The sequence below is a fragment of the Neomonachus schauinslandi genome, chromosome 2 (assembly GCF_002201575.2).
Source record: "Neomonachus schauinslandi chromosome 2, ASM220157v2, whole genome shotgun sequence".
Lineage (NCBI taxonomy): Eukaryota > Metazoa > Chordata > Mammalia > Carnivora > Phocidae > Neomonachus > Neomonachus schauinslandi.
Genome location: NC_058404.1, coordinates 164,872,818 through 165,016,996, shown reverse-complemented (window position 1 = coordinate 165,016,996; position 144,179 = coordinate 164,872,818). Strand labels below are relative to the sequence as shown.

General features: G+C 37.2%; 2 protein-coding genes across 5 annotated transcripts in view; one reads left to right on the top strand and one right to left on the bottom strand.

The window, feature by feature from the left end:
- Nucleotides 1-48,552: 48,552 nt before the first annotated feature.
- GABRA4 (gamma-aminobutyric acid type A receptor subunit alpha4) lies at nt 48,553-110,239 on the bottom strand. 3 transcript variants are annotated; one of them, XM_021701650.1, is made up of 9 exons: nt 110,211-110,239; nt 109,615-109,733; nt 95,407-95,474; nt 94,187-94,407; nt 93,938-94,020; nt 91,276-91,419; nt 90,278-90,430; nt 83,762-84,021; nt 48,553-49,086 (listed from the first exon to the last, which is right to left on the bottom strand). In XM_021701650.1, exons 1-9 carry the CDS (start codon nt 110,237-110,239, stop codon nt 48,553-48,555), a joined length of 1,611 nt encoding a protein of 536 aa, XP_021557325.1. The 3 variants fall into 3 exon arrangements, with proteins under 3 accessions (XP_021557325.1, XP_021557324.1, XP_021557326.1); XM_021701649.1 differs by having other exon boundaries at nt 110,143-110,228; XM_021701651.1 differs by lacking the exon at nt 90,278-90,430.
- Nucleotides 110,240-143,534: 33,295 nt separating this feature from the next.
- Nucleotides 143,535-144,179, top strand: part of GABRB1 (gamma-aminobutyric acid type A receptor subunit beta1) — a 386,438-nt gene continuing 385,793 nt past the window's right edge. Inside the window, exons 1-2 of one of the 2 annotated variants that reach the window (XM_021701656.1) lie at nt 143,535-143,838; nt 144,001-144,092. In XM_021701656.1, the coding sequence (XP_021557331.1) occupies nt 143,759-143,838; nt 144,001-144,092 (172 nt within the window). In that variant the 5' untranslated portion in view covers nt 143,535-143,758. The remainder of the gene's footprint in view (nt 143,839-144,000; nt 144,093-144,179) is intronic. The other variant, XM_021701657.1, reaches the window with a different exon arrangement.

Here is a 144,179-nt window from a genome sequence, read left to right as displayed (position 1 = left end):
TTTGGTTTATAAAGTGCTATAGAAAAATATTTGTTGATACTTCATAATGCTTCATATGGTTAACACACTCAAACATTTTCTTCTTATAAAAACCTAGGCGGGGGCGCCTGGGTGGTTCAGTCGTTAAGCGCCTTCCTTCAGCTCAGGTCATGATCCCAGGGTCCTGGGATCGAGCCCCACATCGGGCTCCCTGCTCGGCGGGAAGCCTGCTTCTCCCTCTCCCACTCCCCCTGCTTGTGTTCCCTCTCTCACTGTGTCTCTCTCTGTCAAATAAATAAGTAAAATCTTTAAAAAAAAAACCTAGGCGATTATACCAATTTTTATAATTTTATGGGGAAACTGAGGAGCAGGGAAACTAAATAAGGCGTACATAGTCACATATCCAATAAGCAGAATATTTGGTTTCAAAACTAGGTTTATCCAACTCCATATCCATACCCTTTCTATTATACAACTCTTTTTATCAAAACGGGATATGTGAAAAAGAGAACTTTATGTTAGACCTCGGAAGGTAGGTAAGACTTGGGGAACCAAGGGAGAAATATGAAATGGTTTTATAGGTAGAGGCAGCAACTTGTGAATACTGAGAGGAAGGAGTAAGCATGGTATTTTAAAGAACAGCTTGGAAGAAACTGGCCTGGTCACAGTAGATATTTCATATTGGCAAACTCAGGGAAATTGGATCATATATAAAACATAAATAAAATTTAACTTAACATTTACCACAAAACAGAACATCAAAAGCTAATAAGCTGAAAAAACTGCCTTTTTCTATTCATGTTTTAATGGGGATAGTACATTTCCTTAAGCTTATTAACTTTTAATGCACTATACTATCAATGTCAAGCAATGATCAACAACATCCTTTATTATCTTTACTATTTTCTTAAGAAAGATTTTGATGACAGGTGAAAAGCACACTGACACATGTAAAATTATCTGATGTACTTTCCTCATAATTCAGACATCCAAAAGCAACCTCCAAATAGTTACCTCATATATGAAAAAAAAAAAAAAGTTACTCTCCTTTCTAGATGAATTATTCATAAATTACATCCCTTATGTTCACCTGAAGATATTCAGTTTCCCTCAAAATGTCTTTCTCGGACATCCCAGAGAACATGATCTACTCCCCAAAGGAGCTAAATAAAAACTGCCTTGATCACTGGAAAGAAATTAATTACATTCTTAAACAAATAATTTGTTTAGTTTCAAGCCCACAAAAAGAAGACTCTGATACCTTTAAAAATCCAAATTGAACTATCCTAATTAAAACAGCCTTCTCTTTATGGGAAAATCAGAAATAATATAAAACTTGAGTAAGGAGATTATCTCACACTTAGCCTTGGAAAATGGACCAGTGTTGCTAGAAATTCTGATATTTCTTTTCTCCAAAAGAAACTGGAAGGCTGTTTTTTAATGTAAAGTATCTTAATTTTTAAAATTTTGGCTGTTTAAAAAGTTTTTTGTTTTTTTTTTTTTTTTTCAATTTAAAAACTGCAGACTTCTCACCACCCCCCAACCTTGGCTTGTAACTTCTGGATAAAGACTATATAATAGTGATACAATAGTGAGCCAAACACAAACAAGGACCTGCCCACAAAGTCTAGCAAAAGATGCAGAGATGTCATTTTCAGGCAACTGAAATATTAAAACGGTGTAAGATGATTTGAGAACAAGAGATTAGTGGGCTCACCCTCTCAGTCTTAAAGAAGAGGGAAGGCCTTCCAAGGCCATCGATCTGTATGCTGAGACCTAAAGGAATGGCAGGAATTAGCCAAGGTTGGGGACTGAGTGGGGTAGAATTATGGCAATGTTTAAATAGAAGAAGCGGTTTATACAAAGGTAGGGAGAAAAGAGACTGCCAATTAAATCTGGAAACATAAATGTCACTTATTGACTTTCTTTACTGCACACCCACCCCCAAATTTCCCAACAAAGAAAGCATTGTAGCATCATTTATATTTTAAGATATTTTAATATAGTAACTCAAGCAGCAAGTGAGTTTCAGGCCATTTTTCATTCATGAAAAGACTAGCTCTACATTAAATGCATTTTAAACATCAGAGAGGAGGAGGAGGAGGAGGAAATACATAGAGATCATTCTAGAGCTTTAATATACCGAATTTCAAAGTTAAACCTGGCCTAATTATTTGGTTTGGTGTAGGCTGGCACACCCCAAGGGAATACCTAAGAATTTCCTGAGGACAGGAGACTTTTTTAAGCAATATAGCTCTTTTTCCTTCAATTCCTCAAGATTCTGATGGGTGCCATATGTGAGCGTGTGTGTGTGTGTGTGTGTGTGTGTACACATGTGTATGTTTGTCTGGGTTCCAGGTGTTTTAAAGATTGACAATCACATCCCTTGCCTTCCACAACTGATGAAGAAGTCTTATTCTTGAGATATATAAGGAAAGAAAAAAAGCTGGAAATCAAGGTAACTAGTCATAACAGTAACTAACATATAGGACAGAGCTGACCACTTTCATAAACCACCACTGAAGATTTCTTACCATAACCTTGAGAGATAAATACTACTTACCACTCAAAAAACATGTGTGTGATTTTCCTCTATTTATTCATCCAGTAGTTGGCAGAGCTAGAACCTCAGATTTAGATCTGTTGACTTGAGTGGAAAAAATATTCTTTCAGGAATACTGTGTGGTCCCTAACATACTGGATGAGTATGATGAAGAACGCATGGTTAGATGAACCAGCCCTCACCCTGGGCTCCACAGTAGGATTGAGATTATTGAAATCTCTGTCTCTCACCAGAAATGTGGCTTTTTCCTGCTGGTGAGGTTGTCTCTACTTACCCAGAACCCAGCCCTACCAAGCTTCCTCCTTTCTCTTACTGCCTTAGCCACCAGTACAGCCTCTTCTATTTATCCTCAACCGGATTCAACTGCTCCTTCTACTTCCTCTTTTTTTTTTTTTTTTAAAGGCTTAGAGAGGGCAGTTTATTGTCTCAGAGGGCAGAGCTGAGCGACAGGGTTGCAGAGGTATTTCCCCTATGCCTCAAGGACACACACTCTATCCTTCCCCTGGGTCATGGCTCTGGGGGCAACCCACAGAGGGAAGAGGAGGCTCACACTGCCCCTGTCCTTCTCAGGGAAGGACACAAAGTGACCACAGGCTTCTCAGACATGTCAGTGGCTGTAAACAGAGGGCTGAGGGGGCTCCTTTTGGGTGGGGGTACATCCTTGGTAGAGGGAACATGTGCCCAGCCCCTTTCCAGGCCCAAGAGCCATCTCAGAGAGGACAGGGAAACCAGTAGTCATTAGGACAATGTGCTACCCACCAGGGCAGGCATGTGAACCATGGGCTTTGTCACCAGCGAGTGCACAGACACACACACATATATACACACACACTTGTGGGGAGCCTTGGAAGCACAGCTTTGGGAATCTAGGGGAAGATGACAGAGTAGGAGGACCCTGACCTCACCCCGGCCCATGTTTTCAACTAGATATCATCCACATCCAAGTGAATAAGCCAGAGAGCGATCTGAAGACTGCCAGAAGAAGCTCCACAACTACATGTAGAGAAGAAGGTGAGCAAGGTCAGAAAGGCAGGAGGCCCACAAGAGGGAGGGAGCTACACATGTGGAGAAGGCAGAGAAATGGGCTCTCACACCAGAGGGCTCACATGGGGAAGACTAAACCCCATAATATTTGGCTTTAAAAACTAAGGGGCTGAATTCCCTGAATCTATAAAACCAGTGGGACCTGGAACCTGGAGCTTTAAAAGTCAGCTGACATGGGGCAACTGGGTAGCTCAGTCAGTTAAGCAACTGACTCTGGATTTTGGCTCAGGTCATGATCTTAGGGTCCTAAGACTGAGCCTGCATCAGACTGCATGCTCAGCAGGGAGTCTGCTTGAGGAATCTCTTCCTCTCCCTCTGTTCCTCCCCCGCCCTTGAATTAAATAAATAAATCTTTTTTTAAAAAAAGTCAGCTGACACAGCAGTGGGTGAACCAAGAGGGCAAGTGATAGTTGGGTCACTACCCTCAAAGTGACTGTACAGAGAGATAACATAAAAATGGCAGTTTATATAGTTTACACAATGCTGGAGGCAAGTGGGAGACAGACCTGTTCATATTGATTTCTGAGTGTGTTGGGGGACTTCTCCAAAAACTAGGGAGCTGGCAGATGCCATTTTCTTCCCCCACCTCCCAGCATAAACAGAGGGACACCTGTGAGAAGCTGGGACACAGAGACACTTGTTACCTAATACACTAGCAGTGTGCCACATCCACAAGTTCTGGTATACCCCCACTCCAAGCCAGCTAGCCTCAGTGCTGGGCTCAGGGCAAATTTTGTTAAAGCCACCCATGTGACCCACCCAGCCGCCAGGTGCACAGCTGCCACCATGCACATCCGCCATACCGTGCCCAGCTGGGTGTCCCCAGCCACTGTTGCTCACCACACCCAGCCATGCACCATCAGCTGCTGTCACACGCAGTGCCCAGTGCGGGGCCCAACTGCCACACTGCGCCCAGCCACACCCCCAGACACCATCATGCAGAGCCCAGCCACCACAGTGCTTTAGGGGACTGGCACAGGATTAGCAGCCCAGTGCAATTTTTTCTAACACCACCACCCTAGTTCCAAGTTCCCCAGCGGGCATGTCCCCTCAAAACTGGCTTGCCTGGGTCTCACTAACACCTCAGAGCAAGCACAGACCACAAGAGGCAGAGAATCAGTGCAGACAAATGCACTGAAAGGAAAAGTGACTCAGACACAACAGCAAGGCATGAACAAAACACATAAAATACTCTCCTGAAGTGCACTGCATGGCACTCAATACCTAATCTTTATATAAAGTCACTACTTTTAAGAGCAAAAGACACAGCTGACTTCCTTAACCCATGGAAATAGACACAGAAAGGCAGACAAAATGAGGAGACAGAGAAATTTATCCCAAGTGAAAGAACAAGACAAGGCCACTGACAGAGATCTAAACAAAACAGATGTAAGTAACATAACTGATAGAGAATTTAGAGCCATCATGATCATAAGTATACTCACCTGACTTGAGAAAAGAGCGTTAAGACATGAGTGAGACCTGTAACACAGAGATAAAGAATAACATAGCGGAGATAAAGGGCACAATAAATGATAGGTGAAAAATATTTAATAGGATGAACAACAGGATGGAAAAAGCAGAGGAATGAATTAGTGACCAAGAAGACAGAGTAAAGTAATCAAGCTGAACAAAAGGGAAAAAAAATTATGGAAAACGAGAATAGACGTAGGGAACTCAGTGGCTCCATCAAACGTAATAACACTTTCATTACAGAAATCCCAGAAGAAGAGAGAGGAAAAGGGGCATAAAATTTATTTGAAAAAGTAATAGGTGAAAAATTCCCTAATCTGGGGAAGTTATCCAGATCCAGGAGGAACAGAGAACTCCCCCACACACAAAATCATCAAAAGCAGACCCACACTAAGACATACTGTAATTCAATTCGTAAAATACAGTGATAAAGAAAAAATTTTAAAAGCATCGAGAAACATATCAACTACCAAAAGTGAAACAGGAAGAAATAGAAAATGTGAACAGACTGATAACCAGCAAAGAAACTGAGTCAGAAAAAAAAACAAAAAAAACCTCCCAAAAAAACAAAAGTCCAGGGCCAGATGGCTTTATAGGTGAATTCTACCAATCACTTAAAGAAGAGTTAATACCTATCCTTCTCAAACTATTCCAAAGAACAGAAAAGGAAGGAAAACTTCCAAATTAATTTTAGCAGGCTAGCATTACCCTGATACCAAAACCAGATAAAAACACCACAAAAAAAGAGAACTACAGGCCAATATCCCTGATGAACATAGATGTAAAAATCCTCAACAAAATACTAAGAAAGTGAATTCAACAGTACATTAAAAAATTATTCACCCCAATCAAGTGGGATTATTCCTGGGGTGCAAGGGTGGTTAATTATTTGCAAATCAATGTGATAAATCACATCAATAAAGGATATGAATGAACATATGATCATTTCAATAGTCACAGAAAAAGCATATGACAAAGTACAATATCCATTCATGATAAAAACCCTCAACAAAATAGGTTCAGAGGGAACATATTTTAACATAATAAAGGCCATTCATACAAAACCTACAGCTAATATCATCCTAAATGGGGAAAAACGGAGAGCTATTCCCCTAAGGTCAGGAACAAGACAAGGACATCCACTTTCACCAGTTTTATTCAACATAGTAATGAAGTCCCAGCCACAGCAATCAGACAACAAAAAGAAATAAAAGGTATCTACATCAGCAAGGAAGAAGTAAAATTTTCACTTTTGCAAATAACATAATACTATATATAGAAAAAGTGAAAAACTCCACCAAAAAACTGCCAGAATTGATAATGAATTCAGTAAAGTCCCAGAATACAAAATCAATGCACAGGTTTCTATACACCACTAATGAAGCAGCAGAAAGAGAAATTTAAAAAACAATCCCATTTACAATTGCACCAAAAACCCGTAAGATATCTAGGAATAAACCTAACCAAAGAGGTGAAAAACCTGTACTCTGAAAACTATAAAACACTGATGAAAGACATTGAGGACAATAACAAAGAAGTGGAAAGACATTCCACTCTCATGGATCAGAAGAACAAATATTGCTAAAATGTCTATGCTACCCAAAGCAATCTGCACATTTAATGCAATCCCTATCAAAATGCCAACAGCATTTTTCACAGAACTAGAACAAACAATCCTAAAATTTGTATGGAAACACAAAAGACCTCAAATAGCCAAACCAATCTGGAAAAGAAAAGAAAAGCTGAAGGTATCACAATTCCAGGCTTCAAATTCATTATAAAGCTGTAGTAATCAAAACAGTACAGTACTAGCACAAAAACAGACGCATAGATCAATGAAACAATAAAAAACCCAGGAATAAACCCACAATTACATCATCAATTAATCTGCAACAAAGCAGAAAAGAATATCCAATGGAAAAAAGTCTCTCTGGACAACATGCAAAAGAAGGAAAATGGACCACTTTCTTAGAGCATACACAAAAATAAATTCAAAATGGATGAAAGACTTAAATGTGAGACCTGAAACCATGAAAATCCTAGAGGAGAACACAGGTAGTAATTTTTTTGAGATCAGCTGTATCAACTTCTTACTAGATATGTCTCCTGAGGCAAGGGAAACAAAAGCAAAAATAAACTACTGGGACTACATCAAAACAAAAAGCTGCACAGCAAAGGAAACAGTCAACAAAACTAAAAGACAAGCTACAGAACTGGGAGAAGATAGTTGCAAATGATATATCTGATAAAGGGTTACTATCCAAAATATATAAAGAACTTATACAACTCAACACCCAAAACACTTAATCCAGTTAAAAATGGGCAGAAGACATGAACAGTCACTTCTCCAAAGAAGACATACAGATGGCCAACAGACACATGAAAAGATGCTCATCATCCCTTATATAACATCAAGGAAATGCAAATCATAACTACAATGAGTTATCATGGCAAACCTGTCAGAATAGCTAAAAGCAACAACACAAGAAACAACAGGTGTTGGCTAGGAAAAAGATCTCTCTTGCACTGTTGGTGGAAATGCAAACTGGTGCAGTCACTGTGGAAAACAGTATGGAGGTTCCTCAAAAAGTTAAAAATAGAACTACCTTATGATCCAGCAATGGCACTACTGGTTATTTACCCAAAGAATACAAGAACACTAATTCAAAGGAATACATGCACTCCTATATTTATAGCAGCATTATTTACAATAGCCAAGATATGGAAGTAGCCCAAGTGTCCATCAACTGATGAATGGATAAAGAAGTGATATATATATACAATGGACTATTATTCAGCCATAAAAGGAGTGAAATCTTGCCATTTACAGTGACATGGATGGAGCTACAGGGTATTATGCTAAGCAAAATAAGTCAATCAGAGAAAGACAAATACCAAATTATTTCTTTCACTCATACGTAGAACTTAAGAAACAAAACAAACGAGCAAAGAAAAAAAATGAGAGAGAGAGAAGTAAAGCAAGAAAGAGACCCTTAATTATAAAGAACAAACTGATGGTTACCAGAGGGGAGCAGTGAGGAGGGATGGGTTAAATAGGTGATGGGGATTAAGGAGTGCGTTTGTCATGATGAGCGCAGGGTGCTGTATGGCAGTGTTGAATCACTATATTGTATACCTATAACTAATATTACACTGTATGTTAACTGGGATTAAAATAAAAACTTAACAGTAATCGTAATAATAAAAAGGAGCACATACTTTAGAAATCAGAGATCTGTGTTCAAATTTTGAATCTTACATTCACAAGTTCTTTTTTTTATATTTATTTTTTATTATGTTAGCCAACATAAAGTAGTACATCATTGGGTTTTGATGCAGCGTTCAATGATTCATCAGTTGCATGTAACACCCAGTGCTCATCACATCATCTACAAATTCTATGTCCTGGAGAAGATTTTAACTTCTCTGAGCTCTAGTTTCCTCATCTGGAAAATGGTGCTCAAGAAGGGGAATAAGTAAAGACATTTAATTAAATATGATAACCTAAGTGGTCTGTCTCGTAGCTATAGCTATTATATTTAACATGTTTAATGACATTTTTATACCCTCAATTCCTCTATCTGACATTTAGGAATACATACCTTTTTTCTCATTTCTATTTCAGGAAGGCAATTCCTCACATATTATGTCAAGAGAGCAGTTCTATAGCATAGGGTTAAGGAGATAAACTGAAGTCAGAATGTCAGAGTCTGTGTTCATGTCTTCACCTCTTTCTAGCTGTGTTACTTTGCACAATTTACTGACTTACTCTGTGTCTAAGATGGGGATAGCAATACTACCTAACCCATAGAGCTTTGGTTAATTAAATGTAAGTTAAATAAAGTAGAAAGCACTTAGAATATGATAGAAGCTCAATAAATTTTGCCATTATTTGTTAGTAAAGGTATTATCATGCCCTTCATTTAAAACCACAGTCAATTCTATTTGTTGAATTATCAGGGGAAATTGATATCCAGTGGGTAAATGGATTAAAACACTATAAACCATAAAGAGAAAAATATATTTGCTTTCAGATTACAATTCACTTTGTGTCTCGAATCAAATTGAAGCAAGGCTTCTCTTAAGTTTATGAACTTCAGCTTATCGATCTCTGTTTTTTTAAAGCATGGACATTTGGCTTAGACTTCTGTGAAATCTAAATCCAATGCATAATTTATAACATATGATCAAACTCCAGTATTTAATTTTATGTTTTATTCAAATAAGAGCAACATATCTAGGAGGGGAGAAAGGTCAGAATTCCCTTAAATTCATGATATTTTTAAGATTCACAACATACTAAAGTCAAAGCTGAAGTGTTCTTAGTTGCAGTGAAGATACAAGAAGATCCCAAATGAATGAAGTGATGAGTAGAATTTCACCACTGAAATCTTCACTGGGGATATACATTTTCAACTGCAACATCTAATGTGCAAAACTAAAAAACAAACTGACAAGCTGAAAGCAGTCTAGTCTTCATTTCAGATTTCATTTCTGAAACTACCAAAGAACATATGGCCCGTCACATTGATTCTTTGATGAATATTTTTTGTTCCAAGGGCAGAATATATTCTCAGGTATTATCAATCATATTTCAAAATCAAGTTTATGCTTTGATATGTAGGTTTTATATAGTCCCTGATGCATTTTAAAAGTATACAATTTTTTTTGTCTGTGTATACCTAAATATGATGCTTTAAAAATACCCAGAAAATCCTAACTTGGCCAAGTATCTGCAAATCTAGCACATTACTAAATATACTTATTAAAAATCTTCACGGGCACCTGGGTGGCTCAGTCAGTTGAGCATCTGCCTTAGGCTCAGGTCATGATCCCAGGGTCCTGGTACTGAGTCCCGCATGGGGCTCTTTGCTCTGCGGGGAGTCTGCTTCTCCCTCTGCCTGCCGCTCCCGTTTGTGCTCTTTCTCTCTCTGACAAATAAATAAATATTTTAAAAAATAAATAAAAATAAAAATACCTTAAATCTTCCTTTTGTTTCTAGGACTATGGCTGAGAACTAAAACTAAGTTATTCAGTCCATGTCCCTGCCTATGGGTTAACTGCCATAGTGCAGAGATACCTTCTGCACATGTGTTCCTAATCATTCATTACTAATTCTTTTTTTTCCTTTCCTTTTTTAATGGGCATCTTTTAGATTTTCAGGAGACTCACAGAACAAAATAATTACTGAACAGGGAGATCAATGAAAGGCATTTTAAATCCAATGGCAAGTGCAAAATATTCAATTTTAATGTTTCTTTCAGAAAATGCACTGCCCCCTCATTTTGCCTGCTATCTTCTGGAGTCACTTTTAACCTTTTACTTTTTTTTATTTCCCTGTGTCCTCAGTTGTCTTTGGCAAGAGCTCAGAGTTGTTCCATATTTTCACTCTTCAGTATAATACCTCAACTCTAGGCTGTGAACACTTTTAGCTCATTTTTAAACTGCCTAAAAGAGTTTTTCCTACCTCTAAACCACACTACAAACATCCTCTAGACTAAACTTTCTAAAACACCACTTTCATCATGTCACAGTGTTGTTCAAGATCTTTCTGTGGTTCTAGTAACATGGGAAAGAGACCACACTTCTTATGCTAACGGGTTCCCAGGACCAGGAAATAGTATTACATTTTAGTTATCAATTTAACCTCCTATGACTTCCCAGCATACTGTTGCTCCCATCAGGATGAATTCCTTTCATTCTCCATGTGTCACTGCTTAGTCTGTCTCAGTGATTTTCCTGATGTTCATCTCTTTTTTTTTTAAGATTATTTATTTATTTGACAGAGAGGGAAGGGGAGAGAGAGCACAAAAGCAGGGGGAGAGGGGGAGGGAGAAGCAGGCTCACAGCTGAGCAGGGAGCTCGATGCGGGACTCGATCCCAGGACCCCGGGATCATGACCTGAGCCGAAGGCAGACGCGTGACCAACTGAGCCACCCAGGCGCCCCTGTTCATCTTTTCTTTTTCCCTCCAACTCTTCAGCTGTCCAAATCCCATCTATCCTCCAGGACAAACTGAAGTGTCATAAATCCTATAAAAAATTTCAACTTGGGGCGCCTGGGTGGCTCAGTTGGTTAAGCGACTGCGTTCAGCTCAGGTCATGGTCCTGGAGTCCCGGGATCGAGTCCCGCATCGGGCTCCCTGCTCGGCAGGGAGTCTGCTTCTCCCTCTCACCCTCCTCCCTCTCATGCTCTCTGTCTCTCATTCTCTCGCTCTCAGATAAATAAATAAAATCTTTAAAAAAAAAAAATTTCAACTTCTCCAGCCCCAAGTCATATTATTCTCTGAATTTACATTATACTTAAACCTTCCAACTATGTAACTCAGTGAAGTGTACATGCTGCACTGCATTGTTTCTGTTTTGAACTATTGCTAGTCCAGGCAGATCATAAGCTGCTTGAAGTCATAGAATTCTCTATTCTCTTTCCTATTATCCACTGTGCTTTTTTCATTGCTGAAAACACACTAGATACACAAGAACACAAAGTAGACTCAAAATGATAATTAAAAAAAAAGTTTACAAAATGCAATTCCACTACTTGTACTATTACCTAATGATTGTCTAAGAAATGTGAATGGGGCAAAGCTATGTGCTATGTAAAAGATTAAAGATCAAATTTTCATAGCTAAAATAATAAATATACTCGATAGTAAGATCTAAATAATCTTGTGGTGACTCTCTTTATAAAGATAAGAGGACCACCTGATTTTCAAAGTTCCAAACACAGGTTTCTGTCCTGCTCTTTTAAGAAAAAAAGCTTTCTGACTTTCTAAAATAGAAATTACAAAAACGTGCAGGGGAGAGCAAAGCAGACCTATCTGCCAGTTGTGAGAGGGGACCCACAAGAACCCAGAACAGAGTATTGGAGTCCAAATTAGAGGAAGGAGGTGGGAGGTAGTCACAGAGAAAGGCTTCCTGTGACAGATTGTCGAAGTCGGAACTGGGTGAAGAAGGCATCCTCAAGGAAGAGCCAAATGGAGTGAGCTGTGAGTTGGGAAAGCATCTAAGCAAGAGAGAGGAGGAGAAACCTAACACAGGCCCTCAAAACAAGCAGAGGAAGAAGTGATCCCTGTGGAAATGTGGCTTGACATCAGATGTCAGCACCTAAGCAAAATGAGCAGAGCATCCACGCAGGGATGTGGTCTGATACGAAGTGTCAGAGCTCAAGCAGCTGAGAAGGATCTTCAGGAATGTAGGCTGGTCCATCAGGGAGAATCAAGATCCCAAATGGAGTAAAGAGGACATTTATAAGTGAGGAAAGCCTAGCACTGGGTATCACAGTCCAAACAGGGTGAGGAGGTATTAGCATAGTGCAGAGGATCCTGAGTGAACATCCACATGTGGAGAGTCAGAGTTGGAAAAGGATAAGAAGGGCATCTGTGTGGGGGAGGAGTTGAAAGGGAACACATATAAGATAATGTATTTCCTGAGAGAAATTTGGAAGACAGGTTTCTCAAAATCAGAGATGAAAACTATAGACATGAAAAGGAGAAAACTAGAATGAATCCTGTGGTTTGGAACTGCTATTGGTTGTACTAATGAGAACTTATGGTTTTCACTACACAGAGAGAAGTAATTATTGACATGATTGAGTGTGTGTGTATTATACATATTTATATTCCCTAGATCTATCCACTGTAAGGCCTGGAAGCAGCGTCACTCCAAAAGCTATTGGTATATACCTAACTCCTGGGTTTTAGCTTCTACCATTCTCCATTAAAAAAAATTAGGCTACTTCAAGAAATGGCTGATTCTAGGCCTGAGACAAAGAAAGTTTAAGATAAACTACAAGTATCTGATATGGGGATATTAATATACAAAATATGTAAGGAACCCATACAACCTAATAGCAAAATAATAATAACAATAGTAAAAACAACAACAACCCATTCAGTCATTTTTCAAAAGACATACAAATGGCCACCCAGGCGCCCCAGGTTCTTCTTATTTTTGATAGGCAGTGGGAATAAAATCTCTAATTTAAACTTTACTTTTTGGTTTTGGGTTTTTTTTGGCTTTGTCTGTTTACTGGGGTATACTAAGTATATAACATTATGTAAGTTTCAGGTATATGACATTATAATTCTATATCCATATACACTATAAAGTGATTACCACTGTAAGTCTAGTTACTTCCTGTCACCATACGGTTGACCACCATCACCCATTTTGCCCACCCCTCTTGTAACCCCCTGCTTTCCATATCCACGTTTGTTTTTGTTCTATTTTGTTTTTTAGATTCCATATATGAGTGAAATTACACGGTATCTTTCTCCTTTTGGCTTATTTCATTAAGCATAGTACCTTCAAGGTCCATCCATGTAGTTGCAAAATATCAAGAGTTCATTCTTTTTAAGGCTAAGCAGTATTCCATTGTATATACACCACATCTTCTATGTCCATTCATTCATCAACAGACATTTAGTTGTTGTTTCCATTTCTTGGCTATTGTAAATGATGCTGCAGTGAATACAGGGGTGCATGTATCTTCTCAATCAGCATTTTTGTATTCTTCAGATAATACCCAGAAGTGGAATAGTTGGATCATACAGTAGTTGTTATTAATTTTCTGAGGAATCTCCATACTGTTTTCCAGCCTGGCTGCACCAATTTACATTCCCACCAATAGCATATGAGGGTTCCCTTTTCCCCATATCCTCTCCAACACTTAGTATTTGTCTTTTTGATAACAACCACTCTAGCTAATGAGGTGATCTCATTACGGTTTTGATTTCCATTTCCCAAATAATTAGTGATGCTGAACATTTTTTCATGTGCCTCTTCTACCTTAAACTTTTGATTAAAAAAAAAAATCGGGGCGCCTGGGTGGCTCAGTTGGTTAAGCGACTGCCTTCGGCTCAGGTCATGATCCTGGAGTCCCGGGATCGAGTCCCGCATCGGGCTCCCTGCTCGGCAGGGAGTCTGCTTCTCCCTCTGACCCTCCTCCCTCTCATGCTCTCTGTCTCTCATTCTCTCTGTCTCAAATAAATAAATAAAATCTTTAAAAAAAAAAAAAAAAGAAAAAAAAAAAATCAAGGTGCATTATATTTGCATACTTGACGCTGAATCCTGGGTAAGGTTAGTACCAATCTGGGGCATAATTAAATCAAAATCACATCTGGATTAAATTTTTCAACTCTAGAAGAAAATGTTTAATCACATGAAGAACATTATCAATTCCCTTAAATTGCTTTAAAAAATCCAATTGTTTAAATCAACAAAACCAAAAGGCAGCCTATGGAATGGGAGAAGATATTTGCAAATGACGTATTGGATAAAGGGTTAGTATCCAAAATCTATAAAGAGCTTATCAAACTCAACACCCAAAAAACAAATAATCCAGTTAAGAAATGGGCAGAAGACATGAATAAACACTTTTCCAAAGAGGACTTTCAGATGGCTAACAGACACATAAGATTTTCAACATCACTAATCATCAGGAAAATACAAATCAAAACCATGATGAGATACCACCTCAACCTGTCAGAATCACTAAAATTAACAACACAAGAAACAACAGGTATTGGGGAGGATGCAGGGAAAGGGGAACCCTCACGTACTGTTGGTGGGAATGCAAACTGGTGCAGCCACTCTGGAGAACAGTATGGAGGTTCCTCAACAAGTTAAAAATAGAACTACACTATGATCCAGAAATTGCACTACTAGGCATCTACCCAAAGGATACAAAAATACAGATTTGAAGGGGTACACTCTGATGTTTATACCAGCATTATCAACAACAGCCAAACTAAGGAGAGCTCAAATGTCCATCGGCCGATGAATGGATAAAGATGTGGTGTGTGTATAAATATATATATGGAATATTACTCAGCCATCAAAAAGAATGAAATCTTGCCATTTGCAATGACATGGATGGAGTTAGAGTGTATTATGCTAAGTGAAATAAGTCAGAGAAAAGACAAATATATGATTTCACTCATATGTGGAATTTAAGAAAGAAAACAGATGAACATATGGGAAGTTGGGGGGGGAGGGAAATAAACTATAAGAGACTCTTAGAGAACAAACTGAGGGTTGATGGAGGAAGGTGGGTGAGGGGATGGGATAGATGGGTGAAGGGTATTGACAAGGGCACTTTCTGTGAAAAGGACTGGGTGCTGTATGTAAGTGATAAATCACTGAATTCTACTCCAGAAACCAATACTGCACTGTATGTTAACTGAGTAAAATTTAAATTTAAATTAAAAAAAATATATATTTTTTAAAATCCAATTATTTTCCTCATGCTTTCTTAAACTATTTTGTAAATTTGATATTTTAATAGATGGCTTGACCATTTGACTTAATTTAGAAAATAATCTCTCCAATTTGGTCCTTTTCAGGATCCCCATCTTTGCACATTATATTTGGCATGAAAATTTTCTCATTTAATTACACTGCCTGAACATCAATTTAAAATTCTTATCAGGGTCTGTCTTAATCCATTCGGGCTACAACAGAATACCATAAACTGAGTGGCTTATAAACAATATTTATTTCTCACAGTTCTGGAAGCTGGAAGTCCAAGTTCAGAATACCAGCATAGTCAGGTGGACAGAAGCTCTCTTCTGGGTTGCAGACTTCTGTTGTATCCTCATGTGACTGAAGGGGCCAGGGAGCTCCATGGCACCTCTTTTATAAAAGCAATTAATCTAATTCATGAAGACTCCACCCTGATGACCTAAGAATCCTCCAAAGGCCCCATCTCCTAAAACCTTCACACTGGGCATTAGGATTTTAACATACGAATCTGGAAGGGATGCTAACATTCAGACCATATAGCAGGGTCTCAAAATTTAAATCAGCTTTCAGAATGAGGTTTCAAGCACTACTATCTTTTTTCCCTTCCTGTATCATCCTGGAATGGGATGGATCATAACTAGTATGGAGAGTTCGAATTCCTGTCCTTGCTCTGTAAGTATCTAAAGTATAAAATGGCAATTTCAGTGTTATACAGTAGAAACCAGAAGAGCTGGGTTTGAGTCTTCAGTTTTCGTAACATACTACTGGATAAATTATATAATATTTTGTCCTCAATTGTTCCTAAGTATTGCTATTCCCATTTTAGAAACTGAGAAACCTGAAGCTCAAAGAGGTTTAATAATTTGCCCAAGGTCAGACAGCTAATAAAACAGTCATGATTCAAAACTATATCTACCTGTCCTAAATACCTGTGTGTGTGTTTTAAAAAAAAAAATTTGTTCTATAATGACATCCTTAATTATTCTGTTTAATAGAAGGTTCTAATCCAAGTTATCTCAATTTTTGAGGTAATGAATATATTCTGTTCAGCTATGCCTTCATTTTTGATATCAGATAGTAGGACAATATAACGTACAACCTTTCCTTCAACAAATGTATAATCTAGAATAAAATCACCAGTGGGTGCCTGGGTGGCTCAGTCGTTAAGCGTCTGTCTGCCTTCTGCTCAGGTCATGATCCTGGGGTCCTGGGATCTAGTCCCACATCGGGCTCCCTGCTCAGCGGGAAGCCTGCTTCTCCCTCTCCCACTCCCCCTGCTGTGTACCCTCTCTCGCTGTGTCTCTCTCTGTCAAATAAATAAATAAAATCTTTAAAAATAAAAAAAATAAAAAATCACCAGAAACTGGGGCTTGATAACACAGAAAAAAGATTGCCCTTTTTTCCCCTCCATTTGTCTCCATATTTAAATCTTCCACTGGAAGTAGAACCTGTAATATATCAGAAGACATGAATTGTTGGAGAAATTTGATTTCGAGTCATGTGCCATCATCACTGGCCTAGTCACAGAAAAATAGCACACAAAGGTCATCTAAATGAGGCTTTTCCTAAATTGGGTTCCAGATGGAGAGTTATTTTTCATATTGGAATAAATGTATTGAATCAACCACTGAAATTTTCGCCATGCAGACAACGTCTCAGTTTCTATAAGCCCACAGTAAAATAAGATTTTCAAAGATTAAGGGTGAAAGGTAACAATTTAGGGACAAAGGCGGACTGATAACATAGAATGAGAATCTGCACTTGTCCCAGTGACCATAGAGAAATTGCCAAAGACACTACTCGATTTCAGGTGACCCCAGGGAATTGAATAGTATAAGTAGCAAGGACCGGCTAACAAATGACCCATGTGCCAGATTCCTTGTTATGTAGTGCATTATAAAAATCATTTACTACGGAATGATATGAAGAAAACAACCATGGAGACTATGAAAAGATCTGTTCTCACAACAAATATAATTATCCGTCCTTGGTGTCCTTATATAAATTATAATTATTCACATATTTGTATATTACAATGAATATAAGTTCAGAAATGCAGTTTGTTTTGTAAAACTCCAAATGGCAAATTTAGTTACTGAAAAGGAACCCTGATTTATAAATAAAAATGTCAAGATATAAACCAAAACAAAAATGAAATTAAAGAAAAAAGTAACTAGGGGCAGCTGGGTGGCTCAATCAGGCGTCTGACTCTTGATTTCGGCTCAGGTCATGATCTCAGGGTCATGAGATGAAGCCCTGCATCGGGCTCCCCACTTAAATTCTCTGCTTGAGATTCTCTCTCTCCCTCTCCCTCTGCTCCTCCCCTCCCCCCAGCATGTGTGTGTTCTCTCTCTCTCTCTAAACAAATTAAATCTTTAAAAAAAAAATAACTAAAGATGAAGTTATTTCTCAAACAGGAATAGGCAGTATCCCAGAACCTATTTTCAGCCTCAGATAATAAATTGGTGAAACCAAAAGTTCAATATGGGGAAAAGCCTTTTCACAGATTTAAGGAACATTTGATTAAAGAATAAAGAAAACTCCTATGTGGGAACAAGAAGGAGTCCACCTACTGGACAGAACTGTTAATTGATACAGAAAATAAAATCACAAACAGGTGTTTTAGACTCTAAGCAGAAATCTCAGCAACATGAAAACAATTTTTTTAAACAATTAGCATTATGATTCTAACAGGAGGCAGGAACACCTAAGTGTGCCCCACATCTAGAAGGACTTAATACAAATCCAACTGAAAGGAAGGAAGAGAGGAAAAGAGAGGAGGCAAGGAATGAATCCCATCTCTTCCTAATCTCCCTGTTTCATTTCGTTCATTTTTTTTTTCCTGAGAAGCATTTTGGGAGACAGATCTTCATGTGATTTTCTAGAACACTATGTTGCCTAGCCTAAGGGTATTAACAAAACAAACAAACAGACAAAGCCAACCAAACAAAAAGCAAACAGACTAAGATGCAAAACTTCATTCTAATCCTGGCCAGTTTGACATGTGTGAAAACCAGGAAAGGTTGCCTTATATCCTTCATCTGCACACACTGCCTACTATCTAGGGCTCAAAGACTTCCTCTTAAATTATGTATATAAAACTTTAAAAAGTAAATATCCCTTAAGATACAAGGCAATGAAGCCTTATCTGGCAATTCATACCAAGTAGGCAAGCAGTCTCACTACTTGACTCTTCCCCAGTTGCCTCACCCCTGCAGAATTAGGAGACTTTACCTTGCAGGCAGCTTGGAGAATGAAAACAAAGGCAGGACTTGGCCTAGGCCAGGGATTCCTCTGCCACCTCCTGGATAATCCTCCCTCCTACCAGGAGCTATTTATCAGGCCAGAGCCAGTAGGCTGCCAACCCCTGCTGAAGGCATTGATGCCCAAAACGGAAGGCCTGCTTGCTGTGCTGACACTACTCTTAATGACTCAAACATCTGGAAAACAACATTGCACAGTGACTATCAGAACTTCCCTGATAAGCAATAACTCACATGCTGCATATTGTGCATTAGAAGCAAAATGGGAGTAGCAAAGTGATGTCCCTTAGAAGGTGCCACAAGAATTTAGTGCTTTCCTTTGAGGCAGAGACTTTGGTTCTCAGAGGGGTGCCGTCAGGTAATAGACACTGCATCCCACCAAACTTCAATGAATTCCTTTAGAATTATAGGAAACAAGCCACATTTAAATCCTGGTCTATTTCCAGCTTGTTAACACCAATGTTAAGAATTTAAGTATTATTTTTAAGTAATAGGTTTGTTTCAAATCACAAAAACAATACATAACAAGTAACAGTGATGGACAGGTTATTGTATTTCTAAAGAGGACACATTACTACATTTCTTCTTGAATAATTATACTGCCAAGATACACCTTCCCTATTCATCTCTTGTTTATACTTCCTTCAATTCCCAATTCTATCTCTTGCCCTAATCCCTCACCCTCAGTACCACCAATACCACAAAGCAAGCACCAATAGGTTTTTTTTTTTACAGTAAGTGGGCAGCTACTTATCTGTATTTTCTAGTGTTCCCATAATGATCATGTATTACTCAATTAAACAAACCTGGGGGGAAAGTCCATTTGGTAGAACTAGTTAAACCATCCTTATAAAAATTCCCCCTATTTCCATCACCAACTATGCTTATTTTTATTTTTAAGATTTTATTTATTTATTTGACAGAGAGAGGCACGCAAGAGAGGGAACACACCATGACCTGAGCCGAAGGCAGACGCTTACTGACTGAGCTACCCAGGCGCCCCACCAACTATGCTTATTATCTACCTTCTCTTTGGCTAGGACTTAACATCGTCCTTGTTAGGTCTGGCCTTGGATCTAAAAGTGTGGTCCTATTAGAGACTGCCACCTGTTCCCTAGATTTAGGTTCTGTCACAAACGGTCTCAGCTTGGAATTCTTCCCCATATTCACCAGGCCTAACATCACAGTACTCTATCACTTTTCTTCAAGTCAGGGATACTTTCAGACACTTTAACACTCTTGTTTTACTCACTGAATTCTGTTTCCCAATGTTGCTTTGGCGCATCCAAGCAGGCTAGGTAGAGAGAGAGAGAGAGAGAGAGAGAGAGAGAGAGAGAGAGAGAGAGAGTGTGTGTGTGTGTGAAACAGAGACACAGAGAGACTAGATCAAAGGGCAAATGTACATTCAAGCACAAGGTAATGGTAACATAGAAAAGAGTGAAGTCTAATTTTATGTGAAAAGCATGCCTTCTGAGTAGTAGTTAATGAGGACAAAAGTCAAATCCCCTCGTCTTTTCTTATTAAGGTATTTTAGGACAGGAGCAAAGGGCTCTGAACACAAATACTGCTCAATAAATATTGTTGGCTTACCCCAACTATGTAAGCACATACACATGCCCACACACTAAAATAAAACTGGTATCATGATGTTAATAATGGATGATTCTGAGGAGTGGAATTTTAAAAAACTACTTCTCTGCTTTTTTCTGCAATATTTTGTTGTTTTTCCAGTATTTCCTCATTAATCTAGTATATGTTACTAGAAAAAATGACTTATACAAAGGAATAAATGCCAGCAGCATGAGTGCTAGGAACTTTACCTAAGCATGAAAACCTCTAACTGCACAGTCAGCTGAGCTCAGCTCTAGAAATAATGATCTAGCTGAAGGCAGTAGGACAGCCGACTTAAGCCCCCACTACACAGAATCTGGAATGAGTCCTGAAGCTTTATGTTACTGTGGTGTGTTTGAGTAGAAAAGCAGCCTAAGTCTAGGTCTTCCTTAATATGTGGCATATTTTCATAATCACAGGGACTTGGCTTTTATTCTAGTACAGATTAGCTGCTAAAAGCTGGGTCTGGCAACAGCCTTGAAACTAAAATGAACTTGACCATGGATATACTCCCTTTACCTATCCCAACAGAAGGATGCTGCTCTAAAGCAAATGGAGCCCCTAGGACATTAATGATGCCTTCTTCATTCATTCACTAAACATTTACTCAGTGACTACCCTATGCCAGGACATTTTAGACTCTGGGAATATAAAAGAGGAACAATCGGACCATGTCATGTCTCACAGAGATCTTATATTCTACTTGGAGATAGAGGCAATAAACCAAGAGATAAAGAAAAATAAAGGAGAAGGGTGCTACTTTGAGCAAAACAGGCAGTGAAGTTTTCTCTGACAAACAGACACTTAAACAGAAACTAAAAGAAGTTCAACAGTAAATCATATGAACATTTGGATAAAGATCACTATGGACAGAGGGAACAGTAGTTCAAACACCGAGGTGGAGTCCTTCCAGTGTTGAATAGCAAAACAGCGGGAGAATAGTGACTAGGGATAGAAACTAGTTAGTCTGGAATCAGATAATATAAGGTCTTTAGGCCATAGTAAGCATTTTCGATTTTATTGAGTGTGATGGGAAATCATTAGAGGGTTTTATTCAGAGGGTAATTGCATTTTTACACTTTAAATGGATCCTTCTGACCACATGTGAAGTATAGCTTAATGGAAGCAAGAACAGACATAGGGGTAGGAAGATAAAATAAGAGTCCAGGCTAGAAAAGATGATGGCTTGAATGAAAGCTGATGACAACAGAAATGGATAGAGGTAGTCAGATTCAGAATAAATTTCAAAGTGTAGAACCAACAGTTTTGCTGATGTGGGATGTGAAATGAGGACTGGCGGGGTGACGTCAAAATTTTTGGCCTGTTACCATATACTTGAAGAGGAACACTGTGGGAGAAACAGATGTGGTACAGAAAAATCAAGAATTCAAGTCTGGATATGTCAGGTTTAGGTACACAGTTAGATATGGGTCTGAAGTTCAGGGGAAAGACTCAGGTCACAGAATCTGGGGAAACTTTAATATAAGGATAGTAATTTAAAGACCACCTAGAAAGTGAATGTATCTGAAGAAAAGGAGGTGTCCAGGGTCAGAGTCCTGCGGTATTTCAACATTTAGGGTCAGAATGAGGTAGGGGACCAATAAGAGAGGACTGAAAGGACAATGAACACAGAGAGATCAAAAAAAAAAGATGCCCCCAAAGCCAACTGAACAAAGTGTCTAAGAGAACGCACTGTGAATAACACAACTATGTAAAGTTTCCTTGTCTTCTCTCTGATCGCAGAGCCCTGCAGGAAAGACATTAGCTTACATCAAATTTAAGTTTTCCCCATACCTTTGAAATGTATGTAGTAGACTAGTGAATATAATGCCATCCCATTATGGGTTAGTTTGTTTAGCCCTCTTGCTTCTTCCCCTTCTTCTCCAGCTTCTGTCACTAGCGAATGACACTGGATTTACAAGCTAAAGAAACCACAGATTTTTCAGAGTCACACGTCCTAAAAGCTGAGTTTGACTGTGAGCAGTTTGACTGTAAAAGGAAATTAAATCGCAGGCATGTTATTCTGATTCAGTGAAAACGAGTCTCACATGTAAATAAGGTCTCTTTTGTTCCAGCTCTGTGCAAGGGACCTCTTATATGTATTTGTTTATTTCCTTACTTTCACCCTGTTCAGTTAAATTTATTTTTAGCTATTGTTGGACATCATTCAGGAGAGGCAAATACTAAGGACTATAATCGAGTATAACCCAAAGGTTCCAAAGAACAGCCTACTTGGGGCGCCTGGGTGGCTCAGTTGGTTAAGCGACTGCCTTCGGCTCAGGTCATGATCCTGGAGTCCCAGGATCGAGTCCCGCATCAGGCTCCCTGCTCGGCGGGGAGTCTGCTTCTCCCTCTGACCCTCCCCCCTCTCATGTGCTCTCTCTCTCTCTCATTCTCGCTCTCTCAAATGAATAAATAAAAAAATAAAATCTTAAAAAAAAAAAAAAGAACAGCCTACTTAACACATCAGTGTCAAAGAAAAAGCACCTTTCCTCCCAGGAGAATCAGATTCCCTCTTGTTAACTCCAGTAGCTTGTGAGTCTTCCTGACTTTGGTATTAATTGCAGGGATTATTGGTATTACTGTTATAGATTATAGTATAGACTAAAAAGAAGAGCAATATCACAAGTGTTCTTTATCAGACTTCACTGATATTGTTGCAAATGTTAGTGGGACAAATCTATCAGGAATGTCACATGAGTTAATATAGGTAGACAGTACAAGTGTACATCTTTTAAATCAGTATCATGTATCTTTATTTCTTGATGGAATTTATGATGCATCTTAAAATAGGTATTTACTGGCTTGCCATGATAGAGAAACTGAAGCACACAAGGGCATGCATTCCTTATATATGAGTTACTTTGGGGACTTGCCATCAGTTTGTACAGAAGGCAGAGCTCAGTGCACTTAAAGAGGTGATTTACTCAATGGTGCCTGACTCCTTCACCCCAAACCTTGGCCTTCTTCCTCACATCCAATTTCATTAGAAAAAAATGACTCATAAGGAGACAAAAATCAAAAGCTGTCCCACATCTTCAGAAAATAAGGACCAAAATAGGTCACTGTATCCCCAGACCACTAGCTATTTTGCTAAGATTTTATTGTTGTTGTTGTGGAAATAAGTTTTTCATGGATAAATAAGGTTAGGGAATGACTAATTTTTTTTTCTAAATTTTGTTGTATTTGTCATTTTTAATGTATAATTATAAATATTTACTTTCTTACCTAAATTGATATACATAGCTTCCAATTTTTTATAAAGGGCCCCCCAAATTGTGTATGCTCCTGTCTGCACCAAACCCTCAGTTCCCTGAGGTAAAATGTATTCATTAAAATCACATAGCTGGAAAATGATTATAAGTGGACTTTGAAGCTAGGGCTGTTTGGGCTCTAAGAGTTATTTCTATAGCACCATTACCACCTTCATCATTTAAACCTCAGTGCAAATGAATTTCATCTTCTCTTGAAAATAAATAATTTTGAAGAAGAGAGAAAATCAATGTGGATTTTAGAGATAAGGATATTATCAGGCACATAAAAGAGGCTAGAGGTACCTAAAGATAACCTACTCCCACTTCACAATTTTGCCTAGACGTGTGCTATTAGTCTCGTGTTATAGGGCTGGCTAAAAAAAGAATTACTCATCAAGTCTACAACAGTATAAACTTTTATTTTGTCCTTACCCTTGCATTTCTAAAAATTTGACTATGGTTTCACAATTGGCATGCCCATGAGATTGTCTGATTGAGAAAAAGAAAAATCTGCCGTATACCCTTTATTTATGGAAATCTCTATCTCAGAGGTACCAACCTACTTTTATTTTTGGATGCCTTGTATTATCGTGGTGGTTGTGCTACTACCGGCAAATTGCACACCCAATTAATAAAATAACTAATTGAAGCTAGCATTAAGCATGCTAATAAGGCTACAGGATTATTTCCTAAAACAATTACACCAGTAATGTAAAACGGTTACAACAGGCAGATAGACAAACTAATTATACTTGATTTTTTTTTTTTTGGAAGATTCACAGTAGCTCTGCTATTAAATAAGCTGGTGGAAAAGCCTTCCTCTGGGGACTATTTTCCTAATTCATTTCATACCATGCTAGCACTGACAAAGAAAAAAATGGACTAAAAGTACAAGGTTCTATAATAGGAGTAAACTTCAACACACCTAATACACAGTTAGGGCAATTGAACATTGTATTTTTTGCCAATAGCAAGCAACAGGCACCTTTTTGCTTTTACTAATGCAGCTCAGCTGATATGAGCAGACAGAATTGAAAGAACTGAAAGTGCTTTATCATTCGCAGCCAAATTTCAATTTTCTCTTTCAAGTACAGTTGAATGCATTTTCTTTGCAACCCAAAGACAGAAGATCTTGATTACTATTGCAAAAATAATCTCAGCCTTTGTGTGAAGAATACAGGGAAAATAAATAGTCCCTCTGGATGATGTGTCAGCCTGTGAACTTACAAAACAAGATATATTCTTAGAGGTAGGAAAATTAAATTAAGGTGAAATGGTACACCCATTAAAATGACAACCGAAGGCTTATTTTTGTAGGCCATAGCTGGCTTCCCAATTGTCCTTTGTCCTTAGCTTCACCCAGGCGCACAAACAGAACCAGGAACAAACAGGGTCAAGACAGGGGCAAGTGTCTGGAAATACAGGTCCCTCAGACTATGGACCCTGCCATGAACTGCTACTCTTTTGTAAAATTAAGGTTCCAACTCCCTTATCCCCTGCCTTCCCCTACCACCACTCTTATTTCAAGTCTTTAGGCAGAAACGAAGTTGGTATCTCTCCATATTTCTTCTCATTTTCATCCTAGTAAACACTATCAATCCAACACCATCTCAGTTGGTGTCTGTAACAGAAGAAGGCTAAGCATTCACCCAAGTTTTAGGAAAAGCTCTATTTCTTGGTGTTACCTTTGTTTGATCCCCACTCAACAGACAAACATCACCTGGGATTCTGCTGAGAAACAGAGTAGTAACTGCCTGCAGTAGCAGAAGACATAATTTAGGAACCAACGCATTTTTGTCCCCTCAAGTATTCTCTTTCCTCAGCACTGCTCTCCCATCACCGCACACACTCCTACCCTCCCCACTCTACTGCTCAAATTTAATAGTCCATTCACAATTCAGCCGACAAATCACTCTGCACTAATGGGTGACAGTGGTTTAATGTGCAAATTTACATGGATATAAGAGTTCAAGCTTCCCAAAGACCTCTTTGGGCCTATCTATAAAATGGGAATTATAGGAATTCTTACATAATAGGGCTGATACCGAAAATAAATGGGTTAACATTTGCAAAATACATAGGACAGTACTAGGCACTTAGTATCATAGAACTGTTTGTTAAACAACTAAGTAAAATGTGGAGTAGATAGAAGATTTGTCAATGTATAGTTTTTTTATACCACTTCAGTTTTTATTTTTATTTTTTTTTAAAGATTTTATTTATTTATTTGACAGAGAGACAGAGACACAGCGGGAGAGGGAACACAAGCAGGGGGAGTGGGAGAGGGAGAAGCAGGCTTCCCGCAGAGCAGGGAGCCCGATGCGGGGCTCGATCCCAGGACCCTGGGATCATGACCTGAGTCGAAGGCAGACGCTTAACGACTGAGCCACCCAGGTGCCCTCACTTTAGTTTTTAAATGGTTTTTGAGTTTTGGATATATGGTTCAAAAACAGTAAATGAATACATAAATTTAAGAAAACTGGCCCTACTCCTTGCTCCGCGGGAGGCCTGCTTCTCCCTCTCCCACTCCCCCTGTTTGTGTTCCTGCTCTCGCTCTCTATCAAATAAATAAAATATTAAAAAAAAAATTAAAAAAAAAAAGAAAACTGGCCCTACCCCATTAAGTGTAAATATAAGGCATTCTCAGATCTTAGATTATTCCCCAAACACTCTGTTCTTAGAAACCAGAATTGAATGGCATCTAAAGGAATAAGGGACCTGGAAATATTTTTAGTTTCAGCTTCATTGGAATGCTTGTCAGTTTGTGTCAGTAGCAGACTCCAGAAAACTTCTATTAAAACATTAATTCTGACACTATAGATTCATCATATCTAGGAACAAAATGCACTTAGCATACTGCTGTTTCTCTCACAGAATGACACTTGAGACATTCCTGCCTTCCAGAAAAGTTTAAAAGCTTGCAACCAGAATCACCAAATTTTATTTGAAGTACAATATTTTCCTCCGCAACGTATTTTAAAAACCTCTTCATCTCCAGTCCCTCCTCTAACCCCCAGTTTCTGGCACTCTGGTACTGCTGGAAGTGGACTCTATCTTACGAAACAGGGGCTACTATCTTCAGGAAGCAGGTATTTTCAATCCTACACCACAAATGGCTCTTTCCACCATCTCTTGTTAGGGAATTGCAAAGCTAGTGAAGCCTGCCTCTTAGACAGGGTTTCTCGCTTATCCCATTTGTTTCGGCTGGCAAATCACTCTCAACCGATTCCTGAACTGAAGCCGCAATTGATGTTTCTGAAGCCTGAGTCCCTAGAGGCCCAACAAGAACCAATACCTCTTTAGGTGCTCCTCTAGGCACTGTCTTTCATCATTGAATTGTTCAGACCTTGAGTAGCATTTTTTTCTGCTGCATATTTTTCTGCAGCAATGAAATATGCCTCTAGTTTTTATTTTCTTCTATTCTCTTCTACACTTTCCAGAAAGTTTTCATTTTTTAACTATTTACTGTTTAGAAAGTTAAGTTTCTAACTGCTTAACCTGCTATTAATTTGGTCTCTTCTCCAAAACATATAGGATTATTACTGATTGCTAGAAATGAGTACTTGCCTTCCTTTTTATCTCTTTTAGACATTAGGTTTTTTTCCTAAAATAATCCTTTATTTCTTAAATTCCAGAATCATCTCCATCAACAATAACGAAATCACTCAATTCTGAGTTTACTAAAGCATCTACTCTTTAAAAAAAAAAAAAAGTTCTTTTTTTCCTCCTCCATTCCCCTGGGATGTGTAATTCCACACAGGAACTTTTCTCCCATCCGACTAGCATTAAGCCCATCCAAGCTTGGACCTAAGTTATCCTCTTGCCTGGCTCTTTTCAATATGCCCCATCTTGCCGAATCTTGAGTCCTAATTCTTGGGCATGCTCCCTCTAAGCACAAACTATACTTCTATACAAACCTACAATTACTGTATCACCTTAAAAATCACCTAATGAGGGGCTCCTGGGTGGCTCAGTCGGTTAAGCATCCAACTCCTGATTTCAGCTCAGGTCATGACCTCAGGATCATGGAATTAAGCCCCCTCGCAGGCTCCAAGCTCAGCCGGGAGTCCGCTTGAGGATTCTACCCCTCTCCCTTGGCCCCTATCCCTTCACACCCTGACTGACTTGCAAGCACTCTCTAAAATAAATAAATCTTTTTAAAATCACCTAATGATACTTTGTGTATTCTACAGGTCTTTCCCAATCTCTAAGATGCTGTTCTAATGCCTTTTATATCACCCCTTATCTGTGACCTCTCAATAGTTTCCTGTTTCCCGACTCTTTCTGAAGGTATTATTCCATTTGATATCCTGCCTCTTTCTCTTTTTGATTACTTTTACACCTAGGCCCTTATTTCAATCTAATAACTGAACACCTTTCCCTTTTCCAATACTCTGTTGAAGAGAATTTAGATCCCTTTGAATCTCCAGTTCTCTTTCACAGATGTCTACTTGAACTTCAAATTATTTTCTGTCACCTTTGTCCCATTCGTCCCCTAGTTTCTCTATTTTCTTAAAAAAAAAGTTTTATTTTCCTCCAGCAAATTGTTTTTTGTTTCCATTCTTCCATAACTCTGTATTAACCTGAAGCACAAGTTTTAAACTACCCTAACACCTTAAATTCCAAAGCGAAATCAATTATTAGAGCCAAAGCATTCCAAGAACAAGCCCTTTTTTGTTTGCTTTCTAAGCCACTGTTTTTGCAATATTTTATTAAGTTGTTTTTCATCCTCAATTTAAGAAGGTATACGCTCTTTACAGAAAGGGCCCCAATTCTTCTTTAATTTGATAGCCATCAACCTCCTACTATGAGTCTGAATCTCAGCAATCAAAACTCCTAGTCAGACAATATGGAATTATCAAATTCAGAGCCACCTGCAATCAAAAGGTAAGAGCAACTTTTAAACCTACAGACAAGTCATATGACTCCTAGATTTGTCCTTCCAACATTCCTTCCCTTGCCTCTGAAAGGGGGTCAAAACAACCTAAGAGTGGATCATAATCTGAGAAGACTTTCTACGCCACCAGCCGAGGCCTGACACTAAATACTTCCAGCAGGCACTGCTGGATATAGTATGAACACCAACACCTAAAAAAGGCTGGTACCTGAAAACACTCGCTTTACAACCTAAACTTTGTCTCAGACAAGGCTACGTAAGAAAAAATTACGTATTCAGTTTAAGGTCAAGCAGTAGCACTGTTTGACTAGGATGCTTTAGTAAGGCTGTCTCAGCACTCCTAGTCAAATTTTGCTTGCTGCGTCCCTCAAAGGTTGCCTGCCTTTGCTTACTGCCGAAAGCATGGTGTTTACTTTTATAAAGCCAACCACTCTCCCGTGGAAAAATTGCCATAAACTGTAACAATCCACTACCACCGAAAATATGTGGTTAGTGCCTTGTCCAGTATCATCAAAGTTTAACACCTCCCACTTTAGCCATGCCAGAAGCATGCCTGAAGCTTTCTCCACACTCTACAACACAGAATTCCTTTTTCATTTTCTCTTTACTCCCACTCTATATCCTGGATGTTGGGGTGCGAGGAGATTCCGATTCGTAATGTCTCTCTTTTACCCTGAGGGAACTAAGAGCAAAGCGGCAGGGAAACCAAAATATTCCTTTAAAACTGCTAAATAATATACTGAAGACCGTGGCTGGTATGTTGCAGGTTTACTGACTCTGAACCCCAGCATGAGACTTACCAACGACGCCACAGACGGCACCGACGCCACAGCACGCACGCAAGATGGCGCAGAGGTAAATCACCTAACAACGTTACAGCCCGGAGGGGCGGAGCTAAGAGGGCACTTCCTCTGAGCAGCTCCTCCCTAAGAGAAAAGGAAAGGGCGGGTCACAAAGCTAATGCCCGCTTTCCAAATTGACCAATCAGATCACTGATTGCCACCACCGCCACAGGAAGAAGAGACAGAATCATTAGGCGTGTTGTTCTTACATATGTACCTCCACAGTGGAGGAAACTGCTTTGGGAATTAAGTGTTCCCGCTCCTCACTGTAATCCAATCTCTCATGTAGAGACCTTTAACTTCCGTGTCACAGCAATGTTTCGGCAAGCTCACTGGCTCTTTCAGTTACATCTTCATCCCAGTTGGTCACAAGGGAACTTGGAGTTGCCTGTAACCGCAAATCGAGCTGTTGTAGTGTATCTCACCCCTCCTAAACATGCCAACTGTGTGTGGACAATATATTATATGGTAACCGTATAAGATATTGTCCAAACTAGGCCACTTGAAAATAAGAGGAGAATATAAAGTTAATTATGATTATAAACTTTATACTGGTGGACTTATAAAAAGTATAATTCAAAATTCATTTCATAAAATGAGATTACTTCTAAAAATTAAAACAACTGCATTCAAGCAAAAACTTTAAAAATGTCTTTATGTTGATAATATGAACACTAAAAAATAACGGAATGATAATTCTTGGCACATATTAACATATTTTAGAGTTTCAGCCTTAATTGTCCATAATACTGGGTCACTAATATTTTTCTGAAAACTACATTTTTAATATGGAATTATTGTTGTTTTTAATTTTTTAATTGTTTTCTCAAATATGTATTTTATGTTTGATATATGGGAAATTTTGACACCTTCAATTTGCTCTTCACTGTAGATTCTATTTTATATTAAAGAAAATAAGCTAAGAAATTACACTAAACAGAAAATATCCCTTCTGTTTTTTCATATTGAAGTATAAATTTTTCAGCCCAAATATTTTCACAAGTACTATCTTTTTTTGCCTCTATTCAGAGCACCAGTCTTCAGCAAATATTTGACCTGAGCTTCATCAAATAAGTTTTCTGTTATTTATGATTCTTTTGAAGGTTTTGTCAAATTTAGATGATGCAAATTAGAAAGCCTTTTAAATTTAATTTTATTTCTCTAAAAATGTAAATTTATTCAATTATAATGGGAGATACATCCCCATTATAATTGGAATATTAAAATATTCCAAGGTATAATTGCAGAATTTCAAGGTTAAGTCTTACATTATACATCATCTAAAATCCAATTGAATTTGTTAAGGTTATTCCTTGATCTTGTAGGGGTAAATTTAAATGTCTTTCTGTGTTGCAGGCTTTTTTTCAATAACTGTAATCTGCAAAAGCCTCAAAATCTGAATTTTATCAGCATAAATTTTTTGAATTGATTAAAAATTTCTAAATGATTTTCAACACAATGCAACAAAATTTTATAAATTTTGTTTATAAAAAGTTCAGTACCTTTGTAGACCGTTTAAATTTATTTACAAAGTGTATTTTTTAAAAAACAAATACTTGCACAATTTTATTTAGGAGCAACAAAGAAAACACGTGCTGTTATGTTTGAGAATCTTTTGTTGTTGTTGGTATTCAATTCTAGTTTTAGCACAAAAAAAATTTATAGTTTGAATCATCAAACTTATATATAACAATTTTATGAATTTTCATTATTACAGTTTATATGTCAATTGCAATTTGGTTGGATTTATGAATTATGTGTACAACACAGACATTATAGTTATTCCATAGTTTTCTTAATTTAATAAGAATTTATTTTTTACTATGATTAGACTCTATCCAATTTAAATTCCTACTAAACTATGAATAGTTTTATTTTAAATATAATCCTTTAACTAAGTACTAGTAAATAATATTTACAATAATAACAGATATTTTACTTTCAAAAAATGAATTTTCAAGCTTCAGTTTGGTTTCATGAATGGAACAGAAAAATATAAAAACGTAAGTTATTTAATTGATTTACTATATGAAGTATTAGTTAAAAATGATAAAAGCTGGCCTTATGTAACAGCCATCATGACAGGACATACATGCACTGAAAAACTTGGGATTGAAAAGAGGAAAAACTAATTATATGAATTGTAATTTATTCTAAAAGAAAACTTCTGTTTCACAGTGTTATATGTACATGTACTTTCTGCAGCCATGGGTTAATTTCTTATCTCTCCATACAGTCCTCTTAAAATAACGACTAACCTTTGCAATAGATACTGATGATTCTTCTGTGGGTCTATGTCTTCTGGTTTTCATAGTGATATCACTAATGTTCTCATGGTGATGATAAATATTGACACTTTTACATATTATTTATCAACTTTCTTGAAAACAGAAATTTAGTATGTAAAATCTCATTAACATTTTCCTTTGGCATTTTAGGCCTAGAGGCCCCCTGCATCTGAAAGCCCTGTACATGGACCAGGCCACAATTGGATGATACCCCAAGTCAACAGCAGGGGGACCAGCAACAGATATGTTGCCTACAGCCCTCCTAAGACTAAGAGCTATCTTTCCTAGCTATCCTGAGTTGCTAGTGACCCAGATCATCTTGCCTTATTGGTAATTGTCTTGTATAGTACTCGTAATAGAAAAATGTTGGTTATGTTGGATCTGGAAATACCAGGACCAGAGATAATCTACTGTTGGTTGTCTTTCAAGTTTAACCAACTGTTAACATCAGAATTTTGTTTACTACACACTGTTCATGCATTTTTAAATGACATCATGGCAGAAGACAGAAGCAGAAGGTCAAGATCTAACAAACTCACCCCGGTATATTTTAGTATAAACATAAAAATTAATTTTTCAACAAAAATTAAATATCTGAGCTACTGTATTGGACAAGATGCCAAGAAATAGGATATACATTATTTTGTCTGGCATGCCTCTGTGAGCCTGACACCTTCAGCACTCTCTAGATGAGTGGAAGCAAGTTCCCTCTGAGACAATCTTCTGTAATGCAACTGCATATATTTCGTTTACTTCCCTGCCTTTATAGCTACATCTAACTACACATATTTTGTTTTGTTCACTCACAAAGCTTAATCTCAGAAGTGAGAAGGGGCACAGTGTGCTTAACTCTCTTCTCATAATTCTGTCTCCTCTCTCTCTGAATAGTGATCACTCCACCCCACTTCTTAGTTTAGATCCCACTCAGAAATCCAAGCTGGGGAGAAGGGGAGATTGGAACACTCTAAAGAAGATTTTGTCAGTTGCCAGATTGGTTCTTTTCTTCATAATGGATTATGATGAAAAATTAAACTTGAGAAGAGGAAAAGCAGTAAAGATAAAAAAGATGAGAGGTACACGGTATAAGGTTCAGGGAGGCATTTATGGAGACTTTTGGAAGCAGGGATATGGAAGTAACAGTGGAATATGGGGAAATGGACAAGATGTAGAAGGAAGAAGTGTTAAGAAGTGTTTGTATTGTATGAATATACTTTATAGTATCTAAATTAATTTATCTATTTGGAAGTTGATTTTTTATTGCTTTTAGATGCTGACCACCATACTTTGTGACCCTATGATTTCAATAGGGTAAAAATAGAACAACCAATGGAATTTAGGATAAAATTTCGTAACATTATATGCCCTGATCAGGAAATGTTTCAAGCTAAAATAATTATCTAGCTATATTAGCACTTATACAACATGTTTGATCTATGGTACCAGCCTACACAGCCCTTCAGCTTGACCATCTTCATGATTTTTTGAGAGGCTCTGCTTTATGCTTCCTGGCAAATTTTTGGTTTTGTTCCCTTTTTAAACTAATGGTTTTCAGGTTATTTGACAGAACTGACATCTCCATTTATTTCTAAGAACTTCTTGTTTATATCGACTGTCTCAATTTGTGAAATTGCATCCCCCAAATTAAAATTTCCCTTGTTTCAATTTCCACTTATTTGACTCAATTGCCAGCTCACTATCAGGCCTGGAGTAAATTAGCTAAATGAAGGGACAATAAACGGGATGGTGTAATATCAGCTGAAAGATACGATATCTTCATTGTCACAATCCCAAAACTCAAAGTCCCGTTACTTGATTGTGTTGCTATTTTTATTTTTATTTTTTAAAGATTTTACTTATTTGACAGAGAGAGAGGGAACACAAGCAGAGGGAGGGGGAGAAAGAGGAGCAGGCTTCCTGCTGAACAGGGAGCCCGATGCGGGGCTCGATCCCAGGACCCTGGGATCATGACCCGAGCCGAAGGCAGACGCTTAAAGACTGAGCCACCCAGGTGTCCCTTGTGTTGCTATTTTTAGATAAGGTTTAGGAAGAAGCTGGTCTACCCTGGTCGTTCTTTTCCCTGGAACCTGAATGACCTCTAATTTTTACACTCTGCTGACAGAAACATATGTGACCCAGTTCTCTCAAAGTCCTGTTTCATGTGTTATAAATGTAGAGATATATATTCTCTATAGATTTTATTGAAGGATAAATGATTCTTCTCCTACATCTCGTCCTCTGGATTGGTGTTTGACTATTAGGTAGTAACAGTGCATACAACCGCATACCAAATAACAGGTGAGAGGGAATAGTTTCAACTATTTTTCATAAACTGAAACTCTGTATTGATTAGAAAGCAAATTATGCAAAAACCTTTTTTTTTAGTATCTCAGTGTGGATACTCTAGGGCCGATACAGCTAAATGGCATAGAGGTTTTCAACTACTAAGAAGGCATGAAATGTTGACACTAAATAGGCCACGAGTAATGTTAATACAGGTGCAGATTAGAGGTGGCTACAATTCTTTGACATTCCTCCTATTGAGAGGTAAAATCTGTGTTACCTCTACTTGAATCTGAGAGGACTCTGCAACTACTCTGACAAATATGGCACTTGTGCCAAATTTGTGACAATTTGTAGGATGGGCACTTAAAGACTTACTATTTCCACTTCCTATATCTTAAAACGCTTGCTCTGGGGAGAGCCAGCTGCCCTGTAAGAAATCTGATCTAAGAGACTTTATGCCATGAGAAATCCCAGGATAGCCACGTAAAGAAAGAAATCCTCAAGTAGCCACCATGATTTGCGGCCCTCTCAGTCCAGGCATCAGGCCTGTGAGTGAAAACACATTCTTAGGACTCCATCCTCATCTGCTATTTGACGGCAACTGCATAAGAGACTCCAAGGGAGAGCCACTCAGAGGTGCCAACAGAACAATGAAACAAACAAATAAGTTGTTGTTTTAAGCCACCAAAATTTGAGGAAGTTTGTTAAGCAGATCAGACATATTTCCTCCCTCAAAAGAGAAAAATAAAGAAATACTAACTCTTAAATAAGATTCAACTTGTATAAAGTCTCCTATCCATACAATATTACCAGCACACATCATGTGGTTTTAAGAGTAACATGGAAACATTAAAGGTAAAATAAAATACTAGATTACATGTAATCTGTTCCTGAAGTGCTTATGGCCAGGAATAGTTAGGAATTCCCAAAGAGAAGGCATGTTAATACAAAAGCTACAAAATTGAAAGTATTAATTTTGCTTTTATACGCTTTATATCTTCAGAGAATTTCTGACCTTCCTCTATATTTACTTTCACAGCGTCTTTTCTATCTTTAAATTATTCTTCCATAATAATATAAAGATCAATTTGGATTCAAAGGAAGTCATTTCTTGCCAATCAGACATCAGGTAAGAGAAATGGTTTTAGTTTTGTATTTAAATCCACAAAACCAACAACCGTGGATAGGGGTGACTAGAACAGCAACAGCAATTTATGTGCACAGTAGAATTATACTAAGTATCTATGTTTCTGGGCAAACAATTTGGAAATAGGAACAACAACAAGCTTAAATACATATCACATTGTATTAATTGAAAAAGACTCATCATTCTGTCCTCTCCATTATCTAAACTTATTTTCTGTCCCAAGGTTAACTTTGAGTTGTACAAATTTGAAAATTGATCTAGAAATAGTGGAATGGCATCCCTGCTTTGTAAAGTATTTCATTTCATTGTACTCCTTGCCAACTTTAGAAATCATTGTGGAACTTTGTTCAAAATACTTTTTACCATTGTTTCATTTTTTCTCACCCTTTTATTTCCTTGATACCATATTTTTCTTCCTACTCTCACTATGGGAGGGAGTCTGGTACAGGGTAGCATGCCATTAGCAATGCACTACTATACTATTACTAAAATAAGATTTTCTTTTTTTTTTTTTAAGATTTTATTTATTTATTCATGAGAGACAGAGAGAGAGAGAGAGAGAGAGAAGCAGGCTCCCAAGGAGCAGGGAGCCCGATGTGGGACTCGATCCCAGGACCCTGGGATCATGACCTGAGCCGAAGGCAGACGCTTAACCATCTGAGCCACCCAGGCGCCCTAAAATAAGATTTTCATAGAGCAACAACGTAATGTCAATTCTGACACTAGTGGAAACAATTCTATCCCACAATTACTTATCTGAACATTTGTTTCAAAACAATTTGTATGATCTGAATAAGTCATGTTTTGTAATTCAAAGCATGATTATTGTCAAAGAATGACAAATTTATTTGAGTACTTTAATGACAGAATTTCTCAAGGGTATAAAGAGGAGTTTTCAACCATACTATAGTGTGAAGCTGAACCTTTTTATTTTCTATATATATATACATGTGTATATATATACATATATATATATATTCTCTTATCAAGGGTATGTGAGGAAAACACAGTCAAGAACCATAAAGTTATATTTATTATTTAAAAAAATATATACAATCTTAAAACAACTTTGAAATATATACATCTGAATCCCCCCTCCAATTTCTATCAACTAAATGTCAGAATTATGATTATAGAGTCACAATAATACCTTCAGTTGGAAGCATTAAAAGTGGTTGTTTTGGCCATAGTACACAATCTTAAATTGGAATTGTACAAAGTTATTTGTTTTGCCTCCTTCTTTTAAATAATTAAATATTATTTTACCAAATGCATAAATAAACTGCAGGCTGTTGTTGGCATAGTGTCCTCTTTGGCACTCAACTAAATTCAAATTGCCCAATAAACTAAACCTACGCGTGATCTCAGGGTCATGAGATAAAGCCCCACATCAAGCTCTGTGCTGGGCATGGAGCCTGCTTAAGATTCTCTCTCTCCCTCTCCTTTTGCCCCTCCCCTCCTCCCCTCTCTCCCTCTCTGGAAAAAAAAAAGTTAAATAAATAAATAAATAATAAAAGAAAATAAACCTACAAATTGACAAGCACTATGTTAGGAACCTCAGTTTGTCATCAGACAATGGGCTTATTTATTTTAATCTTCTTAAACTTATAAGACTGAACTTTTTTTAAGATTTATTTATTTATTTATTTGTCAGAGAGAGAGAGCACAAGCAGGGGAGCAGCAGGGAGAGGGAGAAGCAGGCTCCCCACTGAGCAAGGAGCCCAACACGGGACTCGATTCCAGGACCCTGGGATCATGACCTGAGCTGAAGGCAGACGCTTAACTGACTGAGACATCCAGGCATCCCAAAATTGTGAACTTTGGATCAAGGAGGATAGTCTATTCATTTTGTGCCCAAATATATTCAATACATATTTTATTTATTTTACAAATAAAAAACAGATCTGTTACCATAATTTCATATGAAAGATATTACAAAAGAGTGGTAGGAGAAATGGGAAATTGCCATGGATTAATTCTGCTAAGGAAAATCAGAGATGGCCTCAGTTAGCGGAAATATTAGTGCTGTGATTTATAGGAAGTTGTCAACAAGACAAGAGCAAGAAAAAGGCAAGTGAGGCAAAGGATTTAGCTTGAAAAAGCACAAAGAGAATTTCAGAGAATTTCATGTAGTCCTGGGTGGTTAGATCATAAAACAGATGGAAGGAGAGGATGAAGGTGACATTAGAGTTGGGTTGTGTTAGGCCCTGAATGTCAGGGTAAGGAATTCCTTTTTTATCCCAAAAGTGATGGAGAGCCAATAGAGACGCTAAGGCAAGTGTGAAATGCACAGAAATATTCTGACATCAGCGTGTAGAATGGGTGGGGCTGAAGAGATGAGACCAAGGAGCTGGAAATAAGGCCACCACTTGAGCAGAAATGCAAGGAGTAATTGTGTAATGGAAAATGAATTACATATCACTCAGCCTTTATGAGGAATGCCAACATTTTAGATCTGCTCTTTGAGGGATGTATTTGAATAATTCAGTTAGCACAATCTCTACAGGGCATTTTCAATTCTATGTATGGTTTATTCTTACAGTGGTCAGAGGTATTATTCAATTCACAATGCAACCTTTTCCAAAATAAAGAGTAATAGCTTTTTACCTCATATTTGCTTTTCTGCTAAAGGAAACATTAGACCTAGTCTTACTTATGAGTGAAAAAAATTTTGTTCTCATTTATGGAAGAGTATTATATATTATATGATATATTGGTCTGAAAATTATGCACTTGAAAATATACAAAAATAAAAAATATATACAAAAATAGAATGATGCCTTTACCTTTTCCACTTTGCAGGCAGGAGAGAAAGGGATTTGTGTTCTCTCCATAGCACTGGTGGGGATACCATAAACTATGAGGGAAGGAGGGGTGCCTGGGTGGCTCAGTCATTAAGCATCTTCCTTCAGCTCAGGTCATGATCCCAGGGTCCTGGGATCAAGCCCAGCATCGGGCTCTCTGCTCGGCTGGAAGCCTGCTCTCCCTCTCCCATTCCCCCTGCTTGTGTTCCCTCTCTGGCTGTGTCTCTCTGTCAAATAAATAAATAAAATCTTTAAAAAAAAAAAAACTATGAGGGAAGGAGTTTTGATACCATACCACATTATGTTTACACTAAGGACTAGTAGGCAAAATGCAGGCAACTGAAACCAAGGAAGAAATAGAAATATATCAGAATGTTGGAGTAATGTGCCAATTGAGATGTCTCCCTCTGTTAAGAGTACACATGTATCAGTCTGTTTAGTTTTCAAATGATAAATGCACGTGGGGCATCTTGACAATAGTATTATTCCATAGCAGACATATGGTCCTTACTTAATAAATGATGCCACTGATTAGCATTTATCTTAACACTAAATGATACAGATTCATGAATCTGTTTGCCTAGAATACCAAGCTGATGAATGTTACCCTGAAGAGTTTTCAAATGAGAACATTATCCAAGCCAATGTTAAATAGATGACATTATTTTATATTTTCCAGAATAAAAAGCGAGGGATACCATTTAAGTACTCACACGATGGATGTTTATTTGACTTTAAGAAAACATAGTCTAATATAATGGTAAGACTTTCACACAATTTTTCTTGTGAGAGAAATTAATTTTCAGAATGCACAGGGGATGATAATATAGGTTAGGTAACATTTTAAACAAGTTCATGATTATAGAACCACCTCAGTGTTTTTCATAACCAAGCGGCCAGCAGTGATCTCTGGCTTCCAATTAGTCAGAAAGAAAATTAACTTTTGACTATTTTACTTCTAACATAACATAATAAAAAAAAAAGTTGGTGAAAAAATATGGGAAAAAAAAACTATTCTACTTCAAAAATGAGCCATGCAGAAATTATTCACCAATGATTAAAACAGATGAAATTAGCATAATATAAACAATTGAAATAATCCAATTTGAAAAGTCATAATACCTCTACATGTTCCATTACCTTATTTTTCCTACTTCTCTATTGATACTTGTGTTTGAGAATAGTTTTTTTTTTTATTTTGACTTCATCTTTCTTCTACATTATTCTACGTTCTGTATTATCAATATTGAAAATAAAAGGCAGGCACTTTCTATCTAGTATTCAGTTCAGTTGGAAACAGGATCTGGTGATCAGTGAGACCTATAGAAATTTAAAAAAAAAAGCATATGAGAAATCATTACACAACAAAGGTGCTATATACTTTAAATACTAAAATTTTAATAGAAATGTTCTCATAGGAGTAAGGAATTGCCTTTAGTTTGGGCTGCTATAGCAGAATACCATATTCTAGGTTGCTTAAACAACAGAAATGTATTTATCACAGTTCTGGAGGCTGAAAGTCCAAGATTGGGGTGCCAGTGTGGTCAGGTTCTTCCAGGTTGCAGACTGTCAACTTACCAGTGTATCTTCACTTGGCAAAGAGCAGAGAGAGGAAGCAAGCTCTAGTGACTCTTATGAGGGCATTAGTCCTATTCCTGAGGGCTCCACCCTCATGACCTCATCTAATCCTAATTACCTCCCAAAGGCCCTATTTCCTCATACCATGATATGGGGGTAGGGTTGTTTCAACATAACGCATGTTGGGGAGACACAAACATTCAGTCCATACATGAACAAATACAATTAAATATGGAAGGGACTTAATATGTCGTAAAAATGAACAACAAAAAAAAGAATACTGCATGTACTATGTAGTTTTTTTTTAAGATTTTATTTATTTATTTGATAGAGAGAGACACAGCGAGAGAGGGAACACAAGCAGGGGGAGTGGAGAGGGAGAAGCAGACTTCCCACTGAAGAGGAAGCCCGATGTGGGGCTCAATCCCAGGACCCCGGGACCATGACCTGAGCCGAAGGCAGACTTAGCTTAATGACTAAGCCACCCAGGTGCCCCTGTGTATTTTATTAGTATGTACTCATACAGGAATGTGTGTGTCTATCTGGGTGTGTGTTGTGGAAAATCTGTCAATTTTTTTCTTTCGGGTACATTTACTTTTTTAAAAGGTACAAATCAAAAGCCTGAATTTTTCTTCAGAAAACAGTTGTTTCAGAACAAGGAGGGTTACATTCAAAATATTTCATGGTACATTATAAAATATAAAAACAAAAGCAAAACTTTAATTAAAGGCATCAGAGTGTTCAAAGCACTTCATCTCAACAAAATAAATACAGCTACTATGTTGAGCTAGATATTGAAAAGCATAAGCTCACATATTTTTATAAGTTAACCTCATTCAGCTTCTCAGACATTTACTTTGGTCTCACAAGTTAGAATTAAGTCATAGATTGCTCTACTTTATTCATTTTGATGCATCAGAATAAAAAAAGACATATATATACATTTGATACCCCTTTGATCAATCAAAATCACATATGTAAGGTTTTCATTGCACCACATCAAATATAATGGGTCCTATCACTTTCCATCATCCATATCACCCACAAAGAATTTCCTGACCATGAAAACTTGGCAAAACTACAATCTGGATGATGGTATTGGTCATGCAGGGAACTAGAGGTAAGTGAAACCTAGGAATACTAATGAATGAGGCAAGGCTTCAAAAGTGAAATATCAGGGACGCCTGGGTGGCTCAGTTGGCTAAGCCTCTGACTCTTGGTTTCGGCTTGGGTCATGATCTCAGGGCCGTGAGACTGAGCCCTGTGTCTGGCTTCATGCTCAGTGGGGAGTCTGCTTGAAATTCTCCCTCTCCCTTTCCCTTTGCCCCCTGTCAAATAAATAAATAAAATATTTTTTAAAAGTAAGTGAAATATCATGTCCAAAACAATACTGTGACCAATTTAAAGGAAGTATATTTATAAACAGAAAAAAAGTTCTTAAACCAAAAAATTCCAAAGATATTTAAGTTTACTGTTTTAAATTTAAATAGAAAAAAATGCATTAGATATAATGTTTGTATTTTAGTGATCCCAGAGTTTAGTTCCAACACATTTATCTTAAAATATAAGTATCCGTGATAAAATTTTGTAGAAATTTAAATCCTTTTTATTTTAAATACTCATCCATTAGTGAAGAACTGAAACCTGAATTCCTCCGGATGTTATGCTCAGATATAAATTTTTTTTAAGAAGCAAAGGAAGTTTATTACCACGAATAATAAGTTTAGCTTTGAAAAGCAAGAGAAGTTTGCTTAAAGGGCATTAGAAAATCATTTTCTGATGAATTATTTTAAAATACTAAACCAATGTTTCCACCTTTTTAAAACAAATTGCAAAAATGTGGGGATTAAAGAGTATACTTATCATGGTGGAAAAATAAATAAAATGATGAAAAAACAAATTTGCAAAAATAAAATCATAATGACTATGTGTTCTTTACTGTAACATATTGTGGCAATAATCTTAAATAAAATAAAATCATCAGTTTCAGGGGGTCAAATGTGATTTCTATAAGCTCAGGAAGTATGTACTTTGTAAGAAAACTGTCTTCCCATGAAATGAAAACATTTGTATCTCATCCAAATTTTATACTGTTTAAAATAACGTGCTTTATTATTTGCTATTCTGATTGAGCAAGAATAATAAAGCTCAAGGCATAACAAATTTAGTTTTCATGATATGATGAAATATGCATTAATATTTTTCTTTACTCCCATAATGAGGAATATTTTTAATTGTGTAATTAAACAATTTAAAATTATTCAAAGAGCAGGCAGATAAGTTTTTATTCCTCAGTTCGTGCAACACTACAATTGAAAAACCAAACAGAATACTTTATTCCTTCTTCAATTCTCAACATTTCTAGCATAAAATTGTTAAGGAGTTTTAAAGGATAAACCAGTGGAAAATTTAACCTCCTATTTACTATGGCCATTCAATGTCTTATAGCATAAAGTATGGCTTCAGCTGAAAACTGGATTTTGATTCATTTTCTGATAAAACTCCCTTAAAATTATAAAACCCTATTTCATCAACCAACAATAATTTTACATATCTAGAAAAATGAAAGTTCTGACTTATTGTATATTTGAAGTAGGAAATGGTATACATAATCAGTAAAATGACAACAAACATGCTCCACCATATCAGCAAACATCTCCAAGGATGGAATACAGCATACCGTTCACAAATACCAGAGTGAAAAAGAATATGTCAGTCAAAGGTTAATTGCAATAATATTTATTTCCTACTATTATAATTTCTTTTTCTCCCCTTAAAGGTAAATGTATTCTATCAACTGTGTTATCACAGATTTAATCCAGGTTTCTTACCTGATTCCAGTAACACCTGATATACAAAAGGGAAAAACCACAGAGCTTTGGTTGTCAGCAAAAGATACTCTGGGCAACCCCCGGCGTAACAGAAATACAAATGATAGATGGTGATTCAGTTGAAGATGGTGAAATAAAAACATTTATAATTCACCGTTCTCCTATGAAATCCTTCCAAAAATAACATAAATAATGAAAAATTGAAAAAAAAATACAAAATGAAACCACATCTGTAATTATAAGTAATCGACAACAAACGGTGATAAATAGCTTTCAAACAGGGACACATTTCAAACAGGGCACTAATGGAAGAAATGACATTCATTGGCACATATCTTGGAGAGGATCTAGATTTCACTCCCAAGACATTCTTCAAAGACTGTTCGAAGCCACCATGAGATGGAAAGAGGACAGGCAAGAGATAAACAAAATCTGTCTTTATAGAATTCCAGGTACATATCCCCAAATGGTGGAATATGGAGATAAGGAAAAAGTTGCTGATAGACTGTATTTGATAGTTGTGAAACAGCGTGGTGGGTAAAACAGATGACTAGTGTGAACGCGGGAGACAGGAGGAAGGGGAGAAAATCACTAGAGTGCTAACAACACCGAGAAAGGAAAAGTAGGAGGTTTTTACACCGTGAGCCACGTGGAACACCAAATGTCAAAAATAGAGAAAAGTATGGTCCCTGGGCAGAAGTTAAAACAGATTTGGGGAGGTGGGCTTGAAATCTGAAATGTAAATAGCTGCTGTGGGCTGCTCTGATTCATTCCCTGCCACTTCCCACATAGAGTTCAGTAAATAGCTGGCTTCATTCAGTGATTAATAGAAAGAAATCAGCCTGAAACACAGGCAGAGGAAGCAGAACACAATGAAAACGCAGGGGAATTTCATACCAGAGAAAAAAATTTTTTTCAGGAAACAGACAAAAAGTTTATATAAAGAGTTATTTGTAGTCTCAAATTACAGACATGATTTCATTAATAGGAGAGTGAGAGGCTCAAAGAAAAGATAATGTTTTAATAGATTCTAAAAATAGTAGAAAGAAATGAAACAAATGACATGGCACAGAAAGCAAGAAGAAAGCAATGGAAAAGAGTAAAACCATTATGAAATCAAAAATTACGTTAGAGGTTACAAACTAGAATAAACACAACTGAAAACTCACTTGGGTTATGGTTAACAAGAGTTGACGACAAATTTATAAATACAAAAGTGATTATAAGAAATATTATATATAGTACAGAGGCAAAAGAGATTGAACATAATTAGCACTTAGAAAAATTATTTAGACAAACTATAGGGAAAAAGGTTTCCTGCAATAAAGACTGAAATGTGGAACAAAAACACACAGAGTCCCCAGAATCTCTTGCTTTATTCAACACTATCTAAATTGCAACAATCTCTCCAGTTTTACCCTAGTATTTTTAATCTTAAATTTAGACAAAGGTAGAGTCAATGTTTTTTTTTATTATTTAACAATATTCATTTATGAAATATTTGGCTCCTAAATTTATAAAACTGCCTTTTAATCAATCACTCACTCTACTCTTCTATACAACCATATCTATACAGAAGTATCTGGCCTGATATTCATGACATATTAACATTTTCTTGGGGGTGGGATTTTGAGATTGTTTTTAAATTTCTGCAATGCCTATCTTCATTTTTAACAATTATGTATCATTGTAACAAATGACAATGAAGTCATTGGGATTTAAAAGAAGAAATGAAATGCCAAGATTAACTGAGAGAGAAAAGAAAAATGAGACATCTCGATTCTTGTATGATCTCCAGACTTGTGGCCCTCTGTTCCATAACTCATACAGCAATCAAGTTGAGTTCTCTAAAACAGAAGCATAGCATATTCATTTTCATCTTACTATCTTGCAAGATCTTCAATAAATTGCCACTAGTCCAGGATCAAGTCCAATTTCTTTAGTAATTTACACAAAACTCTCTAATCCAGCTCCAGTAGGTCTTTCCAACATCACCATCTTTCACTTCCCTGAATTCACCTTCCCTCCTACTGCTTGGAATAATTTGTAGTAAGGGTTCTTCATGCTTCAGGAGGTGGTAAAAATGGGCTCTTGTTTGTTTGTTTGTTTGCGGAAGTCAGCAGAGGGGCTGAAACTCCAAATTATTCCATACAATTCAGTTCAAAATCATCTCTGTGAAGCCTTCCCTACCATCACTCTTTTTCCTCCTCATAAACAAAGTTATAAAATTACGTGCATCATTTTCCACCCTCTGTATCAGTGCCAAGCTGAACAATATTAAAGCCTGATGCAAAAGAAAAAAATATATGAATACTAATCTTATATTTATTTAAAATTTAGGTACTTTGTTAATCATAAATTTTTGTGTGAATTTTGATTTTTAAAAATATTCCTTCATAATATTATTTATCTTGATTACTAAGGTTTTTGATGCCCCTCTATAATGTTTGTGTTTTAGGTGAGGGTTCACTCGTATCACCCTAGTCTTAGTCTACTCTGTAGTGCTGGAGCACTTATTACACTCTATAGTTACCTTGTCTACACATCTATTATCACTACCAGACTGGGACCACATAAAAGGAAAGGAACCAGTGTCATTTCTCTGTGTATATCTAAAAATGAGCATAGTACCTAATATGGAGCAGGAACCCAGTTAGTAAGGATGAATAAATACCCAGAAAAGAGAAATAACCAAATTCTTCAAAGAATAAAATCTTCCACAAGGAAAAAAATATCTAATCTAAATGGAGACAGGTGTTTTTTTGTTTGTTTGTTTTAGCTTTGTTTTCTTAAGGTTAGGGAACCTTAGCTTGAGTCAAGTCATGAGCTTAAAGTAATTAAGCAGTGAAACTAAAATCAGGTTTTTTTCCCCATGAACATCTATTTGTGGCACAAAGTTTTGAGTGTATCTATTCTAAGAAATGCCTGTATTTAGTCTACTATGAGAATCAGAAAATATTAAAATTAAAAGAAAGCTTAGGTAATATTTAATCCTCCCATCCTCTTATAAATAAGGAATCAAGCCTAGCAAGGTTAAGTGACTCCTTTAAAATCACAATAGAGTCAGAACTTGAAATGAGGTCATTCATTTCTCCACCTGGTGTTTTTCACTGGAGGTTACTGACCATTCTAGAAGAGGGGACCATTGGAAAACAGAGAGTGAGGAGTGGGGATTTTTTCTAGGTCAGGCAGAATTGACCAGCTCACGGGTAAAATAAACCACAAATTTTTTACTTATTGCTTGAAACATGGTCACTGTTAAGGTGAAGTGATTGAAAAATGACCTTTCAAAGTTAATTCTGGCCCCTTGCTTTTGTCTTTGTCACCCGCCTCTCTGTGATTCATTTTCATCGGTAAGAGAGTGGCTCTACTTTACGCCGACTCTAATTCAAGATTTGTGGGGTGTGATATAAAAGATACACTATTCGAATACTCTGTATATGAGCAAATGCAAGTCATTTTTATCTGCAGATTCATCATATAAATACACTATTATACTCGGTCATGCCTGGAGTAAATTGGAAGTAATTACGTATAAGGTCCTACTTGGAGTTGAAAGCTAGGATATAGATACTGGTACTGAAAAAGACAGTTCTGAATTTCGTCTTTAAAAGATAAGACATACACAGTTACCATTCTCAGCCAGAATTATTCTTCACAAATTGTCAAGCCTTTGAGCTCTCCTAACGACTCTTGTAAGATTTGCTAATAGTAAAAAGTGACTGGTTCTTCACAAAAGTGTCTTATTTAACATAGCTCTAAGTTATTGGGAAGATAGCAATGATGACCAAAATAAAAAATAAAAAATGTTGCCATGACTTGATTTGATGAAACTCAGTTAGGGAAAATAAACTGTGCGTGATTATTATTATTCTCATTTTGTGCAAATGAAATAATCCTTTTTTTACTAATGATTAGACTTTCTGGTCAATTTATTCTTCACATTAACAATTAAGAATTCCTTAGTTAATTTTGCCCTTTCTCTTTATTTGGCCACCTGATTTATTTTAAAATCTTCCTCATATGCAAAGAAGAAAACTATAGGTTCACCTGGATCCCTAGGCTGCAAATCTAATATCATTAATTTTTACCCCTTTAAAATCTGTAAAATTTATAGGAGAAGAATTTCTTTTTTAAAAAGGAAAGAGGGCGCCTGGGTGGCTCAGTTGGTTAAGCGACTGCCTTCAGCTCGGGTCATGATCCCAGGGTCCTGGGATCGAGTCCCGCATCGGGCTCCCTGCTCTGCGGGGAGCCTGCTTCTCCCTCTCCCACTCCCCCTGCTTGTGTTCCCTCTCTCGCTGTGTCTCTCTCTGTCAAATAAATAAATAAAATCTTTAAAAAAAAAAAAAAGGAAAGAAGCCAATAAGATATTTCTTAAGAATAGGCCAATGGATAAGCAAGGAGTATATTCCTCAGGAAAGAAATAAGGTCATTTCATTGGAATAATAAGCAATCATAGCTTCCAACAATAATTTCAAGCATTGTCCTCAAGGCTAGAAATCTACTTACATTCATAAAACAACTTATGATAAGCTTTTTTGTACAAGTACTCTTTATTAAACATATACATATATACAAATTTTATTTGGCCTCATTTTACTAGCATCAATTTATAAGTGAGGACTTGGATTGGATGATTTTAAGAGCATCTTTCAGCCTTAAAATTGTTAGTGATTCTAGGACATACCTAGAGTGATAGCCAAAAAGGAATTCTCAGATATGACTCACAATTAATATTTGGCATTTGCACATTTTATAGTTCTCATATACAACCATTCCAAGGCAATGCAATAACTGAAAAACTAAAGGCAATGATTTAATGTCATTTCTTTTCTAAAAAATAAGAGATTCTGCTTAGAAGGTGGTCATTTTTATCAAAACGTTCCCCCAAACATTCAGAACACATTCATTCACACAACCCAGATCAGGAAGAAAGAAATATAGAAGAAAAATCTGGAAGCAACACAACAAAAAACTAGACCTAGATTTAGTGTCATAAGACAGCTGCAAGAAATTCAATTAAGTTGTTAAGCCTACGTAATGAAAAAGAAAAGTTAGTACATGAAATCCCTGATAAATTCTTTACCAGAGTCAGCAGAATCTTACCCCTTGGCTATGATCTTTCTTCTTTACTCCATTCCTTTGCTGCTCTTTTAATTTTAAAATACTCACCTTTGTATGAAACCATACAAAAATTGCCCTCCCCCAAAACATTTAACTTCCCAGAAATACAAAACTACTGACACAAAAACTTTCCAGAAGATTAGCATTTCACCAGCCATATAGATCTATGTTGGGAAAAACATCTAAAAGGCCTTGTATTGAGTTCCTAATTCTGATGGTTTAACGGTTCTGATCAAATTCTATCCTACTATTCTGATCAAATTTGAGACAGATAATTTATATGATCTTATAATGCCCAGATTTCTTCTCTTAGGTACACAGTGCTTCTTATTTAGAGAACAATCTGTACACATTTTCATTATATTTTGAAGTCAATTGCTGAAGCTGTGCTAATGTGTTACCCTCTATAATATAGGAGAAACAAATATTTTCAATATGCTCTCAGACTCTAATTTCTTCCATTAAAGAATGCAACGTCCTCTGCTAGTTTATGGTTCGTTAGCATGCACTGATTGTTCTACTATTCAAGTAATAGCGTAGGTAAAGGTGAAAGAGCTTTCCTAGAGAGACAGTGTCTAGCTTAGTGCCTGGAACACAGTAGGCTCTGAATAACTATGTGTTAAAGAATACATAACTGAATGAACTACTGTCAAAAAGAATTCATACAATGAGTTAAACTTTGGCTCAAAGCACAGATTTTCAAGTCAAGTGTTAAGTCCTGTTTGGCCAACATAAGACAGGGAACACATCTTCCCTGGTCTCTGTTTTTGTTTTTGATGCAGCAGAGGTTTCACTCATTGGTCAGTATTTGTTTTGTTCCATTTCCTTTTAAAAATGTTTCATTTAACAAGAAAAGTCCTTTTCTTGCAGATACTAGAAGGATCTCCAAAGGTCACCTCATATGATATCCGATAAACAATTCTGATTAAGGACAATGCCACTGGGAAATTTAGGGTGGTTGGTTGATATTCATAGTGTATACGAAAAAATGTCGTAGTCTGTTTTCAAATTTCAATGCATAAGTATGTACCACGTACCTCTAGTAGCCCTATTTCTCTTGTCCCAACTTTCCAGGATGGTCTGCAATTCATCTAATTTGAATGCTGAACTGACTCTATTCAAATCATTTTTCTGCAATGAAAGATGGCTCACTCTCTCTTCACTGAGGAATGAATTAACTCTCCCAATAACTGGCTTGAATTTTTTAAATGTAAAAATTACGTAGACTTTTTATTTTAATAAAGAACAATGATTTATCTTTAAAAACATTTAAAAAGGCATTCTGCATTAAGTTCATCATCTTTTAGGAAACTACTCTAGCAACACAATTACATTAGACTTTCTGATTTCTCCATAGTGTCCTTAGATAAATAAACAACCCAATAGACCATGTTAAATGCCCCGAATGTTACTGGAAAGAGAATGCGGGCATATTTGTCTATTTTGCTTGTGCCAGATCCAGGCGGTGGTGGAGCAGAGGGAGGAGTGGTGGCTGACAACTTCCCAGGAGCCCCTATGGTATTAACGGTGGTCTTAATTCGCTCCAGTCTCGATCCGAACACACGGTGGGTAGAAGCAGATCCAACGGAAGCCTGTTGGGACACATACCCAGTTCTACGAGGAGTAGAAGGAGGAGCAGATAGAGGTGCTCTTGCCGCAGATATCGTTTCCGCTGCATTTGCATGGCTGAATGGGTTTGGACTGGAAGCTAAGTAGGACTTCGATGTGGCTTCGGAAGATCCTTGAAGAACTGTGGAAGATTTGCTCGAATGGTTTCCCACCTCAGTTCTGTTGCCAACATCAGATTCAGAGTGAACTGAGGCATTTGATCTTTTCCTCATGTTCAGACTGGCATTTGTGTTCTGAAAGGGTATATTAAAAATTACATTGATTATGTCATTTTATGTAGAAAATTTAAAAATTTAAAGGGATCAAATAATTAAAATTCATTGCTTCTATAAAATAAGCTGTTATTAATATGCTCTAGCTACTCAGCTTGATGTAAAAGCTTAAAAATACCTAACTAAAAAAGAACATGAATGTATTTGGAACACTGAATCAAAAATCTTCTATTTCAAAATATTGTCCACTTTTATAAGTAATCAGAATTTTAATCTATAGAAAGATTTGGCTTTTAGAACTATAAACTAGACTTATGCTTGATTTAATTTGAGGAGTCCATGATGATAGCAGTACAACTTCTTTGTTCAGTTTTATTGTAAATCATATTCTGTGATAGGTTGTATACCCTTCAGTGAGTTTTACATATGTTTTTTTTTATAAACAGGAGGAACCGTACTTAGTCTTGTGCACAGAATAACAATAATAACCATGCATATGTGCATGACATTCCTTAAAAAAAGGAAACTCCAAAACCTTAAATTTCCAAATCCCTGAAATTTATTTTCATAATCTTACATAGGCAATAACACACATTATTATAAAATCTGGAAATCCTAATGCATTTTATTTTTTCACCACAATAACAAAAATGCAAAGGAGCATTAATTTTAAATAAATGTTATATTAGACATATAAACAGCATCACCATACCATTGAATAAATATCTGAATTCAAACTATTTACCAAGAAAGGGTGTTTAAATCAAAATGGAACTATTTTCCATCAAATAACTTTATGTGTAGAACAAGACTATACTTGAATACAGATGCATGATAAAGATTAAAATTAATTCTCCTTATATTCTGGCAGGCAATGATAAATAATTGGATAGCTAACTATAGATTGTCCATGCTAATGAAGGAAAACAATGCTCAAATGATTCCCCAAATAGTCATGTCTGTCTTTAGAATATACCATGATTTTTTATAAAAACATTTCTTCCTTAATTATGTTTATCCTAAACTACTTTAGGATAGTTGCCTTCTATGCCCTCTCCCCTTACCATTTTATGAAATAGATGGTAAGTGAGGAGATGAAGAAGGAGAGGAAGAAGACCAGCGCACAAGTGGCTGATTAGAAGGAGCCAGCCTACAGGAATATCACAGATAAAATCATATACAATTGACTGACAGCTCATTTTACAGAGACATGTTTATTCTACAAATATAATCCTTTTTCAAAACCACACCCATCAAGTAGGCTGAAAGTGTTTAATCCGTATCTAATGTATTTGTGGATTATGACTTCAAATTTGCTAAGTAGAGAAAGAATAAAAGCCTCACAAAATATAGAGCCAAAGTAAGATCTGAGAGGTTTAGGAAGTATTCTTTATGTCAGTCTGGAGTATTCTTCCAGGCAGGTTCAGTTGAACTCATGAGAAATTGTAGTCTAACATATGGCACCTAATCTTGGTGGAGACAATTGAAACCAAAATTGACATCAACATAAAAGCTGAAGATACCATTATTTACCCTGAAATTTTCCTCTACTAAGCACATTGTAAATGTCAATTAATCCTCAGATTTTGAGTCCTTTTTTACAGAATGGAATAATAGTTAATCGATTAACATTAATTTTGAAATGTCATACACACGGTGAAGAATATAGACAATAAGGTATATCCACATTTAAAGTGTTTACACTATCATTGACAAGATGCATACCCACACACATGATTCAATCAAAAATATAACAAAAGTAAAATATAGTGAATGTCAAACTAGTAAAATGCTCAATATACTAAGAAGAGAAGGGAAGAGAGGAATAGCAGACCAATTAAACAAGCAGGAAAGAAACATATGTTTTCAAATATAATCTTATATTGCATACTGCTTTCTTCCACAAAAAGTCAGGCTGCCCGTAATCTTTAGAAACTCATATTTTTCCCAAAACTTAATTCTAAGAATCAGAGGCTTCCACTTCTGGCCAAAATGGAGTAAAAGGGACTAAATTTACTCTCCTGTATGAAGTGACAGGGGAAAAAAAAAACTGGACAAAACATGTGAAGCAATTGTTTTGGTTTTTTTTTCAAAGATTTTATTTATTTGAGAGTGAGAGCACACAAGCAGGGGGAGGGGCAGAGGGGGAAAGAAGCAGACTCCCCGCTGAGCAGGGAGCTCAATGCGGGGGTTGATCCCAGGACCCTGTGATCATGACCCGAGCTGAAGGCAGACACTTAACCAACTGAGCCACCCAGGCACCCAAAGCAATTGTCTTTTGAAGACACTGAGCATTAGACAACATAGAACCATAATCCTTGAGAGAAAAGAAACAAACTTGAAAGCATTTCCATGCTGTAGAACAGGAAAGGAGAATCCAGGAGAAATATGACAGATTCCCTGAATTGAGGACATGAGCTCAGAATCTGGGGAAGTCAAGGTGGCTAGCATTTATAGGAAAAAGTAACAGGCAAGTGTATGCTAAAAAAAGAGAGAGAGAGAGAGCACTCCGAAAATCTGAAAGAGTCTCCATTGACTATTTTGCTAAGCCCAGATCAGTTTATGAGTATGAAGCACTACCCAAGGCTGCAAAAAGAACCCCCTAAAAGGAATGGAAGAAACAGTACCTGGAACACACAAAACTAGGGATAATGCATTTTCCCACCAGCCAGACTGTAAAATCTCACCATTCGTGTAGCGTTTGGTAGAGTACAAAGAAGGACCTTGCTTCAGTAATATGGAATAATTAGCCCTAACACAGCTCTAGTCCTGCTGAATGAATTTTAAAAGTAAGAACTGAAAGGATGAAATTAACTCTAAGTGACTTAGGTAGGCCCCAGAAAAAAGCACAAGAACATTTACAGGATTCTGTCTTCTTTCCCTCTAGGTCTGCAACTTTCTGCAACTTCCTGAAATCCCAACTGTGAATCATGTTCTATACTGTTGATTAAATACAGAAATTGCAACAAATTTTCCTCCTCCTCCATATTCATATTCATGCCCCCTTGTGATATGAATGTCCCACTCCTGTCCCATCAAGAGATGGAGTTTATTTCCCTACAGGCTTCCTTATAACTTTCTCTGGCCAACAGTATGTGGTGCAAGTGAAGGGTGTGTCATTTTGTCTTAGCCTTAAGAGTTCTTGCTTGCTTCCACTCTCTCAAAACACTGCCGTCAACACCACTAGAACAAGCTAGGACTAAACTGCTAAAAAGATCCTTTGGAGCAGAGCCAGTCATCCCAGTGAGGCTATCCTAGGTCACCCAACAGTTAGCTGATCACTAGACACATGAATCTGTCCCAGCTAAGAGAGGATGAACTGCCCAGCCAAGCCTAATCAAGATCAACAGAACTTCCCAGTTAACCCATAGACTTGAAAGCAAAATTAAATGTTTATTGTATGCCACTGAAATTTTGTACTTGTTTGTTATGTAGTATTATTGTGGCTCCAGATAACATATGTAGTCCAATTAAATCAAGGGTCCTAACAGAAGATACTGCCAAACTTACTGTGAGGGGGCTAGTTCTCAAACATTCTGGGGTAAGTAGAAGGCTGACCTGCCCAGAATTCATCGAAGACCATTAGGAGGCCCTGTTGCCTAACTCCACATACTAGCTAAAGGACCAAGATATTTTGCCCTTTATAATCCATTCTTAAAGAGTAACAGTATTTTAAAACCAGGAGAAATTCTAAAATCCCAGCTCCTCATTTTAGGTGTAAAGAAAAGTAAGAACATAGAGGTTATGACTGGCTTGAAGTCATACAGCAAGTTACTTACAGAGGGTTTTGCCATGTTACATAGCCTCTTGATAAACAAATGCGGAGGAGCCATTAAAGAACTTAATGAACAACACCTATCTATTTGAGGCAGCTAAGCACTCGTAATAGTTAAGTACATTGTTAGAAACTGATTAAAGACTTGGAAATCAGAAAAGAGTACAGCATGTCCTTTCAATGTCACAGTGGGGCACTGTTTAACAAGTCCACCCAAGGATTATTAAGCTTGTAGGGAAACTTACTTGAGTGTGATTTTGCTATTTAATATTGGGTTTGAGGGCAAACATCATGAAGTTACGTGTTAACTCATAGCTTCCTGTCCAGTAGGAAAGACCACCAAAGGTTATGTTATGGTTTGGTTGCCCTGTAGGATATTAATCACTTCTATATCATACCTAGTATTTATTGTAGTACTCCATTTTTTTAAATGGCTATTTGTAATCATTAAGAAGATTTTGAACCTGGGGTGCCTGGGTGGCTCAGTTGGTTAAGCGACTGCCTTCGGCTCAGGTCATGATCCTGGAGTCCCGGGATCGAGTCCCGCATCAGGCTCCCTGCTCAGCGGGGGGTCTGCTTCTCCCTCTGACCCTCCCCCGTCTCGTGCTCTCTGTCTCTCATTCTCTCTCTCAAATAAATAAATAAAATCTTTTATAAAAAAAAAGAAGATTTTGAACCTGTTTTACCATTTATGTGGTTCCCTCGTTAATTAATGAGCTGGATAAAACTTTGGCAGATGTCCATTTCATATTTGTATGAATTCTCTTTTTGATGGTTTGAAAATTATATTCTGACTGGATATACTATACATTCTCACAACATCTACTATTAGACAAGTTATAAATATCAAAGAAATTAAGCATAGACTTGAACACACCTGGAGAAAGAAAGTGATCCCAAGCCAAAGAGATAGGATCCATCTAAAGTGATTGGAAAAAAAGAATCAAAGAAGCAAGAGACTTCATGAAAATGGAGGGAGTGGTATGAAGTGTGCCACAGGATTACCACTCCAAAAAAGATCAAATCTTTTTATTCTTGGTTTAAAACTATTAGTAAGCTTCTAGAGTACAAATACGATCTTATTAATCACTGTAGGAGAATGCACACACCAGGCACCTACTTCATTTTTTAATATATTTCATTGAAACAGATATATTATGGAATCAAGATTCTTTTTCAAATTAAAAAAATTGAAGAGAAAATGTCAAAAATCTGGCATCCAGATAACCATTCCTTTGTTGATGGGGCAGATTTTTAGAACATTGCAGGCAGTGCCTAAGTGCATGTTACCCTGATGCAATCCTAAGTCTGACTAAAAATGCCTAACGAGTCTCAATACTCTATATATCAGAACCCACTTAAAGGAAAGCAGAATTAGACTGATTTGGGGCTTAAATCTTTGCTTTCTGTCAAGCAGCCAAATGATAAGATATTTTGTACTTATGTCCCAAAGACTACTATGTAAAAAGTAGTTGTCATTTTCCATGGTGACAAACCACAAAAGAATTGAAAAACCTGCTGGCCCACGTGGCACAGGATTCACTAGGAATACTATTCACACAGACCTCGAATTTTGGAAATTTGGAATTTTGTGTCAGAGTGATGCAATGTTGAGACTTGAGTGGCATCATCAGTATTCAGCAGACACGCGGTGGTTACAAACAAGAAAAGCACCTAAGCTTCATTTGAATTATAAAAAATGACTGAGTTTGAAATCATTTTGTCATTAGTCACAATAGCCCAAAGCAAGGAAACTGGTGGGATAGAGACGCGAGGTGGCAGACTCAAACATTCCCAACAAATGAAAGCAGCAATGGGCAAACAGGAGCACATGCAAGCAATTCGTCAATCATGACTGTGATCTGACACAATTTCCAAAGAAGTATTATCAACTGCAAAAAGAAAATTCATCTCCACTTATTACTCCAGCAGCAGTGAGATAAAGTGACTAAGATGAGCTTTGCAGAATACACGTTACATTCACATTGCTTGCTTGAGAAGCTAATGAAGTTTAATAAAATGTAATTTAACCCTTCCAAATTAAAAACAAACAAGGCTAATAATGAACAGGTTTTTCTTCTAGAATATCAATGAGTCAAATATTTAAAAAAAAAAAACCCCAATAACGTAAAAACATTTATTCCAGGCTATTCTGACAGGACTTCAGCCACACATCTTATTTAATAAGGAAACAAACAAGTACGGTAGAGCAGCTGAAACTGAACTCCAAGGTAATGATTTACTGAGGACTATCAGTAGTGTTTTTAGAAAATGCTACCACATAGAAATGAAAAACATCCCCTCCAAATAAATATGCTAAGTATTTCATAAATAGTTACCAGAGGACTCAATCATACATTGAACAACAAAATGTATAAATGAAAATGCTGAGTTCTCTGTTTATTGTATTTCATTTTCTCCCAATGTTAGCATTTAATTCAATGTTTGTATTTCCATAAGCTATGAAAATACTACTTTCAATAACAGGCACTGGGATAAAAAAATTTATGTCTTCAATTTGAAATTACCAGAGAACAAACCCCTACAGAATTTATTCATTTTGTCTTTACAGGTTTAGAAGCTGAAAGTTTAAAATATCAGGATTTCGTGAAGACATGCAATGTGGTGGTTAATTTTGTTTCATAGCGATTGCTAGTGCTTCTTTTTATTTGCCAGTTAAATATATGGCTCTAGCAGAGGAAATCTCTTTGTCCCAGCTTTCACTAGTCAGAGCAGAAGCTCTCAGTTTGATCAAGTGAACTTGACTGAATGCTACTGCAATTGCTCTGAGAACCGCATTCACCAATGCTCCCAACATAACCCTGGAGACGGTAGAGGGCAAAGGGCCCTCCACTCATTTTATCCAAATGCAAACACAAACCTGGATGAATCTTTTCTTGCTTATTAATGAAAAGCAGCATTATAGTCATTCTAGGTGTTTATAAGAATAATCTGGGGGGCCACTGGGGGAATCAGCTGGTTAAGCATTCGACTCTTGGTTTCGGCTCAGGACATGATCTCAGGGTCGTGAGGTTGAGCCCCATGATGGGCTCCATGCTCAGCAGGCAGTCTGCTTGAGATTCTCTTCCTCTCCCTCTTTCTCTGCCCCTACCCTGCTCGTAGGTGCATGTGCGCTCTTTCTCTTCCTCTCTCTGAAATAAATCAATAAATCTAAAAAAAAAAAAAGAATAACCTGGGAGCTAGTTAAAAATTCAGTCTCTGGCCTATTTGCAGGAAGCCTTATTTATCAGTTATGTTATTGCTAATCATCAGAGATCAGAAATTGGGAAACACTGGCTAAATAATTAGGATTATGTACCCCCAAATCAGACAGACCTGGATACAAGTATTGAATTTGCCTTTTACTAGCTGTGAGATATCGGGCAAGTTATTTAACCTCTTGAAACTTCAAAAATCCTTGCCAAAACAGGAGTAACAATGGTACCTTCCTCATAATGAATAAATAAAATAATGCATGTAAGGTACTTATAATGTCCAGCACATAGTAGGCATCAAACAAACATTATATAGACATAATCCAGCAGAAGGCAGATAATGAGATTCTGTCCCCAAAAGAAAAAAGTATATCACTCTTAATAAATCCCACTATGGTAAATAAACTTTTAGAAGATATTTTCTGGGTTTCTATAAAAATATGGCCACCATTTCTAATAAGCAGAAAGGTGAAGGAACACTGAAGCAAGGGACAGTCTGTGGTATAAGAGGAAGTCGTCCAGGAAAAGGATGTTGCTGGCTGAAATGAGAAATAAATATGAGGAAATATAAAATGCAATACAAAATTAAAGTGTGTATTTGACACAGTAAATGGGAGAATTAACACTATAGTAAATCCTATAACTTGTGACGTAAGACAAATATAAAAAGCTCTTCTAGGAAGAAAACAGCCACAACAGCAGCAATGGTTAACTTTTGCTCAGTGGTTCTTCTACAATTGGCACTCAGCTAACATGCTTTTAACTAATTAGCTGCCGCAACCATATGTCATACTCCATATAGGAAAAACTATAGCCACGAGTATTTCAATGTGCAAAAATGTTGTCGGTTATATAACAAAGGAATCTCATGTATTAGATCACTGGTCTCTTTCTGGAACTTTCCAACTGTTAGTAAAGTCCAAAAACTAGTCATCGGGGAAACAGCAAAGACTGGAGGAATTGATGTAATCCAACCTCGAGGAAGATATTCACACCACGCTATGCCATGAAAAGATACACAGAATATTGGCTCAAAATGAGAACTTTGGCAACCTAGTTTGGCTGGCCCACTTTCTAAATGTAATGGAATATTAAAAAGAATTGTATCTGTGGATATATTGGTTCGGCACTATAATATCACTCTCTTTTCTCTCTTATTTCAATTACAGAAGTCAAAAGGACTTTCTTCCACATTTAAGTTGGATGCAGGAAATGGGGCAGTGAAAGCACTAGACTTGGGATAGTAGAAGGCAACAAATATCAAAGAAGGTAAAATAATCAAAACATTAAGAGGTTTGAATCATTACTATAGACTGAACTGTGTCCCACTCTAAATTCATATGTTGAAGTCCTAACCACCCACCCTGGGACTGTATTGGAGATAGGATCTTTAAGGAAGTGATTAAGGCTAAATTAGGTCATAATGATGGAGCCCTGACCAGATAAAACTGGTATCCTTATAAAAGAAGAGACACCACGGAGCTCTTTCTCTGTGTCAAAAGAGGATACAACAAGAAGGCAGCCATCTGCAAGCCAGAAAGAGAGCTCTCACCAGAAACCAACCCTGCTGGAATCTTGATCTTGGATTTTCTAGCCTTTAGAACCACGAGAAAACACATTTCAGTTGTTTAAGCCGTCCAATCCATGTTATTTTTGTTACGGCAGCCTGAGCCGACTAAAGCAATTCTCTAACTTCCATAAAATTAAATTGAAGGCACATATATTTTACGATTTTTAAAATAATGAATATTAACTAACCTCATAAGAAAAAAATAAACAAAACCTAAACAAACTTGCAGCTGTCCCTCTTTTCAGATTTTTTCTTTGTTTCTAGTCTGTTCTCTTCTCTCTTCTCCACTGAGTATACCTTTCTTTTTTTTTTTTAATTTTATTATGTTACGTTAATCACCATACATTACAGAGGGTATTATGCTGAGCGAAATAAGTCAATCAGGGAAAGACATGTATCATATGAGCTCACTGATATCAGGAATTCTTAATCTCAGGAAACAAACTGAGGGTTGCTGGAGTGGTGGGGGTGGGAGGGATGGGGTGGCTGGGTGATAGACATTGGGGAGGGTACATGCTATGGTGAGCACTGTGAATTGTGCAAGACTGCTGAATCACAGACCTACACCTCTGAAACAAATAATACATTATATACTAAAAAAAAGAAGAAGATAGTAGGAAGGGAAAAATGAAGAGGAGGAAATCAGAGGGGGAGACGAATCATGAGAGATGATGGACTCTGAGAAACAAACTGAGGGTTCTAGCAGGGCGGGGCTTGGGGGGATGGGTTAGCCTGGTGATGGGTATTAAGGAGGGCACGTACTGCATGGAGCCCTGGGTGTTATACGCAAACAATGAATCATGGAACACTACATCAAAAACTAATGATGTGAGTATACTTTTCTGATAACCCCAAGTCCTGGATAGAGTTAAGATACAAGACATACAGAGAAATAGAGATGCCTTTGACAGGAATTAAGCATTGGTCTCTTTGTAATATTCTTAGTTGTTCTTGATGAATACAAATACTTTCATATATACCAGGGAACATCTACATTCTCTTCCTAAACTGTCCCAATTGCCTAGATATAAGATTCCTCCAGGATACCTTTTGAGCTCCTTTCATCTTCTCTTCACTCAAATCAGAGGAATTTGGTTAACTGAGGCTTTTATTTATCCTTCTAATTTGGACTTAGTTCCAGATCCTTCTTAACAACGCCATACTTTTCCCTAAATATTTTTTCCTCTCTTCCTATTATGACTCTAATGTCTGACTCTCTCTCTCTCTTTCTGTGTGTGTGTGTGTTGTGAATTTCGGGGCATTTATTTGTTTAAATATTGGGAAAATGTCATTAATAACAATTTATAACTTTTCTTTTCCACATTTTATATTAAGATTTTTTCTAATCCTTAAAAGTAGAGTTAATATATGTAGATATCTGGTTAAACATTGCAAAAGAAATCTTTCCAAGTTTTTAAATCCCTGACTTGGGTGGCCAAATGAATTTATTTTTCAAAGCATGCCCATCATCCTATGGAAATGATTTGCTTCAACTTCAAAATATTCAGAAAATTACATTTGAACTTAGAAAACATTTAGACACTGTTTTTTTCCTCCTATAGACTTGATACAATTTGATCATAATGAAACTGTGCTATGATAAATACCCACCCAGAAGGATTCAGGTTCATGCCAACCATACAGGAGGCTGATATACCGAGTAGTCTGAGTCACAATTTTATCTACATCAGCAAAGGCAACAAGAGCACTATCCAAAAAGCAATAATTTCTCAAGACCAGCTTCTCAGTAGACTTCTGCTGGAAGGAAACATTTCAAAGCTCAAGCATTATCAGTTACATCCCTTTGTAAAATCATAGCTATGCAGTGTAAGAAAGCCTTTGATGAGCCAAGAACCTTACCTAAGACAGCCTGAGTTTCTTTACAATATTAGACAATGTTTGCCTACTGAATCTAAACATTTATAATAGCTTCAATAGATTTACTTTTAGGAAAAAGAGCTCAAGTGCCAAGCTTCCTCTCTTGTTGGAAGTGAGCAGTAGAAGATCCACAATTCAGCTCATAAGCAATAAAGGACTTATTAAAGACATTGATTCACCCCATTATTAATTTGTCCAACATATATGTATTGAGTGTCCAATTTTTCAAGTTATTTTGCTGAGCATTGGGAGTATGGAAGTGAAAAAAATACAGTCTTGGCAACTTCTCTCAGGAATTATAGAAAAATTATAATAACCAATAAACACTATAAAGGAAAATTAAAGAATTAGGGAGTACATTACCTGAGAAAGCTTCTTTGAGAAAGGGAGTGAAACCTCAGGGATGAGTAAGCCTTAACCAGGTAAAAGAGGAACTGTGGGGGAAAGGAAGGAAGTGCCTTATGGTAGCGGGGACAAATTCTGAAGATTTCTCTCAGTAGCATAAGGATAGGAAGGCTGAGAAACTTCCTTGTCAGTTAAAATTTGAGATCCCTTGAGGATGTTGTAAAATCTTCCTTTTCTTTTCTTCCTCTTATATTGTTTTGAAATGGCAATTAAGGCAATGCTTTACATTCAGGGCTACTCTCACATAATTAATGTCTGATACTAGCACTTGCCAGACGGAGATCATAAATCTCCACCAACATCTCTACAGTGTATTGAGTACTTACTAAGGACCAAGTACTACACTAAATGTTTTTCACAAATAACCTCACATATCTCCTTCAACCACCGGGAGCTAGTATTAACATTCTCAGTTTTTCCAGTGAGGACACTAAAGCCTAGAAAAGTTAGGTACTTCTCCCAAGGTCAGACAATTAAAATGGGTCGGAAGCATGATTTGAATTCCAAACCCACACTGTTAACCACTTCAGGATGCTGCCTACAACAGCAAATGCATATGTTAATGGGACTGAAGGGAAGCAGAAAAGAATTTACCTGAAATATGCCCCAAAACCCAAAACCAGGTGAGTGACAATGCTAAACGGCTTGGCTTTTCAGAATTAATTTTATTTATATTTATTTGGTTTCTATCATAAGCTAAACACTGTCCTATGCTTTGACTCACAAAAGAATCTTTCTCTGATTAATCCTTCCTTTCCAGTATATGTGAAAATTGTTCTAGAGTTCTTACAGGTTCCTCTTGCTCCCATTCTTCCTTATATTCTTCCTATTCCTTTGGTGCTCGGTTGTCATAATATGCTTATAGACATTACTCTGTATCTCAGCTATCCTCTACATTTTGAACTGTTTTAAAAATGAATCAATATTACCCCTCAAAATCTCTGTCTTCTTTATGATGAAATATTTTGATGATGATCTTCTGCAAGAGGGAAGGTTTGCCCCAACTTTCTTCCACAAACTTTCTCTTAAGTTAGAATATAGCACACAAAAGATGTTTAAAATTTTACCATTCGGGAATGCAAGCTGGTGCAGCCACTCTGGAAAACAGTATGGAGGTTCCTCAAAAAGCTGAAAATAGAGCTACCATACAATGCAGCAATTGCACTACTGGGTATTTACCCCAAAGATACAAATGTAGGGATCCGAGGGGTATGTGCACCCTGATGTTTATAGCAGCAATGTCCACAATAGCCAAACTATGAAAAGAGCCAAGATGTCCATCAACAGATGAATGGATAAAGAAGATGTGATATATATATACAATGGAATATTATGCAGCCATCAGAAAAACACGAAATCTTGCCATTTGCAACAATGTGGATGGAACTGGAGGGTATTATGGTGAGCGAAATAAGTCAGTCAGAGAAAGACATGTATCATATGATCTCACTGATATGAGGAATTCTTAATCTCAGGAAACAAACTGAGCATTGCTGGAGTGGTGGGGGGTGGGAGGGATGGGGTGGCTGGGTGATAGACACTGGGGAGGGTATGTGCTATGGTGAGTGCTGTGAATTGTCTAAGACTGTTGAATCACAGATCTGTACCTCTGAAACAAACAATACATTATATGTTAAAAAAAAAAAAGAGGATAGTAAGAAGGGAAAAATGAAGGGGGAGGAAATCGGAGGGGGAGATGAACCATGAGAGACTATGGACACTGAGAAACAAACAGGGTTCTAGAGGCAGGGGGGTGGGGGGATGGGTTAGCCTGGTGATGGGTATTAAGGAGGGCACGTACTGCATGGAGCCCTGGGTGTTATACGCAAACAATGAATCATGGAACACTACATCAAACACTAATGTAATTTATGGTGATTAACATAACATAATAAAATAAAAAAAAATTTACCACTTAAGTATATGATATGGTAAAGCCAAAACATTTCTCCCCCTGGTGCATAAGACACTGCAATTGCAACTTTAACTGTAACCCAGAGAAGGTATCAACATAAGTAGTAGCTCTAGTTTCTGACTTGCGAATGATTCTTCAAACATGTAATTATCTACAAGTCATTAAAGATAATGAAGTTCAGCAATCCATGTGCCAAATTATGTATAAAGTTAATGTGTATACACATGTGTGTCTAGTAAAAAAGGACTCACTGACCCACCGATTGTGTATGCTCTTATATTTCCGAAATCAATTCCTTTCCCTAGTCTTAATGACTGGAAGCACAGGCAATTGGTCACAAAGCCTATGTTGAATTATCCTTTTAACACAATTCATTACAACTTTACTCCATCTCAGTAAAACAGTGCATTAAGTCAGAACAAATTGATAGTGTACCATGACACCACTTGGTAGCTCTTACATTGTCAAACAGACGACCCCCCCAAATTGCTGAAGCCATTTAGATTTTCTCCAGGAAATAATTTGACTTGTCCTGAAGAGTAAGTACCATGCTATCAGCTATAGTTTCCAATGGGGCATTATCAAAACCATTCAACATTTAACAAGGCTCTCATGCTGAAACAGCTGTTCATCCAAAGTGAAAATCTTAAAACTTGCTCTGAGCTTAGATAATCTTACTTGAGCTAGAAAATAAGGTATTAGACTATTTTGCATGTTCTACCACTTTATGACAAGAAAGACAATTTTGCACTTCAGTAAAGGCAGATTGCAAATTTAGCATGAATTGAACCAGTAGCTGAGTTGCAATTTATGGTAAATGGCTCATCAGCACATTAATGTATACCACCAAGATAACCACTTCAGCCAAGCAGGCCAGAAACTAGATGGCCCAAATATCTGGTAGGAAGCGAGAAAAATGTGCCCTCTAAAAACATCTATAAAATGAATCTTAAAGCCAAAAGCTACCAAATATCTATCTTCATTATCATTCTTATTGGCAGTATGTTAGAAGTTAAAAACCAAAGTCAGAACCATAGGTTCTGAAATCAGGTAGATTCAAGTTTCCATAAGGGTAAGAATCTGCTAAATACTAGTTATGTGACCTTGGGGGATGTTATTTAGCCTCACTGTGCTTCAGATTTCTCCTGAGTAAAATGAGGATAAGAACAATAGTACTTAGAGTTACTGATGGGGTAGTATTCATAAAGCACTTAACACTCTACCTAGAACACAGTAAGCAAACAGTACTTGTTAAATATTAATATTACATTGTTATCACTTCATATTCTAAGGCAAAAATGTGGCTAGTCCCTATGAGGTAAAATATTACAATATAAGCTTCCATTATTTCTATCCTCAGATATTCACTGTATTTTTTCAAAAGAACTAAATATTAAATGAATATTATACACCTCAGAAAGTGTTGGAAATATATGGGAACTACATTCTGTGCTCTGCTCAAAATTCATCTTATTTCCTATTTCTAGATGGAGATAATCAGCTCCATTCCTTGGAGCTATGCTAAGAACGAGCTAAAACCCAACTTGCCCAGATCTGTCAATTGCAGGAAGAGATAATTAAAGGCTCCTGTCTAAAAGGTTTCCTTCTGGGCTGACGGATGTTTGAAGAGAGACATAAAAATCAGGAATCCTGTGATCTGGGTCTACTTAATTATATTAGCATTTAAAAAAATATTCACACTTTCTCAACATATAACATACTAAAATTTTTCTTATATTACTAAGAAGAAAATGAAAATATCAACTTCCTCAACTCCTCAATCTTTTGACCCCTTCCAGCTACTGTTCTATCACTGCCAGTTCAGAGAAAAACTGTCTACATTTACTATTCCTGATTCTTCACCTGTCATTTACTCTTCAACCCATTATTATTTTATATCCTGTCCTACCTTTCCCTTAAAACTCTTTGTGGATTATCTCAACAGGCATTTTTTTTTAAAGATTTTATTTATTTGAGAGAAAGAGAATGAGAGACAGAGAGCATGAGAGGGAGGAGGGTCAGAGGGAGAAGCAGACTCCCTGCCGAGCAGGGAGCCTGATGCGGGACTCGATCCCGGGACTCCAGGATCATGACCTGAGCCGAAGGCAGTCGCTTAACCAACTGAGCCACCCAGGCGCCCCTCTCAACAGGCATTTTTTAAAATCTGTCTTACCTACCAACTCAGTAGCATCTAAAACTGTTAATCACTTTTTCCTTCTTTAAATTTTTCCCATAAACTCCACAGTCTAGTCACGTTCCCCTTAGCTTTCTTAGTCTCTGATGTGGGATTCTCTTCCTCTGCCTAATTCTAAGATGCTATCTTTCCGTAGGGTTCAACTCTCAGACATCTCAATCTTTCGGTAAATAAGCCTGTCCAGTGGCTTGGATTACCACCTTTATATCAATATTATAAAATCAATGCCTACTTCCCAAATTTCTCTCCAACCTGAAGACCCATATATCCAGGAGGCTATCATTCAAATACACGAGAAGCATACTAAGATTTTAATTTATTCATTCGTACGTCCACTCACTTATTCATCCAATTATTCAACACATGTTTATTGAGTGTTTATTTATATGTCAGGCACTGTTCTTGGCTCTAGTGATACAAAAGTGGAGGAAAGGCCCCAAATTCTTACCCTTATGGAAATAACATTTTTGTCTAAAGTCAAATCTATATACAAATTTATTCATATCCAATGAATCCAAGGTACTTATCCCTCCAAATACATCCCTCCTGCTGTATTCTAGATCTTAAAGACTGGCACACTATCCAGCTAGCTATACAAGCCACAAAACTTCAACTATTCTTGCCCACTTCTGCCTTATTCTTTTCTGTCCCACTTCTCCAATATTTTTCCAATATGCCTAGTCTTCTTCACAGCCTTTGTAAAGGCAATCAACATTTCTCACCTGGTTACTGCATAGGCTATTAACATTCTCAGACCTAACATGCTTATGAGTCTTCCCTCTCTCTACTCTCCACTAAAATAATATTTATGCATTGTAAATCTGATCACATTACTTCCTTGTTTATATTCTTTCAGTTGGCACTCTACTGTTTTCAAGAAAAAGCTTAAATACTTACAAAGCATAACACTCTACATTATCTGGGCCCTGCCTCCCAGTCCAATCTCATCTTCCCTATTATTCTCAAACCCTCCTCGTAACGATCCCAGTTACTCTAGTGTAGCATATGCTATTGGTGCCTTGTCTATTTTTATTTGGTTTACCCAGACATTACTCCAGACAAGATGATGGCTTACTGCCTTTCTCTGACTAAAGGGTACTCTGCCTACAGGAGTTTGATCTGGGGGAGAGGGTTTGACCAAAAGCTCAAGAAAGTTCACATCCCTTGAGTAATCCTAATTAACAAGAGACAAAAGTTGGTAAATAAATATCCCACTTCTTTGTCAACCAGTGGGACAATTCTGAGGTGTATTCCACACATACTCTGAGAGAATCTCTAGATGATTACACAGTGGTAAATCTGCTCATTAATCATACTTTACTGGATTTTCTTACTTTCCATCTTAATTTCTTCACAGCACTTCTTGGGATCACCTCAAAAAATAAAGTGCTTGCACATAAATCCTTGAGCAGAGTTCTGCTTTTGCGGAAACCCGATTAAAACACTTGGACTCTAGCAGGATGTCTTCATTTAGTTCTACAAGTATCAGCTGTATTGTCTTGCTTCCAGATCTTTGTACATACCCCTCACTGCCTTCTTTCCTCCATCTTCTTTGCCTCCCTTTTATGTTTTCAAAGCTAGTACTTAGCTATTGATTCCTGTGAGAAATTCAATGTGACCATCCACCACCATCATCAGAATACCCCACCACAGAGATGCTAATCTGAACTGTTGTATCTTCACATAGCCTTCTAGGTTTTTTCCTAGCCTAGCGTGTAGCATACTGTGTGAGTGTCCCTTCCAACTGTGGATTCCTTAGGGCTGCAGGGTTCTTATGTTTTCCCTTTCCCACTAACTAGTACAGTACCAAGCACAAAGAGGTAGTCAATAAAAACAAGTCAAATGAATAATAAATAAATGATGAGCAAACGGTATTGAAATAAATCAACAACAAAATCATTCCCTCCTGTACACTCGGAATAGCAAAAATGAGTCTCACACAATGTGTCTCAGGAGATAAGTAGTTGGCAAAGCTACATAGCCAAAAGCAGTGCATTGAAATCCACTTGGAAACCAGATTACAGTCATTTATTCTATCCAGATTATACTTCCTGGGCTTCTACAGTAGTTAATGAACTGTTTAATGAGTCAGTCCTGTAATATTAACTGATAACCAGAATTAAACGTCTTTCCTCTCCCATTTCATAATCTGCTTATTTAAAAGTATGACTGGATGATTGCTATTGGGCAGAAGAGCATCACCTTCTGGATCAACCTTCCCCTTCCCCTCACCCTCTGCGGCTACACAGGAGAAGCATGAGGCTCACAGGCACCAACCTGCCTCTACCCCAGGAGCAAAGCAATGGGAAACGTGAGTCTCTCCTTCCAGCCAGTTGAAACATGTAGCCAGTGGCTGAAATAGCTTGTTTAACAAGGACTGGATTTTTCCTCTCAATCATAGTTCTAAAGCTATCAGTTATTGAAAAGCTGATTTTCAAAGCACACACTAGAACAGCTTTTCTGTACAGCTGCAGTGCTATTTAAATCTTCCATGAATATATCCACAAACCCAAGAAAATTCTAAGCTGAAATACTGCTCTTAGAAAGGACATAGTAAAATAAGACCCTATGGGGGAAAAATCCAGGAAGTGAAATCTGGTCGTTAATTTTAATATTGAAATGATAAAATCAGGCATATGGTTTCTACTCCTCCAGGCTGGAAGAACACTTGCAATCACTTTTTGGAAGGTCAGCCTAAAAGGTTCTTTTGTGAGACTCTTTGGTGGACAGTAGCAGTCTGCCTCCCACTTGTTCTTTAACACGCCTCAGAAGAGTGGATAAATGTCCCACCTTCTGCTGTGGTGAGGCTGGAAGCTGATGTAGAACAAGCAGTAAAGGCAGTGGTTTGGAGACACTAAACTGACCAATGGGAGGCAAGATCATTCTTGGAAATTACCGATCCTGTACCCAAGTTTCTGCTCCACAGTAAATGTCAAGTCCTTATCTGCCATGCCATTGTAAAAGAATTCCCAGTACCAGTCACTATTAGAAATATTTTAGAGCCATTCGTTTGGAGGCTGTTGATGAAAACCAGCTGACACTATACCTAAGAAAATTCTCTGAAATCACCGACCAGAGAAAAGCCATGATGAGAATTGTTCTGTGTCCCATCAAGTATTATGCAGCCCTGTGGCTCACATCTGCTATCTCTGAACTCCCAATATAATGGGATCTTCAGACCAGGGCCAAATGAATGCTTGCTAAATTATGGATTCACTTCAGATAAGGAAATGCCATGCTATCCTATGAATATGCCAGGATGATTATAAGACATAAGGCAAAGGGTGCACACAGCCTCAACACCTAGCACAATTCCTGGCACAAGATGACACTCGACAATGATTTGTTGAATTAACAGATAAATGAACGTGCATAAGCTGAGATCCTGATGTTTAAGAAAGTCTTACTAAACACCAGTATATTCAAAGTTCCATACAAATGTCTTGAGTCATCATGTGACCATAAAGCATGAATAAAAAGCTCAGCAGGGCCGAAGAAAATTTGGATCAAGTCCATATTCTAAAGCATTGTGGAATTAATAAATGAAAATTTAATGCCATTTTGAGTTTTTGTTATGCCATGGAAATCTGCTGGCCCCTTGGTTTTAAAATAATTTTCCAACATACTAAAATCAGAACTTTTTCCCCATGTTGTTCTTTCCTTTGTTTCCATAGGAAACAGTGACTTCCAGGCATCCGAGATGACACAACATAGATTGCCAAATTGCATGCCACCCTGCAGTTGCCAAGGAGATAATGTATGTCATTCCTACAAATAACATGTTGCTCACGCCTTCATTTCCTTTATCTAGCTTTTTAAGATATTCTTTGCCTGAACGAATTCAGATAACGTTCACTGGGAACTGATGGAAACATTCCTTTTTTAAAAATGTGTTTACCCCATTCCCCCAAGACACTTGATAGCATCACACATGCCGTCTGGGGAAGGTCTGAGCATATTTTATGCCGATTTTGGAACCAGTGATTCAGCAGTTTTTGCTGGAAAAAAAAACATGCATCCTGAATTCTGTCTGCTTGCATTCTAAGTAAAGGTTCAATTAAATCCACACCTGGCACTAACATATTCCAGTTTGAAATGGTCTACCACAAAAGCAGCTGAACTCCGTTGAATTTACATGGGAAGGAAAAGAAGGAAAAGTTAGAGCAAGCAAAGGGGGGAAAGATGGATAGAAGGAAGGAAGAAAGGAAAGGAGGGAGGGAAGGCAGAACAGTGAGAGGAAAAGAGGAAAACATTTACTGAGCACCCACAGTATTCCAGATTAACCATCTGTAAGATAAACAAACAGAATTAGAGAAATTAAAGATCTTGGCTAACATCATCTTACTGGCAAGAGGTTGAGTCAGTATTTGAATTCGAGTATATCTGACTTTTTAAAAAGCATATGCTTTCCAGTTATCGAGTGCATAACAGCTCCCCCCAAACAGTCGCTTTCATGGCTTTGGAGGTTGACTGGGCTCAGCTAGGCAGCTCTCACTCAGTGTCCCTTGGGTGGTTTTAGTCAGAGTGGCTGGGACTGGAGCCACCTTGAAGGCATCCTCATTCCCATTTCTGGGAGTTGGCAATGGGGTTGTCAGCCGAAACACCCTCCCTGTGATCTCTCCATGTGGCCTGGGCTCCTTACAGCATGATGGCTGGGCCCCAGTAAGGGGTCTCAGGAGACTCAGCCTCAATGTCACATAGCACCGCTTCTTTGGGCTCACAGCCCCCGTGCCCCAACCAGATTCAAACGTGAGGGAACAGACTCCATCACATTGAAAGAAATGCATGGCAGACGACCAGTGGGGGAGGAGGTCTTCTCACAACCATCTCGAAAAATGTTTTCTGTCACAATATATTTTTTGCAATACCCCAAATGCCTCAAGCCTGAGATCCAGGCTTCAAAGGCTCTCTTTATCTGGTTGGTAGAGTAATTGGTGAGGGAACAGTTAAAATGCTCAGTTTTAAAAGAGGAGGAAAGCAACTTTTAATGTCAGCTTGATGAATTGTGAAAAAAAAAACTGAACATTGAAATTAAACTTTGGAATGAGTTTCTGATTAATTTTTTTGTGTGCTTAGCAGAATCCCTTTTTACTCATGCGTTGTCAATTTTCAAAGCATTTGGTTATCATAAAAACTAACTCTACACTAAAATTATATTGCGGCATATTCGTACATAAGTTAGCACTATATAGAATTACCAAAAAGTGCTTGTATCTAATTTAGCTTTTTTGTACTTTATCTGATTTTTAATCTAATTATCTTTTTGTACTTAGATAAATGGGAATTTCCTACATGAATTATAGGTTATACCTGCTCAACATGGGGCATGCATATGTAGAAATAGTAACACTAAATGAATGGCTGTTACAAAGGGTAACATAGTCTACGTGGAGCTATGTTCTTGTCATCTTTATCATCTATCATGAATTTATCAGGAGGCTTCTGGCTAATGTCTTTATCTTCTCAGCACTCTTTAAAATTGTTCTAATAGTGAACCTACCTAGGCCTACACCATGAGATCATCCAGGTGATCCGAAACAGCCATAAACCCTCCATTGAGGGTTTATCTAATTTGTATTTTAGCCATTAAATCACATTTATTTATCTTCTGGAAATCTATCAAACTATTATCATAAATAAAGAGAAAATAAGATATTAATGACATGAAGAAAGAACACCATGGAGTAAACATAATAATCAGATGGTGGAGCACATTCAAACTGGGGAAGAACATAGTGGTGAGCTAGTGAAAAAGCAACAAATTCTGTCTCATTGCTTACACTGCTGAGAGTGTATGATTGTGCTTACTCTACTGTGCTAGGAAATTGGTCTGGAATAAACATATATAATGTACATATTTAATGTAGCTATTTCTGAAATGATCAGCTCTATCATGAATCGGGCTGTACGACACAGTGCTAAATCAGGTCTCCCGAGCAGAGTACCATAATCCCAAACAACAGCAGAGTTCTTTCCTTCTTCCTAATATAAATCTGGCATATGCTCTCATTCAGACCAACACATAAGATGAAATCTTAGGGTATCCTCAATTAGGGCTTGACAGAAAAAAACAACACTGAAGTGCTTAGATAACACACAAGGCAATGACAGCAAGTGCATGGAAGAAAGGACATCTTATTCAGTATTTCTCTTCTTATTTTCATACTTCTGATTTCAACTCACATGTTTGAGCTCCAAATTTTACATCTCTCTGTATCTTGGTTTTGTTTTGTTTTTCCACCATGAGGAAGACCATTTAATAACAAAATTCCTGAGAATAAAGCAGTAGTATTGCTCTGTCTTACATGAAAGAACAGTTGACCTGTACCTTATACCAACACTACCTCAAATGAGGAGCTGCGAGCCTTTTGACTTCGATTTTGTGTGTCTTGGAACTTAGAAACTTCATAGTGCTATGCATACTAATACTGTGAGTAGCTAGCTGCACTTACTGGCTGCAAAATGACTGGATAGTAACCAGGAAGTTAATTGTAGCCAATAATTACCTTAAATTGCCTCATGAAATTCTGAAATCCTCTATTGATTGTAATTTTAACCTTTAACCCCATTATAAGATGCCTATTAAAGTCATATATATCTAGATTATAATTTGAAATAATTAACTTAAATCCTTTAGCAAATTTTCTTTGCTGGAAAACTGCTTTTTACATTTCCTCCATTGTTAGGGTGACTATCTAGTCTATTGGTCAAGCCAGGACATTTTTGTCCCCCAAAAATCCTAAATTGGGTAGACCACAAGGGCAACAAGCAAACAAAGTCAACCTACCCGTTATACATTAATTGAAAAAAATAATAAATAAAAGTTTCCAATTTGCTAGGAATTTGAAGATCACAGAGAAAAAAAATGTATGTTTCATTCAATATATGATTTTAAGTCTTTCCATATTCTATCTCAATGATGCTTCAAAACACTTCTTTGAAGCATTTTTAGTAATGAATTTGATAAAATAAATTTGGCTATGGTGCAAAGGATATTACCCATTGCAAATGTGCAAAAATGAACGATTTCCATAATTTTGAAAGATGAGTGCATTTCATAAAAAAAAACACTGTGGGAAAATAAGTCTAAGAGAAAAAGAACTTAAATATTGGAAGTACTAAAGAGAGATTCATTTTTTTAATTAACCAAAAACAAACAGGATTCACCACATAAAATCTAATTCTGTTTTTCTGAATCGCTCAGGGATACTAATATAACTTTCTGTCCGCAAGTCAAGTCCCCATTGACCATAATCTATTTCAGTCCCGAAATGTATTCTTGTTCTGTGGATAATAGGTAACCTCCTTGGTGCCATTTTTAGATCAGCCCATCGGCAAACATTAAGCAGAAAGCATGTTAACATTTTTCAGGATCAGCTAAGCCTTTAGCAAAGTGAGTTTCTTGCTTGCAAAAGCAGGAATAGTGAGCTAAACACAGGGGAGAGTGCCTGTTGATGCTCTACATCTGTACAAGCCTTAGCTGCTTCAAGTCAAAATAAAATAAATAAACTAACAAAACAATCCTACTGAGAGTATTAAGATGCCCATAGAGGATATGTTCCCATCAGCCCCCAGGCACACTGAGTACAGGTCCAAGGTTTTGACATTCTCAGCTCCAACCTAAATCTTTGTCTTGAAAACAAACTAATACATTTTTAAAATGCTAACCACTATAATCACTAGGACAATTTATTTCTAATTACCTGTTTTGCTGTCAAAAAGAAACAGCTGATAAAGGAAATTATAAGTCAGATCTAGGCCTCATCTTTGCTTCAAAAGACTGTTTTTGACTTTTTAAAATCATTTTTAACCAATATAAATAGTATTTTCATATGGTTCAACCTAATAAAAACTGGCTTTTGTCAAAACAAATCACAGGTTCATTTGGCTAGTGAAGGTCAAGTGCTCAGCCCATGCTCTTCATTCATCACTGCGGTCACATTTTTTTAGTGACAGATCTGCTCTAAGAATATAACTATCAAATTACTATAGGGTTGCCCAGCTCTTACTTGCTTTCTGTGGAAACAACTTTCAAGCTCCACAAGGCCTCCTTTTCTTACCTTCCAAGCAGGACACCCTTCTCAGTGCTTCTCCATTCAAACCAGTTCTCAGAAGGGTATCGATTATATCCTTTTTTCACACACAATCAAACAACATTTCCTTGTGTTCCAGGTGTAGCCTGAACAGCACCGTTGAGCATGACCGTCACTTCCAGCTAGTAGCCTGTCTACATCAGGAGCCAGAGTAACCCAAACAACACTGAGTCAAAGGCACAGCCAACGAAAGGGCAGGGATAATAGTTGCTTCGTATGAGATGCTTCCAAAGAAACCAGGTGGTTTTGGGTCAAGAAAAGAGTCATGCAGATTTCCTTCAGTAATCCCCAAAGTCAGTGTGGGCCTTACAAAGTAAAAAAGCAACACCGGAATGGCCATATGGGAGTTTTCTCCATTTTTGTTGTCATCCAGGACTCCTCCTTCCTGTCACTATTATTAACATTTTACAGAGACCACATTGCATTCATTCATTCTCTGATCCATTGACTCAGTCACCATTGAATTGGCATTTACTGGGTGCCAGGCTCTGTGCTAAATATTGGTCCTAAAGTTCATATTCTTAAAGACTTAAAAAAAAAAAAATCTATCCAGATGGTCACAAGTGTTCAGAGTTGGTTAAGCTAGAAACAATAGTATGCCCATTTTGTATGTGAATAGTTGGCTTTCCATTCCTTGGATACAGAGTCCATACACTCTTCTGCCACATTCTCTTTGAAAATATCAACCCTCAAGTGCCGAAGACGCAGCTGAAGAGAAAGTACAGATGTACTAAGTGATGGGGATTCTTCTTCCGTCATATAGCCGCCTTTCATTTTAATAGCATAATTTTGCACTTTCAAGGGCCCCCCTGATGTCCCCATTAAACTGATTTGGCTTAGATAAACTTTTCAGGAGGTAAAGAGAGAAAGTGCTCACAGAAAAACTAAACCACACCCTCATCCTCACACCCCCATTCCTTTCTTTGAAACCCCTAAAGACAGCTTTTTCTCTGACTATGGAGCCCACCACTGTTTTCAGTTAGTCAAGCAAAAAGCAAGTAAAAGTAATCTTTAACCAAGTTTGTTTTAGCCAGATTTCCCCCAAAAGAGAGAGAGAGAGCTTAAGAGAGAAGCCAAAATCACTGGACTGCGTGGTTGGGAGTCATGAGACTGGAGAGAATAAGTAAATCCCCATGCTAGTCATCACTATGACCATGTTGGAGTTCTAAAAATTGAAGTCGAAGTACAAGAGAGAGAAACTGAGAGAGAAAGAATAGCACCTTGCAGAATAACTAAGTAAGAGGGATATGAAAATTCAGGAGGCTTTGTGAGAGAATAAGATGTGTTATTTAGGCAACAAAGCTAGACAGGGTAAGCGTCTTGTGAAATCTGAAATTCTAGAACAGAAAACCATATCATGCCATACAATCTGAGTAGAAACTGCCCTCTCCTTAAATTAACCAAAATACATAATAATCTTCTACCAGAGATTTTTTTATGCATAATATCCTCTAATTCATTTAAGTGAAATGAAATAAGTAATACGCAAACTGATAATTCTTGAAACTTCTAAAACATCTGAGGCTGAGTGAAAAGCTAGAGATTTAGCTATGTATATTATGTTGTGAGAAATTAGTCCCTCAAAATAGCAAAAGGGAAATTGGCAGCTTAGCCAAATAAACCAGAAGGAATGAATAATCTTACATAGTAGCTTAGGGAAGAGAATTTGCTGGAAATTGTAGCTAAACATTGAGGGAATTTGTTTCAAGCAGCTGTAATTTTTGAAGCTGATTTTTTTTCCCACTCTTAAAAGAAGGGCTGGTTCACTCATATTACTAACATAGATGGAAAAAGATCACCGAATTAATAAAAATTGGAAACACCATTTTAAAAAAAACTTTTAATAAAATTTCACTGATGGAACTATGTGGTTCCTTCATATATTGCTATCCCTGGCAACTGAGCCTATATCTCAGTTGTATGAGGACTGAAATCAATCAGTAATTATTTCTTGAGCACTTGCTAGGTTCTTAGCAAATTTGGGCCAGAAGTGCTGGCGAAATAATGGAGTAAATGGAGAAGTAATAAAAATTCCAGTAATATGGTAATAGTTTATTAGTCGTATAGCAATGCTAGAATGATCCTTAGGCTGGTTCATGAATATCACAAACCAAACTAACGGTATTTACAGTAATGAGCTAGCTCATTTCCTTGCCATTCTCCTGCATCTGCTGCCCATCGGTAAAATACACGTCACTGCCAGGCTGAGTACTCCCACCGTGCCCTCTCAAAGTTCAGGATGTTTCTTCACAACATTCCTTGATCCCTACAGAATATTTGCTCCTCTTGATAATTTACGTCCTTATACTCTGCCACCTGACATAGTACAAAATTCATTTAGGGCAAAAACTATCTCTTGAACTTGCTTACAATTTTCCCTACAAGCTTTAAAACAATTCCTCTGAGCATATGTTTTAAGTAAATATTGTTAATTAGATATATCAACACATGTAAGATAGGTTACTTCAAATAAAAAATAATAGTAATACTTTTGAATGTTTTTTTAAATGTTTATTATTTGAATGTTTTTTTAAATATTGGGAAAACGGTGGACTGCTCTAAAATTTATTGAAATGACTGTGCTAAATCAATTTATAATTTTTAGCCTTGACAAAATGCCCATGTGTTTTATGCAAAGCTGGAGATTTGGAGAGTGTGACTAATTTTCTATGATTTTGGCTTCTATGTAAACTAAACTACTAGCTAATGGACAGGGCTTATTTATAAACAGGATAGAGTTCCAAAGTATGGCTTACACTTCCAACAATGTGAACATTAATACAGCCTTCAGGAAACCTGGAATTGGGATGGGGAATGAGTATGTGGTGGTAAGGCACAGCTGAGGGTCAGCAGTGGTGGAAGCAGGTTCTAACTGTGGGGCAGCAATTCCTAGGGGTTGTAAACCTAAACTTTACAGCCAGATTACCTGGATTTAAATCTTGGCTTGGTTACTTAGCAGCTGCATGATTTTGGATAAATCACTTACGCCTCTCTGTGCTTCAATTTCCTCATCTGTCAGCTAGGATGAAGATAGGACAGGACTGCTGTGACAATTATATGTGTTAATATATGTAAAATGCTTAAAATACTCTCTGGTACTTGGTATAACACAGTATCAGTTGATTGTTATTGGAACAATATGATCTTTACTATAGAGGTGAGCATAAAATACCCTGAATATTTATTTTGATCTGATTCAATGAACCCAAAAAGAACCATCCTCCTTCTAATCAGTTTTACTAAAGTAAGCACATGTTAAAGAATATAAAGCAAGCTGGCATTATTTATAGAGAGTAAATGAGTTTGTAGGAATGTCAATTTTTCAATTAGAAGGAAATTTAGGGGCACCTGGGTGGTTCAGTCGTTAAGCATCTGCCTTCGGCTCAGGTCATGATCTCAGGGTCCTGGGATCGAGCCCCGCATCGGGCTCCCTGCTCAGTGAGGAGTCTGTTTCTCCCTCTCCCTCTGCCCCTCCCCCTGCTCATTCTTTTTCTCTCTCTTTCTCAAATAAATAAATAAAATCTTTTTTAAAAATTAGAAGGAAATTTAGATATAATCTTGCCTAACTTCATCATCTAACAGAGGAGTGCAAACCCAAATACTGGGTTGTGTGATTAAAGCTACACTGGAGAACTGAGAGTAGAGACACAATTCCTTTATGCCTCCTTGTTTTCTCTAGTGAACTGCAGCACCATGCACCTGAAAGTCTCCAAAACATTATTTTCCTCAACCATAAAATTATGTGTATAACAACAATTCATCCTGGGACTCATTGTAGAAATTAGAGATATCCCATATAAAGCAACTAGCACTATATATTATATACATACACACACACATATATGGTAAATACACACACACACACACACACACATCTATATGGTACATAGTAGACAGTAAAAACAATGATAATGATGGTAATGACATGCGATGTCCCCAAATTCCATGTACTACATAAATACATTTCACAGCTTCTCCCTTTGCCATGATATTTATAAATATAGAACACAAGAAAATAAAAGAATGGATTTACTATTAATCTATATCTATACCACACACACACAACCCCCCTACCCTTATAAACCAAGGTTTATAAGATGCCTTACTTTTTCCTTGAACACTGGCTAATATATCTAGCCTTCCTAATACAGCATCAAAATTATGGCATTTCCCATTCTGGAGGAAAAAATAGACTACATATTTCATTATGATGCTAATGTTGGCATTTTTCTTCCCATGCAATATTATTACCAATAATCATCCAATATGCACAATATGGTTTTGATAAGCTATTAAAACTGATTGTTTCTCCTCCTTTTGTCATTTTGAGTGATGTCCCTTAACTTGTCACTTTTTGCATTTCAAAAAAATAATGTGAAGTCTCAGTGTAATTCTCTGTCATATAACTTATCACTACCCTCTCTGCTTCTCCACAGCATTCTGCACATTAATCATTATTTAATTATTTGAAATTAATCATTGAATGTTGGTCCTCCCTACTATCCTCATATCTATGAAGGGAGTTAGCACAGTATTTCTAGCACACTGACACTTAATAGGTATTTCATAATATTCATAAATATAATAGGTTCCCAATATGTAATTGAATATAGAGATTGGTATTTCAGCAGACAGGTCTGAGGTAGCAGTGAAGATTTGAGAGTAATTTCCCACTACTAAAAGTATGCTTGCATTAATCTAAAACCAGGACTCAAGACACACTTCTATATACTAAATATACTACTAACTCACAAGACTACTAACCTCTCTCCTTCACTAGACAATGCTCCTTAGTTTTGTCTTTGAGTCCTCAATGCCCTGCATGGTGACAGGTGCATAGCAGTTGCTTGGTAAACACTTGTTAAATGACTAGATTTGCTCTCAAGGATTAGCAACATGGCAATTTCTCATGAATCTACAGAAGACAGGTAACAAAACTAAAAGATAAAAAATATGGCTGAAAATGAAACATAATTCTGATATTCTTGACATAAATCATACCATTTAGTAATTGTGCAATTAAGCAATTACTCATTGCCTAAAGAGCATTACTAACTAAAAAACATTCTGTACTGAAACAAGGTATGGGCTTGGGGAGGTACAATTTATGTAAGATTTAAAGAATGTCATTAAACTACTGTCACAAACACATGTAAATGTCAAGTGAACTGACAGCACTTCTTCATGTCCTTTTTCAAACTGCCAAGGAAAGAGATTTTTAAACTAAGAAATGAAAGAAATATGGACAAATGGAAAAATGAAAGTTTTCTGTGTGTTAGCTTAAACTATTTAAAGAACAGCATTTCTAAGAGGAGTTTTGAGAATGATTAAAATGAAAATCTAAAACTGACCTAGTTTGTACACCCTGTTGCAAAGGAATGGAGCTTGTGTATTACCAACTGCTAGGAAATCATTGTATTTAACACTGATGTTGCTAATAGTCATTGACATCTGTGTAAGTGATATGATTAAAATGACCAAAGGAGAACAAATGAGGCTTTCCTCCTAATGCACAGTTGCATTTGTGATTTACTGAGATTTTTGTTTTGTTTTATCTTTTTCAAAGCATCCCTCTCAGCTCTTCCTTGCTGCCCACTAGCTGAGTTCAACTGTTAACAGTGTGTCTCAGAATGCTAAGACTGAATATTCGCTGTTCTAGATGCTCCCAGCGACTCAGCTCTAGCTCACTACGTAACATCTGTTTGATGTTCACATTTACTTTGGTGAGAAAGAATTTTACATAAAATACAATTGTTTTTGGACACGGTTGATATTTATGTAATTTCAGAGGCACCACATTTCCCGTTGTCCAATTCCTAGAGTTGACTCATTATAATCCATCAATAAACAGTAACTAATAAACACCATTCAATGTGCTGTGCGAGGAAACAGAATGAAACCATAATCACTTTTATTAAGGAGCTCGCCACCTAAGCTAGGTAAATATAGCAGTAATATATGAAACAATTTACTTATGCAAAATACTTCAGGATATTATAAATGATAAATTTTGTTTTTTTTTTAAAGATTTTATTTATTTATTTGCTAGAGAGAGAATGAGAGACAGAGAGCATGAGAGGGAGGAGGGTCAGAGGGAGAAGCAGACTCCCTGCCGAGCAGGGAGCCCGATGCGGGACTCGATCCCGGGACTCCAGGATCATGACCCGAGCCGAAGGCAGTCGCTTAACCAACTGAGCCACCCAGGCGCCCTAAATGATAAATTTTGTGATACATAGTTTAAATGTTGAAGATGCTTCAAGAAATAAAGGATAATAATAATCATACGATTATTTACTGGGCATTACACTTGTACTATGTACTTGACACATACGATATTATTTAACCCTCAAGATAAGCCTTTCCAGTAGGTTCCATTAGCACCCCCATTTTGTATATGTGAATCCCTGAGACCATGTCCCGGAGATCCTTAACCCCAGTCAGAATGAGTCACACATGAGAAATAAGGCTTGAGTTTGACTTTGAAGAATGGATAGTAAAAAAGGAGATTCTCATGAGTGCACTTAAATTATTGAATCCAAGAGGCACCTTGAATTATTTATTTATTTTTATATCATCTTTTTCTTAAGACTCTAAGTAGAGCAAATAGCTCTTTAATTTTACAAATATCCTTGTAAGAATCTACAAACATTTTAAAATTGAGAAGTCCAGGAAGAATAGTTACAGTGAAAAGGAAACAAAGAAATTAGGTAGATGGGAAAGGAAAGGTATGCAGTGGAGAAGTATGCATTTGCAGCTTGAAAAAAGAAAATCATCACTATTGTGGGAAGGGAGAAAATGTCCTGCTATGGAAACTGCCACTATCTAAACTTGAACTAATTAGCTTATTTTATTTTATTTTTTTTACTAATTAGCTTCTTAATTAAAGGTGGTTCACTGCTCTTCTCTGTTCTAGAGAATGACGCCACTACCATCTCACCCTCCATTTCCATCACTCAACATTTTTAATCCATCATTAAGGCTTGAATGTCTGCAAAAGTTCTTGTTAACTGACATGTTAAGAGTGTTCAGAATATTTTGCTATTGTCATTTATTTATAGAAATATGAACAAGACTGTTGGGCTGATCATTTTATGCATGTATATAATATACACGTTCTACTGTCTATTCTTTATAGGTATATCATAAATTAAATACTATAAAACAGAGTTCTAATAAAAGAGAACAAGTTCTGCATTCAGATACAGCTGAATTAATTTAAATATTGGGTTTACCATTTCTTGAGTACATCGCTTAACAACTGCCAACCTCAGTTTCTTCATTTGTGAAATAGTTATCATGACCTTGAAATTAAGTAACGCATGGAAAGCATATCACATAGTACCTGACACAATTTAAGAGACCAATTAACTTTAGTCATTATATCATTGGATTTTTTTCACAAGATACAACATACACTCATAAATGCATACTTTCTAACTGAACAAGGACTGTAAGATATATTTTCAAATGATTTTTTAAAATATGATTTTAAGAAATATTCCTTTTTTTAATAGTTATTTATTTTCTAAACCAGCCTATTAATCCAAATCACCTGCATCAGTGAGAGAATAGATACTCTCAAAAGTAGTAAGTATATGGAAGGGTACAGCCCCAACAATGAAGCTTAACTCAAGTGTTGGAAGGATAGAGTCAAAGGCAGAATTAAGGTAATGCTGAGTAGAGAAGCAGAATAGCTGCTTTGCCTCTTGAGATGCCCAAAGACATATTCAAGCTGCCCACAGCTGCCCTTAGATTCTGCCAATCCGCCTTTTCTCCTTACTTCATGAATATTGCATAAACCATACACATTCCAATTCCCAAAGAATACAAATGGTCACCATAAACCTTTGCCAGGCCATTAACAGTCCACAGGTCACATATGGTGACAATGAATCAAACCACTAGGTACCTTACCCAAAGGACTTTTGAATTACCAAATGTCATGTAGACTCTCAGGGCAATTCCAAATAAGGAGTTAAAGCACATTTTAAACAAAGGCAGCACCATTCAAATAAGTAAACAGCCATACAAGCTGGAATACATATTTGAATAAGCAAATTTCAGCTGTCTGATTAGAATCTCTACTGAAACTCCAAACCTTATATATTCTTAGAATATTTCCTTCCAATAATATGTTTTAAAATTTTGCTCTTAACACAATCTTTCCCCTTCTAAATTTCCTTCTCCCTATCTCTTTCTCTCTCTTTCTCTCTCTCTCTCTGTCCCTCCCCCCAAATCCTCCCTCCCTCTCTCAATTTTAATGTGTTCTCAACCTTCAAAGTTGAACTTGATACTGAAGCCATTCACTGACAACTGACACTCCAAAGCCAGCTATGCTCTGGTGGGAATCTGGAGTTAGGAGGATGGGTGAGCTAACCTATTAATCACTGTCTTTAGAACACACATAGTTTTTAAGTAAACTGCTGTGGAAATCTGAGTTATTATACATACATAGTCAAATATTGTAGAGGACATGAAGCCTCTGATGTATATTTTGACTAGATTTCTTTCCCACCTTTAAATACTATGAATCTATGCCCTCATAAACAAATTAATTTTCTTGACATTGGGTTATGTCATTTGCACACAGGTTGTGGCCCATCCTGCCAAGAGGAGTTACTGAATCAGAGTGGACTTAGCCCATTGCATTTGTTCAATTGAGATTTACTGGCAATGGCAACAGCTCCATCCAAGAGATATGTTTAAAGGAGCGAACAGAAGATTATCGGTCCTCTTCCCACCTTTGGACATTAGCTTTATTCTGATTAAGTGGTACTTTTAAGTATTTATAATATTCCATTACAGCACTAGTGCAAGTTCACTTTGCAAAAAAAATGAAAAGAGAACTATAACAACTCACTATAAATAGAAAAATATGTATATAAAATATGTCTCCAAATCCAGAATCTCTGGTCTTCAGCAATCCTGGGGTTGGGAGAAGTTAATAGCTACATGGGAGAGTTGTTATGTTTTTATACTTTTCAATGTTATTAGAAAATCATTAGTAGAAATGTGTTGTCTTAAAACTTAAAAGTTAATCACTAGTGAAATAAAGATATGACATATAGCTTCTAAAGTCCATGAGAAAATAAAGAATAAGGAATTTAGTAGTAAAAATATATTACAAAAGTTAATATTAAGAAAGAATACAAAAAACATTAAAATCAGACCAAAAAGAATTCAAAGGAAAAGGTATTACATGGGACAAAAAAAAAAGGTTATTTTATGATTAAATACATAGACTGATATGAAAACAGAGCAGTTATGAATCTTTAGGTGTTGCATATCAGAGTATCAAAGTGTATAAAACAAAAAAAGTCAAAATATGAAAAAAATTTAACACAAATCTCCTGTCAGTGGGAGAACTCTCTGTGTCTTTCTTGGTGTTTGAAAGATCAAGAAGACAAGAGGTGATTTATTAGATGGATGAAATAATAATGTTTTAAGTAAAATTGATTTAATAGCTACAAATCAACTTCTTTCAAACTGCCATCAAACATTTATAAGCTTTTAACATAATTCAGAGCACAATGAAAGTGTGAATAAAATTTACATTTGTGCAGGTAACATTTCTGAATACAATGTGATACAACTAGAAATAAACAGTGGAGTTAAATAAACAAGCCAAATCCACTTTGGAAATTTTAATATTATCTTCCAAATAATTCTTAGCTTATAGAGAAAATCAGCCATGTAATTGTTGAATATTTAGCAAATAATTATGATAATATGTATCAAAAGTTATGAACTATGGCCAAAGCTGTAGGTAATACAGCTCATTGCAATAAAGGAATCTTTATTATTAAATAAGAAACAGTGAAAACAAATTAGAGGAACTAAGCTCAAGAAACTAGAAAAAGAGTAACGTAATTAACCTGAAGAAAGATAGAAATAAAATAAATCACACATCAGTAATTAGAAAACAGAAGCAGTAAAATAAATAAATAAATAAATACCCAAGACTTAATTTTTTTTTTTTTTTTGGAAAGGAATAGTAAGTAGAATGTTTCTACCAAGTCCTCAACACAACAGAGCAAAGCAATTAAAATGACAATCAAAGGCAGAGGGGGCATAAATTTACCCATAGGGAACGGGAAAGGAATAAAACTGCAGATAATCATTTTTTTTCCCACTGAAAAGAGTGTACAAAATCCTTTCTAATGATTTTGAAAATCTTGTGAAATGGGTTCTTCTAGAAGAAAATGTAAACTATCAAAATTGACTTAATGGGAAGGGCAGTAATTCCCCTACCTGCTCACATGCTCTTCTTGGAGAACCAGTGCCCAGAGCTCTGCAGGAGTTGTAGACTGTTGAACCCTGACCAGTTAATTCCCGCAGGCGTGAGCATCTAACCTAATCTGTTCTGCTGCCATCTTCCTACGGAGGAGGAGGTCCCACACCACCTGCATTCCGAAAGGAATCCCAGCCCTCTCACAACCCCCAGCACATCGGTCCTTCCTCTTAGGGGCTTCAGCTCTACCACCACCAGCCCTACCACTGTCACCATCTAACACACCACGTGTTTTATTAGTTATGTTCTTTAAATCATCTGTCTCCCCTTCCTCATCCTACACACTTAAATGTAAGCCCCACAGAGCAGGATATTTGCTGCAGGGCAGGGCCGGGGATGGGGGTATGTACATTGTGGATTCCCAGACCATAAACAGAGTCTCTTGCATGGTTGACATTGGATGTGTATTTGTTGAATGAGTTTTAAAAAAAAAAATAAAGGAATGAGTGAATGGTTTGACAAGTAAGGGCATGAGTTATTATCTACAGACAATAAAGTTGATCATTTATATATACTTTGATTTGGGCAAAAGAGTGTTAGACCACAACTTGTGGCAACTACAAGGCTATGGATTAGGGACCACAGACACTTGTCTGCTGATTCAAGAGGAAGCTGAGTAGAGTGAGATTAAGAAAGAAAGAGATAGTGGAGGAGGAGGGGGAGATGGAGGCGGGAGAGGAGGAGGAGTAGCTGCCCGTTTGCTTACCTGTTTTCACATGAAGATCTTGCTATTTTTGTACAACTGGAGTCCATGAGGAAAACGTTACTTTAGAACTTTTTTTCTTTAATCACAGAATCACTGATGTGCCCAACGTAAATTACAGTAGTCTTAGATTTTTACATCCCTTTAGGTCTGTCCCTTTAGGACAATAATGCTTCATCTTTGGTGTACGTCAGCTACAACTATGGGTCTTCTTGTTTATTGGTTTTATTTCCTTGTTTAATACAAGGGCCCCACCAGGCCCCATGGGATAGTTCTAATGTGGGATCATGTCAAGAATCACTGCTTTACTTTGTTCAATGAACTCCACTAAAATGACTGATCAACCCACTCAAACTTATCCACAGGTTCCTCTTAATAGTAGACATCAGATTTTTCCCCAGTCAAAAACTCTTAATTCTGACAGGATGTTTCAAACAACTAGCTCCACATAAATCTAGCTCATCTGGACCCATTTGATTTTTAGGCCATTAATCATAGTTTTAAAGTTTACATTTACAAGTGTCCTTTTCTATTTTTCTGGATTTTAAATGACTTACAAATTATTATTGGGATTTTCAAATTCTCAGTGTTTCCCCTGGCAATGCAAATCTGACCAAAAAGCTGAAATCTTCAACTGAAGGAGATTAAGTCAATTACCTGCAGAGGTGCTTCGGAAGGCTTTTCTCTCTGCACAGGAGCCACTGGTATTTCCTGGAGGGCTTTTGAGGACTTCCTTTTGGCTTTTTCCATTTGAATATTGGTAAAATAATTGACAGCAGCAAACTCAATAAGGGCAGAAAATACGAAAGCAAAGCAGACGGCTATGAACCAATCCATGGCAGTAGCGTAGGACACCTTGGGCAAAGAATGCCGCGCGCTGATGCTCAGTGTGGTCATGGTGAGGACTGTGGTTATTCCTTCAGAAGCAAAAGAGCAAAGAGACAAAATACTTTACCATTACTTCTACGCAAACAAACCAACAAACCTCGGGACTTGGAGGGGGAGGGGTAACAAAGTTTACAATATCTCAAACCATCTTTGATGGAAGATTCAAACCCTAGGGGTTCAGTGAAATTATCACAGGTTTTCAAGTAAGAGACAGATATCATTAAAATCCTTCTAATCGTTGGCTCAGTGTGACTTGGACCAAGTGAGGAAAACTCATTGGGCTTCATTTGATACTTACCTATTGGGTTTGCTATAAAGATTACAAGTATATGCAGCACCTATCATATATTGGACTGGTGTTAGTATCTGAGCCAACATACCTGAGAAAGTCAACACATACACCTAACAGGAAGTGTGACTCATGAAGCACTGATTCTCAACCAGGAGTGAGAGGTTGATAGCACTGTCATTTGGATCATCAGAATTTCTGGGATAGGCATGGCCCATTGCTATGGAGAATCGTGACCAGAAAAATCATGAGTCATAGATACTTATAACTGAATATTACCTATCGAATTAAGATAATAATAAAATAATAATCTAGTTGTGAAAGAGCTTCATTTATAAAAAGCAATAGAGGTATATTTCTGGAAAAATAGATTTCTAGAATAATTTGGTTTTAAAAATACTGGACATCTACCGTGCATCAGTTTGTGGTAGGCAGGAAAATCTTTGCAACAAGAATAGAGGTACTTCTCTTTCATCAATAGGTTTCTGAAGAATATCATCTCTGGGGAAGCCTTCTCTTCCACCTGAAAAAAAGGTTAGCCCCCATTCTCAGTGGAAAAATTCCACTTGTCACTGGAGCTATAGAGAACTGTTATTTAAGGATGCTAATAGTTGTCTCTTTGTGTATCTTTGTCTATCTGCATATATAATCTATGTTATCTAGTTAAGCTTTGGAGATTTCTGTGAGAATTTACTATATCCATTTAAACTCATTCTGGGGGCACCTGGGTAGCTCAGTTGGTTAAGTCTCTGCCCTCAGCTCAGGTCTTGACCCCGGGGTCCTGGGATGGAGCTCTGCATTGGGCTCCCTGCTCAGTGGGGAGTCTGCCTCTCCCTCTCCCTCTGCCATTCCCCCTGCTTGTGCGCGCTCTCTTTCTCTGTCAAATAAATAAAATAAAATCTTTAAAAAAATAAATAAAAATAAACTCATTGTATATAATGTCCAGAATTGTTCCTGAATTGAAGATGGTGAGGATGATGATGATGATGATGAAAAAGGCACCTAAACTATATACTCCAATCCATGTCAATCCTTCACCAAAAGCCAAATAATAACATGTCAAACTGAAGAGATAGCGAGCCCCATGCAAGAGTAATAGAATAATAATATTTGAAATTAGGGAGAAATTATATTGTCTCCTGAACTCAGCATTTAATTATATTCTGCCTTGTTCCCTAATTGTTCCATGCATGTAGGCCTGTCTCCACAACCTAATTTAGTGTAGCTTCCTTGAGGGCAGAAATGTCTAACACTGCTTCAGGATTTACCATAGTTCATATAATGCTGGATACATGATAAATGCATAGTAAATAAAAACTCATTTTTTCACCTCCTCACCAATCCATTTCTTCTCCAGTCCCTTCTGAATTGTCAATGTTTAGAAAATAAAAAATTAGAGCAACTGTGTGGTGTATAAGCTATAGATCTTTTAAAAATATTCCATAAACTCTACAGAGAAAGAAACTTGAGGATTTGGTTGTATTCCCTTTTTAAAGAAAAAAAGTGTGATGTTTTAGAATTTATTCACCTAAAACAGATTTTTAAATGTTTGCTGGGTCAAATATGGAGATACTGAAATAGCTCCGAAAATGGAGTACTGTGAATTTATTGGACTTCATTTCAGAAAGAAATCCTAAAACTTTTAGGTCTCCATTTGATCTCAGAAAAATGGCAGCATTCCCATACTGCCTGTGAGATGTAAATTAACTGAAAATTCTAGCTACAAAGTTTGAAGATAAATCAAAGTTTTTCTTCTTATTCATAAAAATTAAGGTTTAATGGCCTATTAAGAATTCAAAACTGTTCTACAACTTCCTTGTGTATGTTTCCTCTACTATCACAGAAATTATGCTGAAAGCACTTGGAAATAAAATATGAACACTGCAGCCTAAATAAGAATACTACTCAGAACTCAGAATAATGTGATAACCAAAAAGGAAAACTCAAACTCAAATATAAGCGATTTAGGATTTCTCAGGTTGCTTTGAACATTTTTTTTTTGATACCAGAACAATTTCTCCTGCAGACCTGAAGTAGTGGTCTTCATCTCCTGCTGTCATGTGAAGAAATTCCCTTATCAGTGCTAAGCAAGCAGGATATTAATGCAATTATTGAGCCTTGAATCCCAAAATTACTTCCTGATCACTAAGGAGGGTAGATCACCAAGTTCATGAAGATGTTAAATGATGCTACGGACATAAATGCAAAAAATATGTGGCCACTTTCCACTTCTCTTTCACTGGTTTGAGTCAATTTGATTTGAAAGTTTGTAAAAGAGCCTTCAAATATTATGGTTCATATCTTATGACTGTTGGCAAAGTTAGGCAAGTGACCTGTATAAACAATTGGCTAAGTGTTGCCGTCCTTTTAGACAAAAAATTTTCTCCACCTTGTGGTCAAACTTAAAGAAAGCGCTAGCATGACAGGAATGTGCTTCTTACAGCTGTTTTTAGACAGAGCATTTGGTTAAATAAACACCAAAAGAGTAGCAAACAGAAGCCAACCCTTCAGATAAGGAGACATGCTTCCTCTGCATCTAGGAAGACAGTGCATCTGCTCTAAATGGCTTAATTGGCATCTACCCTGAAAACATTTCAACAACCATAGAATTTTTTTGACATGTTCAAGTATTGATGCCAGTACCTGCTTTTATAATGCTGAATATGTACCATATTGGCTGGCCCAGGAGCTGGGAGAGGACGTGTAAGAGTAGGCTAAGACTGTGCTCAAGAGTAAATTTTTGGCTGGCCACTCCAAGAAAATGAACTAGTAATGATTTAGATATGCCAGCTGGCATTTACTCTGGTTTAACATTTTACTATACTGGAATAATTACAAGACTTAAAGGCATACAACTTTGCAGATAGAAGGCCTTTGGAGAGAATTTATCACACTCTGCTTTTCATATTTACACTAATTAATTTGGGGGGGGAGAAGAGGAGAGTCTATTTTTCCATGATCTCTAGTGACATCCCTGATCCAACATATACTTGCCCAGAGTGAAGAGGGAAATGAAAATTAGGGAAAAGAAATACTAGTCCAAAATTAATTTTTTACTTAAAGCTCATATGCAATAGATTGCTAATGTTCCCCAAATACTTAAAACTTAACTTCCTTAGGAAAATGCCATCTCAGTGCCTCAATGAACAGTTTAATAATTACCATTCTGATACATCTTAGGTCTTTGAAGACTTAATTGCTGTGCATAATTTCCCTGGTCAATCAAAACCAACATCTTGGCACACGAGCACAAGATAGGCAAATGTCACAGTTCAAATGGAAAAAGCTACCCACGAATTATCTTCAGCACACATCCATCAATCTCACTCAGAAGCTCTGGAATACTCCACAAATGCCCACATCCTCATACTTCCTGTGAAGACAGAACGGCAGAGTAGAAATGGCAGGGTTCTCGAAGTTAGACAGAAATTGTCCTGGGTCCATCATTTGTAAGTATGTGACTTTATACAAGTTTCTTGATTTCTTTGAGTTATTTTCCTTATCTGTGAAAAACTAATAACACCTACGTTGCTGAGTTATTGTGAAGATTACATAAGATGGTAAATCTTATCATCATTATTATTAGTACTACCAGTATCCTTGCTACATGCCACTTAATTTCCTTACAGTGTCTTATCTGTTGGAGATGTTGGTGGGTACTAATGTAATCAATGTTATCCTTCTCCACACCACTGGAAATTTCTATTGTTTGGGGGACAAGTGAGATAGTACAGTGGCTACCGGTTTGTATTCAACCAAAAAAGCTTTTGAAGCTTATCAAACAATCACAATAACTATAAAATACAGGGGACATTCATATTATAGTATCAAGTAGTGATTCTTAAATGAGGTAGATGGTAGCACGGACTATTATAATAATAAATACTTAAATAAAATGTATTGTGTGATAGGCTTTGTTCCAAGTGCTTTATCCAAATTAATTCAATTTAATCCTCATAGAAACCCTATGAAGTAGGTACAACAATTCATCCTGTTGCAACACACGAGGAAATGAGCAGAAGTAACTCATTGGCGGTTTACAGCAAATTGGTGGTAGACCTTGTGGTTAGAACCGAGGCTGCCTGGCTGCAGAATCTGTATTAAGACACTATTGCCTCTTCATCAGATGCACAAAGGATGGGTCAATATTTTCTGCTCTAGATAGTCTTTAAGGTCATGGAGAAAAGATGATAATATGTGTATCAGCGGTTTTATTTTTATTTTCTGATAATAATTCCTGAAATATTGGTATGATTTGTGCCAGGGAAAGTGAAGGGAGTTTGGTCTGTGCTCAGCCTCCGCAGGGACTTCCTGCCCCGTCAGGCTGACTCTGAACGTGATATGTAAAGACCCAAGTCTAGTATACACACTAGATGAGGTAAGGAGCATAAAGGACCTAGCAGAGTGCCAGGTATTATGCAATAACAGTAAGTGTTTTCCTTGAAAAGCAATTAAAAATCAAGGAAGCCAAGTTGCAACAAAATAAATCTCCTCCATGTGAGAGAAGTACGAGAGAGAGTAACGAATACGTACTAAGTGCACCATGTGCCCTGGGATAAGTACTGAACATCAGTCTAGCTCCTCACCAGTCCATGAAGGAGAGATGCATTAAGATGGAGATGTATACGGATGGAGAAAATAAGTGCCAGATTCCGGTTTCAAACCCCAATCTATTATAGTCCCAAGCTTAGATTTGTTATTTGCTCTTTCATTTTTACACCCATTTTTATAGGTAAAATTTATTCAACACTTGCAATGTGCAGTTATTCTTTAATTGAACCCTCACAACTCTATGAAGTAAGTAGTGCCATGAGACCCGCTCGCTGCCCTCCTGGGGTCATACCCTGCCCCCAGCATTGACCCTTCTGTAATAGTTTCCCCAGTAGGGTTCTTGAGTAAACCTAAGATTAAGGGGGGTGGTGCAGATGTCTGTGGAAAATTTCCTCACGTTCAGAGGCATTGAGGACACTAAAACACCTGATCAGTTCTCTATAAGGATGGGAAAGCGGGATGAGAAGTTCCCACTTCCCCCAGTTTCTTCTCACCAGCATCCCTCCTGCTGTTGTGTGAAAATGGATATTATATCATGGCTTTGATCCTACCAACTAGAAAAAGCAAAGGAAGAGTAACATCTCTTGTGAGGATTGTACCTCCAGTCCAGACCAACTGTGAACATTTTCCCTCTTATCCTACTACTGAATGCTTTTGCTACTCACAATCAATAGAAAAAGAATAGAGAAATATGTTAAATTGAATAAATATCATTATAACAAATTGTATTATTCAAAAGCATGGCTGATATACAGAAGACTTGTTCACAGCTATAAAAATTTAAAACTGATGTGCTCTGGACCTCATATAGTTAAGAATATGATATATAGGAAGCCACTATAAAAACAAAAAGAAGAAAATATGCCTGTGTTCAGAAAAGAAAAGATGGAGATAAAATATAACAATGAGCTAATCAACTAAGCATATAATGCCATCCAACTCGATGCATTTAAACCACTGGCATTTTGTTCCTCTTCATTAAAAGGCAAATTATTCTAAGGCTTTCATATTCATTCAGCCATGACTCTTATTTGTTTTATTTTAAGTTCCCAGTGCATTGCATTTTAACACCTAGATATGATTTTAATTCAACTACACAGCATTAAGGTAGGAGCCCAAGAATATCACGAAAAGTGAAATCATACCCAGATTCCCACTTGGTCTGATCTGCCTGGTCTCAATAAGGGAAATTCGATGAGGCCCCAAAGGAAGGGATAGCCTACCTATATCCCCTCAAACCTTATTTGTATTGGCTGGGTAAAAATGAAAGTTTATGAAAAAAAAAGAAAAAAGAAAGAAAGCTATGTGATTCTTTTCTCCATACAGCTTGACATATTACTGTTTAATATTTTCTTAGGAAAAAAATGACGTCTAAGAACTATTCCTGTGCATCGTGATCAAAATATAACGCAAACAAAAATACCCACGAAATGAATTGCACTTACCAAATACAGTCCTAGCTGGAACTGATTCCTTGTTTATCCAGAACGAAACTTGAGAAAGAATCACTGTCATAATACATGGAATGTATGTCTGAATCATAAAGTAACCCATCTTCCGCCTGAGGTGGAAATAAACTGTCATAACAATATATTCACCTACAAATAAAACACGAGGAAAATGTATTATTGGTTACGCAGGCAATTAGTCAATGACTTCATAATCATATTTCAGACTAACAAACAGTATTTCAGACAAAGAATGATCTGTTGTGCATTGCAAGCAAGCTGAGAAACACATAGCTCCTAAGGAGGAAATGATACTGAACATCATTACACAGAAAAACACTTTTGTTCTATATAGTGGTTAAGCAATTTAACAAATTAAGCTACAACTTTTTAAAAATTCTTGCAGTGTTTTCTATTTTAAAGATCTGGTACTGCGAAAGCGATTAGCCTTCAATTTCAGCATTTTTTAAAAGCAGAATTTAGACCTCACTTTTATGGAAAATCACTAGAAAAAATGGAGATACACACACTTGAAAATCTAAAGCTTAATTTTGGAAAGAATTGAAATACTCAGATATACGTTACATATACATATATGCTTTGAGAGAGGCTGTCTTACTGCCTTAGTTTTAGGAAAGAGCTGTATTTCTAAATGTTATACATATGAAGAAAAATACAAAGAGAAATGTATAACATAGAGCCATTTATAACATCCCTGAGTTCAAGCATCTTTTATGGGCATTTAGACAAAAATCTAAAAAGCTAATAAGGGAAACAAACTATAAGATTTCTGGGAGCTATTGATAAATATTTTTAATGTGACATCTGAAAGCGACGTATTAAGAAAGTTACTTAGGAAAGCTGTGGCCTTATTCTCAGACTGTGAAGTCCAAGATTCAGAAGACTCAAATTCCAAAACGTGGTTTTCAATCCCACTTGCAGGCTAGAAAATTAATGCCAAGTAGCATATTGACTTTAATCGTTAAGCATCTCACCCGTAATGGACTTGATAGTTTCACTTGATACAGTTTGCCCCACCAAGTCATATTGGACTAAGCTGGAAGACTCCTTTGGAACTTCCACTGATTTCTCAGGACCTTTTGTCCAGGTATAAATCATCTCACTCTTCGGATATGCATCTGAATGAGAGCCCAGAATGTGATTAGACTTAATGGTCCTTTTTCATCAGGACTGACGGTCAACACTTAAGAATATTACACATGTTCAAGAAAGATGGAATAAAAGGAAACAATAATCATTATGATTTATTCAAACATGCTTAATATTTAGAAAACTGTAGAGATTAAATGAAAAGCCTTGCAACTCAGCATATTTCTTGTTTTTATGTCAAAGGATTGGAGAAGGAGAGACTAAAACTAAGGCAACTTAAATGTTATATATGTATCAGTGCACTTGGATGTGCTTCCATGCTGATAGGATAAGCAGTTGAAAAACAGAAATCATGCTCCTCCACCAAAGAAAATATTTCCTCCCACTCTAACTCAATTCTAATGCTTGACCAATACTGACTTCTTCCATCCCAAGGCTGTTCTGCCAATTAGAAATGTACCAGATGCTGTCTATAATAATACAACAATAAAACCCAAACCCAAACCAAATCCTACTGTTGGGAGAGCTCTTCGGGGGTCACCTATTCCAGGCTGCCTCTGGGCAACACCCATATTGTTTGGGAACCATTCTGCAGGGACAACTGGTTCTGCTGTTCGTAAAGCTCTCCAGGGAGTATAATTACACAACCAGTTCCGCTACCTTTCAACTCTTACAATCAGGACATTTTCCCTTCCGTCTTCAACAAATCCCTCCCAGCGGCAATTTAAGCCCATTTTCTATTACTCCGTGTTGAATTCGAATGGAAACCAGCTGCTTGCCTTACCAGTCTACCCACAACAGATAGCTTGGCTCACACACAAGGAAGCCCAAAAGAACCATGATGAATTGGTTCCCTCCACAAACCTTCCTAAAATGGCTAGAGCACAGTAGGTCCTCAGTGAAATTGCTTAATTCTACAAAGGAGCTGATACCTAGGGAAATCATTTTACAAATGATTTCACAAAACGAACTCTGAGGCTTGTTTTGCCATTTAGCAGTAGACATTTAAAAGACCCCGAATACTATGTTCCTGCCCTTGATATTCTAAATCAGGTATCCTTCTCTTGGCTATTCTACCTTGATAGAATAACCTTGCTCTTAATGATTCAATATTTCAGGCAGGAAATGGGGGCGTGGGCAAAATGGGTGAAGGCAATCAAAAGGTGTCTCTCTTCTTAATTCCTAACCCAAAAATTCAACTTCCAAAGAGTGATTTCTTTATTTAGCACAAACCCTGATTGAGTATCAACTATGTTCAAGTCACTAGGAAGAGTGCTGTGTATGGGAACCAGAGGGGGCTGCATGGGAAAGAATTTCCCATAGATAAGAACTATCTTGGGGGAAATTTTAAATTATTACAGTACCAATGGGTTTTAATTCTGCCCCCAGTGAGATGGCCCTTTCTGTCTGTGTATTTTTTTTTTAAATCTTCTCTCATTAAGTCACTGGTTAGGGAGCAAATGACTCTCTCTAGAATTAACTTAGCTCACTGAATACTGTGATTACTAGGGGTTGTAAAAGAAGGGTGATGTCCAATTCTCATTAAGTTAAGCAGTGAGCAATGGTAATAGCAGGCAAAAGTTTCACAATCAGTATACTAAGGATCTGAAGCAATAATAAAAGCTAGCACCTATTTTTGCTAGATTCTGATTGAATCAAATATTTGCGGCAGGCCTTAGAAGAGGCAACCTCATTTTTCTGCCATCTCAGAGAAGGAAGCTTAGGGGAAAAGAATTCCATATTCTTTTCTACCCATTCATTTCACCTTCTCGCCTTTACTTCCTCAAAATATGCCCAATTCATCTACCTCACAACTTCTCCTCTAGTACCATCCTTGTCTAAGCCACTGCCATCTTTGATGGTACTAAAGCAATAGCCTCCAACTCTTCTCTGCATCTACCCTAACCTCCCTACAATCCATTCTCCATAGAAAAGCTGAAATGAAGTTGTAAAATGTCAAAGAATGCCAAATCCCCTAGTAAAACCTTCCAAGGGCTTTCTATAGCATTTACAATAGAATCCAAACTCCTTAACGTGGTCTATAAGGTGATATATTATCTGGCTCTGTCTGTGTATCAGACCATACCTCCTCCTATGCTTTCATCATGCTTCAGCCACTTTGATACTAACAGCGTCGCTGATATTATCCAGCCCTTGTCATTTCAAGAAACCCTGAAACTTCTCTCACCTTTTTTCAAATCTGCCTTAAAGAAGACTGCTTGTAACAGACACTGTTCAATTACTCCCCTCTCCGTTAAAAATCCTTTGTACTTTCTTTGTTACACCACCAACATATGGAGTCCAGGGGTCCCTGAATTTCACCACTGACCACCAACCTATTATTAATGAGTCAGTCTACCTAGGCTATCTGTACAAACAGATTTTTGGTTTTTGGAAATGGGTTAAAATAGTCTCCTCAAAGTCAAATCTTAGAGAGTTGTTGTCATGAACAATGATTTAAATGGATTATGGGAATCGTGCCCATATATAAGTATCAGCTTGCATTAGGTAATAATAAATTCTAACAATATTTGTACTGTAACTTACAACTTCCAAATTTCAAAGGGCATGCATGACCATCCATGGGGAAATCCACCAATCTCATGGGACACTCTGCACTTATGGTGAGTCTAAAGTGGAAAAATACAATTAACATTAGCTCTCACTTTAAAAATGATTTTATGACACCTAAAATGAGAAGGATGGAAAGCAGGAAGGAAGGACAGAAAGAGGGAAAAAGGGAAGGAGGGAAAAAAAGCATAAAAAGGGAAGAAGGAAAAAGAAAAAAATGACTACCTCATTGTGTATAAAATAGTGCCATTTCTCATAATTCTAAAAAGTTTATTTGGAGCTGTCATATTATGTGAAACAGATTTCTTTCCATTCCTGAAGAAAGTATCAGGGGTCCATACTTTTGTTACCATCATATTGTTCAATCTCAAAATTTCAATGGGGCCATCATATTTTAGTCTTTTGTCAATCCATGTCTGTCTGAAGAACACATCCATTGTGTATTCCTAGGGAAGTTAGTTTGTGACATATTCAAATCACAGATGACTACACATAAATATGCATTAAATTCTAGCCTCCTTCCCACTCATTAAAAAAAAAAAAACTACCCAAATAAAAACAAAATTAATAGGAGCAGAAATTTTCTTAAATCAATAGAACTAAAAGATTTTCAGCAATTAAAGCATGTTATGTCCATCTTGATACCTTAATCTTCTACTTTATTAGATAAGTAAATTACCATACACATGAATCATTTGAGAGTAATTACTATAATTTAATAAAACTGCCAGCATCAGGTAATTACAGCTGTACTTTAGACCAGGTAGCAAAATTAGTAAGTGTAACAAATATCATGGCATAATTGATCATAAAATTGTAGGCATCTCTAAGACAAAGTAAAATATGTAAAAAGTAATTTTATATTCACAGAATTTATTAAAGTTAGCCTAAGAGCCTCGGGTCAAGGAAAAAAGTAAAGTTGGCCCTTTGACTTTTAAACTACATATATTTAATATTAGAAGGCACAACTGAATGGATGAATTCATCCTGATCAGATGTTCTAACCTCTTTAAGCATGAGAGAGAGGTAGGGCAAGAAGGGGTTGGGGTGGGGGCAGGGAGTGAGCAATTGGGCCAACATGGAATACTAAATGCAATTAGGACTACGGTATAGTTTCATACAAAAACTAATTACACTCTTCAATTTTCTCCTCTTCAATAATTTTCTAAGGGAAAAAATTACTACATAAAACGTTGTGCCATGGAGACTAGTAATAGGAAAGTTCTTTTCTTTGTTGATAATAATTCCAAACCAAAAAATATTCAAATGTTAGAGATGAAATGTAAATTCAATGTCTTACTCCTTATAAACTTTTGAGATTAACTAGGCGGTTCTTTGACTTTCTAGCTGTGTGTGATTAACAACAAAATAAATATTAATTGCCCTCTCTTCTGCATGTTTACTTCCAAACCTCAAGAGGTACACTGAATTTCCCAAATACCTACCATTTCAACATCAGAGACAGGTCCAAAGCTGGTGACATATATGTCAGTTTTTACTTCTGTAACAGGACCTAGTAGGTATGAAGTAAATGAGTGAAAAAAATTACCAATTTTATAGGCAAGGAGGATAATTAAAGAGTAAACACAGATAATGATATATCATGTTTTTATGGCATCTTAGATTTTCGGTGAGATAATGCATCTCTCCAAAAATAAAAGAAAACGTAGACAAAAGAACAACAGAACCAGAAAGCTGTGTTTATTTACAGGCAAAACAAAACAAAAAACAAAACAAAACAAAAACGCACCCCAATTACTTAGGGAAACCTTGTTTCTTCAAAAATACATCACCTCCGGGCACTGTTATGACAGGCAGTGCAGGGAACAAAAAGCTTTTAGCCTTTGTAATTTTTTATAGTCCGTCATCTGATTGGCCGTTAGTAAAGAAGTGAGCTGTTAAAAAGAGGAAACGTAGCCACAGAGTGAGGAGATAAACCATAATAGTTGTAAGGGATGCATCTTTGGAGAGCTGAGAATTCTGGGAAATAATTTAAGCACAAAAAATGATTCATGTCACCTTTAACAATAGGCAGACCATCCACTGGTGACTGAAATCAAAGATAAACTCTCCTACAAGTCAGACCTATTCACTTCTTGCCACCTACTAGCCATTTGATCTTGGGCAGGCTATTGAACCTCTCAAAAGCAGCAACCACAGATATAGGCAAGACTGTTGATAGGGATCAAATGAAATTGCTCATATGAAACCCTGAACACAGTGACTCTCTTATAAGAGTACTTATTAAGTAGTAGTTTCTCTTTGCTTCTGATAATGGCTGCTACTGACATTCTTTCCCAGGCCTAAATAAGAATGGTTCAGAAACAAACACATAGGTTTGCTTGGCAGAAGAAAAAGGTGGATGCATCATGACAATGGGGCTGACACAGATTTTAGACAAAGGAAAAGTGCCACAATCTGGGCTTAGCATGGTGCTTAAAATAAGGAATTGTGGAATTTATATTTGGCTCTAACACTTTTTAAATATATGATCTTAGTCAAGTCATGAATCCTGATAGGTAAATGTTTTAATGAGTATTAACTGAAATGACTTGTCCCAGTCTCTAGAATATAATGCACTCAATAATGATAGTAGTTATTATTATATATACCATTTTTTATTACTAATAAAAATAAAAAATTATTGCCCTCTTGAACGTCATTTCCTTAAATGATGGTTTATACCACTGTTTGGCTAAAAGTTAGATACTCCATACTGGAAAGAATAACATCTGTTATCAAGATGGACTATTTCCTTTGGATACTGGTTGGGCATTTGGATTTATGCCAAGAAAAAAAAAAAGACAAAGAGCAGTTGGTATAGCTTAATGCCCTAGGTCTAAAGTTATCCTCATAAAAATGAATCAGAATATTTCTCCCTCTATAGGACAAAGACTGAGCCACAGGAAGAAAAATAGTTTGAAGGAGAATGAGAAAATTCTTTCGTAAATAAGTATCCTAAGAAAAATATATCTTTGTAAGTATAGTGAAAGAAAAAGTATAGATGAAATTGATCTATCATGAGCTTTCATTTAAAAAAAAAATAACACCTCTGAAAAACAGAGAAAATAAGTGTGAGAAGTTAGTTGACTTTTTATTTGAATGATCAATTGTAAACAACAACAAAAATATGGTAGTAATAAGCTCATCAAACCAGAATGTTTCAGGAATAGATAGTTACTGCAAGTCAGAGCAAGGAAAGATAAGTTACTTAGAACAATTACGGTTGTGTATGTCCTGACAGCTGAACCATTTGTTTGACAAGATTCTTGAGAATTCAAAAGTTACTTTAAAGATCAATTTAGGGCAGTGGTTTTCAAACTTTAACTGGATCAGAATCCCCCAAAGGTTTGTGAAAGTACAGAATGCTGGGCCTCACCCTAGCCCTGCTGATTTAGTAGGTCTAAGGTGGAGCCTGGCAATTTGCATTTCTAACAAGTTCTTAGGTGATACATTTCACTTTATTCTAGTTTACAGACAGTGTTCATCTGATCTCTAGAATAGTATTTACCAAACTATGTCCCGTAAAATATTAATACCGTAAGTGTTCTATGGGAGTAAGGGAAGTATAGGAGAGGAATTAGGTCAATGCTATTTTTACTTACAAATTTATTTTAAGGGGCTTAAGGGGTGTGGGGTTATGCTAATTCTTGTAGTTACAATGATTTTTATGATAATAATGGGTATTTTCAAATTCTTACATAATACTTCCTTAAAGATTTTTGAAAAAATATTTGTGTCCAGAATTACCATCTTAGTATTGGTTAGTTTGTTTGTGACATTATTCAGTATTTGCTTTATATAATCATATAGGTCTTTGAGATTAAGTGAGATTCTAAAAATATATGATTGGTAGGGGGATTTCATTTGGACATTCACTCAATAAGCATTAACTCAGTGAGAACCTGCTGAGGGTCAGTTTCCATACTACGTCCTGGTGCCACAGTGGTTAATAAGACTTAAGAGTTCCCCGTCTCACCGGGTGTTATATGTAAGTAATACATCACTAAATTCTATTCTTGAAACCAATATTACACTATATGTTAACTAACTAGAATTTAAATAAAAATTTGAAAAGTAAAATAAAATTAAATACAATAAATAAATAAATAAATAAATAAATAAAAGAGTTCCCTGCCTCAGGGAGTTAACATGCTATTAGAAGAGTCTGAGTATAAATAATAAAGAAATAAGTTAAATGGAAGAATCTCTTCATTCATAAGAGGTACAAAACAGGCTGGTAATGGAGTAAGAGCCTGGGAAAGCCTAGATTTTTGAGCCACTCTTCAAAGCCGTGACTTTTAAACTCAGACCTGGAGGGTAAGTGTGAGCCATTGGAAGAACAGAGAGAATTGCCATTCCAAGCATAAAGTACTTCAGGGTAAAAGCTCAGAGGCAGGAGAGACCTTAGTGTGTTCAGGGACCAGAAAAGAGGCCAGTGAGGCTGGCGCAAACTAGGTAAGGAAGAGAATGATAAGAAATGAAAGCCACACAAACACAATGAAAACCAGAGTCAGTGGGCAGAGACCTACCCATGAGTCCATATTCTTAAGGGGCATCCTTTTAAGCAACATTCTTAGAATACACATTATAGTGACAGTTGTTAAAACTACATGGAAAAGAACTTGTAGAAATCCCGCTGACAGATGGGCAACACATAGAGAGGTTGTAATGGGCTGAATGACGTTCTTCCTATATTCATATGTTGAAGTCCTAACCCCCACTACCTCAGAATATGACTGTATTTGGAATTAGGGTCTTTAAAAGAAGGAAATTAAGTTAAAATGAGGTCATTAGGATGGGCTCGAATCCAATGTGACTGGTGCCCTTAAAAGAAGAGGAGATTAGGACACAGAAACACACAGTAGAAAGACCATGTGAAGATAGAGAAGATAGCCATCCACAAGCAAAGGAGAGAGGACTTAGAAGAAACCAAGCCTACTGACACCTTGATCTTGCTATTGTTTAAGCTACTCTGTCTGTGTTTTGTTATGGCCGCCAAACAAAACAATACAGAAATACAAAAGAAACAATTTTCCTCTGTTCTTTCCCAAAGTTTTCTCCCCCTGATATTCTGTACAGCTCTGCCTTAGGCTGTGAGGAAGTTTGATTTTTATCCCTTAATCATTGGAAGACCATCAAGAGTTTGAAGTAAGGAAATTATATGATCTGAATTATATATTTTATAAAATCACTCTGGCGGTTGTACGGACAGTAAATTATAGAGAAGCAAGTGTAGAGGAAGGGCTCTTATAAAAGGCCACCATACCAGCCAAATTGAGAAATGATGATGGCCTACTAGGAATGAAGCAGTGGGGATGGAATGTTAACAGATCAAGGGGCATTCCAGTGTGTCACGGCTCGCAGGGAACAGGTTTTTTTCCCAAAGAGCAAAGAGCAGAGATATAATAATTCTATTTATTGAAGGCCTACCATGTGCCAGGCGGGATACTAGCCTCTTTCCATACACTATTTCATTTAATTCTCACAACACCCTCCAAGGGTGATACTATCACGATAATCTTATGGATCTGGAAGCTGAGCTCACAGAGTTTAAGTACCATATGCCAGAGCCAGAATTATAATTCCCTCAAGTAAGTTCTAGCTTTACTATGCTAATGGTATCATTAAATAATAAATCAATAATTAATTGCTTATATAATTTTCTATCTACGATATAACATGCCATGTCTAAATTTCCTAAACTTTGTTTATGCATAGTTTCTGAGCTATGTTCTTGCAGCTCTTTCTATGCCTTTGTTCTTATCTTATTATAGCCTGTTTGAGTCTGTCATTCTTCCCTTAACAGCAAAGATGAAATCTTAATCCTCTTTGAAGTTCCCATGCTTTGCACATACTAGGGGGTGAATAACTATGTGTTTGTGTTCTTAATAGCATCTCACTAGTGATTTAAAAACTTCCCAAAAAGAAAAATTACTTGGATTCATTTGTTACACCAGTTAAGCTAAAAATATTTCCTGATTAAAGCAGCAAATGTGTCTTATTTATATTTGTATCCTTTCCCAGAACTAATCTCAAGCCTTAAATGTAATAGGTTTTCAATAAATCAGTTTTCTATGAATAATGGTCGCTATGTAATTAAGAATAATTCTTAGAGACGCTTCCTCTAACTCTACTGTTTAGGACATTCAAATCAACCTTACTAAGAGTATAATTACATAGAAACCAGATAATTTTGGGCTTGGAAGGACTTCTCATAATGTTATATGCATTTGTGTAACGTCAAAGACATATTTTATTTTAAAAATCCTACTTCTTTGGTAATAGGGAAATGTTTTTTACTCCCCAAAATGTAGTTGGCATTTTGCAAGGCAAAAAAAGTGATTTTCAGTAGAGTTTGAAAGACAGAGCCAAGACTACCAAGATGAAATTCAGAGGAATATTCCCATCTTATTAATGAATCTAACTTGCGTAGAACGTAGGAAAACTATTAACAGTGTATCAGATGATTTTCCACTGCTAACTTTACTTCAGCTGTACAGACCCGGTCAAAGGATATAATGATTTAATTTCTTCTCCAATAAGAGTGTCCAATTTGCTGTAACACCAGGAGAAAGACCTCAGATATTTTGCTGATACTGAAACATGTCAATCCTTGTTCATGTGTCCCCAGCTACCCACTTGAGGACATATTTCTGGTTTTTCAGCCACCTAAATTCATGCATCCGGCTACATCCTACAAAACACATTGTTTATAAAAATCAAGAGGCTTAAAGTACTTAGGACATACAATAACAACAAGGAATCTTGAGTGATATATTTAAAGAAATATCTAATTTTGTTTGTCATAAAATAATACAGAAATGCTAGCCTTCTTACAGAGTAAACAGAGAAGAGATATCCATTGACATCACAGAGAGCTATCAAGTTTTACCTAGGTGACATTAAAGATTAGTGCTTCCTATGTCCTAGGATCCTTCTATCAATCCAGGTCAACTTTTTAAATGATTGAAGTACTTAAATACATAAGAAGAGCGTTTTAAAAAACAATGAAATATGGGCAAAAGATGAAAATGTTCTTCACAGAACGAAAATTCTTGTAGGCAATAAAGGTTTGAAAAGATGTTCGACCACATTAGAAATCAGGAAATTCTAATTATTTCACAATCAAATGCTATTTCAAGTATTCCATACACATATACATACATATATATGTATGTATATATGTATGTACATATCCATCTATATATATATATTCATATATTCCATATAGATGTATGTATATGTATATGGTTGAAGGTTTTGTGGATCCTGAATCTCATATTCATTGTAAATGAGAGTTTGAATTTGTAAAACCACCACAGAAAACAGTTTGGCATTATCTCATCAAGTTGAACTCCCACTTACACTAAGATCCAGAAAAATCCATTCCTGGATATATATGCAAAAGAAACTTTTGCACATTTACAGCAGGAAATTTGGGCCAGAATATTCACAGCAACACAATCTTGGAAATAAGCAAAATGCCTACTGCCAACAGAGAAGATGAATAAACTGGTTCCTATGAAGTGGAAATATCACACAGCAGTCAAATGAATGATCTATAGCAATATGCAACAGCAAGAATGAATCTTAGCAATACACAATTAAGTGGGAAAAAAAAACACCACCACCAAAAGCTAGTATATAACATGTTCAAAACCATTAAATTTTTGTATTTGAAATTAAAAAGAAATACAGTTGAGCTAAAGTAATATTCAAAGGAAAACTATGAAATCATTTAGAAAGGACTCAGAATGGTGGTTTCTGTGGGTGGGGCAGACAGGAAGAGAGGATGAGCGAGACTCCCTAGCAGGATGAAAGTTGTCGTGGTTGCGCAGTTTAATGATTGAACTGCTATGCTTATGATATTACAATGAATGAATGAATAGATGGGTGGGTGGGTAGATAAAAAGGCTACATGTGGAGCAATAATGAGAGTAATTGTTAAGCAAGTACATTAATTCAGAATCCAATTCTGTCCACGAGAGGCTTTTAAAAAAAGAAATACAATAAAAAGGCCTAGAAAGTAATATAATGCAAGTTGATGTATTTTTCACCAAAAAGAAAACCAACAACCCAGTGAAATATTATGTCCATAAAGTTACTAATAGCCTATATCTAGATTTTACAGTGCCTATCTGGGGAAACACGAAATATACTTGCCCTAAAGAAAATGCAAATGTATGATAGTGACAGTACATCTTTTTTGCTAAGCTGAAAAAATAACAAAGTAAATTTGTGTTCTGGGTTCTGTAGTCTCTTACCTTCTCAAGGCGTCTTTCTTTCAGTTATCCCTTCCCTCCATTGTAATATTACATTATCCCCTACTAGATTATTCCAGTAGTACACAGATGTATTCTGATATTTCTAATCTTAAAAGAAGCAACCTTCCCTCTTTCTCTTCCCTTTCACATTTTGAACTTCTGGGAAAAAAAAATCCATACACATTGCCTCTAATTCTTCCTTGTCTATTCACTCTGTCATCTATTGTAACTTGCTTTTCATGCTCAGGAGCCACTAAAATTCCTTTCGTCAGTATCTTTAGTTTTCCCTATCTATAGCATTGTTTCCACAGACTTTAAAAAATAATTTAATTTCTCTCATTTTTAAAGAAGCTCTCTTGATCTGACTTCTCCTTCCACTCACCACCCCATTTCTCTGCTCCCCTGTAAAAATATCCAGAGATTCCTCCCCCCGATCAGACTTTCACACCCATCACACCACCAAAGCTGCTCTGTCAAAATCACCGAAGAGGTAGATACTGCTAAATGTAGTGATGAAAATCTTAAAAAAAATAAATAAATAAAATAAAGGTAGTGCTGAATTGTATGTTCTTATCTTTCTCAATCTGTCAGGAACATTAAGAAGTAAATGATCAACCCCACCTCCTCTTTTTACTTACCATCCAGTATGCATACCCTGAGATTCTCCTCCTACTTCAAAGGCCACTCCTCAGTCTTCCTGGGACAGAGATTCTTCCCAACTCCCCACCTCTTAACACTGGCGACTTCAGACTTCTATACCTGTATCTCTTCTATATCATCCTTAATCTCTTGATGGTCCCTGTAGTCTTATGGCTTTAAGTACCATATATATTGACCTACCAATCATCCCTGCTTTCCAGATTCATCTCCACTTAATGTCCAATAGGCATCTCAAACTTAACAACAAATTGTGCATCCATACCTCTAATCTGCTTCTGCCACAGTGTTGGCAACCCTATTTTTCTAGGTGTTCAAGTCAAAAACTTTGGAATCAGACACCTCCCTTTTTCTCACACTCCACATTCTAGTTGTCATTAGTGGACTAGCGCTTTGAAACATAGCCAGAACATGATCATTTCTTCCAGCTTTACAAGCTTCACGCCTCCAGCTTGGTCAAGACGTCCATTATCTCTCGCCTAGTTAATTGTGAAAACCTCTCTGCATTTGCCCTTGACCCTGAGCGCCTTTTGTCACTACAGCAACCAAGGTGAGTCTCTGAAAATTAGGCAGTTCAGCGTTTGCCCCTGTTGGAATCCCTCTAACCACTTGTGATCTGACTCAGAGTAACAGCAAAGTCTTTACCAGGTTGCAAAGCTTTACACACCCTCATCTTTGTATCAGACGAACCCCTTCTTACTCCTCAGTCCTGTTAAACTTGACTGCCGTGCACTGACTTCCATGCTGGGCACTTTCACACATAGAGCCTCTTCTAACCCAAATGTGGCTTCTGCTTTTACCGACTTAGGATCACTGCTCAAAATATCACCTCCTCATTGAAGTTTGTCCTACTACTTTCGTTAAAAGTGCAAACCCTCCCCTGCTTTTTAATACTCCATAGCAGTTATCGACTTCTGACACTCTATATTTTACTCATCTTTGTTGCTCATTTTCTGTCTTTCACTAAACTGTCATCTCATGAAGGCAGGGAACGGCATCTCTTTTGTTTACTAATGCATTTCCCGGCACCATCCTAGAATAGTGCCTGGCACATATTATATGATTAATAAGGAGTTGATGAAAAGTGAATGAAATGAAACATCTCCACGTGGCCAGCCTTATATTACTTAATCTTAGAAGAATTTGAGAGACTTCTCATCCCTCCTTCCTAAGACATTCCATTCTCTTGACTTCTAGAACTTCACACGCTCCGAGTGCCCGCCTATATCACAGTCATCCTCCTCTAACAAGTCTACATTTTCTGCCCTTCCTCAGTTGTTAATGTTCCTTGAGGCTTGGCTCTGGGCTCCTTGCCCTTTCTATACTCTTCTCTAGGCATCTATTCTCATAGCGTTATATGCTGGTGACCCTCCTGTATATCTCCAGATAAAACTCTTGTCTGATATCCCAGTATGTACAACCAGTAGGACTCCATATATGTATTTTAACACTCTTAACATCTCCGCACCTGATTTCTTGATTTCTCCCCCATCTCTCTTCTCCCTCCCTCCCCTTCTCTCTAATTTAAAGAGAGACATCCTCTACCCATTTTCTTAAAATAAAAATCCAGGAGTCATGTTTTACTTCTCCCTTTCCTTTACCACCCATATGAAATCCATCACCAATTTTTTGTTGAATTATACCTCCAAAATATATCTCAATTTTTCCACTTAAATCTATCTTTACTACAACTACCACCTTATAACAAGCACCATTAACTTAATGAAGAGAACCCCCCCACCCCAGAAAAAACTTTTTCATGAGTTTCCTTGCTTCCAATATGGCTCAACCTCTATACCTAAGTCTTTCTTTTTATTATGCAGCAGCCAAAGGGATCACGTTACAATCTGAGTCACACCAAGTCATTCCCTCCACCTAAAAAACTCCAGTGGCTTCCAGGTTCACTAAAAGAAGGATCTAAACTCTTTTACAAAAGGCCCTGAATGCTCTGGCCTCTGCTTACCACAAAAAACTAATCCTGTGAGATTCTTCCTCTTGTTTTCTTACTACCTTCCCAGAACTCCTTTCACCGGACTCCCTTCACTGTCTGAATCACACTAACTTACCATCTACCTTAGAATCCTTAAACTTGCTTTTTCCTTGTTTTTTCCTGCCTGAGAACAACTTTTGCTTACCTTTTCCATGTGTGTCCCCCTTAGGGCTCAACTTACAAGATTTTCTTCACCACTGCATCTGAAATAGATCCTTTACTCAGTTAATTCTCTATCTTAGCATATTATTAGATTGTTCCACAGCATTATCTTTAATATTTTGTTATTTGTTTCTTTGTTATTTGTATCTCTCTACACTGCTTAGCTATAAAGTTCACAAGGGCCTGTGTCTGATTCAGAATATCTTTACAACCTCACCTTGTTCCTGATACATAGTGGTCTCAATATCTGTTGGTTCAATAAATGAATGCATAAATGATAGTGACAAATCAAAAGAGAATGAAGCTTTCTTTTTCTGTTGCCCTGCGGATTTGTGTTCTTTTTCTCTACATATTTTAAAAAATCTATTCTCTGTAGACATTCAGTTAATAAGGCTAGCACATGGTTAGTGCATTAATGTAATTTTAGGTTAGGATATAGATCATTTGAAAACTTTGCAAGAATATTTTTATTTGTGTGGGAAAATTATTCCAAATTTACCTAAGTGTATATACTCCTCCATATTTGCTTTTCCATTTTAAAATGTTATTAAAGCTTTAGAATAAAAGTTCTCATTTCACTCCTTTGGGGGAAATGTAGTTTTGCTTATTTTAATAACCTATTTAGGAACAAGAAGGTATGTTAATGAAAATTTCACCCTTGGTAAACAGAAGGATGTAAGAAAGCTTTAGAAGTGGATGTAGCAACAGACAAGCTGCCTAGTCTATTAGTGGCCTGTTAGTAGTTTTAGAGTTCTTGAGCAATTCATTGGAACTTTTCTCAGCCTCCCCTCTAACATAGGGATGATGCCCACCCTGCTTATCTCTTCGTGTTGTTATGAGAATCTCATTAAACACTGTATGCAAAAAGGTTTCCAAACTGTAGAGGACCCCACTAATGTGAAGTCCCAGCTATGTTGGCGAGCAACCTTGCAAAACTGACCTAATGGTCTGTTCCCATTTCAGGGAGGTTGTGGAAGATGATCTAAGGCAATTATCGTTAGTTGAAGTATTTATTATTCCAGATCATGTGCCTCAAAAGATTGAAATGTACAAGGGTTGCATAATCCTTCAATAAATGGAAGTGGTGAAGGGCTGGCTTCCTAAGCTATCTCCTGGTGGTTAATACCTTAGCTATGCATTTTTTTTAAAGATTTTATTTATTTATTTATTTGAGAGAGAGAATGAGAGAGAGAGAGAGAGCACATGAGAGGGGGGAGGGTCAGAGGGAGAAGCAGGCCCCCCGCTGAGCAGGGAGCCCGATGCGGGACTCGATCCCTGGACTCCAGGATCATGACCTGAGCTGAAGGCAGTCGCTTAACCAACTGAGCCACCCAGGCGCCCCTTTAGCTATGCATTTTTAAGATGACGTAGAACAGTGTTGAAAGTGGCTATGAGCACAGGGGAATGATTTTCTAGCTCCTTTGTGGAAGGGCTCACTTGTATGCCACTTCTAAAGGTGCAAGCTACTTCAGGATGACAGCAGACTGATTTGTCAGAGTCCAAAAGAACTATACCCTTCAAAAGCCCCAATCTGGCTTCTCTCACCACGCTTCCTTCCTTCTCTTCTCACCTTTTCCCCTTTTCTTCTCCAATGGGAGAACGTGGGAGACAAGGGAGAGGAGACCCTGGAGGGATGAAAAGAAGAGAACGATTTCGGTTCCTTTTACTTCCCTGTTGCAAGCTGTGCCGCGGAGTTAAAAATATGTAATTTAGTTTCCAAATCTATTCCAACCCCTGCCGGCCTACTGAGCAATCACAAACCATCCAATTTCAATTCAAATCTTTGCTTTTAGCTTTATTTTAAATGGAACACAGCTAAGTTGTATAAACAGATATAAAGTAAATGCTCTACAAAGAGCAGAAGTAGGATTAAAGGAACCAGGAAGTAAATCTGTATTTATAGCATACTGGTCAAAATCTGAATTGTTTTCATTTTATTTTTAAAATACCAAACTTTCCACAAAGTATTGAAATGTCAAAGAAGGGACCAAACTTGTGGTATCCAAGAGTCTGTGCTAAGAATGTGTTTTCTTATTATTTTCAGTGATGCTCATTTATAACATCCTGTAAACAGATTGCACGGTTTCTGCAGGTGAGAATTGCTATTCCCCTGTCACGTTTGGTATGCTATGCATTTACAGAGAATGACCCATTTCTAAAAAATGAATCAACTTTACCACAAATATTTATGAGCATAGCCCAAAAAAATTGTGTGATATAGTAAATCTTTAATGATAAAGCAACTGCTAACACTTGAAGTGAGGTGAATTCAACATCTTCCCAAAAAGCTATAAAAGTATCTCCAGGTGGGTAATGCAGATCACTTGGCAGTAACACGTAGGATGACTAATAATGCCCTTGAGACATTTCAGCAATACTGCAGCTAGCCAAAATCTAGTAATGGCTTACATAGATGGATTTCATTCATTTTTTTGTCTATATAATATTATGAGAGAGGGTAATTGGTATAAAAGATGCATCTACGATGGATTCCCTCTTCTTTTTGAGTTATACTTGTATTATAACCACCTGGGCAGATATTATTTTAACTTTCATCATTTAATAATAAAACCATATCATCTCAATTTTTCACTTTAATTTATGTTCAGGTACATCAATTCTCTAATAAATAAACTCGTGTGATTTGATATTTCTGTTATTTTTTTCCTTACTTAAAATGTCATGTTTAAAACCTTTATGGGCAGATAAGTCCTCTTTTATTGATATAATATAGTCTTCAATGATATCACATCATCTGAAATATCCTCCACAGAATTATTTTTTGGATATAAGGTGATAATTTCCCAGTCACTTGTGAAAGATCTTGCATTGATAAATGATTCACTTCTGCAAGGAAACCTCTTTTCAGATTCGCATGAAGGCAAATGCCGTGCTGAGCATCCTACTGCTGGAGAGGCAATGTGAGAAGAACTAGGAGAATCTTTCATCCTTCTCATCCAGATTTATCACTGTCAACATGCAAAAACTCAATTAATATCCTCAATGACCCCCTATAACCTTCTCAATAAAATCCAGAAGAAAAGTTGGAATCAGAAGACCTGGTTCCAGCCAACCATTAATATGTTATGTGTCCCGGTATAAATGACTTTCCATTTCTAATCTTCAGTGTCCTCATTTGTTAAATGAGCAGAAGCAGACTAATCAGCCTCCAAAAAATCATCCAGTTCCACTCTCTCCTCTAATTCTATTTTACTTCTGATAATTCTTTCAAACCTGAGACCATGTCTAATTCTGTCCTCTTTCACGGGACTGTCCTGCTCCCTTTCCCTTTCTCCATTCTCCCCTCATCCTATCTCCTATACGCTCTCAACAGGAAGCTTAACGTGCCCTGTGCTGCTAATATCATGTGATGCTCGCCACGTAGCATCTGATGTCCTCTCAGTCTTCATGGGTTTGTCTCTTAAATATACAACCTGACCTGGTTTCACATCCTGCCCATGCCACTTACCAACTGTGAACTCAAACTGGTTACTTAACTTCCCAAGCCTCAATTTCTTCATCTGTAAAATGGGGATAGTAAGAGCTTACTCTCAGTAATGGCTATAAAATGCCTGGTATATACGAAAATTCAAATAAGTAAACACAATATTAGTGGTTATTATTGTTACTACTACTACGACTAGAGACTCCTTTAAGATAGAGCCTGCATTTTGTTCAACTCATTTCCCGGTGGATAACTAGCTCAGTGTAGTTGGAAAGAACATGGACTTGGTAGTCAGAAGACCTGAGCTGACACTTGGGGTGAAGTCATGTGTTCTCTCTGAACTGGACTGAGCGGGTGTTTGAGGGTAAGAATTGTATCTTGAGATTCTGCGAACACAGTGCCTAGCACAATGCTTGCCACATAAATTCTCATTATATAAGCAAAGGGAACATGAACATGCAAAAGAGCAACAGTACTGCTAATGGATGTGCCTCTATTATAGTCATTATAAATACTTAAGGAAGAAATAAAGCTGAAACACATCTGACTCCAAAGTCTTAGGAGGGAGGTAAATGCCATCTCCCCAAATAAAATAAAAATTCATCCCACTGTGGAAGAGAAGAGGGAAGGACTGGGTTCTCTAGCAGAGCAGGCAGCTTTGTGCCCCAGATTCATGTCCTAGGTAGAACACAGTGTTGAGGTTTTGGCAAAGGGACAGATACCACGTGGGAGGACAAGGGACTTCGGATCAGTTGCCTCAAGTGCAACCTGCTCTGAGCAAAGTGGCCAGGTGCTGGGGAAGTCCACTCTCAGGGCGCAGCTGGGCAACCGAGCCCCAAGTTCCCATTTTCTATTCTTTCCCTCCAACCTCCCCCACCCAGCAGTCAGGTCCCGGAAGGTAATTAGTGTGGGGGAGAGGCAAAGCTTCTGAGTCGGCAGGGAGATGGGAAAGTACTGGTGGGGGCGGTCTTCTTGTCAGAGGTCTCATCAAGGGAGGGGGGAGGGAGAGAGAGAGGGAGAGAGATTGAGAGAGAGATTTGTCATTTTTCCACTCGAAGCATACCTAATGATACACAGGCAGACCGAGAGAGGGACAGACAGGACACACTTGAGCATTTGAAATCGTTCATACCCCCAAATCCAGGACGCAGCCTGTTGTCATAACCATCGAGTAAGCTGTCCAGGATGCGGGTAAAATTTTCCGGGCATAATTTCTCCTCTTTTTGGTTCTGTCCTGGGGGTTCGTTTAAACTGCGAACGCAAAAAAAAAAAAAAAAAAAACAAAAAACAAAAAACAAAAAACAAAAAAAACGGCAGAAGGGGTTGTTTTAAGAATCGATCACAGAACAGGTGGAAACAGGTTTATCTTCTAGGGAAAGAGTCTCTTGCCCCAAGCAGAAGGAAGCAGGTCTGAAGGATGGGGGACAGAGAAATGGTCAGGAAAGGCGCACCCTGTGCACACGCAGCCCAACCCCTCTTCTTGCACCCGGTGCCCCGTCTGCTTTCCGCCTCTACTCGGTCACAGAAAAGCCCAGGTGCGGCCCCTGACCTTACAGCGGAGACAGGAGGGTCTGGTTTGCCCCGGGAGGGGCGGCGGCCGGCGGGGGCCCGGAGCTGGCCACTTCTCCACCCCTGTCCCTCAGGACCCCGGGGAACTCACCAAGCCGCCAGGCACAGGAAGTGCAGGAGGGCGAAACTGACCCGGGAGGACGTAGCGATCGCGGGTACCTTCTTGGCAGAAACCATCTTTGCAACATGCCATACTTTAAGCCTGTTCACGTTTCCAGGCTCTCAAGATGCCCTGAGCAGGGTGCGAGGCGAGGGCAGAGGCTCTCCGCGGCGTGCGCACACTCGCGCTCACACTCGCCCGCGCTCACACTCGCCCGCGCTCAGCCAGCCCGAGCGGCGGTGGGCGCGTGTGTGCACGCGGGCCAGGGGGAGGCGGAACCTGCCTTCCATCGCCCCCTCCTTTTCTCGCTGAGCTCCCAATGTGTATGGAGAGCTATGTATACCGCTCAACACCCTTTCGTGCCCGCACCGTGAGGCTTCCGAGGTTAACATCGGCGCGCTTGCACCGAAAGGCTGAGCAAGTTCTTTCCAACCTTTAACTCTGCCCCCCGCTCCACGACCGCCATCCCCAACCCCAAGTGGGTCCCTGCCCACAGCATTGCTTTGCCTTCACTTTTTTCCCTCCTGACCCCCCTCCTTCCTGCTGGGATTTGGATTTCACCAATGAAGTTCCTCTCTCCTTAGGCTGGTTGTTCGAGGACCTGTTTTGTACCCATTTTCAAGGCTGGAGGTGGAGAAGGAGCTGGATGACTGGAATGGCTGGGCGTGGGGATGGGAAACCGTGGTGAGGACCAGGAATCAAGTATGGACAGAAACAAACTTTAGGACTCTTCCCTTCAGGTGCTTGGGGAGGGGGAGGTGTGGGGGGGGAGCGGGAAAACAAAGAAGATTCTTCCCTCCTGAGAGGGGTTGCAATTCACTGGACAGACTCTCCCCAAACTTAGAATGTGGCCTTGAGCTTCATTCTGTACTCAACGCATTTGCCAAGCTGCTGTTGTAAAGATACCAGATTCATTTACTATACTCGTTCCTACCTGGCACACACTCTCAGCTTTGCTGCTGCATCCATTGCTGGAGAGGAGAGGAAAGGGGAAGGTGAGGGACATCTGGTCAAAATCACTTTCTCCTTTTGTGACACTGGATGCTCTTTTATAATAGAGCTCACTGACTTCCAAAGGTTGACCACTTTAGGAAGGAGGAAATGTTGGCTGGGGAGGGGGAGAGGAGAGAGACAGAAGAAAGACAAAATGTGAGGTGTGTTTGGGGGGGGGTGGTGGAGAGGGATGGGAAGACAAAATGAAGCGGAACACCTCTTAGTTCACTAATGGATTGAAAGGGAACACTAAACACTACATCTTTAGCATTTTGTTGAACAGAGATAAGCACTTTCAATAGACCTTTTTAAAACGTTAATTATTGGTTTTCTGGGGGAAAGTGTCTTTCACATTAATAGTGATGCATGTGGAAAGTTGCATATGATGGACCAATGACCTAAGTAATTTCCAAAAGTTTCCCTGGAAACTATCACCACCAATAACTATATTCTGTTTAGAACTTCCATGGTTTGTTCAAATTTTGTTGACTGGTGGGCTGATTTGATATGAAAATAATCAAACCAAGGGAATTTTAGAGTTTTGTTTATTTTTATTTGTTTGTTTCAATATCCTGATTAAAATTTTCTTTGCAAAGGGGAAACCTTTCTGATTGCCAAAAGTACATAATAGCAGAGGTATGTACTTCCATGATATTCTATATTGTTTCCTTCATATGTCTATTATACTTCACCTTAATCTCATAGGTATCATTCTTCTCTAAAAGATCCTTTGAGGGTCTGGGCTGGATAATTATTATTTATTTGTATTTATTTTTTCTCTTATTATAATACATGGCACATAGTACAAAGATAATAAATATTTATTGAATGAACAATTAAACAAATTAATAATTACTTACTCCCAGATCCATCCTAATTAATTTGGAGGAAATTCAAGCTTACTCTCTTGGGAAAAAAAAAGTGAAAATATTAGTGTACTCCCGTATATGCCATGAGAGCATTTGTTTTCATAATTCTCCACAGAAAAGCTGATAATACATCATATTTTTATTATATCACATTATATTATTTCTCCAGTCTTAATGCTTTCCTATACCTTCTAGAACCCAAATCAGAATTTTCTATTTTTCTTTCAATATCCATTTAAAATATTATATATGTATATATAATATATATCCAAATATCTCCTATATATATCCAAAAAATAATGGCTTTGGGAAAAGAGGTTTAATTATTGTTAAAGATAAATTATTTTTAAAATTCTAATTTTAAATATGTGAAACTAATACCTTCAAAGGTATAAAAAGAAGATTTCGCCTTTCAGTGTAGCTACTTCCAGTTATATTTTTGTTAACTGATGTATAGTATGTAAGGTCAACTGAAGATAATAGTAGAGATATATCATTTTATTTTTTTTCACAGCCTTTCATTTATGTTATGCTTGATATTACTTAAAGAAGTTATATGTTGGAGACACATGAAAAAGTGCTCAACATCGCTCGGCATCAGGAAAATCCAAATCAAAACCTCAATGAGATACCACCACACAGCAGTCAGAATGGCTAAAATTAACAAGTCAGGAAACGACAGATGTTGGCGGGGATGAGGAGAAAGGGGAACCCTCCTACACTGTTGGTGGGAATGCAAGCTGGTGCAGCCACTCTGGAAAATAGTATGGAGGCTCCTCATAAAGTTGAAAATAGAGCTACCATACGATCCAGCAATTGCACTACTGGGTATTTACCCCAAAGATACAAAAGTAGGGATCCAAAAGGGTACGTGCACCCCGATGTTTATAGCAGCAATGTCCACAATAGCCAAACTGTGGAAAGAGCCAAGATGTCCATCGACAGATGAATGGATAAAGAAGATGTGGTATATATATACAATGGAATATTATGCAGCCATCAAAAGGAATGAGATCTTGCCATTTGCAACAACGTGGATGGAACTGGAGGGTATTATGTTGAGTGAAATAAGTCAAACAGAGAAAGACATGTATCATATGATCTCACTGATATGAGGAATTCTTAATCTCAGGAAACAAACTGAGGGTTGCTGGAGTGGTGGGGGGTGGGAGGGATGGTGTGGCTGGGTGATAGACATTGGGGAGGGCATGTGCTATGGTGAGCACTGTGAGTTGTGCAAGACTGCTGAATCACAGATCCGTACCTCTGAAACAAATGATACATTGTATGTTAAAAAAAAAAAAAAAAGAAGAAGATAGCAGGAAGGGAAGAATGAAGGGGGGGAAATCGGAGGGGGAGATGAACCATGAGAGATGATGGACTCTGAAAAACAAACTGAGGGTTCTAGAGGGGAGGGGGTGGGAGGATGGGTTAGCCTGGTGATTGATAGTAAAGAGGGCACGGTCTGCATGGAGCACTGGGTGTTATACACAAACAATGAATCATGGAACAGTACATCAAAAACTAATGATGTATGGTGATTAACATAACATAATAATAATAAAAAAAAGAAGTTATATGTTGGGTGTTCCTGTCTGAAATCTTTAAAAAATGTATTTTTGTTACTATGAATTTAAAGTAACTCCAACATAAAAAAATTACAACTTACTGAAGTTACAAATATCATTAAGTATGCTATTATTTTTTATATAAACTTCCATGCATTGTGACTCAGATTGTCAGTGAATTCTTCTGATTGCCTGTATATAACTGTGCAGAAATATGAATGTGTTAAAATGATACCTATTATTTCCTTATTTATTTATTCTTATTTTATTATGTTATGTTAATCACCATACATGACATCATTAGTTTTTGATGTAGTGTTCCATGACTCCATTCAGTACATGATCTCTTTAATACCCATCACCAGGCTAACCCATCCCCCCTACCCCCTCCCCTCTAGAACTCTCAGTTTGTTTCTCAGAGTCCATCGTCTCTCATGGTTTGTCTCCCCCTCCGATTCCCCCCCTTTATTTTTCCCTTCCTGCTATCTTCTTCTTTTTTTTTTTTAACATATAATGTATTATTTGTTTCAGAGGTACAGATCTGTGATTCAACAGTCTTAGACAATTCACAGCGCTCACCATAGCACATACCCTCCCCAATGTCTATCACCCAGCCACCCCATCCCTCCCACCGCCCACCACTCCAGCAACCCTCAGTTTGTTTTCCTTATTTAAAGTTAATAAAAGTTTCTCATTGCTATGTTTAATAGAATTTGAATTGGGTTCAAGTGCACAACCCCCAAACATCATTATGTTAAGCCGGCCACATATTATAAATTTATCACAAAGGCTATCTCTGATATGGTGGGATGCAAATAACATAGACTGCCCTACTCCTGAATTCTTAGGATGGGCACTTCAGAGTCCACATGCCTCTGAAATGCCCTAAAAATTAATACAAAACTTTATATTCAGGTAACAATGTGCATTTTTCTGTGAGGCTTTTCATAACTTTCATCAGATTTTCAAAGGCTATGGAAAACTGTAGTACAAGCTAGTGTTTTAATATAAAAGATAACATAGATAATAGAACAGTCAATCAAACAGGTGAAAAACATTTGTAACTAAAGTGTAAAAACATCTCTGTCCTGTTTGATAACCTTATTCATTGCCAGTTTCCATAGACTATTATGTAGATCTTGAACTCCCTTGAAGGCCCTTATTGAAGGCATCTACTGTCAATTTATCAAACATCCAACTAACTTGGTACACAAAAATTGGGGGTGGTAATAAAATGAATTTGAAAGAATTCAACCTGTTTTTGTTTCCAGTAATTATTTCCCTTAATTGTATTTGTGTACGTGTGTGTATTTTCAAAGTTTCTGAAAAAAAAAAATACTACTATCAAGTGACAGATTTTTTTTTAGCATCTAATAGTAATGATTAGGAAGGGAAATTCATAGGTTACCAATAGTGCCCCAAATTAAACTTGTTAAATTTGCTGCCAAGTGTCTATCTTATGATAAATAATTTTTTCCCCCTCAAACAGGCTAAGTTAATTTTCCCACACTGGAGGCTAGAAGTCCAAGATCAAGGTGTCATCAGGTTGCTTTTTCTGAGGCCTGTCTCCTAGGCTTATTGATGGCATTCTTCTCACTCTGTCTTCTCATGGTTTTTTCTCTGTATGCATGCATGTTTGTGTTCAAGTTTCCTTAAAAGGACACCAGTCCTGGTGGATCAGGGTTCACCCTAAAATCCTCATTTCAACTTAATGACCTTTTAAAAATCCCCATTTCCAAATACAGTCACATTCCAAGGTTCTGGGGGTTATGACTTCCAACTTAAGATTTGGGTCGGGAAGGGAGGCACAATTTAGTGCATAACCCTGGTGATCTTCCCTCAACTATATTTAAAACAAAATTAGAGTAATATACATGCAATGAGTTTTAACATTCGTTGAGCCATAAAGGCATTTTTGACATGCTTATATCAGTAGTAATAATGATGATGATAATAATCTTTAGTACAATAATAGCAATTGTCCTTTATTAATAGCTAATTTCATTTAAATCATCAGCAAAAATATTTATGGTTAGATATTATTTTTCTCTTTTTATAAATAAACTGAAGCTTAAATATGCTAAGTAATTTGTTCATGATGGACCAAAAAATAGGGAGGTCAAGATTTTATTCTATTTCCCTCGAGAACTACTTGGATAAAATGTAATTTTGTTGTTGTTGTTTTATTTGACATATACATACATTCTGAAATGATCACCACAATAATGTTAGTTAATACATTTATCACCTCACATAGTTACCTTTTTTGTGTATGTGTGGTGAAAACAGTTAAGATCTACTCTCTTGGGGTGCCTGGGTGGCTCAGTAGGTTAAGCATCTGCCTTCGGCTCAGGTCATGATCTCAGGGTCCTGGGATTGAGCCGCACATGGGCTCCCTGCTCAGCGGGAGCCTGCTTCTCCCTCTCCTGCTCCCCCTGCTTGTGCTCTCTCTCTCTGTCAAATAAATTTAAAAAATAACCAAAAGAACAACAAAAAAAGATCTCATGTTTTAGCGAATTTCAAGCACATAATACAGAATTGTTGATTATAGTCAATATGCTATACTTTATATCCCTGGAACTTATCCATCTTACAAACAATTGAAAGTTTATACCCTTTGGCCAACATCACCCCATTTCCCCCACCTTCAGTCTCTGGCAACAACTTTTCTATTCTGTTTCTATGAGTTCAGCTTTTTTGGATTCCACATATCAGGGAATTCATTCAGTATTTGTCTTTCTCTATCTGTGTTGTTTTGTTTCAACAGTTTTACAGGACTAATACAACTAACTTGGAAAGCATTTGGCAATAATTAAAGTTGAACCTGATTATGCCATCTCTTGCCTGTTTTATAGCCCATAGAAACTCTCAAACATATGTGCAAGGAGGCAACTGAAAAGTAGTATATTGTTTGTAAGAGTGGAAAATAGCAAGAAATTAAATGTCCTTTAACAGGGAAATGGATACACTGTATTATGGTATAAATGGAGTACTATGAAATGATTAAAATTAAGGAAATCAAGTATATGTCAAGAATGTAAGATAAATAAAATAAGCAAGTGGCAGAATAATACCTTCAGTCAAATATCACCCATACAAAATTTAAAACATGAAAAATAATGTACTTGCTTATGGGTATATATGCAGTGATACATAACCCACATGAAAAAATAAACACCAAATTAAAGGTAATGGGTATTGCGGGGGAGGAAGAAAGAGGAATGGAATAGGGAAAGGAAATTGGCTACTTCAATTATTTAAGTAATAAAACAAATATGACAAAATCTTAAATATTGACAAATCTGGTGGTAGGGACTTGGGTATTCACTATATCATTTTTTTTTACTGTTCTGATCATCTACTGCTGTATAACAAGCTATTACAAAACTTGCTGGCTTAAGACAGCAATTTATGATGATCTCTGTGTTCATGGTTTGACCAGGCTCATCTAGTTAGTGGTTGTCCCTGGAGATGCCTCACCTTGTTGCAGGTAGATGGGGGCTGGCACAGTAGCCATCTGAAGGTTTGACTGAGCTGGCCATTGAAGATAGCTTATTGCTTCACATGACTGGCACCTTAGCTGGGAGTTATGGAACAGTTGGAGGGTTGGCTGGATATCTCTGTGTCTCTCTCTCTGTCTCTCGCTCTCTTTCTGTTTCTATCTCTGGCTTCCCACTTAATTAGCTTGGACTCCTGACAACATGAAGCTGGCTTCTCCAAAGCAAACATTTCAAGAATTAGGCTGAAGCTGTAAGACTTCTTAAGAATAATAAGTCTTGGAAGTTACAGAGTGCCACCACTACTGCTTTCTACTGGTCAAATCAAGACAGGAAAAAACCAGATCTGTGCAGAGGAGATACACAAAGATAATATTGCTGGGAGACATGGTTCTTGGAAGGCCATCTTGGAGGACTAGCTATCATACATATTTTTCGGTATTCCTGAAATACTTCATAGAAAAATCAAACATTTTATAGGAGTGGTATGACGGTTAATTTTATGTGTCAACTTGCTTGGCTACATTACACAGATATTCAGTCAAACATTGTTCTAGATGCTTTTGTGAAAGTATCTTTTAGACGAGGTCAACATTTAAATCAGACTTTCAGTAAAGTAGACTACCCTCCAAAATGTGGATGGGTCTCACCCAATCAGTTGAAGGCCATAATAGAAACAAGACTGACCTCCCCATAGGAAGAGGGAATTCTGCCAGCAGACTACTTTCAGACTCAAACTGTAACTCATTCCAGGTTTCCAGTCTGCTGTCTTGTCCTACAGATCTTGAACTTCCAGCCTCCATTATTGTGTAAGCCAAAATAAATGAATAATCCCACCTTACTCACCATTAGTTCTGTTTCTCCAGAGATCCCTAATCTAACACAAGTGGTAGAAGAATCTAAGACTAACTATTTCCTGAATCTTTTGGATATGAGGAAAATTTAATGACTCTGCAGGGGCGCCTGGGTGGCTCAGTTGTTAAGCGTCTGCCTTCGGCTCAGGTCATGATCCCAGGGTCCTGGGATCGAGCCCCGCATCGGGCTCCCTGCTCGGCTGGAAGCCTGCTTCTCCCTCTCCCACTCCGCCTGCTTGTGTTCCTGCTCTCGCTATCTGTCTGTCAAATAAATAAATAAAATCTTTTTTGTTTTAAAGATTTTATTTTTATTCATTTGACAGAGAGAAAGACAGCGAGAGAGGGAACACAAGCAGGGGCAGTGGGAGAGGGAGAAGCAGGCTTCCAGCCGAGCAGGGAGCCCGATGCGGGGCTCGATCCCAGGACCCTGGGATCATGACCTGAGCCGAAGGCAGACGCTTAACAACTGAGCCACCCAGGCGCCCCAATAAATAAAATCTTTAAAAAAAAAAAATTTAATGACTCTGCCCATTTAACAAGTTAAAAGTTTTCTTGCCTTTCAAATACCACTGAATTCTTCTGAAAAAAGTGGTATGAAATTATAATAGAACCCTGAATCTTAAGTTACAACTTATTGTCATTGTTGCTTTTAGGATGCTTTTTAGATTTTTGTGACACAAGTAGGGACTCATGACCTGCGAACATTTATAAATGTTGAACATACATGAGTCATTATTTTGGTTCTAAATTAATCACTCTATTTAAATCTTATTGTTTTGATTTTTTTAATGAGCCAAATAATGCACGCTCATTATAGAAATTTTGAAGAATACAAAACAATATAGCAAAAAAATGAAACAAATTATGTGCAGTACAATTATTCAAAGAAAACACTTTTAAACTCTTTTTTTTAAAAGAGGTTAAGCCTTTGAAGAAATACTACCATTTGCTTTATAAGCGTGGGAAAAACGATAGTGAGTTAACATACTGAGCAATTAAGTAAGCCCAATAAACAACGATGTGAAATACATTGTTTATTTTATGTAATTTTATTGCATATATTTGCATTGGATATTTTAATTTTATCAATTTTTTCACTTCGATATGAAGAGATTCTTACTTCAAATATATTAATAAACAAGAAAAAAGTAAACCTAAAAACATATTTATTTTCACTAATCATTCTAGACACAAATATTATGGTCTTTCAAAATTTTTAAATAACAACATCCTTTAAAGAAAAGCCTATAATGTATTTACATGTCTTTTTTAGTATTTTAAAGTCCTTAATACAGAACCTAACACACAAATCAGGGTCGCACAAAGTAAGTTGCCAAAATATCACGGATTTACAGTGGCCTGCTGTCAAACCAACACAGTGTCTGGAACTAAATTTTCCATACAAACCTGTGAAGCCTCAACGGGACACAGTGGTAATATATTTGATCCTCAGAAGACTATGAAGCCAGACTGCTCTTCATTACCATCTGGTGGCTACTGTATGGAGTGGCATTAAACACAATTTTAAAAGAGAGTTAAAGGAACTGAATATCATACTTAAGAATAGAGAGAAGAACCTCAGTATCTATCATTGATGAATATTAAAAATGCATGAGGATAAAGATCAAAGAAAGATTTGAAACTTTTCTTACAATAAAAAAGCATATCATAAAAAGTTATTTTGGAAACCAGTTACAATGGAGAAAAGTCGAACGTCTGGCAAAAATGACTTACGAATAGCGTTAAGACTTTCAAAGCACATCTATTTGCTTTATGACAGAAAAAGACAATGCAATTTTTTCTTCTAGTGATATATTAGATGTAACCATTTTTTCTGTACTTACTAAATCTTCCAGTCATCCATGTATATTCATACAACACCTGTCAAAGAAATTCCCTTTTCCACTTTCATCAACTTGGCAAACAATTTATATAGCTTTAAAATTTTAGCTTAAATGGTGCCTCGCTTGAGAAGTCTTGCCTGTGCTCTCCTAAGGGTTCTGCTAACCATCTCTACAGATTGTTGATGCCTATCTGCTGATTATTTGTGGAACGGTTTCTTTCCAGCCTGTCTGAGTTTCTCAAGGGTAGAAATGGTGCCTTATGTATTCTTATAAGACCCAAGTTCAAAGCATTTAATTTATGTTTAGATAAGGAATTAGTCTATGAAATTCATTGTTATTTAGGAAATTTAAACTAAAGGAAACCTCTGACATTTCAAGCTTAACAGACAGTAAAGTGAGGACAGAGTTAGATTTTAGAGAAAGTAAATGTCCATATTGACCTTTTAAATTTCCCACTTCCATCATAGAATTGCAAAGCCAAAATAGAACCAGGGAAATCGTCTAGTTCTGCCACATAATTTTAAGTATGAGACTGAGGCTCAAACAGAATATATGACTTTCTCATGTTTCTGCAATTAATAACTACTAGATTCAGGATTTGAATCCCTGTTTTCTGATTCTCCATCACTGACATTTTTATGCCACTGGCTAATCCCTGACTTCTCTTAGGAGAAAACTTAGTTCCAGGGAATGGACTTGAAGTCTAAAAATTAAAAGCCTTTTTATGACTCTTAATTCTATACTTGATCCTTGACCCAGCCTACATATATTTACAGGCAAGTTAGAAAATCACTAATTATGTTATCAGACAATATATTTTAAAAATTTTAAGTGCTTGAATTTTATGCCAGTAGGTCTAGGAATTTTCCCTAAAAAAATAATAAGGCATGCATGCCAATATCAGGAGCACAATGAGCAACAAGGCAGCATTATTAGTACTTTTGATAAAAAGATAGACTCCTGGATATAATTTCTAGAATGTTTTGCTATTATGAGATATACTTTAGGGCTGAGTAGGAGGTTTTTGTGATGCTCTGAACACACTTCGTTTTTTAACTGCCTACTCTAAGTTGAGGCCAAACCCATGTGACACCACTGTAAGAACAGATGACACAGTCTCTTGGAATGTCTTTTAACAAGATATGTTGGCTAAAATCTGGAACCAATTTTCTTCTGGGAATGTGTATTTGATGCCATATCATCCAGTTTTTTCAGCATTAGAAATTATACTTCTAGGGGAAAAAATGCTTTGGGCATTTGCAGTGTTAACATTTATAGTTTCATAGTTTTGGCATTTCCACAGGTCTCTTGGCATGTACTGATTTGTAATTTCTGCTAAGGCATAAATATAAATAGTGGGTGCTGGGCAGTCACTGAGCTAGAGAGAGAGTAAGCTAAGGGCGTGCCTGGGCGGAGGTCAAACACAATCTGGCTTTGTGGTTCCCAGGGTTAATGTCCCACATGCAGAAACTCTCCTGAGGCGAAAATAACTAACTAACTAACTAAATAAATAAATAAATAAATAAATAAATAAATAAATGTGGTTCTTGATGAAGAAATCATCCAGTAAGATTTTAAATTTCCTGGAATGCTGAAAAATGTAGCAAACTTGCGGTTCGAGTACAATATCTGAAAAGGAATCCTTTGATACTAAACAGAATAGGAGTTCAAGAGAAGGGGAGCCTGGGTGGCTCAGTTGGTTAAGCGGTTGACTTTGGCTCTCAGGTCATGATCTCCGGGTCCTGGGATGGAGCAACACGTCCGGCTCTCTGCTCAGTGGCGAGCCTGCATCTCTCTCTCCCTCTGCCCCTCTGCCTCTCTCTCAAATAAATAATTAAAATCTTAAAAAAAAAAAAAAGGAATTCAAGAGAAAGTAGTGAGGCAGTGAAAACATTTCTGTATTCAAAGAGACTACCAGCGGTCTATCCTAGAGTCAAATTTGTAAGAGCTTTCTGAAGATATAGGCACTGAAGATGTCCTTTTTATTATTTTTTTTTCACTCACTGAGAACATTATTTCTCCCTCTGCAAGTTCCTGGGATCGAGGCCCACGTTGGGCTCCCTGCTCGGCGGGATGCCTGCTTCTCCCTCTCCCACTCCCCCTGCTTGTGTTCCCTCTCTCGCTGTGTCTCTGTCTCTCAAATAAATAAATAAAATCTTTAAAAAAAAAAAGTTTACCTAAAATTTGGAACGCCTGATTTGGGGATACTTTAGATTTTATGTTTTTTTTTCAAGCCACCTAATAAAGATGCAATGATTTCCTTTTGTTTTCCCCTTGCTTGATATCACCCAACTATCTTTCTGACCCATTTTGATGTTCTTTGAGAATGGAATCTCTTCAATTGAATTGTTTACAACAAAATTATAATGATAAATGTGTTTTTCCTTTTTCCTTCCCTATCAAATTATGGCTATAGACTCTGACTTTAGGTTGGTATTGGCTTTTAGAAATTTTATAAAGCTGCCTAACATTCACAGATGGACCCCTCATTATGTTGTACTGAAAAAGTCTGGCTCTTGGGAAAGATATTTAACATATCATAATATTATTTCATTATTCCAAAATGTATGTTCCCACAAAGTTCTTAGTAACAAAAAAATGAAAAATGTACAAAAAATACCCTATAATAATCATAAAGATAGAACTCTCTCCTTTTATGAGTCTGGTACATTTATTACATCTATAATTTGCCTTACATCATGAATACAAAATTACTCTAAAATCAAATTGCTTCACTTGCTTTTGATTACAATGACCTGAATTATGATAAAGTATCTATCCTATAAGCAAACCATTTCTAAAATAAGTAATTATAGAAGCCAAGCATTGAAACACATTTTATGTGGGTTTGGCATAAAATTCAATAACTAACATGTTTTCAACATATTTTGCTTTGCTTGTAACACAAAATTCTGCCATATGTGAACCCAATCAGGAACACAGAATAAGTGGGACAAACAGAAAGTGTAGTAAGATGATGGATTTAAACCCAAATATTCCCATAGTTACATTAAATATGAAAGCAAATATTGCAATTGAAAGATAATGATTGCCAGACTGAATAACAAGATAAAGTTCCAGTTTATATCACTTAGAAGAGACTAACTTTAAATGTAAGGATACAGAATTCTAAGGTAAAGTGTACCCCCATGTTATCAGATAAAGTAATTTTAGGTGCAAGAAGCATTATTAGAGAGAAAGGTGAATGTTTAATGTTAAAAAAAGATGTAAACTTACCAGAATAATATAAAAATTCTGAATTTGTTTGCACCTCAATTCATAGCTTTAAAAAAACACTATAAGAAACATTGAGAGAACTGCAGAATATGTATTCTTTTCAAATGTCATGAAACATTACTCCCAAGTGACCACATGCTGGGGTTTTAAAGCAGATCAAAACAAATGCGAAGGGATTGAAATTATAACAATTGATCACTGTGAAATTAATAGAAGTTAATAATAAATAGATAACCAGAATATCTTCTAGAGAATTGAGAAAGGTAGGGGGAGATAGAACAAGTGGCCGGGGACATAGGTGGGGTTCAGGTCTTGGGGACGCATAAACTGTACTTCTGAGGCACTTTTATCCTAACCTAGCATTGGGAGAACATTAAAAGATATATATTTTAGGACTGATATAATCAAGTCTGCATTTTAAAAACGTCATTCTGGCTGCAACTGTGGTGATGGGGTTGAAGGGAGTGAGACTGGGTAAAGAATGGTTTGGAGTGCTGTAAGAGACTCTTAATCATAGGAAACAAACTGAGGGTTGCTGGAGGGGAGGGGGTGGGGGTGGGGTAACCGCGTGATGGGCATTAAGGAGGGCACGTGATAAAATGAGCACTGGGTGTTATACGCAACAGATTAATAACTGAACTCTGCATGAGAAACTAATGATACACTATATGTTAACTAATGGAATTTAAATAAGTTTAAAAAAAAGAATGGTTTGGAGTGAGGAAAAATCTAGAGGCAGGGGGCCAGTTAGGGAGTGCTTACAATATTACAGGTGAGGGTGGTTGCCTGAAGTAGAATAGTAGTAGGGAAGTAGAGGTTGGAAATAAATGGAAAGACTAGAGAGATATGCAGGTGACAAGATAGGCATTGTTTGCGTTTGATGACAAAAAAATGACACCCAGATTTTTGTTTTGGTTCAATGCTGATTTGTGGTATCATACAGAATTCCGCTGTGAGGGCAGGGGGAATTTGAGATAGTGACCAGAAGACATTCCAAGGGATGTATATAGTCACACTGGTTCTGAACAGTGTTCTGGACCTGAAATGTACATTTGAGCATTTGAGATTATAAGTGGCAAAAGCATGAGATTGTACAAAAAAAAAAAAAGAATAGGTAGAAAGCTTATGGTAGAATCTAAAGAATCACAACTTTTAAACTTCTGATACTGACTATCATTTGGGAAAAAATAAAATATTTTGTCTTTTTTTAAGATTTTATTTATTCATTTGTCAGAGAGGGAGAGAGAGCACGAGCAGGGGGAGTGGCAGGGAGAGGGAGAAGCAGACTCCCCACTGAGCAAGGAGCCCGATGTGGTACTTGATTCCAGGACCCTGGGATCATGACCCAAGCTGAAGGCAGACGCCTAACCGACTGAGCCACCTAGCCGTCCCAAAATATTTTTTCTTACAGCTGAACTTTTAAAATACCAGTATTATAAAATATTTACTCTATAGGTTTATTCATATAATTTTAAGGAATAACACCTAAAATTAATGCATTCAACATTTTAATCAACACCATCTACTAAGCTTAATATGTGTTCAAAGTAGTATCAGTTTTAATTCTTTAAGGAGAAGAAAAAGTAGAACCTGAGAGTTAATGAGTCCAATTATACAAATCATGGTTAAGGTAACTGACAAGAGGCATATAAAATGGGTGGCCATGAGGATCCTGATGGTGTCAGAGGTCATATTCCTATAAGCATACCAATGCTTACACTTTAATTCCAGAGCACTACTGAGTGCTCTGGAATTAAACTTTAGAAGTGGAAGTTTCAGGGCTGGTCCAGTGGAGAAGAACAAATGAACCAAGAACATCATATATTGGCCACAGAGTGGTTGATGTAGCACAGATCTCTAAACTGGACCAAAAAGAAAGTAAAACCAAGAGAGGGTGATGGCCCCCATTTAGTAAGCAACTGTAGATTTCATCCAAATTCAGTAGATTTTTAAAAAATGGATGTGTGTACTTTGAAAGCTTTCTTTTAAAAAACTCTGCCAAGCTGTTTTCAAAACAAGGCATTTAGATGGGCTGTCCAAGCCCTTGCAGATAAACTAAGAATTCTTTCCTGCCACAGCTGACATTTTAACCAGGCTTCTGCTCATCTCTGGTAAATGTGGCTGTTCTGTTCCACATTCTCAGCCAGGCTTAGCTTTGGTACATATTCAAGAAAGCTTTCTCAATGAGTGGAACACACTGTCTTGACCTCCCTTTGATAAGTAACAAGGCAATGTAGCAGGAACCACATTGGCATTTCCCTTCCAGGAACCCCACAAGCATCAGGTTCATATCCCTGTCTCTGACATAATGGCTGCAACAAAAATCAATTCTTGTTGGTATCTCAAATGATGAACTATAAGAAAAAGAAGTGCTTGGGTCTGGAAGTATTGATGAGGTCAAAAATCTCTCATTTGGAAAAATCCAAGGCAAGATCATTTAAGCAGCACCATTAGAACACTCTGGGCCTAGACTTCAACTTACTCTTGCAGTTTATATGGTTCTGAACTTCCTCTCCAGTTGGGACTTACTCCCTGAAACTCAGTCTCTCTCTCTCTCTGGTAACTTAGACTTGAGTCCTGTTGTTCTTCTCCTTGCCTAAGGCTGGTGGAATCCTCCTATGCAGAGCTTCCAGATTCCTGCGTTGTAGTTCCCCTGTTTATAGATTTCCATGATAAAACTCTCCATATGTCAACCTGGATGTTTAATTGCTGCTTATTCTTCAGCCTCACAGGGGTGTGCCCTGATCATCTGCCTGACATGCTATTCTTAGTGTTAGATTTCACTAAGATGCTTGGTGTCAGTCTTAGCAGATACCAATTTGTCAATTACACTTCCTGATGTCCATCTCCTCCTCTCTGAATCTGTTTGGTTTTGTTTTGTTTTTCTGTCCATGTCTGCCCCAAAGCCTGCTTCCACTACCAGTGTCTTCTAGGATTTACCACCTTATTGTTGCCTACTACGCTGCTATTCTTAGCCCTTTCCACTTGACCTCAGCTGACTAACATCTGAATAGCATACTGTTGTTTCCAGAACTGAATTAGCAATGGAGTCTGAAATAGAATGACTATTTCAACAAGTGTCAGGACTCACAACTCAGCTCACAATCAGTTGAATAGGGCCCAAAACTAAAACACGAAACAGTGGACCTTAGGAATTAAGTCTTTCTTTTCTTTTCTTTTCTTTTCTTTCCTTTTCTTTCTTTCTTTCTTTCTTTTTTTAATGTTTAGGATGTGATTAGATGATCATGTTACTGGAGCAACAAACCATAATAAGATATAGCCAAAAAACTAACTAGACCCTTTTATAGAGTATTACAGCAGAAAGAACTTTTAAAATTACCTAGATCAATTCCTTGTTTCCTATTCCGGTGTTCCTTTAATGATTGCATAGCAATTATGGTGTTGCATCCTAATGAAGGAAATATGGTAAGCCATGCTGAGATAACTTTATTAGTGCAAGTGACTATAATCAGTTGAAATATTGGCTCATTTACCTGACACCATTTATTGTAGTGAAATGATCATGCCATCACCATATTTTATTTTATTTATTTATTTGAGAGAGAGAGAGCATGTGTGCACACACATGAGTGGGGCGGGGTGGGGGGGAGATGCAGAGGGAGAGGGAGAAGCAGACTCCCTGCTTAGCAGGGAGCCTAACACAAGGCTGAATCCCAGGCCCCCAGGATCATGACCTGAGCTAAAGGCAGATGTTTAACCAACTGAGTCACCTAGGCACCCCCATGCCATCATCACATTATCCTTAATATGTAGCAAAGTTCCTATATCTTCTTTCTCAAAGCTGGATATTATTGGCTCTGACCTCTTTTAATTCTGGCCACCCCATTTCTTAGCTGTTTGCCCTTGGAAATATCTTTTTACTACTCTGGGCTCCATTTTCATCATTTGCAAAATAAGGACAATGATAGTGCCTATTTTAAAGAATTGTTAATGAGGGTTAAATGTGTTAATACATGTTAAAACAATTCAAAGAGTGCCTGGAACATAGTGAGCACTAATAAAGTGTTAGCTATATTAATAACTAACACATTAAATTTTTGAAGCTGACCTTTTATTTTTTTAACTCATTGCCACTGATGGGGAGAAAGTCTTTCTACAGCTGGAGGTAAAAATCTTAAAAGTGTTAAAACATTAGGGAGTTAACACATTGGTGAGAATAAGTTTTAGTCAAAATGAAAATGAGAGCATTAGACAATTTGCAGTTTCAATGGTTGATGAAGTTCAAAGGTCAAGTACCTAAAAAATGAAATGCAACTGAGTGGGGAAAGTTAACAAAAGAGGATGCTGGAGGCCCAGAGACAAACTTCAAAGACTTTCCAATTTGTTGCGGGAGGTCATCAAGAGGACATGACCACCAGCTGATCTGTGAACTGGACCAAGGCAATCAGAGGCTCCTCACTCCACCCTTGTCTTTGGAATTGTCTTCGGAATTGTCTTCCATCCACAGTCCTCACACAAGGAACCATTAACCTTAAGAGAGCAAGGTGTTGTTGAGACCATCTGTACTCAATACTGACTGAACCCAGGTAAGGCCTCGGTATAAACTTTTAAGATTCTGGCCAGTTGGGAAGTTCTGTTCATCTTGCTGCTACCCAGGAAGGGAGCCAACTTGTGAACCAACACAGTTTTGCCCAAGACCTCACCTTCACATTGCTGCTGCAGTATCCAGAGATGTAATCAGGGTACTTCTTTCCTGCTTGATTATGCAGACACACATGAGCCTGCAGCTAGACCGAGGGGGCTGCAATAGGCACTGAGCCCAGCTGTGAACTGCCTAGGCAGCAGATACTGAGAAAACTGGCAGCAAGGCGGATGTGGGGCCAAGCCGAGGAAGTCTGCATTGTGTACTGCTTGCCTAGGGCTGAAAACTAAGTACGGGGATGGTGAGAGTAAGGTCCTAGGTAGGGCCAAATGGTCATGCTTGACTGGAAAGCAGAGAAATTAACAGATGCAGGGACCAGACTGTTCCCAGGGAGATCTGTTTGTGGGCACGCATACCTGTGCTCCATGGTGAATATGTTCCAGCTTGTGGTGGGGTTTACGAATTTGACTAATCCCTGCTTCACTTTGTATTTTCCAAACTGTTCTAACTCGGGGGCAGCTCATATGTTTATACTCTCTAAGTAAAATGTATTTCTTGGCAAAGGAAAAAGACTTCTGTTTTTCAGGTTTTAAGATTTGTGCTTCAATCTAATTCTACATGTTTGATGAATATGCACAAATACCCTCCCCAGCTACTCACAATTTATAAACTTCTATCTAAACTCCTCCCAATCATTAGAAGTCGACTTCTTAAATATTTCAAAATAGAGGGGAAAAAAACACCCAACAACCAAGAGTGACTTAACATCCAGGAGCTCCACACTCAGCTCAATTTAATTCTAACAGTTTGTCAAAATTGATTCAGAATTTGTTTAATAAAAACAAAACATTACGGATACAATTGAAACTTCCAGAGTACTCCAACACAACACAGAGTACTTTAAAAGTAGCCATCACATTGAATTCTGTAGAGCTTTTCCTGCATATTTATGTGTTTTTGTTACATAACTATACAAAGTAAATAATATTATTTATCATGCCTTTAGTATTTTCATATGTAGTATCATCATGCAATTTGCTTTTTATATTACACATTGTTTTTGAGATTATTCATTTGTATACATTGTCATGGTAATTAACCCTCACTTCTATAAAAACAACAAACAGCTTAATAAGATGAAGGTTTATTCTCCCTCCTGTAAAGTCCGATGTGGTTTATTCATATAAAATCCTGAGTAGATTTTCTCCAACTGCTGACTCAGGGATCTGAGATTCTTGCATCATATGGTTCACTATCGTAGCTTTCTGTCCTTCTTAGCCTCATTGAAGTAGGAAAAAGAAAAAAATAAAGGAAAACACACTCGATATTTAACCATCTTGGCCAAAAAGTAACCCATAATATTTCTCTTGAAAACTGATTGCTTGGAACATGTCATGCAGTCACTCTAACTGCAAGGGAGTTACTGAGATGCAAAATTGACACCAAATGGTTTCAGAGCATTATTTAGAAAGTGTTACCATTAATTGCCTGCTTTCATTTGTTGAGATTTGTGTTCTTTTTATCAGTATACTACTATATAAACAGTGAGTAGGCATGGGCTAGTTTTGCAGTATGTTTACTCTTTCTATTAATAAGAATATAAATTGATTTTTTTCTATCCATTCATACAGCCCTTGTATATTTTGATTCGTTCCATTCTTCGTTTATTTAAGACATATGTTTGATCTCCTAGAATATACCAGGATTTTTGCTGTATTCTATCACAGATATTAGTCTTAATGGACACAGACTAGCAGGGAAAATATATACCCAGCTAACTGTAGAACTATGGAGAAAATGTTTGAATAGAGGTTTTAACCAAATGCTGCTGCAGCTGGAGTATTAGGGAGAACTACACTTTGACATTCTTAAGGTTGAAATGGGCAGAGAAGTACCGCAGAAACAGAATTCAGCATATAAAAGGCTTGTTTCTGATTACACAGAAAATGGAAGCAGTTCAGTGTTTTAAACATCAAGGACATGGTAATAGGGGAGGAGTTCAATGAAGGAAAAATAACAGAAATAATCTAAGAGAGAGGGTCATGGTTCCCTATGTCCCAGTATAGCATATTGCCTTCAACAAAATATGAACCAGGCTGTAAAAGCCAAAGATTCTTTAAAAATGCTTCATACTTTCATATTCTTGGTTAGTTAGTGAAAAGCTAAGCTTGTTATTTCAATTATTTTTTCATTCCCATCATTAAAAATGTTCAAGTCTTTTAATAATGATTTAGTAGAAATTTCTGGAAAACCATAATCATTTGAATTGATCACTTAAGTGACATACTGACACTTCAGTGAATTACAAAATTGCTTAATAATTTTCTGAAGAAAAGAAAAATCAAATCCAGAAATGTTCTTTACCTTCCCCTAGAGGACAAAATTTCTATTATGCAGACAATTTAATGAACAAAATGATGCTCCTTGGTTGAAATGAGAGTAGAATCAGTTTTTGAACTAGCTGCTAAAATGTCAAACCTATTATTTTTATAAAATTTAGTCTTTAATAAATAGCATGGACTGTTTTGAAAGCAGAATTTGAGAATGTGAGGATTAATACTATGTTTTTTGACTGGAGAAAGGGATAATGAGTTGTTTGGAAAGAATGATGTTTTGAGTTAACTGACCTAGAAGTAATTCGAGGTCTGTAATTTACTAGAAGTGTAGACTTGTGCATGTCATAAGGTTTCTATGTATCTCACTATTTCTCACTTTAAAATGAAAGTGTTGGACCAGATTGTTAAGTTCCCTGCTTGTGTTAAGATTCAGTGAGTGTTTGGCATCATGTTTTTGATATGACATAACTGTCAGAGAAAAGAATTATCACTCTGGCAACTATGTGACATTAAGCACACCTTCAATGATACTTTCGTAATCACAAGTATGATACTTTGCTGATGGTCCCATTCTTCATGTGTTTACTCAAACTCCCAAGAAAATTAAAAGTGAATATTTTCTTAACTGAGTACTGCATGCAGTATAACCAGCGAAATATTGAGAAAAAATGAAACAGACTTCCAGGTGAATTGTGCTGAGATAAATACTGTAGGAAGTCACCTAAGGGCTAAGCCCAAAGAAACAGTAAGAAATAAGTGAAAACAAATAGGAATAGGTAAAATAGGAAAGAGTAGCTTTAAACAACAAACAATAATCATCATCATCATCTTCAAAATCTAATGATTTATTCCTTCACACACATAAACACACAGAGACACACAGACGCGGGCTTCTTTTGAACCACTTACTGTGGAATATTGGCAAGATACTTAATTTTTGAAGGCTTAATATTCTCATTATGATTGTTTTTTGACTAGCACATGACTAATCTTTCAATCAAAATTTTGCACACTCTTATATTAACACTGCTTTGGAGCCCTGTGCATATTTACCCACAGATTGCTGAGGAAGTTCAACATTGTTTGAAATAACTGATTATTTTCTTTGAGAACTCAAATAATTTATTTGTTTTTGAGTCCTGTTTTCAATTATTGGCTTTTCCAAACTTGAATCTCTTAACAATTTTCCTGTTTACCCATGTTTTTATTTAATTTTTCCCTTTTATAAATATTGTTGCCTTTTCTTCTTTAATAGAGAATCATTTTTCACCTACTTTATCAATGAATTTTAATGTTTGCAGCTCTTAGCAATAAAACAAATGCCCAACAAAATAATGTGATAATACAAAAATTTTACAATATATTTTTCTGCGTCTTTTGGCTCATTCCTGATAATTTATGAAATTTATATACATCACTAACCATTAAAAAGGAAAACTGATTTTCTCTGAAAATAAGCTTTCAAGATCCTCCATTCTGATATTGAGGTTTAGCTCAAAATCCTAATGAGATCGAATCAAAGTCATTTAAAAACTGAAACACCCAAAATTCACTAATGTGGGAAAAAATAATGCATTTCTCATCTGCTTAATGGAAGGTTCACTGTGTTCTCATATTGGTTGACCTATCAGAAGTAATTGATACCATAATTGATCATTTCCTTTTCCTTGACATACTTTCTTCCCTTAGCTTTCAGGACACCAACTCTCCTGGTTTTCTTCCTACCTGCTACCCTTTCTCAGTCTCATTTTCTAGTTCTTTTCTAACCCAACCTCCAAAGATTGAAAAGCCCCAGTGCACCTTGGATTTCTTCTTTTCTTTTCTACCTATACCCACAATGTTGGTGAAATTACATAGTCTATGGCATTAAATGCTGTTATTAGTGTGTGAGGGCTGCCATAAAAAATACCACAGATTAGGGGGCTTAAACAGAAATTTAGTTTCTAATGGTTCTGGAGGCTGGAAGTCCAAGATCAAGGTGGGGGCAGGTTTGGTTTCTCCTGAGGCCTCTCTCCTTGGCTTGCAGATGGCCCCATTCTTGCTGTGTCTTCACATGGCCTTTCCTCTGTGTTCAAATACCCCTGGTGTCTCCTCTTCTTCTTCTTCTAAGACATTAGTCATATTGGAATTAGTGCCACACACTTATAACCTCATTTAACTTTAATTATCTCTTTAAATGGCCTATCTCCAAATACAGTCAGACTGAGGGTAGGGCATAAACATATGAATTTGGGGACGACATGTAATTAAAGCTGATGGTTTTCAAATTTATATCTCTAGTCAAGACCTCTTCCTTTAAATGGAGTTATCCAAATACAGTTGACCCTTGAGGATCAGGGGTTTGAACTGCAGGGGTCCATTTATAAGCAGATTTATGTTGATAAATACAGTACAGTACTACAAATGCATTTCCTTTTCCTTACGATTTTCTTAATAACATTTTCTTTTCTCTAGCTTACTCTATTGTAAGAATACAGTATATAATACATATACAAAATATCTAGTAATCGACACTCTATGTCCTCAGTTAGGCTTTTGGTCAACAGTAGGCTATTAGTAGTTAAGTTTTGAAGGAGTCAAAACTTATATGTGGATTTTGATCCTGTGGGGGTCTGAGCCTTTGATCCCAGTGTTGGGCAAGGGTCAACTGTATATCCAATTTAGCATGTCCAGAACTGACTCAGGTCACAAACCCCCTTTCCCAAACTATTTCTCCACATCCTCCCCAACTCTACCATCTGCTCAGCTGAGAGACTTTGGAGTCACCCTAAATTCCACTCTTTCCCTCACAGACCACCTCCAGTCTGTCAGAATGCCCTGATAAATCTGGCTTCACAATATATACTGAATATGACCACTTCTCATCACCACCACTGCTACTCTAATTTTTCCACCTGGATTAGTGACATAACTCCTTCTACCCTTGCCCTCTAGTGGTCTATATTCTAGTACCTAGAGCGATTCTATTAAAAAGCTAGTCAGATCAAATCCTGACTGGTCCACAGCAAATCCTTCTGCTAGCTTTCCCTCTTACTCAGAGCAAATCTGTTAACTCTAACTCATCTCCTGTTGCTTTTTCTGCCTCTCCCTCTGCTCTAGCGGCACTGGCTTCCTTAAACACACCAACACATTCCCACTTCAGTATCTTTACACTTGCTGTACCCTGTTGGCAATGTTCATCCTCACTCTATCTACATGGCTCACTCCCTCACCATCTATAGCCTTTTACTCAAATGTCAATGAGGCCTTCCCTGATCATCGTTTCTAAAGTTTCAACGAACACATCTCTCCCCAGATTCTTATTTCTATTCCCTGGTTTGCTTCCCCCCACCCCTTATCACTGTCTAAATATACAGTATACCTGACGTATTTACTTTGCTTATGATCCGTCTCCCTCACTAGAATATAAACTCCATGATGGCAAGGATGGATTTCCTTCTGTTTTGTTTACAGCTGTGTACTCAGTATTTAGAATAGTGCCTGATTCATATTAGACATTCAATAAATATTGCTAAGTTTATTTGTTTGTTTATTTATCCATTCATTCAACAAATGTTTATTGCATATCTGTCTTGTGCCAGACACAGTTCTAGATAAGGGATAGACATGGGTGAGTTAAAGAAAATGCTTCTTTTCCTCACAGAGCTTCAATTTAATAGTTTTGTTGTAAGAATACATGCGATAGTAAAGAACAGAGAAATCTTAGCCACAATACTTGGCCATGTAAGGACACAGGAAATCCTTGCCACTAGGAATAGCAGTTATCATGATGGATTTGGAAATGGACATGGCAGGCATTCATGGCACCCCACAAGGATGGCAGTAATTTTGGCTTCTCTGAAGGTGTGTAGATCTTCAATCATGTGTGATCTTTTATCAAGTGTTTCACTCTTATTGTTACTCAACTCATCTCAGTGACTTCTTATTTCTGAGAGGAATTCTCCATTATCTGTTCACCAGCATTTGGATATCTCATTCTCTGTACTCCACTTTTTCTCCAAGAAGCAGTGTACGTAGTAGTTAATAATACTGGCTTTGGATTTTGACTTTGTGATCTTGAGCCCTGGCTCTGTCACATCTAAGCTGTGGGACCAACAGCAGTTTTCTTCATACATCTTTTTTTTCCTTTAAAAATGCTTGAAAAATGAAGGCAATATTACTAGAATCTAGAAATGTTAGATACAACATAGCATAATACATTTTAAAAGACTTAATATAGTGTTCGGCACATAGTAAGCATTAAATAAACAATAGCTTGGGGCACCTGGGTGGCTCAGTCCTTAAGCGTCTGCCTTGGGCCCAGGTCATGATCCCAGAGTCCTGGGATCGAGCCCTGCATCGGTCTCCCTGCTCAGAGGGAAGCCTACTTCTCCCTCTCCCACTTCCTTTGCTTATGTTCCCTCTCTCACTCTCTCTTTCTCTGTCAAAAATAAATAAAAAATCTTTAAAAAAAAAAAAAGAAACAATAGCTTTTGTTTTTAATTCATCGGTTCTACTTAAGAAGTATGGCTTATTCAAAATATCTGTTCCTTCCTGTTTCATTGTAACCCATTAACTTTATGGCACCTTCTCTGACTCATAAATATTTAACTTCTGTACCTTTTGCCTATAGCTTCAGAATAATTTCTTAACATTTGCTTTTGATCTCAGTGCATTTAACTTAAATATTGAAGAGTAATTTTTTTACCTGTTTATTTTGTGTCTTAATTTCCTCTTTCTTGTATTGATGTTTTGTTTTGCTATAGTTATCCTTAAGTAATTCTTGTTGAAAGGATTTCCGGGGCAAAACTCTCAGTCCTTTTATGCCTAAAAATGACTTTAAATTGCCAACACAACTCAATGCTAGTTTGTAAGAGTAAAGAATTAACACTTCAAAGTCATGTTCACTCAGAATTTTAAAAACATTGCTTCTTTGATTTCTGGTACTAAATTTGTTGATAAGAATTTCTGATGTGGGCGCCTGGGTGGCTCAGTTGGTTAAGCGACTGCTTTCGGCTCAGGTCATGATCCTGGAGTCCCTGGATCGAGTCCCGCATCGGGCTCCCTGCTCGGCAGGGAGCCTGCTTCTCCCTCTGACCCTCCCCCCTCTCATGTGCTCTCTCTCTCATTCTCTCTGTCTCAAATAAATAAAATCTTTAAAAAAAAAAAAAAAAAAAGAATTTCTGATGTATTGGTTAATAAATTTCTTTTTGTTTTTCTCTTGTTTATAAAAAAGAACTTCTAGTACTAAATTTACTGATAAGTATGACAAATGATTCTCTTTTCTATGTAGATAATATGATTTTTTTTTCCTCAGGAGAATTCTAGATTTTTTCAGAATCCAAGATGTTCTGAAAATTCACCAGAATGTGACTAATTAATGCTGTTTAACATTCAATGAACTTGTTCAATCATAGAACGAATAACGTTTGTCATTTCTGGGATGTTGCTATTTCTTTAATTATTTGCTCCTCTCCTTTTCTTCTATTCTTTCCTATGTAACTTCTACATCTCTTTTCAATGACATTTTATTTGTCATTTGCAACGTAATCTTGATAATTATTTGATTCTATTGTTTGGCTCACTAACAAAATCATCAATTGTGTCATTCAATTCATCTACTGAATTTTTTTAAAGATTTATTTATTTATTTATTTGAGAGAGAGAAAGAGAGTGTCTGTGAGCAGGAGTGAGGTGTGGGGGAGGTAGAAGGACAGAGGGAGAGAGAATCTAGAGCAGACTCCTTGCTGAACACAGAGCCTGAAGTGCGACTCAGTCCCAGGACCCTGAGTGGAAATCAAGAATCAGCGGCTTAACCAACTGAGCCACCCAGGTGCCCCTTGAATTTTCTTTTAAAATTTGCGATTACCTTTTAACTTCCTAGAAACCCAGTTTTGTTTCGTTTGTTTTTTTAAGATTTTATTTATTTTCTTTGACAGAGAGAGGGCGCAAGCAGGGGGAGTGGCAGGCAGAGGGAGAGGGAGAAGCAGGCTCCCCTCTGAGCAGGGAGCTGGGTGTGGGGCTCCATCCCAGGACCCTGGGATCATGACCTGAGTCAAAGGCAGACTCTTAACCGACTGAGCCACCAAGGCACCCTAGAACCCCAGTTTTTCATTTGTGTCCTTATTGACATTTGTTTTTGCCTAACAGTTTGTTCTTTTTATTGGCCATTATGTATCTACTTAACTCTTTCTCAAACTATTGTGCTTGTTTTAAAGTAGTTACATTTCCCGAGAGGATTTCGTTTTCTCCTTGTGGAATTTCTTCCTCTTCTTCATGATGTTGATTTTCTTTAAGATTTGCTGACTTTTGATTATCTGTCTATATTTTTTTTTAATTTTTTTAAAGATTTTATTTATTTATTTATTTGACAGAGAGAGATACAGCGAGAGAGGGAACACAAGCAGGGGGAGTGGGAGAGGGAGAAGCAGGCTCCCCTCTGAGCAGGGAGCCCTGAGCCGAAAGCAGAAGCTTAACGGCTGAGCCACCCAGGTGCCCCAAGATTATCTGTCTATATTTATGTATGAGGGTCCGTATTACAGTATTTCATTTCTTAAACCTAAATTAGAACCTTTCCATGCCTATGGTTAATTCATTTCTGATTCCAGGAGGCCTGCAACTTCCAAATATTTTACCCCATATTTATTCAGTGTTAATATATAATAGAAGTCACTTATGACTGAAGAACATGTTTGTTGTTTTTTTTTTACTTAAAATGTGAGATGATTTAGGTTCTATCTTTAAGAGGGAAGATGGTTTTATAAATTTGATTTCTTTACTCAGAAAATTATTACAGTAATTTTGAAATTAATGAATTACTTTGTCACTATATCATTTCAGTGACCAGTCCAAATGTCTAGGTTTTCCAAATTTTCTTTCAAAACCCTCTTAAAATAATTGGAAGAGTTTTATTGACAACAAAATAAAAATGATAAGTTAGTAGTGTTTTGATCTCCATTGAGTAATAGTGAATATGTATTTAATATAGGGCAGAGAAAAAACCAGTTTTATTTTCCAACCAAATCTTATTTCTTCATCTAGTCTGGTTCCGGGTTAGCTAAAAGTTGGAACATCTCCCTCTCCTTGTCCTGCTCTCCCTTCTTCTCCCCCTAGAATCCCTCTAGTACTCTCACCACTGTAAACACAATCTATGCCCCATTCTCCCTGAAATACTACCATTTCCTTTATCACTATCAACTGCATGAGTCAAAACCTTTGTGTTTGTCACCTGCCCCAACTCCTCCCAACTTCTTAATTCCATGAATTGAAAGTCTAGCAGAAAGTATCAACTTTTTGCGGTGTCTTGCCTGACACTCCAAGGTTTTGTTAAAAAGAAAACCACAGGCCAAAATGGAGTCACCAAACCAGGGCTTAATACCTAACCTAACTGTAGTTCCAACCTCCCCCAGAAATGTAGTCTTAGCTGGTAGGTCAACACCACGGAGGTAGGTAAACTGTCACAGGGGCCTTTTTCAACCCCAAAGGAAGCTGAGGTAATCCACCTCATAAAACCCCCTCTAGGTCCCCAAGGGAAGATGACCTTGCCTGAAGCAATCTTTTCTATTCCTTTGCTAATAAAAGCCCCACACATCCTCCTTCCTATAAAAAACTCATTTTGTACAACTTCTGGAGCTCCTTTCTACTTGTTAGGTGGGATGTTCCCTGATTTATGAATGGCTTAATAAAACCAATTAGATCTTCAAATTTATTGAGTTGAATTTCATTTTTTAACAATATGATGGAATATTCTTTTCTCATTTCTAGTATTTTTTTTTTTTGCATTATACACTGGTTATTTGGATATGTTTACCCTGATAAGTAAAAGATGAACAATCTTTTATTGTTGCATAGCTCTAAAAATATTTTTGAGTAAATAAATGAATAAGCCCCAGGGCTATATGTTTAGAGAGAAAAGTGTTCACCTGGATAATCACCTGGGTATTTGTAACACTTTTGTTATTTAGCTAATCTCAGGTACTAAAAATTTAGCCCATGAAACAAGTGAAATGAAAAGTATAAATAGTTTCTACTAAAAGAATAACAGTGAAATCTCTACACATTAACAAAGTGATGAGTGGCAACACTTTTAAATGATGGTTTAAAGCAATAACTCACTGGTAACCTTAATAGTCATTCTCTTTGATTTTGTGTGTACCCAGAGCATCACACTGGTCAGCCACAGGTCACAACACTACATGCACTTCCAGTTTTCAGAGTGACCCTTTATAAGATTCCGCTTGGGGAGCATAGGTCTGTTACGTTTCAAGAAAAAATCTCTAATTCTGGCTTGTTCTAAAAACGCAAGTCACTCATAACATAGGATAAACTCTAAATGCATGTAATTACATAGAAGAATTTGCAAAACCATATAATTATCTCAGTAGAGCTTTAAAAAGTGTTTTATGGCGGCAACATTTTTTTCATAATTAATAGTGTACTGGTAAAGAGTATAGACTGTCGTTAGACCCACCTGAATTTAAAATCTGTCTCTATCATTTCATTTTGTAACTTTCGATAAATTGATAAACTTTTTGCGTCACAGTTACTTCATCTGTAAAACAGAACTAATTATAGTATCACCACCTCAGAAGGTATTGTAAGCACTGAATATGTCAAGCGTTTAAAAGTGGTAAATAATAAGCCTATAAAAATGTTAAATATTCTTACTAATATAGTCAACAACTTGGAATGTCTCTATTAATAAGATAGAGTGTATGTTGTTGTATGTAAGTGTTGAATCAGTAAATTGCACACCTGAAACTAATATTACACTGTATGTTAACTAATTGGAATTTAAACAAGACAAAAAACATGAAATCATTTATTTGTGTAGAATTCTCCTTAAAACAAGAAAAGAATATTCTTATAATCACTCCAAACACTGGAAATAGTAGAAATACTGGAAATAGTAATTTCAGAAGAAACTCAAAACAAGTATAATACAGGGAAAGAATAGAAAGTGAATTTGTTTATTTATTTAAGATAATTTATAAAATTGTTATAGCATTAAGTTTAATTAAATAAGAGTAAAAAGAGGTAGAAATGTACTTGGATCTATTAAAGGACCTAATTTTTGTCCTCAAAAGTCCATGTTATCTTCTTAACATGAAGATAGCAGGAAGGGAAGAATGAAGGGGGGGTGGAAATCAGAGGGCGAGACTAACCATGAGAGACTATGGACTCTGAGAAACAAACTGAGGGTTCTAGAGGGGAGGGGGGTGGGAATGGGTTAGCCTGGTGATGGGTATTAAAGAGGGCACGTTCTGCATGGAGCACTGGGTGTTATACACAAACAATGAGTCATGGAACACTACATCAAAAACTAATGATGTAATATATGGTGATTAACATAATAATAAAATAATAATAAATTTTTTTTAAAAGTCCATGTTATAATATTTGAACAAGAAAAACTGAAAAACACAAAATCAAAAAGACATTTTTTTAGGGGTGCCTGGGTGGCTCAGTGGGTTAAGCATCCAACTCTTGGTTTTGGCTCAGGTCATGATCTTGTGGTCGTGGGATCGAGCCCACACCTATGTGGGGCTCTGTTCTCAGTGCAGAGTCTGCTTCAGATTCTCTTTCCCTTCCCCTCTGCTCCTCCTCCTGCTTGCTCACACCTGTACTCTCTCTCTCTCTAAAATAAATAAATAAACTTTTTTTTAAAAAAGAAAAAGACATTTTTATATTAGCTAAAAATTTGTTAAATAACTGACTATTAATATAGCCTGAAACACAAGACATTTCTTTTCTAAGAAAATAATAAACACTTAGGGAATAAATTCATATGCAAAAAATAAAGTGAGGCTATTTCCATAAGTACAGATAAAAGTACTACTTAAGCTACTGGTAGACTTACTGTAATATCAAAGTTATATAAGATTTTATAATTTTAATAAATAAATACAGGACTTAATCTATTAAAAAAGGGGTGAAAGCATAACAAAGGACATATAAATATTTAAAAAGTAGTAATAGTGTGGCTACCTAACCAAAATTCAAGGTTAGTTGATTTGAAATGATTTGATAAAAAATATATCATATTATAAATGAAAGTTTGTACTCTTTGACCAGTTATGAAATGAATAAATTCTGAAAGTACATCAGAGTTTCTAACCAATATTTGGCATTCTTAAGTTCTGCATATCTAATAGGTCTGAAATCGTATATCATTGTTTTAATTTGCAGTTCCTCATTTAGAGTGTCACCTTGTCCTTTTTTCTTTCTCTCTTAGTTACTCGTAGGAAATTTTTCTTTTTTGGTAAATACTTCATAATAATCCGTTCACAGATTCACAGTTAAATTTGCTGAATGCATGATCGTTTTTAGAATCCCCCTAGGAGTTATCAGTAGAACATAATAAGAGTATGGATGATTAAGTATACACTGGCTTTCAGGGACAGCTTTAATTAAAAAAAAAAATGGAAATTGAGTTGAATCTTGAAGGGGGAAGGTCTTAATTAAGAGGATTAGTTTGGAAAAGAAACAAGCAACTTCACAGAGGTAGTAACTGTTGATGTTTTGAAGCCATAAAAAAAAACAAAACACAGTGTGTCTAGGTTTGATGATTTTTAGGATGTTTCAATTATTTACTTATTGTTTTTTATTATTTTGAATTTATTTCCCAATTAGTTCTAAAAATTATTCAAGACAGCTTACACACTATATATATTCAGTGCAACATATCTGTTTGTAAGTTAGTAAAGTGTGACAAAGGAAAATTAAATTTAGGATTCGAGAGCAGCAGGGAGAAATGTAACATAACAAAATGCAGGTCATTAAGACCTTACATAATGATTAAAGCTGAACTGTCCCTACAACTCTGAGATTCCCAGTAGCCAAAGCAAATAAGGAAATTAATGAATTTGAGGATTCCAACCGCCTTTCCCAGACTAGGGTCTGGGAAAATTTTTCCCCCACAGGTCCTCATACATAAGATAGTGAGTGATACAGGGGGCTCCGTCCTCAATAGCATCCCAGTATTAGACGATATTATAAATATCTAATGACTTCTTGTAGTGTCCTTCTACGTAAAAGGAAGCATAATTTAAAAGCCAAATTTAGTGAAATTGATCCAAATTGCAGCATACCAAACATTAGGATTCAAGAACTTGAAATCACTCACAGTTTTTCTCAATTCTAGGATAAAATCTTGGCTCTTTTATAGACACTAATAAATACAATCCTGGTTGTTATTCAAAAAGAATTTGGGGGGCTTATGACCAACTGGAAAACATATATCCCAATGAAAGCTACATAAGTTGAACAAGCAGTGAATACCTAACTAAATACTTCTTTTATGAATTGAATCTGGCTAGCAAGGCTACTATTTGCAACTTCCCAAAGATGGGTCAGTTGACAAATTTCATGTGGAAAGGGACTCTGTATGCTATCTTTTTCATTGTTGGGTCACCAGGTTTTAGCATAGTGGCTGTCACCTACCAAATGTTCAATAAGTATTTGAGAAATAAATGAATGAACAAATGAAGGAAGTAAACTTCCGCAAATTTTGTTTTCTACAATGCAACATTTGCAGAGTTGTGCCACATAGAGAGGTTCTATGCTTCAGCAAGGACGTGAAGCATAAGTAAATCTTTTCTTTTACTCATTAAAAGCAAATCCATATGAATTAATAAAAAGAGGTAGACTTGACACATTTTTCAGAAAATTAAGAAACCTGACTAAGAGTTATCATTGTCCCCAGAAAAAAATAGCCTCAGTGTTTAAGGTTGTTATGAGGCTCAAATGAGAAAATAAAGTTAATATATGTAGAATGTCAAGATCTACACATGTGTAAATGTTTGTACAATTCTTTGGTTACCTTCCAAAAGTCTTCACGTGCTGACCTTTCCAGCTATTTGATGTCTCCATTATACTTCTGAAAACTTGCACTGGTCTATCACCTCCTCTCCATGCTAAACACTATCTGACTTTAGTTCCTTTTGCCTGGGGCATTGTAATAACCCTTCTCCCTTTTCATTGTTTTCCCTGTCTCTGGTTTCTCCTTTTGGGGTCCATACTTCATAGCATAGAGTAGTCAGGTTCATGGATTCTGGGTTGGAATGTCCATTCCATGACTTATTAGCTGTTTGATATTGAACCAGTTACATTACCCTGATTTGTTCTCAGTATCACTATCTATAAAAAGAGAATAATAATAATAATGTCTACCACATTTTGATTATTATGAAGGCTTAAATAAGATTTTCTATATAATGTGCACGATAACCAGCAAATAGTCAGCAAGTGATAAACTCTAATTATTCTGATCATGATAATTCTACCAGAACATTGTGTCTGAAACTGCCATCTGACCCTGACTATCCCTACTTAAAACTTCCAGTGATTTCTAGAAGCGTAAATTGGCATAGTAAAGGATGTAACTTTCCCTATGGTCTGGCCTCAGCTTCTCTTGGCATCCTCATCACCACTATCCCTACCTCTCCCCTTTTATATTCGGATCAGCTATTTCTGGGTTCAGCTATCCAAGTAGACCATAGCCTTTCAAGTCTCCAAGACTTGGCACAGGCTGTTCCCTCCTTCTGGCATACTCTGCCCTCCCCGCTCTTACAGAAAGCTTTCTCCTTGTCTGGACACCATTATCTACCTCTCTTTGTAGTATTAACAGGCTTCCGGTCACTATATAAACTATCTAGAGCATACTGAACTTCCTTATATTTGTGTCCGTCTTCCTGACGGGGAGCCTGTGAATTTCTCTATGTCGGGAACCCTCTTTAAATCGTCTCTAAGTTCCAGAACGTTTAGAACATAGTAAATATTTAATATATACCATTAAACAAATGAACAAACTCCTAGCCAGAGCCTCCCGCCTAACATGTGCTCAATGACATTTACTGAATTGCACTGATTGAATTTAATATAATTTAAACAACTCCTGCTCCTACAGAACCCCAACCTATTTGCGAACAGAGATAAGACCCTCTGGGTGTTTCACGGGTCTGCTCCGGGCTACTAATGCGAGTTAATACATGGGCAATTTTAAGAAAGAGGTTTTCCTTACAAGAACCTAGAAAAAAGTGGGACTTGCGGCAGATGGCACTAGAAAAAGGGTTGCCTGCCCAGAGATGCTGCCTCATCGCTTGTTTCCCTTAAATCTCGTGCCTGGAGAGACAAGAGAGGGGGAGGGAAGAAAAGTGGGGGAGCGAGTGAAAAAGTTGGCTCGCCTCTCTTCCTCCCCCTCCTACAGAGAAGGACTACACTAAGGCAGATGTCCTAGGATGCTTCCTAAGGGGACCTGATTCTTGGAGTCCTCAAATACGTGCTGAATGTCCTCTGCCCCTTCCCTTCTTCTCTGGCTCTCCCTCTCCATTCACTACCCCCACCCCCATCCCCCCATCACACGAACACAGGCACACCCTGGAGACCAGAGAACCGCCCCGCCTCCACACTCTCAGTTCTAGGACCACCGTGACTGCCAACGAAGGATGCCAATCACAGGCAGCCTTAGCCAGATCCCTGGGAGTTGAGTAAAAAAAAAAGGTTGAGGACAGAGAGGAAATGAACATAGCAACCTCTAATGCCCAAAGAAATCTCAGTATGCAAATGCATACAGGATCCCGAGCAAGGAAAGAGCAGGATATCTCCGACTACTCGGAGGACGTGGAACACTACAAACAGGAACTTTAAAGGGAATGAAATCTGTTGCCTGTTCCACTAGGAATATTGTTTGCAAGGCACAAGGTGTCTTTTGGTAGTGAGCACCCTCTGCGCATGCGCAGGTCCTTTCGGGAATTACTGCCCTGCCGCCGACTAAGTTGCATTCCTTGAATCTTCGCAGGAAAGACAATTCTTTAATCAGAGTTAGTAATGTGGACAGTACAAAATCGAGAGAGTTTGGGGCTTCTCTCTTTCCCTGTGATGATTGCCATGGTCTGTTGTGCACACAGGTGAGCTGCAGTTGTTGAACGTCTTTTTTCTTGGTGTTTTTCTTTTTACATGCTTGCTGGATCATGTAGCTTGTTATTTGGGGGTAAGGTGTGCTTGTCTATATTTATGTCTGCTCGCAGTTTGTGTTCATTTTGAATACGGTCCCTACTTCTTCCCCTCAGCGCCAATGAGCCCAGCAACATGTCATACGTGAAAGAGACAGTGGACAGATTGCTCAAAGGATATGACATTCGCTTGCGGCCGGACTTTGGAGGTAATGCTTCATCTTTTTTCAACCTGTAACCCATACATATCTAGGTCTCCTTTCCTGTCAAAGATAAATGTCAAAAAAAAAAAAAAA

Bases quoted from the DNA above. Each gene is read 5' to 3' on its own strand.
- GABRA4 (XM_021701649.1), bottom strand. From the start codon at position 110,228: ATGGTTTCTGCCAAGAAGGTACCCGCGATCGCTACGTCCTCCCGGGTC. The intron at 94,408-95,406 runs GTAGGTATTTGG...TAACTTCCCTAG, and splicing joins CTGTCTCTGATGTTGAAATG to GAATACACAATGGATGTGTT. The intron at 49,087-83,761 runs GTAATTGACTTA...ATACCCTTTCAG, and splicing joins CTTCCGAAGCACCTCTGCAG to AACACAAATGCCAGTCTGAA.